General features: G+C 38.8%; 4 protein-coding genes, 1 long non-coding RNA gene and 1 pseudogene across 12 annotated transcripts; 3 read left to right on the top strand and 3 right to left on the bottom strand.

Annotated features, from left to right (window-relative positions):
- The first annotated feature begins 4,524 nt into the window (after positions 1-4,524).
- On the top strand, positions 4,525-40,121 carry LOC148372277 (voltage-dependent calcium channel gamma-7 subunit-like). The gene is made up of 6 exons (XM_088326929.1): positions 4,525-4,701; positions 17,318-17,513; positions 20,259-20,345; positions 20,674-20,814; positions 28,977-29,122; positions 31,494-40,121. The coding sequence occupies exons 2-6, from the start codon at positions 17,318-17,320 to the stop codon at positions 31,923-31,925; spliced, it is 1,002 nt and encodes a 333-aa protein (XP_088183055.1). The 5' UTR covers positions 4,525-4,701; the 3' UTR covers positions 31,926-40,121.
- On the top strand, positions 39,968-76,560 carry cacng8b (calcium channel, voltage-dependent, gamma subunit 8b). Its single transcript, XM_088326928.1, has 7 exons — positions 39,968-40,071; positions 45,258-45,423; positions 58,932-59,175; positions 64,094-64,318; positions 69,213-69,296; positions 70,908-71,048; positions 73,308-76,560. Exons 4-7 carry the CDS (start codon positions 64,096-64,098, stop codon positions 74,066-74,068), a joined length of 1,209 nt encoding a protein of 402 aa, XP_088183054.1. The 5' UTR covers positions 39,968-40,071; positions 45,258-45,423; positions 58,932-59,175; positions 64,094-64,095; the 3' UTR covers positions 74,069-76,560.
- Positions 65,774-69,313, bottom strand: LOC148372276 (uncharacterized). Its single transcript, XR_015849533.1, has 3 exons — positions 69,119-69,313; positions 68,971-68,991; positions 65,774-65,836 (listed from the first exon to the last, which is right to left on the bottom strand). It is a non-coding gene; the product is annotated as an uncharacterized LOC148372276 (long non-coding RNA).
- A 1,798-nt stretch (positions 76,561-78,358) lies between the features above and the next one.
- cacng6b (calcium voltage-gated channel auxiliary subunit gamma 6b) lies at positions 78,359-100,066 on the bottom strand. 3 transcript variants are annotated; one of them, XM_088328011.1, is made up of 6 exons: positions 99,978-100,064; positions 94,121-94,208; positions 91,777-92,180; positions 83,586-83,660; positions 80,234-80,371; positions 78,359-80,167 (listed from the first exon to the last, which is right to left on the bottom strand). In XM_088328011.1, the coding sequence occupies exons 3-6, from the start codon at positions 92,123-92,125 to the stop codon at positions 79,947-79,949; spliced, it is 783 nt and encodes a 260-aa protein (XP_088184137.1). In that variant the 5' UTR covers positions 92,126-92,180; positions 94,121-94,208; positions 99,978-100,064; the 3' UTR covers positions 78,359-79,946. The 3 variants fall into 3 exon arrangements, with proteins under 3 accessions (XP_088184137.1, XP_088184138.1, XP_088184136.1); XM_088328012.1 differs by having other exon boundaries at positions 94,121-94,212; positions 99,978-100,046; XM_088328010.1 differs by lacking the exon at positions 94,121-94,208 and having other exon boundaries at positions 99,978-100,066.
- Positions 85,036-85,198, top strand: LOC148372274 (U2 spliceosomal RNA; annotated as a pseudogene).
- Positions 100,067-108,673: 8,607 nt separating the features above from the next.
- u2af2a (U2 small nuclear RNA auxiliary factor 2a) lies at positions 108,674-119,461 on the bottom strand. Of its 6 annotated transcripts, none has more exons than XM_088326922.1 (12): positions 118,885-119,461; positions 115,020-115,161; positions 113,843-113,878; positions 113,504-113,610; positions 112,963-113,114; positions 112,764-112,880; positions 112,524-112,680; positions 112,337-112,434; positions 112,067-112,189; positions 110,586-110,672; positions 110,252-110,500; positions 108,674-109,757 (listed from the first exon to the last, which is right to left on the bottom strand). In XM_088326922.1, exons 1-12 carry the CDS (start codon positions 118,931-118,933, stop codon positions 109,623-109,625), a joined length of 1,452 nt encoding a protein of 483 aa, XP_088183048.1. In that variant the 5' UTR covers positions 118,934-119,461; the 3' UTR covers positions 108,674-109,622. The 6 variants fall into 6 exon arrangements, with proteins under 6 accessions (XP_088183048.1, XP_088183049.1, XP_088183050.1 ...); XM_088326923.1 differs by having other exon boundaries at positions 112,337-112,416; XM_088326924.1 differs by having other exon boundaries at positions 112,542-112,680.
- Between the last annotated feature and the right edge of the window lie 1,855 nt (positions 119,462-121,316).

Genomic DNA, 121,316 nt, shown 5'->3' with positions numbered 1-121,316 from the left:
GTCATGTTTATTTATGACATCCTTAATCACAAGGTGTCTCAAAGGGCTGCACACACCACTCACCACTGATTTTTGCAACTACAGACTATTATGACACCATCCCCTGATCTAAAACCTACATGAGGGCAAGGAAAAACTCAAAAACCTCAGCAAGAAGGAAATAAGGAACATTTGAGAAGGGACCGCACATGGTAATCCCCCTTTAGGATGAACAGGATGTCATGATTTCCGATGTGAATCACTTGTGCCCGCTCATTTGGCGCCAACCGCTGCGGGCTCTGATTGACTCCCTGTCCCTATGTAAACCCAGTCCTGTCACTCTCCTGTTGTCAGTCCGTCTGCGAACCTCTGTTGATACAGGGCAAACCTTTTTTGACCGTGACTCCCGCCTGTCCCGTTTTTGATCCCGTTTGTTTCCGGCTACGACCCGTTTTGATCCTGACCACGTCTCCTTCCCTGTACCGGCTTATGACCCATTTTTGATCCCGACTACGTCTACTCTCCCGTCCTGGCTTAGGACTCGTTTTTACTCTCCCTGACCCGGCTACCAACCTGTTTTTCCGTCCCTGACATCGCCATTGCTCGCTACGGAAGATCCTCTTCCGTATTCGGATAACCATCTGAGTGCGAGGGCGACTTGCCTCCCGCATCCAGGGAACACCGGATCGTGGGCGCAACCCTTCCTCTTTCTTTCAATAAAACTGGTGTTAAACATTACGCTATTGGGTCCTGATTCCGTTCTGGTCGTGACACAGGATGCAATGGATGTTGCATTAAAAAACAATGAAATTAAAAATGAAATACAAAAACAATTAATATGAAATGAAATGAATGAGGCAGCACGGCGGCGCAGTGGTTAGGGCATGTGCGGCACAGTTCAAGTCATGGGAACCTCCTGCGTGGGTTCAAATCCAGCTCCAGACTTCCTGTGCGGAGTTTGTATGTTCTCCCCGTGCTTGCGTGGGTTTCCTCCGGGCACTCCGGTTTCCTCCCACGTTCCAAAAACATGCATTTCAGGTGAATTGGCCGGTCTAAATTGTCCCTAGGTGTGAATGAGCGAGTGAGTTGTCTGTCCCCGTGTGCCCTGCGATTGGCTGGCAACCAGTTCAGGGTGTCCCTTGCCCACTGCCCGATGATTGCTGGGATGGGCTCCAGCACCCCCGCGACCCTACTGAGGATAAGCGGTGCAGCTAATGAGATAAAATGAATGAAATGATCTGCACTTATTAACGCTTTTCAAGTCAAGACTTCCCAAAGCGCTTTACATTGTGCTTCACATTTCCCGATAGCGGCCGTGCAGCCATGTGAGGCGCTAACCTGGTTATTGGGGGTATTAGGGGTTCAGTGTCTTACCCAAGGACACTTCGACATGTAACACGGAGGAGCCGGGATTCGAACTGCGATCTCTTGCCGCCCCTAATATATCATATAAAATTAAAAAATAAAATAAAAAAGATGATCAGGTTTCAATGGATGTATCGTTAAGATACAATACACAGATATAAAAATGCCCACCCCCCCCCAAAAAAAATAAAAAAACAAACATTATCACAAAATAAAACACAATACGAAACAAGATACAAGTATTTTTTTAAAAGCACTTTTTTCTAATAGTTCATGCATTCTTGTTTATTTTTTAATCAATATTTTATGTTTTATAAATGAGTTTTTTTTACCACTAAGGCACGCTTGAAAAAATTCCTTTAAACCCATGGCTTGAGGGCCAAATGTGGCCCTGCACTTGAAGACCTGCAAGAGTTTAAGAATTGTCTAAAAAAATGGTCAAGAGAGCTTTGACCACAATCGATACTCGTCTTGATAAAAAAAAAGTGATAGGACGAAGACTTGAAAAGAAAATCAATGTACCGTAATAAATTTTTGAATAAAACTACTCATGCCGACACAACATTATGCAAAGAGTGAATGATTCTGCAGAATGAATGACACACGCTGGAGGCTTGAAACCGGCAGCATTGACGTGTACTGCAGCTGCAGCACCCTCCCAAGCATCCCCCCTTTCCACTACATGCATACAGCTCATTGCTCACTGTCCTCCGTGACGCAACGCTCATTTCTTTTCTATTTCTGTCCCTCGTCCTCGTCCCCCGTGACACTCGAGGTCGGAGGGCGCCGAGGACTTTTGATACGGTTTCTAAAAATGAGATGATTCTCTTATCTGAGTTCTAAAAATAGAGCGAGGGACCTCTTGGGAACTCTGGTGGGGGGAAGGGTGAGAAAGGAGGACTAAAAGAGGGATAAGGAGACTCGGGAAAGATCGATGAAAGACGGGGGTGAGAAGGAGGACAGAGGACGAGACGATTGGATGACAGAGAGTTGAGAAACGATGTGAAGAGAAGTTGTCAGAATCCAAGATCTTTGCTCCATGTCTAACAGAAAAACATTGCTTTGGCGCCCTCTTGTGGTTATGTTATCAAGTCAATATCAAATAACAACGGAAAATGTCTTGATCACGGGACGCCGGAGACTTGATTTAAATCCAGCCTGGAAAAACTCGAAAATGAATTTATCGAAATATTCACAGACTAAAGGAAAAGATTCTAAAAGTTGGAGCACAAGACAGAAAAGTAATTCCTGAGAAAAAGAGACTGAATCCAAGAAGGAGTTATTAAAACAATTAAACGAGGGGGCGGGGAGGGGGTGAAATAGAAAAGTAACTTACAACCCCCCCCTCCCAAAACGTAAACACTATCAGAAAAATATTAAACATAATCATATTTTTTATACAAACTCAATAATTCACTTTAATATTTTAAAGAAATAAAGCAAGCGAAAACAACAAACTACATCCTTCTTCTTTTCTTTGTCGTCCATCCATAACTTGCTTGTCATCATACTGCCTCCCACAGGTCAGTTCTGGGACTACAATTGTTTAAAACCAACTACGTGACGCAAAACATAAAAAACAAAATTTTCACCTAGTTATTTCAAATGAAAAAATAGGCATGATTGAGAATTGTTTTTAAACGAAGTGGAAAAAATAGGAATACAATGCAAAGACTAGCAGTCTAGCCATGTCAGGCTCGTTACCACACTGCCTCCCACAGGTTGGTCAGAATACTGCTTTTTTTTTAAATAAACCTAATAGATCAACTTAATGATTTAAACTAAAACTTAAAGATAAGTAAAAAGTAACTTACAATTGCAACAAACAAATGCAATCGCGACTATTTATTCTAGATTACATGGACTACACTTCTTTCTTCTTCTTTTCCCTTAATTCTGCGTGGCATGTGTTACCACACTGCCTCTCACAGGCCAGTCCAACTACTACAGTTTATTTAATAAAAACAAATATGTATCTTAAATAATTTTAATAAAATAGACATGGTTTGAAAATATTTAGAAAATACATCAAATTGAACAAAACAAATACAATTGACTGTTTATTTCTTTTTTCCCTGCAGTCTGTGCGGCACGTGGACCACACTGCCTCCCACAGGTCAATCACGGTTCAACAACTAAATAGTTCACCTAATTATTTCAAAGAAAAAAATAATATAAAAATCCAAACAAAATAAATTAAAATTAAAAGAAATCATTCATTGCAGACTGGGCATTCTTCTTCCTTTTACTGCATGTTACCACACTGCCCCCTACAGGTCAGTCCCAGTACTACAAATTTCATAATGTATAGCCAACAACATACTACAAACCAAATAGTAGTTCCCCTTAATAATTCAAATGAAAAGTGACATTATTTAGTAACCTTAAACAAATACATAGAATGTAAACGACATTTTTTTTGTTCCCCTGCATGTTACCACACTGCCCCCACAGGTCAATCCTGATACTACTAAATCGTTCAACTAAGTAATTGTTGAAGAAACAAAACGTGATTTAAAATTCTTTACAAAACAAAACAAATACACTGTACACTGTTCATTCTTCTTCTTTACTCTTTATGTTAGCACGCTGCTCCTTACAGGTCAGTTCAGGTACTACAAATTACATAGTTATAGCCAACTACATACTACAAACCAAGTAGTAGTTCCCCTTAACATTTCAAATGAAAAGTAACATTATTTAGTAACCTTGAACAAATTTAATGTACACAACATTAGACTTTTCCCTGCATGTTACCACACTGCTTCCCACAGGTCAGTTCTGGTATTACAATTGACATTGGAAATAACCACACTCATCTATTTTTTGTCTAATTGAAAATATATATGATAAACGTTATCATCTTTGCAGATGAAATAATCAAAGATTGCAAGCAGCTGATTGGCTCTCTCCTTTCGATTGACGTCACAAGCTTTAGTTCACTTTACGTCACGTGAAGTTGCGCACTCTCATTTTCACACGCGCAAACACGTCACACTCTTTACCATTATAGTGAAAACACAACTACACACACAAAAGAATCTTTGCACTAGTGCACTATTATTCCGTAAACGCAACGTGAGAGGACTCGTGCGCGCTCACATCTTTCCCTCCCTCTCTTTCTCTCTCTCACACATAAGCGCGCACGCGCGCACCGACGCACACACTTTTGAAGCCGAAGTGGCGGGCAGAAGAAGCTCATCCACACCGCAGTGCACGGATGGATCCACGCAGGGGAGACATGAACGCATCGTGGGAGTAAAAAGAAAAAACAAAGAGGGAGAGGACCAGTAAACCACCCTCCGTGCGCGCTCACGTGCGCGTTCGCTGACGTGTGCGCACGACTCAGGTGACAGGGTGAGTAATTCATGTTTTTGTCATCTTTATTGATCATATCGAGGTGCATGTTTTGGGGCAGTCATAATGGAGCCATTCTCATCCTTGTGTGCGCAAGCGCGTGCGTATGTGCTGCGGCGTGCGCACCCAGAAAGAGGAGCGCGTGCGCGTTTTGCGCGTGTGGGGCGATTCACTCACGTGAGGCGCTCCAAACTCCGCTTGAGAGTGAGGGGGGGCGGGGTTATCCTTCGGGAGATGCGCACATATGAGCGCAAAATGCGCACTTTTACAGGACGAGCAATTATAGGGAATTTGCTTATTAGTGATGACGTCATGACACGGACAAGCTGGTTTGATACCATAAAATCTGACTTGATTTTACTTGTTTTTTGTATAAAATCATACTGCACTTCTTGGCAGAGGATAAAGAATCTAGTGGTTTGTATCATTGGCTCTCTCTGCAAAGTTTGATAGCCTGACGAGAGTGGTTACCGTGACGTGATAGCATTAAGCTATCATAATATCTCCAATATGGAAATTGATGAACATTTGGAGTTTTTTGTAACCTGAGGAGTAGTTGTTTCCAAACTATGGCTTCGGGGCCACTAACAGTGGCCTGCATCAGTTACTAAAAATGATCATTTAAAACAACAAGTTTCATAATCTGTACATCTTACATTTGTTAGGAATCTAAGGAGAAAGGTTGCACAAGCTAGGGCTTTATTAACAGCCTGCAGCATGTACTAAGATAATAACTGAAATACAACTTTTTGAAATATCCAAATTTGTACGTTCCCGATTTACAATTTAGACCAGGGGATCCAAACTATGGACAACGGGCCACTAGTGGCCCGCAAGATATAATAAAGATGACAATTTTTCTTGATATTTTTCTTTAAAATAGACAAATATGTCCATTTAATATTTACAATTTAGAATTATTAAAGACCTGAGGATTGGGGGTGTCCAAAAAATGGCCCGTGGGAGACTAGTGGCCCCTCACAATTGTTTATCAGTGGCTTGCATCTTTTACTAAAAATAACAATAAAACTTATTTTATACTCCTCGTTACTAAAAAGAATATATCTAAATGTATACTATTCAAAATTTAACATTTCTAGTAACCTGGGGCCACTAATGATAATGTAACAAAAACATGTTTCGTACTCAGCATAGCTGTTTTAATATATCTAAGTATCTTCATTAACCATTTACAATGTATTTCTTTTTATAATATTCATCATTTTTGGGAGAAAAAAATCTGAAGTTACCTTTGGGGAAACTATTTTGCGTTGTTTACAAACAAAAACAAAATAGAAGTTGGATTTTTGTGTGCTTGGTAAAATAAATCCAGTTTGAAAAAAATGGTTCTACATTGTATCACTCACATTTCTCTTCCTTTGTGGAAAAAGTTTGGAAAGCTTGTCTCCTTCTTGAATGAAAAATACCAGAAAATTGTCCAGAATGTGGGATTATGATGTTATTTGTGCATAGGCTGCCAAACAAGATGGCTGCTGATTGAATGCTGAGCCGGCGCTACGACGGCCCATTATTTCCAAACCAACAATGCTATTAATAAGGAAGAGAGAGAGAGCCAGAAAATCCCAAGTGCCTATAAAACAAACATGCTAACCGAATTACCCTTCGCTACCTTCGCTTAGACCCAATTAAAAGGTCCGATTGTGATGTATCTACAGATTATTCATAAAAGGATTGTCTTTTCCTTGCAGAAATCAACATCACCCTCTGGGGAAAAAAAAATGCTAAAGTTGTGAGGAAGTCGAAAACATAAGCTAGAGGTGTCGATTGATCAATCACGTTGTATGCTAACTTCTTGCTCCTGTTTTTTTTCCTTCTTTCATCCATCTTGGCCTCTTTCTTTCTTCCCCCGGAGAGACTCGGGTGATGTCAGCTTGCAGATTGTGACACAAGGCAGAGATTGAAACCTCTAATCTGTCCGATTCAAGCGTCTCATTCTTTTTCTGGGCCGGGGCCTCGTCTCTAAAGGCAGGAGGGTCCCGTTGGTAACGCGAGGAGTGTCTCACTTTCAATTTAACTTCAATTGCGAATGTTAATCTCTTTAAATGCTGGCTAGTTGGCTTGAAGATTTGAGTGCAAAAATGGTAGACAAGGTTTGCAGGTCTTTATCCTCCTTGCCTAAAACCTACCTACCTACCTACCTATCTATATTGCTCACAAGCTATCTACCTGTCTATTTTGCTAATAAGTTCTATCTATCTATCTATCTATCTATCTATCTATCTATCTATCTATCTATCTATCTATCTATCTATCTATCTATCGATCGATCGATCGATCGATCGATCGATCGATCGATCTATCTATCTATCTATCTATCTATCTATCTATCTATCTATCTATCTATCTATCTATCTATCTATCTATCTATCTATCTATCTATCTATCTATCTATCTATCTATCTCTCCATCCATCTATCTATCTATCTATCTATCTATCTATCTATCTATCTATCTATCTATCTATCTATCTATCTATCTATCTATCTATCTATCTATCTATCTATCTATCTATCTATCTATCTATCTATCTATCTAGCTAGCTAGGTGTGTAAAACATTGACAGATTGTTAGCTATCCGTCTGCCTAACTCTCTACTTAGCGATCTAAAACTGACAGATTACGAGCTATCCCTCCTAATAATTAGCTGTCTATTGAGTTATTTATACGGATTTCAAGCTATCTTAAATATTGAATCATTGCTAGCTATCCTTCTCACCAACTAGTTTCCTAAATATCGATCTAGTAATGTATCCAGCTATATCCAAAATTTTGACACTTGACTAGCAATCCTCGTCTCTAACCATCTTTCCAGTCATTTATCCAGCTTGCAAGATATCTAAATTATTGACCGATTGCTACCATTCTTACTTAACTGGCAATGTAAATATGTTCTTAGTTATGTATTCAGTTATCTAAAACATTGACACTTTCCGTGCAATCCTCCTTACTAACTTGCTAAGTTATGTAAAAAAAAAAAGAAAAAGAAAATGGGTATTTATCCAGTTAACCAGCTATCTAATTTATCAATACATTGCCAGCTATCTTTCTTACTAACTAGCTACCTAACTAACCAGTTATGTATCCAGCTAACTAAAACATTGACAGATCAATAGTGTTGAACATGTTTTTTTGAAAAAGTAACGAGTTATACTTATCCACTATCTTCTTCCAACTTAGTTAGTAACTAAATTACTCTATAATAAAAGTAAGTAGCTACTAGGGAAATTAACTATTTCCGTTACCTTAAAATAAGAATTTGAAATTTTCTGAGTAAATGCGAAACACTGCGGTGACCACTTTGACCTGAGTATACCTGTAAAGATGGGGATTCCTACTTTTCTAGAGAACAGTCTTTTTCAGCTCGGCTCACTAAAAAGAGCCAGCTCCTTCCAAATGACTCTTCATCTTGTTTTTGTTTCTTTAATTCGTAGAGTATATTAGCAATTACTTTGCAACATTATGCACGGAATGACTTACAAAAGGAAAAAAATAGAAACTTTACACAAAAAATGCATATTCACCAATCTCAAGCGAAAAAAGTCGTCTCGAAGGAAACTAGCTGTATATTGGTGGGTTGCCAAATCCCTCTGTTCACTTCCACTTCATAGAGATTTTTCGTTTGTGAACAACACAAGTCAGATGCTGTCAAATATAGGGCTCACATTTAGGCGAATCAGCCATAATGCCTCTTTTCTTTCTGCGCCAATGTAAATCATATATTCGTAATCGCTATCTAACTATACAGTAGTCGCTATTTTGAATGGTGACATGGTCCAAAAAGACGTGCTGTGGACAACTTGGAGGAGAGCTCAACACTGTGCCGCTGAAAATGGTGTCAGGTGTGCCAAGGGGGGCACGCCGCCATTGGGATTCTACAACCAAAGTAACGCACCGCTTTTGGTAACGGCGTCGTAACGAATGAAAAAAATAATGCCACTATGAAACAGCGTTATTTATAACAGCGTAATTCTCAACACTAGCTACCTATCTAATTGTTTTATCCTGCTAATCTGAATCCAAAAAAGGGACATATAGCTAGATACCCGTTAGTTTTATTTAAGTTTCTTTAAAGTCCAGTCAAGTCAAGTCATGTTTATTTGTGAAGCCCTTAATCACAAGGAGTCTCTCAGGGCTGCACAGACCACAGATTATTGCAAACCACAGACAATTATTACACCATCCCTTGATCTAAAATCTACATGAGGGCATGGAAAAACTCAAAAACCTCAACATGAGGACAATGAAGAAACCTTGAGAAGGGACCGCACATGGAGCGCAGGATGACCAGGCCAAAATGGATGTTGTGAACAAACAATATACAGATATTGTCAACAGGAAATATAGGTTATTCATATGCTATAGAAAAGAAGTGTGTTTTAAGACGAGATTTAAACAGTTCCACTGAGGTTGCACAGGACACAAAAAAAACCCAGCACAAACCACTAATTAACAAAAGGGCACAACAAAACCTTTGCAAAAAAACAAACAGAAAAACAAAAAAAGTTGAACAATACAACAATGCTATACAAAAACATGTGGTGTTTAAGTGTCCACCCCTACATTGTTTTCCCTTGCAGGGAAGACATGTTCAAAACCAAAACAAGAAACCAGAACATTACCCCGTAAAGGAATTACAAAACAAGAAAATTACATTTCAAACTTATAATAGTGTCGCTTGTAACTCCTATAGCACGTGAAAACAAAAATAAAAAAACTTTGTAAAACATTTCAGCTACACTTCTTTTTAACTACCTAACAATCTAGTTATCCTGTGTATTCAGCTTACTCAAACATCCAAACCTGGCAAGCTGCAGCTACAGTATTTATTTATTTATTTATCTCGCAGGATGAAACTAGATAAAACATTGACACATCTGTTTGTTTTATGTTTTGTTTATTCTGTTTAAATGTTTTTTTAAGGCTTTTTTTCATTATCATGGCCAGGGGACTGAGCATTAAAATAAACCTACCGGCTAATTTGGGCTTTTTTACGGTTTTTGTGTGTTTTGTTAATTGCAATGTCTACTTTTAAATAAATCAAACATTGTCAGATAGTTATTTAGCTATATTTATAGCTTGTCATCGACGGCGAAAATCATTTTCCGATGTCTCGCCGAGGGTTCTATTCCTGGATCAGACCGAGTATTCAGACTTTGAGAAAATAGAGCTGGAGAGAAGCAACAGAGTTGAGGACATTTATTAAAAAAATCAGACTGCACTCTGTTGGAAGGAGCCCAAGAGGAAGGCCGCGATTGACGTGGATGGATTGTTTTATGAGTGCTCTGCAGGAAACAGGTCTAAATAGAGTAGAAGCTAGAGCTCTTGTTGGTGATAGGAATGAGTGGAGAGGTGTTGTGAAAGGATACTGGGATGTTTGGACACATTCTAAGGGATGGGCAGGGCACCTGTATGATGCGGGAGGGGTAAACCAGTGTAAGCTGTCGGGCCCTGTTGTTGAACAGAAGAGTGTGTTGTGTCACCCTGACCCGAGTGACATGGCCGCTTCCTTGTGTTCCGTTTCATCTGGCGGGACGAAAGCATGACCAACTTTGGGTGCCAAGGTGCTTGACTTGTTTGGGTGTTTGGGCATTTGGGTTGGTCATGGTCCAAAAATGTTTGTGGGTGTTTTTTGCAATTTTTTTCCCTTCTTTTATTTTCTTTGTTTTTGTATGTGTTTGTCTTACTGTCTGTCACCCCTCTCGAGGTATATGACTAGGGTAGATCGATAGAACTCTGTTCCAATCGATGGGAAGCGCGTCTCCCACCAAGAAAGGCCTCGACAAATGTTTCGGCCCCTCTCTTATAGAAGAAAGGCATGGATTATGCAAGACCTACAAATGAAACTCTCACAAGCTCTCCTGGGAACTCACAAGACAAAAGAGGATCTTAATGAACAAGAGACTTTTGTTAAAACTGGATTTTGATAAGACAAGGCTGACGCATCGGAAGACCTTCGCTGGGAAAGTACTGATATGAAAGGATTCAGCGAGTAAATACTTCATTCAAATATGTGAACGAACATAAGTGCATTTATAACAACTAAATGAGTATTTTATTATTGAAGTAATGCTGTAATGATTAAATGATAAACTTAATATAGCTGGAAAACTCATATTATGGTGACAACATACTCAGTGACCTATTTTCATAATCTAACATTATCTTGCTAGCTATGTGTCTAGCTGAATATTATTTTATTCACCCCCTTAGCTTGCTAGCTAAAACGTGAAAACATTGCAAACTACCTGGTTCGTCAAGTCTTAATATTTTTCGTGCAAATATTGCAAAAATCTCAAATTCGAGACCCCTTTTCTCAAGAGCAACCGCGAAGGGCGCGCCATTCACGCAAATTGGAACTTTAGACGTTTGATCGCTTTGATTTCTGCCCCTTTCGTCGGCTGCCTCTCTTTGTGCCATCAAAGAGATTTTCTTTGTTTCTTTCTTTCTACTTTTGACATTGGCGTTGGGATCTATGTACGCGCTTGCCATTTTTCGAACGACTTTTCTCATGTGGTGCCTTTGCTGCAGCTGCTTTGTAGTTACGCACAAAAAGCCTTCTCGCTGTCGCTTTATGGAACTGTAAACGTGACGACGTCTGTAAAAAGTATCTTTTTATGACGCCATTGCAGGGAACATCATTAGGTACAACAGAAGTGTCTACTAAATTCCTTTTGGTACGTTCATTACAAAATATATTCATCAAAATCCATCCGTTATTTTGTATCTCATCTCATCTCATTAGCTGCACCGCTTATCCTCAGTAGGGTCGCGGGGGTGCTGGAGCCCATCCCAGCAATCATCGGGCAGTGAAATTAGCCCAAGAATCATGTCATCTTTATTTGTGACACCCTTAATTGCAAGGAGTCTCAAAGGGCTGCACAGACCACAGATTATTGCAAACTACAGACTATTATGACACCATCCCCTGATCTAAAACCTACATGAGGGCAAGGAAAAACTCCAAAATCTCAGCGTGAGGTTAATGAAGAAACCTTGACAAGATAATCCCCCTTACAGGATGACCAGGCTGCAATAATACACAGATATTTTTAACATGAAATATAGGTCATTCATAAGATTTAGAATATAAATGTGTTTTAAGCCTAAATTTAAACAGTTCCACTGAGGTTGCAGATTTAAAAAAAAGAATGGTTTTAAATACTTGTCAAGTTATTTGTATTTATATTAGATAACACGAGGCTCAGCAGCACGGCGGGGCAGTGGTTAGTGCATGTGCGGCACGGTTCTGAGGTGATGAAATCGACCTTCCTGTGTGGAGTTTGCGTGTTCTCCCCATGCTTGTGCGGGTTTCCTCAGGGCACTCCGGTTTCCTCCCACATTCCAAAAACATGCATGTCAGGTTAATTGGCCGGTTCAAATTATCCCTAGGTGTGAATGAGCGAGTGAGTTGTCTGTCTCTGTGTGCCCTGCGATTGGCTGGCAACCAGTTCAGGGTGTCCCCTGCCCATTGCCTGAAGATAGCTGGGATGGGCTCCAGCACCCCCGCGACCCTACTGAGGATAAAGCAGTGCAGAAAATTGATGAATGGAAGGATGGAACACGAGGGTCACCTAGAGTAAGCTGCATAATTGTCTGCCATTTTGTTGCTAAGGGTACCTTGGAAAAAAAAAACATTTTTTTTTCTTGAGTACCAGCAGTATACTTAGGTACAAAACATAAGGAACAAAATTTCTTGCCTTGTCAAACCACCATTATTTTTTTTATTTTTACTGTAATTGTCTTGAAAATGTTTTTTTTCTACTTTTTGCAGTATAAATAGCATACCTGTCAACCTGTACGTTTTTGCCATACAAAGTACGTTTATTATGCATTTTAAGACGTGTACGACATACGAGAAAATCTGTACGGAAAAACGCAAATTTGTCAATGATGGGTACCATCTGGTATACACCAACCATCATGAAATGGCAAATCAATCAAGTCAAACGAGTTCGCCGCGGTTTGATGCTACTGTGCGCATGCGTCTGCCGCCTCCGGTTTTATGTGGTAGTTGTGTAATGAAAGGAAGTCCGTCTCTTTTTTGAGAACCGGCTTTTTTGGCTCAACTCATTAAAGAGAGCCGGCTCTCAAACGGCTCACTTGCTTTGATGCATTATATTAAGAATCATTATGTCGTATAAAGAAGTCAAGAAAAAAAGGAAATATAAAATGAGACAATGAAAAAAGACAGGTTTGTGGTTATCCCGTTAATCAGTATATTACCAACAATAATTTAATGCAGAAAATGAATTCATAATTTGAATAAGAAAATGTATTATTCTACTTAATTATATTTGAATGTATTTTTTGCTTTTACATTGAACGTCCAAGCTACTTCATTTTTGAACCTTTTTTTTAATAAACCTCATTCATGTCGAGCAACTCAGTATCTCACAACAAAATGTTAATTAACAATATATATGATATAACGAAACACATGTACAATATAACATGTTAAACTACATGGTTGAAAAAAAATAAGGTGTAAGATTATTTTGTATTCTGTAAGGGAAAATACAACTTTTTGTAAGGGCATGGAGCCCTGGAGGTTGACAGGTATGAAATAGTATATTCTCCAGCCTTTTACACGAGACTACATTGTTCTTCTTATTCCTGCAGTCCATTCCCTGCTTGTTACCACACTGCCCCTACTGGTGAGTCCCAGTACTAAAATTGACAATGTACTTATGCTGAATTCCAGGAAAGTTGGATTTCTCCCGCTCGAACGGTACCGGATCCGACCTCAAAGCCTTCCAAGTCAACGTAAACAGTAAAGATGGCTGATTGCAAAAAGTTCTTTATTTTGGTCTTTAAAAGACATTGGGACTTCCAGCAGACAAGCCTTCTCGCAAGCGCTCAAATTGTGGAGGAAAAACGACAACTGAGGTCAATAGCGTACACTGTAATAGTGTAGATCATGTTTTACCATGTTTGTCCATGGGCAACGTCATTTTGTCGAGGGAAATCAGATTGAAGTACTCAATGAAATCGAGGAAAATATTTCTTCTTTGACTTTACATATAAGACTTCCCGCCTGGAGTCTCATTTTAATGATATTTTCCTAGTCGGAGGTTGGAGAACTCCTACCTCCCACTTTCCTGGAATGCAACATCAGCTTTCTACACAAATTAAAACATAGAATCACATAAATATTTCAAATGAAAACATGGACATGATCTGAACATTTATCAACCATCAAGTCATGTTTATTAGTATAGCAGCTATTCTATAGACCTTAATCACCCAAAATAATACAATGGAGACCGTACATTCTTCTTTTTATCACATTTTATTACATTGCCTCCCACTGGATAATCCCAATACTACAAATGGCATTGTTCATCGTCAAATACACCATGTGAAACAAGAATTTACCCAAAATATTGACTGCTATCAGGTTTGGGGGCATTTTCCAAAGCACACAGGGGCCATTTGAAAAGTTCAAGTTATTACATATTAAAAAAACATTATTAATCAAAATATGTGATCAAGTAATGCTTCAAATTTCTATCAGGCGCTTTATGTGAAAAGACGACCCTGTGTGTCGTGGTGCGGATTTAATAGATGAGTTTACAGCAAGATGAGCCTGCGTGCGCTCCATGTGCATGCACATAACCTGCAGCGACACACTGCAAAAATAGCTGCAACACGCTGCACACAGATGAGGGGAGGGAAGGTACCACAACAATAAAAAAAAATTAAAAATACTGGTTTGGTTTTAATTGCGGATAATTAAATCGGAAAGGAACGAATAATAATCCAGGGGCCGGAAACAAATCGTAATTATGCATGGTTTTTTTTTTGCATGAAAAGTTTAGCATTCATTTTATCTTTAAATACAATTACATTGAGTTAAAAAAGTGGATCTGCAGCATTTTTTTTAAATATATTTTGTGGTATTTATACAAGCTTTTGGGTGCATATGATTTTTTTTTTTTTGTGGATGATGGAGGTGTAATACATTTTTTCTGTGTGGAGACGTTTTCGGTGTGTATCCAATAATGTAAGTGAGCAGAATCTGTCTGTGAATTTACCCATTCTCACACACACAATCTGACAGCGTCGATGGTTTTGCACAATAGAAATACATATATATATATATATATGTATATATATATATATATATATATATATATATATATATATATATATATATATATATATATATGTATATTATATATGTCATAGGTATATTCCAACTATTTCCGAGATAATGTATTTTGAAGACAGTCTGTCTCCTCTTTGACGAACAGAGCTTTGATGTCATGTGGAGCACACCAGCACCTTAGTAAGCCAGTCACCTTATTAGTTTACATCTTTACTAGTCAAAAAGGTTTTGAGTGTTTTAAGCCAAGTTTTGGTGGAGAATACCTAAGTGTTGTGTCAGACCAAAAATAATCGACTTTGGCCTGGACGGATCTATTGACACTAACAAAGATGTTATATAACGAAATTGTGAATATGCTTGATTGCTATTAAGATTTTCGAGAAGGGTTGTTCAAACCTCACATTGTGCTTGCTGTTAAAAAAGTCATATTGAAATATAATATTGTGAATGTGCTTAATTGCTGTTGAGATTGTCATGATTGTTTTCTGTTATTAGTGTCAATAAATTTGTTCAAACCAAAAAAAAAAAAGTGTTGTGTCCAGATGTGTGCAGGAATGGCACAACATATGGCGAGCAGCCAAAACGAGGCGACCTGGCAAAAATGACATATAAATGAGCGAGGCTGGCTGACCAAAAACATGAAGTAAGCAGCCAGGATAACCGTGAGCAACAAACACAAACCCAGCCAGGAGAAAAAAATCAATGAGCACTTCTAACATACCGGTACACATAGTTTTTTTGTTGTTGTTCTTTTTTTGTTTTGTTTTTATCATGTTCAAAGTAAAGTTCTATCATTTATTCATTAAAGTATTTTAATCTGTGCCTTTTTTATGGGTTTATTAGTGAGTTTCAGATTTTATATTGTTGGGTGGTTGTATAAGTGTTAGAACAGCTTAGGTAGATAACTTGTCTTGGGATCAAGGAGTCACAAGTTCGATTCCCAGCTCCTCTGTATTAAATGTCGAAGTGTCCTTGGGCAAGACACTGAATCCCTAATGCCCCCGATAAGCAGGTAGTTCTCTTGCATGGCTGACCCTGCTATCGTTGTGTGAGTGTGTGTGTGTGTGGGTGTGTGTGTGTGTGTGTGTGTGTGTGTGTGTGTGTGTGTGTGTGCATGAATGGGTAAGTGTAAAGCACATTGTAAAGCCCTTTTGGACATCTTTAGTGACTTGAAAAGCGCTATATAAACACAGATCGTTTCCATTTCCATTTTCCATTTAGTTCGTGAACTCTCGCATGTGTGATTTTCTTTTTCAGATTTTTTTATGGGTGTAACAATTCAAACTTTAAGGTGTTTTTTGCAATGTTTTCTCTGTGAGATGATTTTTTTGTGATTGTATTTATGTGTGAGATATCCTGCATGTGTGAGAGTTTGTGCATGTAAGAGTTCTAAAGTTGTTTTCTTGCTGGTAGAAGTTGTTTTTTTTTGCAGAACGAGAACATTTATTTCATGCCTGTGTAGAAATGCGCGAAAGCTGTTTTCTGTCCCTGCAAGAGTTTTTTTTTCTGACCATGCTATTAAAAGGATTTGTGTGATTTTAAGGTTTCATGTAAAATTCCTTTTAATGTTTTTGTGTGAGAGATGTGCGGCATTGGCGAGAAAAATGTTGTGGGAGTTAGTGTTTTAGGTTGCGTGAGATTCTTTTTGATAATTGTGTGAAAGGGATTTTAGAGGGGGTAACATATGTTTGGTGCCTCTGAAAGTTTTATTTCATATTCAATTTATACAGATTTCATCTCTTGGACCCCCGTTTTCAGCAGTAGTTGATCGGGGATAATGGTTCACGGCCATAATGGTGCATTTATTTTAGGCGGGCCAGAACAGCACGCCGCCCAACAAAAGTGCCTTTTGCTGGTCCCCGCTCACAGCAATATGAGATTGTGGATAATGGATCACGGCCGCACAACTGCAGTTCACTTTTTGGTGGACAGAATGGCAAAAGACTGTTTCCAGGCCCGACAATGATATTTTTCAACCCACAATGCACTGAGGCCAAGCGGGAAGTATCGCCGGATTGGAATAAAAACACGAGATAATCTTGTTGAAAAGTTACTCTGGACGCCACATTAAATCAAAGTGGCTCCCCCATGTGTTCTGGTGCCGTACTATGCTCCAACACGGCCACAATCTATAGTAAATGAGTAACAACTTTTGCTTGGAGGTGTCTGCCATCCTTTTGCTGACCCAGTGACGTAATTGACCCAATCGAAGCGAAGGAGCGGACATGAAGCAGATGTTGCCCGACAGCCTGTTGTGTGTGTTTGTGCTTTTTTTGTGTCTTTCGTGTCTTTGAGTTCCAGCAAGGGGTCGTGTGCCGGCTTGTCGCTAACCTTTAACGGGATTGGTTGAGGACGACATGCGATTAGTTGGTCCTCAGCCGACGGCTGCCGGCCGTGCTACGGCATCCTAGCGATTTCCCTTAAGTGACCCGGTCTGATAAATTCCAGGCCCCCACCAATCTCTTTTCTTGCCTCCCTCCCCCACAGATGAGTTCGTGCAGCAGCCGAGCGCTCACCATCCTGTCCACAGTGTTCGGGGCCTGCGGGCTGCTGCTGGTGGGCGTGGCCGTGTCTACCGACTACTGGCTTATCATGGTAGAGGGCGTCATCCTGCAGCACAACCAGAGCATGGAGGTCAAGATGGCATTGCATTCGGGACTCTGGAGGGTTTGCTTTGTGGCCGGTAGGCAACACTTTTGCACGTCAGAGCCATCACATAAGCACGTGAAGCCTTGTCGTGGACGGGGTCTAGCAAAAGTCTACCAGTGGTACCTCTTCATACGAATAAAATTTGTTCCAGGATCGCGCTCGTAGCTTTGATTACTTGTTTAACGAGCTATATTACCCAATATGAAATAATTAAAAAATAACTGTTCTGTTCCCATCCTCCCGAAAGCTTCCAAGTGGACCCTGAAAAGCTCTAAAACACATCTTTCTGATCACTAAAAACACATTCAATTAGTAATAAAACATGAAGAATACACTGTTGAGATAAATAATATACAGTATAAAACAAAATAAAAGTTTATTATGAGTACTTACCACAGAAGAGGTCGGTATAATGAAGGTTTATGCGTGGTTTAGAGGAATGGGTTGGGGGTTGCAGGTGAGTTTTTGAGATAAGAAATACCTGCCGACTTATACGTTTTCCCCATGATTTTATGTTTTTTAATTTAATTTCATTTCAATTTCATTTTTTATGAAATGAAATGAAAATGATCTGCATTTATATAGCGCTTTTCAAGTCAATGACTTCCCAAAGCGCTTTACATTGTGCTTCACATTTCCCAATAGCGGCCGTGATCTGTGCAGCCATGTAAGGCGCTAACCTGCTTATTGGGGGTAATTGGGGGTTCAATGTCTTACCCAAGGACACTTCGACATGTAACACGGACAAGCCGGGATTCGAACTGGGATCCCTTAATCCTAAGACGATCGCTCTACCTCCTGAGCTACTGCCGCATAAGAATTTAAAATTAAAAAGGACCGTCCTTGTTTTGCCCATTTTGGCTCTAAGCTGGATGGTCTCGGTCACTGGTAGCATATAAACAAAGTCATTGTAGATTGCTAATATTGTTGCGGTATCTATTTAGACTATTATGTAAATCCCGATTTCCATGCGTGTCTGTTTGTTTGTATGTAGCTTTAAGGCTCCAAAACCACCAAACCTATTTTCGTGAAAATGTACACAGTTGTTCACTAGGCCCCCGAGAGTTTCTTGAGCTAGGGTTTGTGTCAAGGCGACCCCATTAATACGAACAAAATCGATAAACATCTGCTTTTATGTTAAAGCGGATTTTGAGCATGAGGTCATACTGCTCTTTGGCACTCTGTAGTGGCTCCCGCTGTCTTTTCAGCAAACTACCACTCCAACATCTTCGCTCAACTAGAATGCCCGGCAACGCCAAGCCCTGCAACACCAAGCCCAACAACTTGTTCTAAATAGTCTGTCTTGCTGTGAGTAAAATAGTTGCTGCAATGTGTTTGTAGGGTTTATTATTGCTTAATAAAGGGAAATGCAATCATTAATAAGGGGAGCAATTGGCAGATGTTGACAGGTATAAGATTGAGAGACTGTTGATGATACGTAAGCACTTACTGTACAAATAAAATTAAAGTTACTGTAAATTCAAAGGAACCTACACACGCGAAAAATTAAAGCACTATTTTTCTTTTTTGCTGTTGCCTGTAGTAGTTTGCATCCGTAAACTGGAACTAGCTGGTGCTGGCGTTGGGATGTCACAGGCGGTGAGCAATCACGAGTGGTGAGCAGTTTTGAGCTCTCTCTAGTGGTAGCCTCTGGGACTGCTCGTGACCAAATTTTTCCTTTGCATAGCGGGCAAAACTTTTGTTGCAAATAAAACTTGTATATCAATATTTTCGTGTTTAGAGGTGCTTGTATAAAGAGGTACCACTGTGCACCCCTTGTAGTAACACCCTGATTCAAGCATTTTATTTGTGCGTGTTCGAAACAATGTCTTGAAACGTCGAAGTCACACGGTGAAAACTAAAAGACTAAAATATAATAAAATCATTGTTATTTGATATATTTGCTTGTTCTATTTACAAGTACACAAACCATTTCTGATAAAACTGTATCTATTCGTGTGTAACGCGCACCTTTTATTTTTAATCAAAAGTTGGCATATCATTTTGCTCCACTTCATAGTTGCAAAAATGGGCATACCCTGTCATACTAAACATGTAGCACATGCATGTTTGGTCAGATCAAACTGCAGTTTCACTCATTATTTATGTCAATGTCATTTTTTTAACGAGTTAAGTTATTTTTCATCACTAAATGGTGCTTTTTAATACACACTGTCTCTTCAAAGAAAAATGTAACATTAAAAATTCCCACGGTAATGTTTTTAAAATGGCCAAAGTTTATTCCTCAGAAAATACTGTCGTGTAATTAAAAGTAGTGTCATGACATTTGACAGCAACATTTTGTAAAAATAAGCAGGGTTGGGTAGGGTTACTTTAACTGGATTACTTTAAATTACTTTTGGATCACTCCAATACCAAATATGCTAATAAAAGACAAAATAAATATATGAATATAATATGAATAAAATTATTAAATTTTGTGCGGGTTTGGGGAATAACGGAATACATGGAACGGCCAAAATGATGTTGGCACGCTGTTTGGATTTATTTTCATTTTGTTTCTGTCGCATTTTATGTTAGTTTTGCCGGAGATCAAAGAGATCAAAGCCAGGAGAGAAAGCTTACCACGTGTTGTGAGTCATAATTTTATTCATATTTAGTTTCTTTTGTCTTTTATTAGCATATTTGGTATTGGACTAATCCAAAAGTCATTGAAAGTAATCCAGTTAAAGTAACCCTTCCCAACCCTGAAAATAAGAATAAAGAATGAAACTTCTTGATAATAATAATTGCTGTCATCATTCTTGTTATCTTTTAGGTTCTGAAAACGGGAGGTGTGTTGCATCCGAGTACTTTACGGAACCTGAGATCGAAATCACCACTGAAAACACTGCAAACATACTGAGTGAGTACAAACTGTGCAATTTGAAGTTGTAGTGCTCCCTGTTGGAACGTTACTGATACTGCAACCAGAACATGGAGCACAGTACTATACCAAACATGTCAATGGGTTTAACTCCTTGTTTGCACACAATTGAAATAGAATTAATATTAAGTCAAGGTAAGTCACATTTAATTGTATAGACCTTAATCACAAAAAATCTCAAAGGGCCCCATTGGTCACAGTTACAACAAACCTGCATAGTAGTAGTATTATTAATACTAAAAAATGTCTAAATCATACGCTAGATCTGCATCCAGCAGAACTGAAGATTTATTTTCCGCGTCCACAGAAATGGTACGAACGGCGACGCCATTCCCAATGGTATCCCTGCTCTTCGTCTTCACCGCTTTCGTCATCAGCAACGTGGGACACATCCAACCACAACGCACCATCCTCGCCTTCGTCTCGGGGATCTTCTTTATCCTCTCAGGTGCCCGCTTGCCTTTTTGTTGAGTCCTTTAGAGTAGTGGTTCTCAACCGGTATAACTTCAGGATCCACCATTCCACCTGAAGGCGAAGGGCATTCCGACGTCTCGCCACATGTTCATTTCTGGGACCGTACCGAATATTCAGACTTTGATAAAAATAGAGCTGGAGAGAAGCAATGCAGTTGAGGACATTTATAGCAAAGTTTTAAAATAAAGATAAAACACGATAAAAAGTCAAACGGAATGCACTCCGGTCCCATCGATCAGGGAAGCTCCCTCCCAACAAGAGGCCAAGAGTGCGCTCCCTTTAAAAGGCAAGCAAAAATGTTTCTGCCCCTTTCTTATAGTGAGGAATATTTTCAAAATGGAACATGCAGCACAAATGGACACACAGAACTCCCATTACAAGGCAAACAGAAGACGTCCCTGTACAAGAGATTAGCACACAGCTGAGCCTTCAGAGTTGTATGGTAAGACCATTGCTGTGAAAGAACACTGATAAGAAAGAAAGAAAGAAAGAAAACAAGTAAGCAAGTAAAGTATTTATTAAAATGAATAATGTGATTATCAAAGTAATGATGTGATGATTACATAATAAATTTAATACAGCTGGAAAACTGTTACCCAAATCAAGAAAAACAATTCCACTTCTCCAATTTGTCGGATGAAAGGATTGCACACTTTAAAGCGGAGATAGAAGAATAAATTGCCCTTTTTTTTCATAAAAGAAAAAGACCAGCAAAACAAATATGACTTCAAGTACCTTATATACTGGCACTTAAGCCTACATCATATACTGGACTGTCTCAGAAAATTAGAATATTGTGATAAAGTTCTTTATTTTCTGTAATGCAATTAAAAAAACAAAAATGTCATACATTCTGGATTCATTACACATCAACTGAACTATTTCAAGCCTTTTATGATTTGAATATTGCTGATTTTGGCTTACAGCTGAAAAAAACTCAAAAATCCTATCTCAAAATATTAGAATACTTCCTCAGACCAAGTAAAAAAATAATTTTATAACAGCAAAACTAAATCAAACATTTGAAAATGTCCATTGATGCACTCAGTACTTGGTTGGGAATCCTTTTGCACGGATTACTGCATCAATCCGGCGTGGCATGGAGGCAATCAGCCTGTGGCATTGCTGAGGTGTTATTGATGCCCAGGATGCTTCGATAGCGGCCTTCAGCTCATTTGCTTTTGTAGGTCTGGTGTCTTTCATCTTCTTAACTATACCCCACAAATTCTCGATGGGGTTCAGGTCAGGGGAATTAGCAGGCCAATCAAGGACAGTGATGCCATGGTCAGTGCACCAGTTACTGGTGGTTTTGGCACTGTGGGCAGGTGCCAGATCATGCTGGAAAATGAAATCCTCATCTCCATAGAGCTTTTCAGCAGATGGAAGCATGTAGTGCTCTAAAATCTCTTGGTACACAGTTGCATTTACTCTGGACTTGATGAAACACAGTGGACCAACACCAGCAGCTGACATGGCTCCCCAAACCATTGCTGACTGTGGGAACTTCACACTGGATTTCAAGCAACTTGGATTTTGCTCCTCTCCAGCCTTTCTCCAGACTCTGGCGCCTTGACTTCCAAATGAAATGCAAAACTTGCTTTCGTCTGAAAAGAGGACTTTGGACCACTCTGCAACTGTCCAGTGCTTCTTCTCCATAGCCCAAGTCAGACGCTTATTCCGTTGTCTTGAGTTCAGAAGTGGCTTGACCATGGGAATACGGCTATTGTAGCCCATTTCCGGACACGTCTGTGAACTGTGGCTTTTGATACCTGGACTACAGCTTCAGCCCACTGTCTTTGAAGCTCCCCCAAATTCTGGAAGCGGCTCTGCTTCACAATTTTGTTAAGGCTGCGGTCATCTCTCTTGGTTGTGCAGAGTTTCCGGCCACATTTTTCCCTTCCAACAGACTTTTTGTGGATATGCTTTGAAACTGCACTCTGTGAACAGCCTGCTCTTTGAGAAATTTCTTTTTGTGTCTTACCCTCCTGATGGAGGGTATCAATGATGGTCCTCTGGACAGCAGACAGATCAGCAGTCTTCCTCATACTTGTGATTTAGTTTACTGAACCAAGCTGAGTGTTTTTAAGGCTCAGGAAACCCTCGCAAGGTGTTTCGAGTTAATTAGATGATTCAGGTGATTAGTTGAATAGCCTACTTGTATACTTTTTCATGATATTCTAATATTTTGAGATAGGATTTTTGAGTTTTCTTAAGCTGTAAGCCAAATTCAGCAATATTCAAATAATAAAAGGCTTGAAATAGTTCAGTTGATGTGTAATGAATCCAGAATGTATGACATTTTTGTTTTTTTAATTGCATTACAGAAAATAAAAAACTTTATCACAATATTCTAATTTTCTGAGACAGTAAGTAAGTAAGTGATGCCCCAAAACTGCTTTAAAGTAGCCACATACTACAAGAAAATTCAAAAATATTATGAAAACTTGTACCTAAACAACGAGAATTATAAAATTGTGTAGAGAGTAAAGATACTGGTAAGAAACTAAAGATGTAATATTTTTAAACCATTTATGGACCTTGTAGCAACGGTCAATGGCAAACACTCGTACATCATTTTCGCATTTTGCAGTTGTTTCCTTGCTCAACTTGATTGCTGTCATATTATCATGGGCAGAATAAGGAAAAACAAACAAACAATAAAATCACAATAAAATGAGGTGTGGTCCCTCTTAACACAATTGGGACAGTGCCAATTGACTGAACAGGAAGAGGAGAGTTGCCATCTACTGTGAAGGGGTGTATGACCCTGAGTTTTTTTCCTCCTTAGCATTATTTTGCCATGGCGAAAGCCTGCGACCAAGTGAAAACAACTGGTAGGCCAAGAAACACTGAATCGGAGGAGTGTTTTTTAAAAAGTATTCCACAGGAAAATAGTGTAGTGTGAAACCTTGTCCAGTGTGCCACAGAAAATTGTCCGATTTTATCTTTGCAAAAAGCTATACTCACAAACACCTTTACGTGATAGACTACCGCTTCTCTTTCTTTGAGAACACCTAACGATTCTTTTTTTTAAATCAACCGCTTTTTCAAATTTGAACCGCCCCAAAATATTTTGACTTGGGACTAGATAGATAGATAGATAGATAGATAGATACTTTGTTCATCCCTACGGCTGCTTTATTTTGAAGCGAGACTGACTGTGAATAAACAGCTCCAATCATCACATTCAATTTTTGTTTTTGTTTGCCTCTTTCGGTTTTTAGACAAGAACACGATTACTTTTTTTTTTTTAATTCTAGAGAAGGATTGTGTATTCGCATGAAACTGAAAACTACTTTTTCATGCCAAAAGGTTGGCATGCTACTCTTCAGTATCTCTCCTTTCTTCCAGTGGTCACCCAAGTCACTGTAACATTCTTCCATAACAGTAGGTGGCAGCCGATTATTATTTTTATTTCTTTTTATACTATACTATACTGATTATCTGCTCTTGAGATAGCACAGGGAAATACAATGGAGAACAAAATTAAAGAGCAACTGGTAAAATAATGTAATAATTTTGAAATAATACCATCTTCACTTTTCCACAATTGAATTACTTTTTATTGTGTCTATATCATGGTACTAACAACACTTTTTTCACAAGGCATTTCACAAAAAGAAATATTATACTGAGAACGCACTGATCAAATTTACCGTGTTTTCCGCACTATAAGGTACACCGGGTTATAGGGCGCACCCCCGAAAAATATTTTGGTCCTATATTTTCCATACATAAGGCGCACCGGATAATAAGGCGCTAGAATGGGAACTTCGACAAAACAGTCAGATAGTTCAGTCAAACTTATTACCCCCTTAACATTCCGAAAGCTTGCAAAGAAGCAAATACATGTCTCAGACATGTACGGAAACAGTGTCTGTACGATGTCACCAATCACTCAAATGCATCGTTCCAAATATCATTCGGAAGGTTAAAGTCCTGGGATTCAAGAAATGCCAAACATTTCTTAGTTTCCATTTTATTTTTTGCTGGCAACTGTGTGGACAGCAAAGTAAGAATTTTACTGTGCATATGACAATAAACACTTTGAATTGAATTTAGTTTAAAAATAGACTCATTAGAGAAACAACAAGATCGTTCTAAAACAAGATACCGCGAAAATATAAAGCCGCATAGCTCACCTAAGTTCTCTTGCAGCCATCACGTTCAATAATGATACGTAACCATGGTCTTCTTACAACCGTGAGTGTAGTAAATCCAGGAGAGTAAAATATTTACAAATACAGAATAGCAAAAAATGTTTTCTCTATGCCGTAGTGCAACCCAACGTGTGATTCACATTCATCTATTTCGGCCAATTGCAGGCTTTGTTTCGCCCCTTTAGCCTATGCGAGCCTGTAAATTATAAAAAGGATCCGCTCCCTTTACCTCCGAATAACTTTAGCCAATAGTAGAATTGAAACGCCGGTATATAAATTCCAGCATACACCGCGGACTACTGCGCCTTCGGGGGAAAGTTTAGTCGGCGGCTGCTTACCTTAGTTGCAAGACTTTGCGACTTAATATTGATCCATATATAAGGCGCACTGTATTATAAGGCGCATGGTCAGCTTTTGAAAAAAATAAAGGCTTTTAGGTGCGCCTTATAGTGCGGAAAATACACTTGATAGCAACAGCGACTTTGTCATGGAAAAAAAAATCTGGAGGTTACAAGTCACCAATTGGTAAGAAGTGTACAGGCCCCTGCTGCAAATGACTTCAGGACTACTGCAGCCACCAGATAACACTAGTCTATCACCCGGCTCTGGTGTGGTTTTGGTCCATTCTTCTTCCAGCCTCTTCAACAGTTTAGTGATTGTAGTGGATTTCTTGACCATAACTTTGTCACCAAGGATTTTCTTTTGGGTTGAGATCAGGACTCCGGTTGCCCTAAACCATGACCCTACCCAAACTATGACACTTCCTCCTCCACAATTTTTTTTAAACACTTTAGGTTTAGTCTTTTTTCAATGAGTCACTAAACATAATGCTTCCCATCAGACCCATCCATCCATTATCTGCACCACTTATCCTCACTGGGGTCGCGGGGGTACTGGTGCCTATCCCAGCTATCTTCAGGCAGCGGGCAGGGGACACCCTGAACTGGATGCCAGCCAGTCGCAGGGCACATAAAGACAAACAACTCACTCATTCACACCTAGGGACAATTTGGACCAGTTAATTAACCTAACATGCATGTTTTGGGGATTGTGGGAGGAAACCAGAGTGTCCACGCACGCACTGAGAGAACATGCAAACCCCACATGGGGAGGTTGCGGTAGCTGGACTTGAACCTTGAATTTCTGCACCGTGGGGCAGACCTAAACAAATTCAATTTGCTCTAATCAATAAAGCGAACGCCTGACCAACTCTCTGTACACATAAGAAAAACAAGGAAAATAAAATATAGTATAACCTGGAAAAGCTGTTGTAAAATCCCAAATTACAGCCAACATAATGAACCAAAATTATTAACCTGTACAGTATTAACTTCTGGGGCAGCACGGCGACGCAGTGGTTAGCGCTTGTGCGGCACAGTTCATGTCATGGGAACCTGTCGTGGGTTCAAATCCAGCTCCAGACTTTCTGTGCGGAGTTTGTATGTTCTCCCCGTGCTTGCGTGGGTTTCCTCCGGGCACTCCGGTTTCCTCCCACGTTCCAAAGACATGCATTCCAGGTGAATTGGCCGGTCCAAATTGTCCCTAGGTGTGAATGAGCGAATGAGTTGTCTGTCCCTGTGTGCCCTGCGATTGGCTGGCAACCAGTTCAGGGTGTCCCCTGCCCACTGCCCGATGATTGCTGGGATGGGCTCCAGCCCCCCGCGACCCTACTGAGGATAAGCGGTACGGCTAATGAGATGAGAGTATTAACTTCTAAGTCACGTTGACCACAAACGATTAAAAAAGTTTTATACTGTCAATTTAGCGGTGCAGCTAATGGATGGATGGATGGATGGATGATTTAAGATTGAAACTGGTGCCGGGGAGAAATTGTTAAACGTCTTTGATGATGTGTTTCGATCATTTTTATTGAATAAAAGTGCACTTTGGCTCAAAAGGGATTGGGAAATACTAATATAGTTGAAATAGTTAGTTATCAACAATTATGAAAAAATATATCAGTCAAATCCACAGTCCTGGTTGTGCCACGTGATTTTTCTGCATTATTGTAGTTCAGGCTTTTGACCAGCGGATGGCGGATGCGACCTCAACTGCTCGACCGACCGATTGCTGCTTGACGTGGAGCAGCACTGCGGCGCTTGAGAGTACATCAAATTGCAAATAGAATAAAATGAAAAAAGAAGGGGGACATGGGTGATACGTTATGTGATAGTTACAGCGGTCATAGCATTTCTGCAGTATTTTAAACCCAATGACCAACAGTTTAAAAACACTAAACAGTGCAGTCTATTTAAGAACTGAATTGTAGTGCCCCTCTCGAATACTATTGATAGAATATTGAAAGTTCATTTGCTTTATAAAGTACTACTTGCAGAAATACCACAACAGAAATACCCCAAAAATACTTCAGAAATATTACTACAGAAATACTACAAAAAAACAAATTACAACTACAGTAATGCAACACTAATACTACAGCTAATTTTTCCTTTGCACTTCTCTAAGTGTTATCTGGTGGGCCAGATCAAAATCCTTGGTAGGCGTCATTCATCCCTCGGGCCGACTGTCTGACACCTGCATGTTAGCCGATCATATTTATGGATTGTTTTTTTACTTAACTATTCAATAACTTCTTTATTTGTAAAATACGCAAATTATCATTAATAAGTTCTGTGTCTGTTATGGTTACTATGTAGTCAAATCGTAATTAAACTTAACACAAAAACATCATTTTTTTATGCTAAAATTAAACCATTAAACCAACCATCTTGCTCCGGTCAGTGTACGAGACTCTTCCAACACCAACCAACCTGTACAGGTGGGGGTTGAGGGAGGACCCAACGTGCAGGCTATGGGGTGAGAGAGGGACACTGGCGCATATTCTGGCAGGATGCCAGATTGCTCTTAGCCAGGGCAGATACCGCTGGCACCATGACAAGGTCCTCGGTGCACTGGCTTACATCTTGGAGCAGGAAAGGTGGAAGAAGCACCAACCTCAACCCAGTCCAATACATTCCATCCAGTTCGTCAGGGAAGGGGAGAAACCAGCATCCTCCAAGAAGACCAAAAATAGCCTCCTGCAAACAGAAGGTAGACCTGGGAGGGAAATTACACTTTCCCCAGGTAGTCCAAACTTCCTTGAGGCCAGACATCGTGATTCGGTCAGAAGAGGTTAAAAAAATCATCCTGGTTGAGCTAACTGTACGATGGGAAGAAGGATGCAGCAAAGCCCATGAAAGGAAAGACGCCAAATTTTAAGAGCTGGTCCAACAGTGCAGGGACAAGGGATGGCAGATCTGGCTATTACCAGTGGAGGTCGGGTGCAGGGGCTTCCCAGCACAGTCTGTATGGGACACATTAGCAGCTCTGGGAATAAGTGGAAGGGAGAGGAAGGCAGCTGCCAAAAGGGTGGGGGAAGCCGCGGAGAGAGCCTCTTGCTGGCTCTGGAGTAGGAGAGAGGAGTTTAGCTGGGGACCAGGAGAAGATGGGCAGTGACTGGCCATCACTGCCGGCCCGCCAACTCGAGGGCGTTGTGGTTAAGGGTCGAAACGCCCAGTGACGGTTGGACACCACCTGACGACATCTTCTCCTGGTTGAAGGCTACAGTCACTGTTTGAGTGACTGCAGGAGTCACACTGATTAGAAGTGTATGTAATAGTAGTTAATGTTTGTTATTGATTTCCTCATGTTTAGGTTTGGAAACAATTGAATGCAATGGAAAAGTTGCTCTTTAAAAAGATTTCCTCTAAATAAACATTGCATGTAGAAACCATATTGTATCTGCAAAATTGTTAAATATCGAAACGCGAACTGAAATTATTCAAGATAAATTCCTTTGAAAATTGAACAGTCGACGTTGGCCATTTGTCGCCTTTCATGTTCCTGGAAGGCTTTGAATGTCACGTGAGACATTTTGTGAGCTGGGGTGACTTTTAAAATAGGAGTTGGTTAAAAAAATAAATACAATTGTTTTGGTCTTTCAATTTCCATTCTCTTTGTGTTGTGGTGTTGGCAGGTCTGAGTCTGGTGGTAGGTTTGGTGCTCTACATCTCCAGCATCAATGACGAGGTGATGAACCGGCCCAGGGAACCCGAGCAGTTCTTCAACTATCACTATGGGTGGTCCTTCGCTTTTGCCGCTTCCTCATTCCTTCTCAAAGAGGTTGGTTTGCGTTGACATATTAGTCAGGTCTTTGAGTCGGTGCCAATTAATTTAATATAAATATACTATAATATTGTCGAACTAAGATTTTAGTTAATTATTTTTACTTACAGAAAACGAAGCGTTTATATATTGTGTAAAGTAACAGAACAACGAAATGTACTAGGGTCTTCAGAATTCATAGACATCAAAGCTACTTCAACACCGGCTCAACTATGCATTCCAGCTATGTAATGTTGAAACACTAACAAGATCTAAGTGAACAAAACATGAAAGGGAAGAGGCAGGATATGATAGAATACCAACTGGTTCTAACTGGACAAGACATAAAATGAAGAACATGCAGGGAACTTTCGTGGGTAGGACAACTACATGTAACGACACCAACTACCTGTAACAGAACAAAACATGAAATATAGAGGGCACAGGGAGCATACCACACATGGATAGAACAACTACATAATGTTCCAAAACCAACTAGCTCTAAGAGAACAAAACATCAAAGTAGGGGAAGCCTAAAAAATACTCACTCATAGATTGAACAACTACATAATGTTTCAACAAGAACTAGATCGAACAGAAAAAAACATGAAAAAACATTCCCACATGGTCAGAACAACAAAAGTGTTGTGACCATGATACCATTTAATATAATAAAGTCACACTTATTTACTTTAGCTGAACAAATCATGAGAGTAAGTACGCTTGGTTGGACAAGATAGGATATGTAGAAACACTAACTCTTACTGAACAAAAACAAGAAAGAACATAGGATACAATGGGACAGTTTACTACCTGTAAGCGAACAAAGAATATAACTCAGGATATGTCGGAATACTAAATGACTTTCACTGAGCAAAATCAAGAAATAAATTAACATTGACTCTGACTCAGGCATGTCCGGCCTGTTACGGCCCGTGATCAAATTTTTACTGGCCCACTGCCTCTGTCATAAAATTAATATTTAAATCAATATATAAACGTTGACTGCAGGATAAAATCAATTTGTACAAAAAAATAATTGACAGTTTCACCAAATGATGGCAGTAGCCCTTTGACCACCTTGCCCTGGGCTTTCTGTGAGAATTTTAGGCCATCCAATTTTCAACATGACGACTGTAAATAAAAAAGAAAAGTTGACTGTGAGGGCCGCTTCCAGGACAAGTGGAAATCGGCGTATTCTGTCTAATTTGCCAAGAGACTGTGGCTGTTTTCAGAGAATACAATGTCAAAGGCGCTGTCAGACACAACATGCTGACTACTAAAGGCTAACTGGAAACAAACGCTGTGAAAAGAAGAAACTAAAAGGTGTTTGAACGGCACAACACCGCTTATTCACAAATGAAAATGCCACAAAGGTGAGCTGCGAGGTCGTGATGCTGATCACCAAGCACTGGAAATCTTTTTGGGAGGGTGATTCTTTTAAAGACTACTCCAAGAATGCCGGACTGAATAGTCAGCCCTCATACATTTTCAGCTTCCCAAATTTGGCCCGCTTTCTAAAAGGTTTGGACAACACAAGAGGGTATGTTGGGACTGTAACTCCAATTCAACAAAAAGTGAAAGAAACGAAAGAAGGCAGGAAGAAAGGAAGAAAAGAAAGAAAGTCATGACGGCCATTTGGGACAATCAGGACAGACAGAACATAACATCAATATAGATATAAATACTCATGACTACAGCATAGCAAATAAGGTCCATGCAAACATTAATACTGGCTGCAGTTTCTCTTCCCCCTTCACTTCCCCTCACCTCCTGTTATCCGCATTGGTGCAGTCTTCAGTTCAGCAGTTTCATTTAGTCCCTTTGTCAATGCTAACTTTTAGTGTGGAGGGAACAGCTATTTTTTCAGTGAAGATCGATAAGACGACAGACAGTTTATTCATACATTTTCTTTTTCGTGTATAAGTCACTCTGGCGTATAAATCAATCTTGAAAGTGCAGAGAAAAGGGGAAAATATTGGTACATCTATCAAGCCAAAATGTGTATTTTATCTGGCTAGCTAATAAGCTCTAAAACTAACAAATGCTAAGATGGAGCGCTAGAGAGATAGAGAGATAGAGAAAGAGAACGAGAGACAGAAAAAGACAGACAGACAGACAGACAGACAGACAGACAGACAGACAGATAGACAGATAGATAGATAGATAGATAGATAGATAGATAGATAGACAGACAGACAGACAGACAGACAGACAGACAGACAGACAGACAGACAGACAGACAGACAGATAGATAGTCGGGTCAGGATTCCTTTAGTCCCGAACTTACCTCTATAGATGTACCTAGATAACTAATTAGATAATCTAATTAATTAAGGCTAATAGATAGATAATGCGCTAATGTGAATATATGACCTTTTCTCTGTAGTTTGCAGGCGTGCTGTCCGTCTACCTGTTCATGAAGCGCTACGCAGAAGAAGAAATGTACCGCCCCCACCCAGCGCTCTACCACCCCCGCCTGTCCGACAGTAGCGACTACAGTGGCCAGTTCCTGCACCCCGATTCGACGTGGCCCCCGCCTAAACGGGGCCGCAGTACGTCCGAAGCCTCCAGCGACATCTCCATCCAGCTCAACCAGCCTCTGCCCCCTCCACCGCCCAAAAGCATGGGCCCAGGACACCCGCCTTCCGGGTCTTCCTCAGTGGGGAGTTACCCCAACCCGCCCCCTGCCGGATACCCCACGCACAGCCTGCCCAGGTCACATTCCCCCCACCCTCATGGCCCAATGGGGGGGCCCCCACCAGCTGTGCCCCCCCCTCACTATCACACGCACGTGCACATGAGCGCTTCCCCCTGTTAGGGTAATGTACCGTATTTTCCGCACTATAAGGCGCACCAGATTATAAGGAACACGGAATTAAAAGTACACAAAAAATAAATAGGTAGCGTATTTGTACATTGATTGCTCAGTTGAAATATATCGCTAAACATCTGATGCAACAGGATTCAAACCCGATTTGAGGCGTGGAGAGCGCCGTATCCTTTCCACTAGACTAGTGTTTCTCAACTGATGGCTCTGGATGAAAAAGCGGGTCACGGACCCGTTTTAAGTGGGTCGCGGTCCTTTGCCTTGGCAAAATAACACTAAGAAGAAAAAACTTAGGGTCAATTACAGTCCTTAACAGTAGATGGCGATAATTCCCTGCTCAAGCTCCTCTTTCTGATTAGTCAATCGGATCCGTTCTAATTGTGTTTGAGAGGAACCACATCTCATTTTATTGTGACGAAGGAAACAATTACGAAATATAAAAATGGTGTAGAGTGTCTGCCATTGAAAACCAAATTTTTAGACACCGAAATGCAACTCTAAGACCTGTACAAAAGAATGTTAAATAAGACAATACAAGTACAAGTTCCTCCTCCTCAGCAAAAAAAATATGTACTTATTTTTAAAGAGACAGTGTGTAATATTTAGTCACTAAATGTGGCTGAATTGTGTAAGGAGATAAAAAACTGAGTGTCAAAAAAACATAAGGAAAAATACAAACCACTAGGACTCAAAGTGACTAAAATGCACCATATTTCCTTCTTATTTTTTTGCCCAGTCTTTCGTTAAAGAAAGAGAAAAAAAACAAAAGAAAGAAATTGTAAATGGTAAATGGTCTGCATTTATATAGCGCTTCTCAAATCAATGAAGATCTCCAAAAGCATGATAATTAAGGAAAAATGAAAAAATATAAAATGATGAAAACAGGAAAGACATAAAAGAAAAAAGGGAAAAAGAGAAAGGAGAAAGAAGCACAAGAGAAAAAACTAAGAAGAGGGGAGAAAAGCAGAAAACAGAACGAAAAATAAGAAGAACATAATTGAAAATGAAAGAATAAGAAGAAACAAAAGATTAAAAATGGAGAAAAAAAGAAAGAAAAAATAGAAAATCATAAAATGAAAAACTGAAAAGAAAAAAGAAAGAGGAAAAATGAAACAAAACAGAAGAAAATGATTATAAGAAGGGCCAAAAAAGAGAAAAAGACGAAAAATATTTTTTAGAGGGGTAACCTAAACAGCAAGATGCCTGACAAATATGTTAGCTTCCTATTGGTGATCCTCATCTTATGTCAAATATAAACAAATTTCTCCACCTATGAGTATTTAAAAATGAACATTATAAGCGACTTTATGTATTTTTGCTTATGATTTAAATAAATATTGTTTTCTTTTAAATGAATGATGGGTTTTATACCACCATGAGATGCTAAATAATACACACTGTCCTTTTAATTCTAGATGGATAACGATAACCACTAGTACATCAAATTCCCTTATCCAACCCTTTTAAGAGAAAATACAAAAATCAATGTATTTTAAATCAATACATGAGAATCCCAAACTATTTGCCTTTAAATTGCACATGATATACACCTATTTGTTTAATGTTCACCTAAATTTTTGTAAAGAGTGCAATGACGCATCATTATATTTTTCGTGTTTTGGTTTTGTTGTCACTAAAGATTATGAGTTTGTTTGTTGCCTTGTGGATTTTAATTTAGGCATACCGCAAAAAGAGCAACATCAATCTTTAATTAATAAAAAGGAAAGCGTATACTATTTGCACAAAACAGCACTGCTGGAAGGTACAGTTAAAACTTTTACATTTTTAGGATTTTTTAACAGTTTATTTATTTATATTATCTACATTAAAAAGGATTATCGTTAATAATGTACACATTTTGATAATAGATCAAATATATTTAAGTGTGCGCCTATTTTAAAGCAGTTTTAGGGGGTCGCTTATATTCGATAATTTGACTGATCAATAGCTGCACAAATATTGGTAATTTACTAGTATGCATTTCCAAATGTATCTGTATACAAAGCGCACGCTCAAATATCAAGTCAATTTGCGGTTTATAGGTCTGTCTTATAGTCCGGAAAATACGGTACCTTTGGAGAACATCTGGGATTTTCTTTTCTTTTTTGTAAAGAGCATTTTTTTTGCAAGAAAACCCCAAAATATCAACAGAGAGGAAACTGTGAGCATGTTGTGAATATTTCCTGGACGTGATCATGTGACTGATGACGCACAAACTTTTCTACGTAGCAAATTTTAAAAGCGCGGACGACGTGTATCTTTCTACAAACTGGAATGTGATTTCATCTGTTGGATATGTGTTACTTTATCAGTCAGCGTCTCGTATTATTTTTTGTTGGTAGCTGGTGGGCAGTGAACGCTAATAGACCCCTTTCCGTGTTCGTACACAAGTGTGACATAGCCAAGCTGCGTGCACATTGTTGAGGCAGTATAAGCACTCATTGTTCTTTTTAAAGTTAAAGCAGTCTACGATCAAGATCTAGGGAATAATCCGATTCCTACCGCAACCTTGATGCGGAGCTCTATGATGAATCAGATCATTGTTGGATTTCGGGTCTGGGGTAGCTCGCAACTCTGGGCACCGAAATTTCCATAGCTCCAAGGGATGTAGGAATTTTCCCAAGAGGGAAAAAAATGTATTTTTTAAAGAATAAACTTTGACCACGTTGAGCTGTCTTCAACTATGTGTCAAGGAACATAAAAGGGGTGACTACTCGTAGCCCGAACTAGTGACAATAACTTGCAAATGTAGATAGAAAATAGGCGAGTCAAGTAACAACAAACAAGGGTATCAAAAATTAATAGAAGATCTCAAATTCCATATAAATGTTCTAATCTGTTACCTTGAGCAATGTTTTCTTAGTGCATCAAAGCAACCATTTAAAACTTCAAAGAGAAACGGAAACAAACTACTTTTGTTCCGGGTTTTTTTCCATTGTGAATCACACCGCCAAAATGGAGTCAAAATGAAGAAGAGGATAGATTTGATTGTCTTGCCAACAATCACGATGATAATTGCAGGTTCTGTCTGTCGTCTACACTGATGTTCATGTTCTGCCCTCAGTGAACAGTGACAAAAGATTTGCTATCGGTCTCTTGCTACGTCTATGATGTCTTTTTTTTTTTACAAAACTTTATTGAAACAGGGAATCACAAAATATTGTTCGCTAATCAAAATGATTTATTTAATTTTATAATTAAGGTTTATGATCAAATATTTACTACAATGGGTTTCTTATCAAAATAATATTTGATGTAGATGTTAAATTATATTTTCATTTATTTCTTACTTACTTTTTAATGGAGGTTACAAACTTGAAAAATACCTTTTTATGATCGCGAGTTTAATGGATGGCGAGTTTGATGACTGGTTCATATTTACAGCAGCTTAGTACACACATGAGTTAAACTTTAGAAAAATTGACTTTACTTGGCTTGCACCCAAATTAAATACATCACAAGTGTTGGTGAGATTGATAATAATAATGATAATAGCAATTAATCAATGCTAATTATTATTAATGATAATTTGATAATGTGTTTTTTTGAATGTATAGTATATAAAATATACATTAATACTCATTTTAAAAATGATATTATTTCCGTCCTAATTTTTATTATAAATGACCTACTAGCTTGCACCAGGAGTAGCGAACACACAATTTATGGCAGGCATTGGTAGTAAACACAATTCCCCGGCACTTATCCAACTTATACTTACTAAGTCATGTCAAGTCATGTTTATTCGTATAAGTCTCAAAGGACTGTACGGACTACAAACTACCACTAAGGCATTCAGCATTCAAGCAAATCCAGATCGCCACGATAACAAATATGAAACGGATATCTCAAAAGCAGACATTCATAATCATATCCTCGGTCCGGGCGGTTGTTTTAATGGCTAGCAGCCTATGGTGCTTTTAAAAAGGCCTGTTTACACTGGGAATTTAAAAACATTTGTGCACCTTAAATTAAATATGGAAATTAAGATTCTAAAAATGCATCGCAACATACAAATATTCTCTCGCTCCATTCAAACTCGTACTGCTACTCCCGCTATCTTGGGTCGACAATGCGCATTCATCCCGTATGACATAACTGGAAAGGGGTCTATGCATCACCGGTTTAGAGACATAGAACTGTAAGTGGGTCCTAAATATCATCAAGTTTATGTTTTATATAATTGTTGGAAGTTATTCTTGTACATAATGTTGCACAAAATGGGAATTTGTACAAAAAAATGGCAGAGGGAACTACAGCTTTCGCCATTTGTAAACGTCTGGCTATGACGTCATCAAGATGATCTCAATGCAGTACTCCTTAACAAACTATGCACCCTCTCCCTAAATGCTGTTAGCAACTTCAACGCCCTCTACTGGCAGAATAGTGTACTGGCTGACGCGCTTTTACAAACCAAATTCATTATTGCCTCTTTTAAAAAAATATAGCTACTCAGTTATTGTAAACCAATTGCATTTATTATCCTATTTAAGTCGTAATGCGTTAGTGCATGTTGTTAATTAGGTAAGTGGAGATGTATGCTCTTGCCTTTTTAATCATCATTGACCCACTGCACTTCATGGTCATGTGACAAAATGCTCCAATCACAGCCACCTATATGTTGGTGTGCGGAAGCGGACTCCGGTAAAGTAAAGAGAAGCTAACGGGCAGAATTGAAAAATGTCAAAACATGATTTTTCGATATACAAATTCTACACTTTTAAAGTAAGTTAGTTAAATCATTTGAGTGATAAGTTTGGTTTAATAAGAATTAAACATGTCATGCTATGTGAGTCGTAACGCGAGTCCTCAGTATGACTGTATAAACTGCAAACACATTAATTATTGTAATTATATAGAAAATTAACGGAAAACCTAATAGTTAATTGTATTTTTTTTTTGCGTACTTATCAATCATTTTGCTTCTCTTTTAATTGTTTAGCACTTATTAACTACAGTAATTAATTATTTGCTGTTCATGCAGTTCTAAACCAAGGACATACTTTATGACAAATATTAAAAAAAATAAACATTTACTCCTTTTTATGACAACTAAAATAAAAAGAGCTCTTGAAGTTCTAATTGTGACCTGTTGGAATAATTTAAACGTCTCAGATTCATTAAATATGTCAGAACTGCATTCATTTGCTTTGGAAGATGAAAAACAACCTGAAATCATTCCAATTAATATATTTTTAACGCAGTAGTTTTGAAAAAAAAAAAAAAAAAACAACAACAAAAAACGCAGATGAAACATATAAGTAGAAATGTCTTACTTGTCATTGATAACAAGTAGTGAACATTGCTTACAATTACATCAAACATTGCACGTGTGGATAGAAATGTAACGAAATAGTTAAAAGAAAAAATAAGATTAAAACAAATAGTTCATGTCAAATGGGCAAATATTTAAAAGCCAGGTCGAATGTGTGCTGATTCACTTACTGCAGAGCAAAAAGGAATAAAAAAAGTAGGACCTAAAAACAAAATAACCCTAGATCAAGACAATTCACTGCAATTTCACAAAGATTAAACATTTGAAGAAAAGTTACAAAGCCAATAAAATGCTTAGAAAAATCCCTTAACTCATCCATTTGGGGCTTTACAGAATTTTAAACAACACACATCTTAAACTATTTTACTATTCTATTGGGGCAGCACAGCGGCGCAGTGGTTAGCGCGTGTGCGGCACAGTTCTGAGGTCGTGGGAACCTCCTGAGTGGGTTCAAATCCAGCTCCCGGCCTTACTGTGCGGAGTTTGTATGTTCTCCCCGTGCTTGCGTGGGATTCCTCCGGGCACTCCGGTTTCCTCCCACATTCCAAAAACATGCATTTCAGGTGAATTGGCCGGTCCAAATTGTCCCTAGGTGTGACTAAACGAGTGAGTTGTCTGTCCCCGTGTGCCCTGCGATTGGCTGGCAACCAGTCCAGGGTGTCCCCTGCCCATTGCCCGGCTCCAGCACCCCCGCGACCCTACTGAGGATAAGCGGTGCAGCTGATGAGATGAGATGAGACTATTCTATTGGACGTAATACAACTGAAAAAGCCAGCCTCGATACCCAGTGAGAGCCCGTGGCCCCCCTCCCCATCATTAAAAATTCTCTTGCGGTTTTTGACCTATATTTTGTATATGTTTCCCTAAATACTTACCTATACACTAAATAATGCAGTGATCAACTTAATTCAGATTTGTATAACATCACAAGCCTAGTGGAAAACGAGGACTTCCACTAAGAAATTGTGAAGTCCGTTACGATATACTTCAATGCTTTCAACTGAAACAGAAAATAACAATTCCATTGTATTGTTTCTCCTTTGTAGCAACTTAAATGGGAGCACAGGGTAGACGCGTTCTTATGCTGATGAGATCAAGTGTGAAGAAGAAAAAAACACTCCTGTTTTGTGATTGCATCTGTTTATAAAATACATATGTTTTTGACAAACCTGGGGTGGGGGTGTATTTTTCAAACTGGAAGTTGGTACTCTATGTAATGTAGCAGTGAAAAAAAATTATTATTAGGGATGTACGATAATAGTTTTTTTCCTACCGATACTGATAACTTTTTAAAAACTGTACACTATATTTCTTATGTTTTTATCTGTGTCTTTATTTTTGTTTACAATTACAATAACATAATACATTTCCAGTAAGCATGTCTTCTAAATGTAGTGTTTGAGAGAATAGTGCTCGACTTTATCAATACTGATTTTGTTTTTCATTAAGAAGTTGATAAGTTTTAGTTTAGTGAACACTCAAAATAAGAAGAGAAGACATCAATGGATTATTTAATTGAAAAGAAAACAGGAAATGTTCCAAACCTTAGATAAGAAATTCCAACCTGAGCCCCTTTCTTTTTATGAAATCTCCTAGGTTACAACATCAGATCCGCCCTGTTGAAATCAAAGAAGCAACATGATTGGCTGATAGTAAAATTAGGTAAACATTTTATAACAGCCAAAGCAATGAACGACAGTGAGGTGTAATTGTCAAAATAAGAAACTAGTTTCTTATGCAATATCTTTAGCAGGCGACTAATATTAAAAATGGGCTAAATTTATCAGAACTGTACTAACAAGATAGGGTGTCCCGATTTATAGATATTGCAAAAGGTGTTTAGGATTATGCGTGTGTTCATTATGTGAAAATGTGTCACTTCTAAACATTATACTTCAATACAATGTCACACATGGCTTGGCCAAGAAAGATAGAGTATCACTCATTCATATCAAGTGGCATTAGCTTAGCTGTCTGTACACATTAGTAACTATAATAAGTAGAAATAAATATACAAATTCTGATACGGAGAAGGGAGGTTACATTCAATGTAGTCTTTAAAGTAGACCAAAATTGCACTACTACCAAAAAAAGGATAACTTCTAACAGGTACTGGAGGCCGATCAAATATTATAGTGTGGCGTATAGCAGCTAAATATCGGGCCTTTTTTTTCTATCGGGTCAATAAATTTGATTTCATTTTTGGCCGTTAATAGTTAGATAACTCTCTGCCTGATAATTATCATGCATCCATAATATTATTATTGTAATTGTATTAATCATTTTGTCAGCTTTTTAACACTACTGTGCGTGTGGAAATTTACATTTAGTTCTGTTTCTTGTTTTGTTTTTCTGCAAATCTTGTTTGTAGTCTATTTTTTGCCTCACATCGTGCTTATGCAATATTAACTCATCCATGAAGTGAGTCCAATTATTATTATTTTTTATCACTGTGATGATATTGAACGATACAACAGAAAATGGTACAAAAAAAAGACGTGCACATTTTCATGAACATCAACCATTTAGCCTTCATCTCAGAGCATTCCAAAACTTTTCATGCATGCGTGTTTTGTCTCCTCCCCCGTCCACGAGCGCTCAATCGTCATTTTGCATGCAGATTCGAGCTGACGTCTTATGTCTTCCACGATTCCATCTTCGGTTTAAAACATTTCAAAATATTTAACAACCATTCAGTGCCTCTTAAAAATCCATTTTCTCCCACTTGTTTCCCTGCAGACATTGTTCTATGAAATACTGTAGCCGTGCTTGCTTCTGCATTGTCTTCATGACCAAAACAAAAAAGAACTGCTGTTATGGCTGAAGTGATACTGTATTATGGGATGTTACATGTCTGTAAAGGTGAGTGACAACACCTTCTGCAGCTTAACATCAATAAATCTTTAACATTTTTTGTGACTTTTACTCTTTTGTAAGGAGATGAAATGGTCATTAAATGTCTGCACACCCCCTTAGTCTTTGTGAACTGAAAACGATATTGACTAAAGAAAAATATGACTTATAAACGGCACATTTAAATAAGTCAAAAATGTACAGTAGATCCAGGGATACAGCGACCCCACTTTACAACATTTTTACTTTTTCAGTGTGGAATAAGATGCATTTTGGGGCCTCTTGACAGCATTTTTCCAACGATTAAACTTTGCAGGGTTGGTGCGTATCTTATGTTTCTAGGATACCTGCCTGCTATTGGTCAACGTCATATAAACTCACTCCACTCAACTTGTTCCTCATAAGCTTGAAAGTGTTATGCTAATTTTAAAGTTTTTTTTTTTTTTTCATTTTTTAGGGATTTACCAAAATGAAAATTCGGGGCTGAAACCCTAAACGGAAAACGTGTAACCCTTGGCCTAAAGACCAAAACAGCAATACCAAAATATATCACGAAAAAAAATCCATATTTGTTTTGCGCTAACTTGCTTTAAAGGCATGATATAAAATGCTAAATAACTGACTGAATAAATAATGAAAATAATAGACATAAATACTATTTTTGACCCCAAAATGTTTTAGCTTAAAATGACCAAAAGTGGCGAAAAACATTAATGGTTTATCTTAAACATAGATTATTTTTTTATCTTAAAGACATCCGTGACAGGACACAACAGCCCTGGGATGAAATTGATTATTTGACGTATGTGTGCCTTTCTTTTCAAGCATGTGTGCAGGCATGTGAGGCTGGTTGTCTTTTTAAAAAAGGAAAGCGTAGAATTTTTTAAGGAAGACTTTAAGAAGAATTTCAAAGGTGTTCAAACTAAGGTCTCAGGGGCCATTTGCAGCCTATGTACCATGTTTTAGTCCAGTATTTTACACTAAAACAAGCAAAGAAACTAGTAATAATGTTTATGACGATAGAGTCAAGTCATGTTTATTTGTATAGCCCTTAATCACAAAGAGTCTCAAAGGGCTGCACAGATCAAAGACTATTGCAAACTACAGACCATTATGACACCATCCCCTCATCTAAAACCTACACATATTATCAACATATAATATAGGTTATTTGTGTGCTCTAGAGTAGAAGTGTGTTTTAAGCTTAGGTTTAAACATTTCCACTGAGGTTGCAAATCGAATCTCAGGAGGAAGAGCATTCCACAGCACCGGGGCCCGGATGGAGAACGCTCTCGAACCTGCGGATCTCCTCTTGGCTCTTGGGATCACTAGTAGACCAGCGTTTTCAGAGTGAAGGCTATAGGGGGAAATTAAATCTGAAAGATAAGGGAGCAAGTCCATGCATGATTTTGTATAATACCAACAGAACCTTAAAATCACATCTTAAGCTAACCGGGAGCCAATGCAGGTTAGCTAAAATCGGTGTAATGTGATCAAATTTTCTTGTCTTAGTTAAAAGCCTCGCTGCAGCATTTTGTACCAGCTGAAGGCTCTTGATTTTGGACTTCGGGAGACCGGAGATAGAGGACAATATTACCTCAAGTCTTAAACACTTTTATATACAGTTTTGGCAGACCGTGGCCTGGATCGAGTCCGTTCTGTGTTTTGCTAATATGACCGAGCCCGATGATTAAGGCATTCCTTTTTTCCCACTGTTTCGTTCTCTAGCCATTCATGTTAGCCAATTTGCTACGGGCCATCACTCGCTGCTAGCGGCAATTATTGTTTGCTGCTTCATGTAAACAAAGTTTGATTTGTACTTCAAGTTTTTTTCCTTTGTTCCCCTCCCCAGCCACTATTCGGTCACAGAGCTTGCTTCATCCTTCCACGGGTTCTGTGATTTAGGTTCCCAAAGCTTCACCTATAATGCTTTGTTCTTGCAATGTTTAACTGGCTTTTTAGTAGTTTTTCACTCCGGCGTCTAATGTTAGCCTTGTGCACCAGATTCGACTCCATTTATGAGCTTTTTTCAGGCGCTTTGAGTGTACCCACCTTGGTTAGTCCTTTGTTGTCTCTGGTGGGGACACCAGCTTTCCTCAAGCAAGAAAAAAATTTGAAATAGGCCTCCAAACTTTGCCCAGTGTTCTGTAGTGTGTCTTCTTCAAGTGCAGACTCTAGTTGTATAATATTACACACTGTCCCCTTAAAACACAAATAACATGTAATTTAAAACACTACATAAAAAGGTTAGGACAATATCTACAAATACTAGCAGCATTACCTTAAAATCAATCCTTTTATCCTCTTGTTTTGTATGGACAATTGACACATTTCTTTAGAACGTCCAAAATCTTACTTTGTATGTTTGTGACTTCTGTCCGTTTTGTGTCAACGTGCACGCATGCTTGTGTGCTGAGTGTGCAGCGTGGAGTTGAGTGGATCTCTCTTTTCACCATCGCCATTACTGCATGAAAGAGCTGTCACTCTGAATTAGCTCTATGTGTCTCTCTCTGTTGCACGCCCCTTGCACACACACACACACTCACACACACGCACAAGTGTGTGTGCTTGTGAATGTGCGTGCACGGTGGGCAGTAAAGCCATTTTAAAGCTATTGAAGGTCATTGTCTGCTGTGTTGTGTGCTATCTTAACTGTTGTGTGTGTTTGTCCTGCAGCCGCTCAGCAAGTGGCTGCATTATCTTTTTTTTTTAGCAAGCAGGGTGACATAATCCGGCCTCCATCGCTAACATCAACCAGGTCATTAGACTAGGGGTCAAAAAAGTGGTCCCTGCGGGGACCAGGTAACCCCCAAAGATAACCCGAGTAGCCCGCGGACCAGTTCTGAAAATAGCGCACCAGTGATGCGTCATTGTGACTTTCCAGGAAATTCTTTTTCTATCTGATATGAAAAATCATTGACATTATTAGTGCCTTGAAAGGAATTGTACAGAATTTTGAACTTTTTGACTCGCTTCCGCCATCTCCTGGCTTGTGTCATCATTGCAGCCTCAATCCTTTTGTTCATTATGCGCGTGCATTTCTTTTTTCTTCTTTCTTAGGGTTTGGTCTTGAGTTTGGAGTGTACTTAAAACTGGCGTTAAACACTAACAAAAAAAAATCTGTTGAGACATGCAGGACGTCTCTCTCCAGTTCTCCCTCTAGCTCCCATTCCTCTTACGTCATGTGTTCTGCCCTGAACAGCATTGCTAAAAGTAAGATAAAAGCAGATAGGCGCATTGGAAAATAAAGCTTAAAGGCTCTTTGAACTGAGGTGAGCATTGTTAACACATACTTAATAGAGAAAATATTGATCTTTCAACTTTTAAGGACACCTCAAATGACGCACTTCACCTTTAAATACAAAATGAATTCTTCCATATTATTTTAAAAACAAGCCTATAATTTATATTATGTAAAGCATGTTTTAGTAGCTGACTCAGCCTATTATAACACTCATTTTAAAAATTACAATACAGTAATAAAATAGTAATGACATGTTTTTTTCAAAATGCATATAAACTGGTAGCCCTTTGTGCAAATCAATATTAAAAAAAGTAGCTCACAGCTTAAAAAAGGTTGGTGACCCCTGCACTCAACGGTCGCCAGCCTGTATTGATAAGTCACTATTGACTGCTAATTTGCACGCACAGACAGAAAGAAAGCTGTTAATGTATGTCATAAAGTGGACGATGATGCTTTTTCTGGTTATTATTATCTTGATTTTGGTAGAAAAAAATAATAAACTGTTTAAATTGACATTTATTGAGTTAAATATAGTCGGCTTCCCATAGTATGGTGTGATGGTTAATGCTAGGCTGTTACTATATACTGCTACTATATATTTTTAAACACGGTTCCCCCAAGGTCTTAAAAAGTTGAAAAATCTTTAATTTGATGACTGCAAACGAAGACACTGAAAATATTTAAAATGTTGTCTACAAGTCTTCATTTTAACAATCAAATGTCTTAATTTTTCCCTGTGTCTTTTGCTTGACAGGGCTAAAAAGTGTGGAACTGTCTAACAAAAATATTGAACGTTGCGCCGTAAAATTATTTGTTATCGATCTCTGACCAATGAATGCAAGAATGCAGATTTCTGTGTTTTCAAAAATGCACCATGTTGGAGCTTTATGTACAGTCAGTTTTGAACCTGCTGTCGTTGAAGTAACTTTGTGATGGGAAAGTGTAGTTTTAACCCATTGTGGTTGGGTGATATAAATTATAACTTGGTTCAGGCTGTAGCATTGAACGAGTGGGACGGGTCGACGAGCTGATGCCGTTGTCGCGGCCTGGTAGCGCCGGGATCCGTTACGACGCCTCTCGTGTCCGTATGCCAGAATAGGTGCAAGATTGGTCTTAAATTTAATTGGTCTTGAAAATGTCTTAAAAAGGCTTGAATTTGATTGGAATAATCCTGGGGGAACCCTGTTTAAAAAGAAACATAAAAAAGAGGCAATGTTGTAGCCGCCATTTCAATTAATTTTTGTTAACTTTATCTATTTAAGGGGGACATTGACAACAATTCTAATTCAGAATAGCAGCGCTCAGTTCATATATATATTTTTCTCATGTTTACTATTTTCCTTACCTTTGTTAATTTCTGTACTGTTTTAAAAAGCATTTACATTGGCAGTTATTGAGTCAAATCACAACAAACACAAATAAAGCCGGCTTGCCACGGTACGTTATTATAGCTAACAATAGCCTATTTGCTAACAAAATGTGTTCATTTCTTGGGAATTACTTAAATCAGATAAAAATAATCTCCCAAATGTAACCCCCTTTCCCTCGATTCTTTATATTTTTAGTGACTAATATATAAGTAAATAATGCAAACAATATATTTTCTTAATATATACTTTAATTTAAAAAAACAAAACATCCATCTAAACTTTAATAAAAAAAATTGGGGGCGTGTTTTTAGTGAATAATATGAGAAAAGTTTGAACTATATATTTGAACTATGTATATATATACATACCGGTATATGTTTTATGTAAGGAATGCAATACTTGAATAAGAAAATAAAAGTTTGCCATTCTGTATTTAATTTGCCATCTGTTTTATGAAATGCGGAATCATTTTCCATTCCCTGATGTACAACATTGACCCCCTCCTCCCCTTACTGCTTTAAAATGACATTTCAATCGAATTGCTAACGATCTGACCTCAAACCTCTTGTTTTATTACACAGTGCCATCAGATCAGTATCCCCCAACCCTACCTCCTCCTACTTCCGCCCCCTCCCCATGCACTTCTCCTCGCCTCCACCATCATCATCATCCTCATCATCTCCTCCCATCTCTCGTGGAGTGCATCGCGCCGAAAAGGAGCTCCTGCAATCCTGCAGAAGCCTGCAGGTGAGGTCGCCTTGGATTTTTTTTTTTTCGTTTGATTTTTTTCTTTTTATCCGCGGTTGGCAAGAGCACAGCGTCAATCAGGCTCATGCATTGATGCACGAACTTGGTGGGGTGACAAACCAGGTTACATCATTTTAGGATTATTTACTATAGCGCGGGGACTATAATTAGCAGTGTCTAATATGCAGACGGAATCCTTTTAATAGCTCATTTGCATGCACGCCCCAACACCACACTCCTTCCTCCATCGTCTACCTTCCTCTCTCCTTTATCATTTATCATCATTGCCTTAATCGCCAATTTGTAGGAAACTCAATGTGATTTGTGTGCTGCCAGGCGTCTATTTTGTCGCCCTCCCATGAGGAGCCAGTGCAGTCAGAGTGATGATGCGCGAGTGTGTGTGCGTGTGTGTGTGTGTTGCTGATCTTTTAATGAATGCACTGCAGTCTGCATCGCTATACACCCGCTTGGCATGCTTGCATACATTTCTGTGTGTTCTTATATTTGCACATAGCCGAACACACACTCACCGCCCCCCTCCCCACAGGACGTCATGTCAATGATGACCCACATGATGTTCATCTGAGGCATGTTTGTTTCAGGCTTTTTATTTAGGCAGAGTAAAAAAAACGGCATCAATCATTAATTAACAACAGGAAACAATAAACTATTTGCACACAAACAGCTGTACAATACTCAAAACATGTGCCCACAGGGAAAAAAACGTCTCCGTTTCCACCAATGTAGTGATCATTTAAACTCATACGGAGAGGGAGAAAGATGGGAGGGGGTGTGCACTGCAGCATTCACCCCCTCCTCTTAAAAAACGTGCATATGTTCTATTCTATACATATAATTCCCATGTGTGTGCTTGAACACAAAACAAAGCACGCTGGCATCCATCAATTGCTGTGACTCAACTTGCATGACCCCGCCTCCCAAATGCAGCAACTTTCCCGTAATTTTCCGCAAAAGGCAACCGGGGGTGCGGATTTGCTCGATTGCAGGGGGGGTCTTTTGAAGGAAACGGATGTACGTTATATGTGGAGTAGAGATTGCGCAACGTGGACACACACACACACAACATGCTGGTGTCATGATAGAACACAGGAGAAGGGGGCGGAGTAAGCGGTTGCTCATTTGCATGGGCAATACATTGAAGAGCGGAAGAGCGCTTGTTTTTTACTACTTGGTGTGGATGATACAATAAAAAATAAGAAGGTAGTCTACAAGGCACTTCTTTTATGTAGTGGCTCAGTAGTGGGAATTATGCTAAAGGAATGACAATTCTTGTTAAGTGGTTTTAAAATGGGGGAATTAGTATTCCTTATAGAATTTTACAGTATTTAAGACTTGAAACTCATTCAGGACCGTAACTTATAAATATGTTTTCAGATGAATTGTCCCTGCGTGCCACAACGTAAAAAACAAAATATATAACTCACCATTAGGGTGGACCGGGTGGAAACAATTTAGGTTTATCTTGCCTTATGTGAAAATGTAGTTGTCCCCTTTGTTAAATCACAAAGTAACTGTGACTAACCACAGCTTTGGTAAAGCTGAGTTAGATTCCGCAGGCCACACCTAAAATTGATTGCCACCACTTGTGTGAAATGAAGGGATCACTTAAATTGAATCTGTTAGACCAAACAACGTAGATGGTGACATGCCACAATCCGAAGAAATTCAAGAAGAAATTAGTAAAAAAGGGATTTCATTCTATCAATTTGGAAAACAGTGGTAATCCTTCCGAGGAGTGGTCGACCAACTAAGATTAATACAGGAGTGTGACGACGACTTGTCCAGGAATTTACAAAAGAACCTCAAAAAACATCCAATGAACTGCAGGCCTCTGTGGCCTCAGTTTAGGTTAGTGTTCATGACTCCACTATAAGAAAGAACTGGCCAAAAATGGCATCTATGGGAGAGTTCCTGGGCGAAAACCACTGCTGTCACAAAAAAACAAAGAGTGGTCTCACATTTGCCAAAATGTATCTTGATTATCCTCAAGACTTATGGAGAAACATTCTGTGGACTGATAAGTCAAAAATTCAACTTTTTGGAAGGTGTTTGGCTTGATGCATCTTGCGTAAAAATGGCACAGCATTTGACAAAAAAAACATGACACCAACAGCAAAGCTTGGTGGTGGCAGTGTGATGATCTGGGGCTGCTTTGGTGCCCCAGGACCAGGACAACTTGCTGTGTGTGACTAAAATTTGAATTCTTACCAGAAGATCCTGAAGGAAAACATCTGGCCATCAGTTCTAGCTCATGGATCATGCAGCAGAACAACAATGGAGTGGCCAAGTCAAAAGTCCGGATTTCAATCTAAATGGGATGCTGAAGTGTGACCTTAAGCGGACACTTCCTGCTAGAAAACCACCCAATATGGCAGATTTTAAACAATTTTGCAAAGAAGAGTGGGCCGAAATTCCTTCTCAGACTCATTATCAATTATCGTAAATGTGTGATTTCTGCAGGGTTGGGTAGGGTTACTTTAACTGGATTACTTTCAATTACTTTTGGATTACTCCAATACCAAATATGCTAATAAAAGACAAAAGAAACTAAATATGAATAAAATTACAACATTTTGTGCAGGCTTGGGGAGTAACGGAATACATGGAACGGCAAAAATGATGTTGGCAAGCTGATTTATTTTCATTTTGTTTCTGTCGCATTTTATGTTAGTTTTGCCGTAGATCAAAGAGATCAAAGCCAGGAGAGAAAGCTTACCACGTGTTATGAGTCATAATTTTATTCATATTTAGTTTTTTTTTGTCTTTCATTAGCATATTTGGTATTGGAGTAATCCAAAAGTAATTGAAAGTAATCCAGTTAAAGTAACCCTACCCAACCCTGGATTTCTGTTATGACTGCCAAAAGTGGACCAACTCGCTATTAGATTAGGGGGGCAATTACGACTTAAATTAAGATCAGATAGCTTTTGATTTTTTTGTGCCTTACTAAATGGAATCGACAGTCAAAAACTGCATTTTGTATTTTCTTGGGTTGACTCTGTGTGATATTAAAAGTGGTTTGAGGATCTCAAACCTTTGAGTGATGAATCTGCAAAAAAAAAAACACAGAAATCAGGAAGGGGGTGAATATTTATTTACATTACTGTATGTACTTTTCAGTGCAACAGCACCTAAACTATGAAATACAAGTGTAAAAATCCATCAATGTTCTGCACTGCTTATCCCCAGTTGGGTCGAGGGGGTGCTGGAGCCCATCCCAGCCATCTTCGGGCAGTGGGCAAGGGACACCTTGAACTGGTTGCCAGCCAGTTGCAGGGCACACACAGACGTAGATCTCACTCATTCACACCAAGGGATAAGTTGGACCGGCCAATTAACCTGACATGCATGTTCTTTGTAATGAGGGAGGAAACCGGAGGGCCCGGAAGAAAACTCCAATCTCCACATGAAGATGCTGCGATAGCTCTAATTGAACCTTGGACCGCCGCACCATGTGGCTGCACGCTAACCACTCAGCCGCCTTAAAAAAAAGCTAATTACGAAACACATGAACCCTGAAAAACACAGGAAACACAAGTTAAAAAAATATATTAAAATGCAACATAATTTTGAACCTTTTTTAATCTCAATAAAATAAAGACAACAACACAGAATATAAAAAAATGCATTTTGACAAATCATAAGTGGAAAAAAAGCATCTCGAAAGGAATCTGCTCTTGATTAGTGGGGAGCCGACTCCTGCTGGTCGCTCCGTTTGGTTCGCTAACGACACATCACTACTACATGTGAGTGCAATTTTATTATCTTAAACGACTTGTTCACGGCTTCTATTTTGATGAAAACATCAGAATGGGTATTTTCTCAAATGTTTTCTGGTTAAAAATGGTCGTTACCAACTACAGTGGATTTTCTTTGGGAATGCCGCCAGGCTGCGGCGAGATCCAGTGGGCATATTGAAAACTGCTAGTCCTCCTTTGACGTGATGCAACTTATTTTTCTCTTGCGCATCTCTCAGCATTGTCTCACGGGCCGGATTAATTCCACAAAGTGAAAAATCATAAGGCGTATCCCGGGAGTCAACTGTAGTGGATTTTTAACGTCTATAGCCATCAAGAGCGCAGACGAGGATTTCATCTTTGAGAGCGCTTTTTAGCATAAGCATGCCCCGGCACATTTATTCATATATTCATCCAAAAAGCACTATATTTGCAGCCTCTTAGAGCAAAGGTGTTAGCGTCAGTGCCTCTTCGGGCGACAAGGCGAGGACGAGGCCACATGCAGGCGGAGGTGGACACTCCAGCGCCTTTTAAACATGACCTATTTTAACATCCTATTGTCATCCGCTTTGACAGTGCTGCTTTTGTGCACGTGTGTGTGTGTGTTTTTTTGTCTACCTGAGTGTGTTTTTTTCCCAGATTTTGTGTCCGTGAAGCTGTGACGGTCCCCCCATCTTTAGCAACATTATCTTGGGCCTATGAATAATTTACATTTTTTTCAAAAGCAGCTTTCTGCATTTTGTATAGTTATTTTTGCTCACGAGGAGCTGCAGATAATCGCCTTTAGGACTGTTGTGAGACTGTTATGCCACTTGAGTTTGGAGGCTTTGGTGTTATTGCATCATATTTACAACAAAATTTAGGCATTGCGTTTTAGTCATAAATCTTTTACCATTGGTCACCATAGTTTATTACTTCCGTTTATTGTTTTCATTTTTTTAAATCTTTTTTTTTTTTTTAATTTGAACTTAAATTAAGACCAAAAAATGTATCTCTATTATTTGAGATGTTAGGGTTAGGGTTAAAAAATACATATTTAATACATTCGGGCTTTATTTAAATTTCTAAGAAAAATATGCATATCGTTTTTTTAATTTCATTTTATATATTGTTTGCAATTTAATTTAAATTAAATATATACCCTCGTTTTTGGTCATTTTTAAGATTACATTTGAATTACAATAACAAATATATCTCCATAATTTAAGATTTTTAAAAATATATATTTAATACAAATTTAAAATACGACTAAAAACATCTAATAAAAAAAAGATAAAAATAATAAAACTAAAAAAATGCATTTCTATTTTTCGTAATTTTTCAAAATTTCATTTAAATGGAAAAGACAAAAAAGATCGTATTTAATTTTTTTAAATTCGTTTGAATTCAAAATTGACTAAAAAGAATCAGAATTAGTTCTAAATTAAAATACGTATATATATTAAAATTAAATTTAAAAAAATCACCCTTTTCACTTTATTTAAATGTAAAACATTTCAAAAACATGTTTTGGTCTTTTTTAGATAATTAATAAAAAAGGCAAAAATATTTCAATTGTGTAATATATATTTTTTAATAAATTTAAATAAATGTGTGTAAAAAAAAAAAAAATATATATATATATATATATATATATTATTATTATTATTATTATTATTATTATATATATAAATTGTTTGTCACTATTCAAATTTTATTTATATAAAAAAAAGACAAAAGACATCTCCATTTAGTTTTTTTTTTTTTTATTTAAACTCTATTCAAATTTACAAAAATGACAAAACATCAATCTACATTTTTTAGTTCATTTTAAAAATGTATTTAAATAAAAACAAAAACAAAAAAAAACTATTTTAATTTCTGGGTAGTTTTTAAAAAATAATTGAAAAAATAAAGAAAAACATTTCATATTTTCGGTAATTAAAAAAAAATCTATATAAATGATGCCATATATTATATATATTGTGATATTTTTAGAACCATGGGCTTCTCGTGTCATCATTGAGGCTTATCAGTAACCGCTGCTACTATTTTGAGCACAATTCCATTTCAATCTTTTTTTTCGAAGATATTGTACATGAATAAACCAAACAACTTCCTCACCTTAACCCTCAAAAACTAGGGGGGAAATGTTTTCTCTTATTTTATGAATGCCTCAATACGTATTAACGCTTCCACAGGACTAACATGTTACACGTCATCACTAATTCAACACACCGCTCGCTTTTTTTGTTATACGCTGCGAATGGCTAATGGCGCGGATGCTATCACGTTCAAACGGCCTGGTGGGAAAAATCAGGTTTTTTTTTTCTTGGTGCACTTAGCGTTCTGGCGACGAGTGGCACAGGTGATTACGGCTCCAGCTTCTCCTGAGCTGTGCAGTTCTTGTTAATGGCCCCTGTTGGGTTTTCAATCTTGGATCTTGGAGGGTTTTTTTTCAGAACTGAAAGTAATTGGATGCATTTGGTTTCAATATTTGGGATTGTAGCAGTGTCTACCATAAGATTTTGTGAGACTCTGGTGGGTGTACAATCTAAGGGGGTCAGTGGGCATGGTTGATTCAAAGAAAATTTTGTACATTTTAAATCCAAACCCATTGATCTGGTGCATTTTAGAGCAAAATCAAGTAGCTAGAGCTATGATAAGTGTGTGACCTTCTATTTTATTCTATTCTAAGCATTGACACATTTGTTGTCATTGTAACATGTAAAACACTCAACAAAATTTGTCTCTGGTACCTTGACTAAAATAGTTTGCTAATGAGATAAAAGCAACTGCCTTTTCGTATGTCACCTATACCACAGGTTGTTGATTGGTTAGAAATAGGTGCTTTAACCTTTGTGACCTAGGTTCAATTCCGGTGTCACGCAACTACAAAGTTTGAGCTGAGAAAAAGTAAAACAACATTTTATACCAATTTTAAACAAAAAAATTAGGGGTGCGTGTTATACACAGGTGCGTGTTATACACCATTAAATGCGGTGTTATACACCATTAAATGCAGTATATCTGAAATCTTGTCTTATTTTCTAATAATACAAGTTTATGAGACTCTGACGGGGCCAATTAAACCCTGTTTGCCTTACGGTATTGGAAACACTGGTTGTAGCAGCTAGCTAGTGCACAGCTAACCTGGGGGAGTTGTTTTTTCAATCCAGCATCCACGTTTTAGTGTGAAGGACAAAGTCACATGCAGGTGGAGCTGAACACTCTAGCACTTATTAAAGAACCTATTTTTAAAGATGTATTGAAATTAGATTTTTTTATATAAAACGTATCTCAATGTTTTGTTCCTTTTTTTAAATATATTTTTTAGAATTAGAATTGAAAAGAGTTTTACTTTTATTGTCATTCTTGTGCCCATGCACACAGAACGAAATGTCGATACATCTGACCCGCACAGTTAAACTGTAGCGAGCCGATGTATCCGCAGCCGAAGAGGGCGCCGCCATTTTAGACCCAATTGCTGTATTGGGAGGCAATGAGTACCAATGTTGTAAGTCTTAGGTATGACTCGGCCGAGGCTTGAACCAGTGACATCCCGGTCTTGGAACGGCCGCCCTACCCACAAGGCCAGTTATGTGAATTTTAAAATGGCGCAAACCGCTGCACCATTTTGTTTTCATTTCTAAAATTGTATTTAAATTATAAAAAAGAATGAGAAAACCTGTCTTCATTTTCTGTTTTTTTAAATTGGAAAACAATTATTTTCATCTTAAAAATGACAAAAGTATTTGAACTGTTGGACGGCAAAAAATGAAGATAACGAAAAGGTTCGTATCATTTGGGTACGAGATGCTGCCCCAACTGCATTCCGCCAATGACATTGAACCAGAGGGACAATGTCAATGGCAGAAGCGAAGGAAGCGTTCGCCTTCTGGGAAAACCTTCTGGGAAAACCTTCTAGGAAAACTTTCTGAGAAAAAGACATCCCGATAAAGCCAAAAGCGGACAGTCAATGTTTGATGAAAACCATCCCAAACATTTTAAAAACATTCTGAGATCTAGACAGAAACAACAATCGCTGGATCGCTATTTTATGCATCCAACGACCAAACCGACACAGTGTGTGGAAAAGCATGCCAAGGGAATGACATTTAATTGACTTTTTACCTTTTATCATTCGTTTGTTTTTGTTGTTTTGTGGACTGTTTCCTTAGTAATAAATGGTTAATGGCAGAAGCAGTTCATATGGCACTTTTCAAGTCACTTCTTCTTTTGCATTTCTTTAGCCTTATTGTTTAATTTTTTTCCATGTGGTGTATTCATAAACAATTGTGTACAGACACTGCCCTACTTACGAACGATATTCTATATTTTGTATGTTTAAGGCTTGTATAAGTAACCTGTATAGTCTTTTACTAAAAAAATAACATTTTATAAAATAATATGCTCTATAAAGATAAATAAAGTTCAGTTAAACTACCTTTTGAAGATGGGCTTCAAGAGGTCCTCCTCCGTGCTAGAGAGTGGACGAAAAAAAAGATCCAACCATTTTCTCAACCGCATCAAGCTTTCTTTTTCCACTTTGGTTTCAAAAGAAACGGCTCGCCTCTTCTATATACTTTACAACCATATTGAATGGATGCACGAGATATTAAACAATAAAAATGTCAAAGTTCTTAGCACGCTGGAGATAGTATAGACATACAGTATAGAATGCTTACACACAAACTAGGAAGTAGAGGCCGGATTTCTTCTTCGGGGTGGATGCTGGGTGGCCTCTCACAGCGCCACCACATGCCGGTAGCGGCGGAAAGTACTACAGTAATGTGCTGTACTCAGAAAAGGATGCACACAATACAAAATCCAACTTACAGCAATGTCTTTTCGACATCCCGAAAAAAATTTTGGTATCTTCCGTTTTTCGTAAGTTGAATGGACGTAAGTAGTGTCTGTACCTACCGGGCAGTTACAGTTGATCTAATGGGGTTTGGTGGCATTTGATGACCTTGGAAATGAAATATCTCGTTTCAATTCATTTCATTGGGAAAACATGATTAGATTTACAAAGGTTTCATTATACAACGTCACTGCTCGAACCAAGTTAAGTCGTTGAGTAAGATACCACTGTATAAGCAATATTTTTTACCTATTGGGTAACACTGTTGATTTTTTTAGCCTTGTGTACCAGTTTGTATTTAAAGAAATCTGAAAGAAAAACCTATTTATAGTGCACCTCTAGTTTTTTGTTTGCATCCCAAATCATTCTTAAACAAAAATAATTCCGAAATTCCAATTCACGCATTGGGATATTTCAATCATAAAAAAAAAAAATCACGCCCTGTCGTCCTTTTCATGCTCTCCTGCTCACACTCGTGGCTGTTAATTATTGGAAGGAAATGAGAAACGTTGATAATTAAACGGCAATTCCGTTCCAGCGCCAGGCGTGAATTTTTCCCGAGGGGGATAAGGAAGGTCAGCCGAAAGGTTGCTTGCACGTACGTGACTTTTTGATGGGGCCTCCGAGGCGCTCTGAGCTTTTGGGATGCTTCAGGGGGGCCATTTTGTGTGAATGGAGAGGGGACACACACACACACAATGTACCATATTTTCCATAATAAAAAGTGCCCCAATACGCCAAATTGGCCAGAAATTTGGACGTGTATGCATTAGTACAGTGCTGTACTATGGACTGATTTAATGCCTGACATTTAAATAATTACACAAACAATTTGTGAGTAGCAGTAATGAAATAAAAATGAAATATCTGTATAACATTGTTAACAAGATGATGAGAATAACTCCCGTTGAACAATCGTTTGCAAAATAAAGTCATTCATGCAAATAAAGTGTAAATACAATTGGATCAAAGTTGAACGTTACAATGTATGCATATCATAGCAATCGTGACAGAAACAGAGAATTGATCAATACGACAATAGTATCCATCCGATTCAAGTATTAGCTCAGTATCGATAATATCGATACTTGGGTCCTTCCGTCCACCCTAGATTAGAGGTTTGATTCCCGTTGCATCCAATGTAAGGCAATTGTGATAAGTGATACATTCTGACTGATCAATTGATGCACAAGTACGGTACTTTTAATTTTTTTCTGAGACTTTACCCCTTGTTGTAGTTTTCATTCCATGGCCATTATAGCCCGTTGCGCTTTGTATATGAAAAATACAGGATTTTTACGAGTAGTTGAAATCCTTGAAAATGCTTGGATTTTATTGTTGTGTTTTCATGGATTGATGAGTGCTTGAATTTTGGGTGAAGTGCTTCTAAATGGTTGAAATTGTTTCTACGTTTCTTAACAAGTCTGCTTAATAATGACGCTGACATTGCTGTCTAGTGGCTTTCTTCGCCCTTGCATTTCTTCTTCCCTCTGCAACTGGCATTAGTTTGTATGGCTTTGTCCTATTAAGTGTACAGGTCGAGCCCAAGAGGACGGGTGCATGCTACACCTAAACAGGGCACTATCACATGTGTATCAGTGCAAGGATTATGTATTAATTATGGACATTACTATGGGCCATGCAAAGAAATTGAAAGTAGTGTTTCCCACTGGTAAATTGTAATGGGAAGAACTTCCTGTAACTTAAAATGTAAGCTACATATTGCTGTCATGTGGGGGAGAGATTTGTCTCAAAAATATTTACCCATGTCCTGTTCAGATAAACAAATATATTCACTCAAGATCCATAAGTTGTATGTCTTGATAAATGCACACCTAAGATTAAATATTGTATATGTAAATCTCAGATTTATTTGTGGCTCTGCAAAATATATGATTCACACAGGATTCCTTCTTTTGATGGTATTGGAGAAATCGGAAAGTTGTTTGAACCCTTGAATATATATCACAAAAGACTATTTTTTGGGGCGTGCGCCTTATAGTGTGGATATACGGTCCATAAGCAAGGCACGCTGCAGCAGTTTACGTAACAAGGATGAGGGGACGTGCAACAGTTTTTCCAGCGACGCATCTCATACGGGGAGGAGGGGGACAAATGGGGGGCCGACTCACAATCTCGCAACGCAAACGGGACGTAACCTATTTTGCTCACGATGCCATAATGCGTCATCAAATATTAACCGGGATTCATGTCTGCTCGTTGTGTGTGCCTTACGTTTGCATTTCATAAAGGGGGGTGGGGATGGGGGGAATGGGGGGAATGGGGTCTGCAGGATGCAGGGAGCATCTGTGTCGCAGTTGTCTCACACACGCAATATTAATTCACTGCCATGCCTTCAAATGTAACCCCTCCATCTTTTTTACCGTCCTACCCCCCTTTCCCGTCTCCCCCCCCACCCCTATCTCCTCCCTTCCCCCCAGTTCCTTGGCTCTATGCTGATCTCGACTTTGGAATTCAATGTTGCCATGGTAACATTGCCGGGTCTGTCTCCTCCTCCCCACCTCCCCTTTGCTCCCCTTTGCAGGCGAGGAGATGCGGCACGAGCCGCGTTAGTCATCACGTTCATTCATTCATTCATTCAACAACACTAATATTAAGACTTATGTTTCTAAGGATGGGCGTCTACCAATACCTGATATCATATCAGTACCGTGTTGGAAAGTGTCGATACAGGTGGCGGAAAACTGTATCTTCTGCCCTTTAAGAGCTGCAACTATAAATTTAAAGACTATTTTATAATTGTTAATTTCATGCACATTGATCAGAATTTTTTGGGGGTACTGTAATCCCTTAGTTTTCATGGGGTTACATAACCAAACTGGAAGTACAAACCTTTATTTATTTATTTTAAATACTCTCTTAAACATTTAAACCAAAGAATAAACAATTTACAGGCTAACGTATTTGTGTAACAAATAAAAGTACATTACTTTACAAAAAATATTTTTACAAATAACGTAATACAAAAATGTGGCATCAAAAAATAAGTACTGTGCTTTATAAACGTTTTTTTTTTCAAATGGCTATATTGCACTATTGCTTGGTTTTCTGAAATATGTTTGGTTAACCGACTTGGGCACTTGAGCAGATAAAGCAGCTTTCTATGGGAACCTGATTCAAGCAAAATTTTCACTTTGGCTCGAAAATGTGAGTTATGTACTCATGTTTTCAGTGTGACGTTATATTATCATTATCTTTTTGCCATTTCTTGTTTGGCAGGCCGTATTACAAATCATTAAAGATTATTTCTTAATGTTACAAAACTATCCACTTAACTTCAGAGAACATTTTGTTGCCATCATGTGGACGTTACAGGGAAACAAAGACGATTTTACCTTCCTTTGCTATGAGAAGAAGCCCAAGATTTTGTGCCATAGAAAACCATCTTTCTTGGCGTTTTGGTGTTTTTGTCGGCCCAGAGAGTTTACTTGACATGATAGCTGGTACGTAATGTTTTACGTACTTGTAAAACTTCAGCCGCAACGTTGTTGACTCCCAGGCGGACACCAGCAGAAAGGGGGCGTGGTAACTGTTTAGCCAATCGGAACGCAGAACGCAATGCACGATGAAATCTGAAAAGTAGCAAAACCGCGAAAAGTAGACGGTGATTACTGAAGGATTACTCTATTTCTCTAAAACCGTGTGTATTTGTTTCATCCATTGGTTTTAGTATCCTACGTATGTATCGATGACTACTCACGAGTTGGTATCGGTCAGAAAAAATAGAAGGGGCAAAACAACTACTGTAATTGAATGTTCGACAAGTAATGGTTTTTAAATCAATATTTAAGTAGTTTTGTAATTAATTAATCATTTTATGTAAATAGTCAAAAACCAAAGAGTTCAATTTTGCTTGAATTCAAACAAAACTGTGATGAGTGTATTTTTTTATATTTTTTTATTTTCCGTTTCAATAAAACAAATCAATAATGCCTTTTAAATGGGACCGAAATGAAAGCAAAGTTTAACCGATTAATCTGGGAAATAATATATAGATTAATTTAATGTTACATGTTTACATAAGTAGAACAGGTTTTTTTCTTTTCAATTAAACAAAGTACTGGACATTGCATTAAATCTGTAATATTACTGTTTAATATCTTAATTTATACATATTCGCCTAGAAAACATTGATAAATATTTACTGCGATTTTGTTTTTTAACAACATTGGAATGATAATATTTGATCTGTTATATTTTCTGGGGAAGTGTAAGGAGCAACGGTCACAATTCATATTATTTTTCCTATTTATTTGTGATAGTAAATGTATATAAATGTACCTCCAATATGCATTATTCAAGACTAGGGCAGCATGGCGGTGCAGTGGTTAGTGCGTGTGCGGCACAGTTCTGAGGTCGTGAGATCGGATCTCCTGTGTGGAGTTTGCATGTTCTCCCCGTGGTTGCGTGGGTTTCCTCCGGGCACTCGGGTTTCCTCCCACATTCCAAAAGACATGCATGTCAGGTTAATTGGCCAGTCCAAATTGTCCCTAGGTGTGACTGAGCAAGCGAATTGTCTGTCCCTGTGTACCCTGTGAGTGGCTGGCAACCAGTTCAGGGTGTCCCCCTGCCCACTGCCCGAAGATAGCTGGGATCGGCTCCAGCATCCCCGCGACCCTACTGAGGATAAGCGGTGCAGATAAATGGATGGATGGATGGATATTCAAGATTAGTTATTCAAGTGACCCCATCAGCAGCCAGCAAGCACTAAAACATTTAGTTTTTTGAGACTTGTGATTAAGAGCTATATAGATAAACAAGACTTGACACGACGATGAATTAAAAAAAATCTCAGAAATGGTGTCTCGTTTTTTTTTATTGGAAACGAGTCCCTGTCTGATGGTATCTGCATATTCGAGCACCTCCTTGTTTATTTGTGTACGCAGCAGCTGAGCAGCGACGATGTTGGTGGCTTCCTGCTAGCCAAGGAGAGCAAAGGCCTCCGCTAGCACCGGCGACCGCGGCGAGAGAGCGGCAAAGCGAGAGAGCGAAAAAGCGAGAGAGGAGAGAGCGGAGAGCGGCTGAGAACAGTCGATGGATGCTGTCCGGATTGTAGGGGCAGCACGTTCTTCACTGAAAAGGAAAGGGAAGATTTCAAAATTGAGTCCAAGGATAGAAACTCGCCGTCAGGTAAGTCCCATTTAACCTTTGAGATTGACTTTTTAGAGTGCCTTGTTGTCTGACTCAAGTACTTGCATGACTTGGCATGAGTGCAGGGGAATGGGAATAATTGTTTTAAATCAGATCAAAGTGTGTTGACATAGGCAAACCAAAATTATATTGGCCATGGGTGTGAGAGAAAAATGGGAGAACAACAATTAAGAATAGTGACATGTTAACTAGCAAAGCTCTAACTCTGAAAATAATGTCCCTACACAACAGTCGCTTTGGATGACCTCAATGTCTGCCACAAATGCATTTCTAGCATGAGAGCACAGAAAGGAGATGATTATTTTAAGTCAGTGTGTGGAAAGAGGCAAGTCTAAGTCGAACGCCTCATTGTTTGCCATGGGTGTGCATGTGTTGCCGAAAGAAAGATGGAGGAGCAACGATTAAGGACTAGCAACATGCCAACTGGCAATGCTGAAACTCAGGAAATCATCTCCCCCTAGAATAGTTAAGAGCATCTAATTTTACGCCCCGAGTGCATACTTGACTTAGACAGGAGGTTGTTTTATGTCGGATCACAGTGTGTGGACAGAAGCAACTCAAAACTAGAACACCTCATTGTTGGCCTTAGGTGTACCCATGTCACAGAGAAAGATGGAAGAGCAACAATTACAGACTTACCAAATGCGAACTATCAATGTTATTAGTCTGAAAATCATCTCCCTGTTCAATAGTCACCTGAGAGCCCCTTGACAACAAGTGCGGAATTGAATTGTCATGACTGACTGTCAACTTTGTACTGGGATGACCATTCTACAGTAGAGCGCCTTGTCGTTGGCCATGAGTGTAAACACATCACAGAATAAGTAAAGCAGTTTTTATAACTAGCATTAAATGCACCTTTAATTTGGTTATTGCCGTGGAGTACCTTATTGCACATTTGACACACACCTAATAGCATTGAACAGATATTTTAAATAAAAGACTGCCAGCATCCAAACCAAAGCTTGAGCATCTCCTTTTTTCCAATAGAGCACCTTGTTTTGGGCCATGAGTGTGTACACATCGCAGCGAGAAAGATAAAAGAGCAAGGACGGGAGAATGAGTAAAGCAGTTCGCTAGCTAGTAACGCTAATACCACAAAATGGATCTCTAATTTGGTTATTGCTGTGGAGTGCCTCATTGTCTGCCACAAGTGCATGGAACCAAAGCTTGACCGTAGCATGCCCTTTTTACAGTAGAGAGCCTCCTTGTTGGCCGTGAATGTGCACACAATGCAGTGAGAAAGAAGAGTAAGGAGGGTAGAATAATTTAAGCAGTTTGTTACCTAGTAATGCTGATACCCAAAATGCATGTTTAATTTGGTTACTCGCTGTGGAGTGCCTCATTGTCCGCCACAAGTGAATGCATACTTGAAACGCACAGTAAAAGCATTGGACCATGGATTTCTTTTTTTTTTCAAGCAAGAAGATCATCAGAATCTAAACCAAAGCTCAGGGCTCGCATTTCCTTTTGACTGTAGAGCGCCTTGTTGTTAGCTATAAATGTGGGCACATAACATAGAATGAGCAAGAATAGAAAAATAAGTAAATGTCTTACTTGACAACTAGCAGTTTGCTTTTAGCATTGCTGATGTCGTAAAATCTTTGTTTCATTTGGTTTCTTGCTGTGGAGTATCTCATTGTCTGCCTTGAGTGTATGTTGTACTTGACACTCACAGAAAGGCATGAGAGCATGGAATCGGGATTGTTTTTTATTTTATCAAATTTAAAATTAAATTAACATTGCCGATATTGTAAAACGCATTTGGTTTCTCGTCGTAGAGTGCCTTATAGTTTGCCCTGAGTGTGCTCAAATCAAAATGTATGTTTAAAAAGTCATAAATCATTCAATCTGCACCTCGTTGTTGCCTAAAGATCACTGTCTTAAGACTACACCACGAAAGAAAAATATTTGTCTTTCAACAAACCTTCTCTGTCCTGGGATCGGTGTTATATAAATTTGTGGAGTGGTGTCTTTCTTTCCGGCTTCAAGGTTTTTCTCGATTGATCTTTTGCATTTTTCATTCCTCTCCCGTCTCGACTTCTAAATGATGAATATGGAGTAGCTGATCTTGAGCATTTTTGCATCACTTCTGGATCGTTAGGCCGAGTCAGCAAAGTTGCCTGACTCTCCTCTCAAGGACACATGATTTTTTTTGGTAACACGACTCCTCCTTCTTCAACCTTCCGACTTTATATTCTCCCATTAGTGTTTTTTAATGATGCGTCACTTCATTGATTGCGCTCATGCCCTTCTTTTATCACAGATTGGTCATCGTTGTTACATTAGCACGATCAAAAAAAAATGTTGGGTCATCAATAACCCAAACAGAGTGCACTGATTCACTACTTGGGTTAATTTGACACACCAAGTCAAACATTAAGGTTTTATCCAAAACAAACGTCCCGCAAAATTGGGTTGTTTAAATTAAAACAACCACTAACTATGATTGTTAGTTGTCTGTTTTTCTTTTTTTTATTTATTCATTATATATTTATTTAGTTTTGTTTTTTTTAGTATATTTCTATTTATTGAGTCCATGTATTAAATTTGATATATTCGCCACCCCAGACAGTTACAGGTCGCCTCTGGGCCTGTGACCAGGAGCCTAAGAGGACCGGTAGCACGTCGGGCTTAAGGGGTCAAAGTGAGAGGTTGTGCTGGTGTGGCCAGGTTGGCGCCGACAGGGTTCTGTTTCACTGCGTGGTCACCGCGTCTCAATCTGCCTGCGGGGGGCCTGGGCCACGTACACAGTCACGTCCTCTCTACTCTACTGCGATGGCTCACGAGTCACCTCGGTACCTGGGTCGCTCCGTAGCTGTTCACAACCCTGACCCCTGTGAAGCTGCCTCAGTCCCACCCTTAGTCCAGGGTTGGCCACAGCGGGGTCAGGGGACAGTCCCCCCTTGGTGCCAGCGCAGTCCGAGCTCCCTTGTAATGCAAACCTAACCTCATGCTCCAGGTATGCAATACTTTCCCCGCTCCTTGGGTAGGGTGGGGGATTTTGCTGGGGGTGGCGTCTGGCGCCAGGATCCATCACGACTCGGTGCGCCAGTATGCCAGAATAGGTGCGAGATTGATGTGGATCGGATGTGGTCTTGAAAATGTCTTGAAAAGTCTTGAATTTGAGTAAAAAAATCCTGGTGGAACCCTGTTTTAAAATGTATTTATTATTGATTTTTTTTTTAATTTTCTTTGCATTTGTTTTCGTTTTTTATATATCATGTATTTCTTCTACGTGTTTTTTTATTATTACTTACTTCTATTTATTTTTATTTATTTATACACTTATATTTATTAATTTATTTATTTTACTTTTGTTTTTAAAAATATTTTTGTAAAGATATTTTTTAAGTAGTTTTATTTGTATTTTTTCTTTTTTCATTAATATTTATTCATTTATGTATTTTTGATTATCTAATCTATGTATTCGTGTTTATTTTTCTAGTTATTCATTCATATATTTTATTCATATTTTTTAATAATTTTATTTTTCCAAAAATGGTATATATTTTTGTTTCTTTGTGTATTTTTGTTTATTTGATTTATTCGTTTCATTTGTTTATTTATACATCAATTTATTTTTATTGTTGTTTTTTAAAATGTATTTAATATGGAATTTGATTACGTATTTAGTTTAGTTTTGTATGTATTTTGGTTTATTTATTGCATGTATTCATTTTTATATTGCTTCGTTTTGTGGTTTATGTAGCTTCCTCATTTTTCCTTTTTTTCCATTTTTCCATATGTTCATTTACCAAAATGTTTTGGCAATGATCAGGAAACCTTGTACTGCTTGTGATTCAGAATAAATAAACAACAACAATATTTGTATTTATTATTTTACTTTTTATTTCATATTCAGATCAATGTACTATTTTTTACGGGTTTAATTTTGATTGTGTATTCATGTTTATTTAAATTATGTATTAACTATTTTTTTATTTTTATTTATTGATTCTTGTTTTGTTAAAATGTATTCATTTATTTATTTTATTATTTTCATGTATTTATTTTGTTTAATTTATCTTGTTTACTTAAGCATTTTTATTTATTGTTTTATGTATTTTATTTTATTTGTCTATTTTTATTTTGTTTTATTATTTAGTTAAGATTATATTATTCTTATTTTTAAAATGTATTTTTTTTTGTTTGATTTATGTATTTGTATTCATTTATGTTTGTTTACTTATGCATTTTTATTTATTTTATTTATGTATTTTATTTTATTCATTTAGTTGTATTTAGTTTTATTATTTAGTTAAAACTATATTATTATTATTATTCTAGAAAAATTATTTTTGTTTTTTATATATTTGTATTTATTCTTGCATTCATATTTATTAATCGATTCAAATTTTCATTTTGTAAAATATTACGTTAGTCGTCTTTTTGTAGTATTTTTGGAGTAAATAATTCAGTAGTACAGCTGTATTTTGTAATATAGTATTACTGTAGTAGTATTTTTGTAGCAATTCCATTCTATTTTTTTGTTTTCAAAATGAAGGCAAAATTATATATCAGGTCCCTTGGCACGATATTTGATATTTAGTTTTGTAGTTAATGTGTAGTATTTGTTGTATTTCTGTAGAAGTGTATTTGAGTGGACACATAAAGTGAAAATGGGGACAAAGTTGGCCCCCCAAAAAAGTGAACCACTCTTGGGGACCCCCTAGTGATTGCAGGGCCCCGAGCAGCCGCTTAGCTCACTTAAGCCTTGGCTCTGATCTTATGCAAATATCCTTTGCAGGTGTCCAATAATAAAAACAGAATAAACCTTCTGTATCAGTTCGATAATTAGTGGTCTCTGATAACTCTGCTTTCCCGCTTGAGGTTTTATTTCCTTACATTCTTCTTTGAACCCAAGTGTTTACCTTTCAATGTTGCCTTTCTCCAGGCATGGTGTGTGAGAAGGGGATCCAGATCCTCCTCACCACCGTGGGGGCGTTCGCCGCCTTCGGCCTGATGACGGTGGCCATCGGAACGGACTACTGGCTTTACTCCCGGGCCCTCATCTGCAACAGCACGGCCAACGTCTCCCAGGACGACCCCCACAACAAGGACAAAAAGGACCCCGGGGCCCTCACTCACTCGGGACTCTGGAGGATATGCTGCCTGGAAGGTGCCCCGTCGTCCGCAACGAGTGCTTACTGTGTTTTTAGCGTGGAAGGCAATGCATGTTTAGATTTTTGCACAGAGGGTGGAAAATGTTGGTTAACTAGAAAAATAATTAGGACAAAGAAAACAATGTTATTAGTTTTTATATATTTTTGAAACATTAAGAAAAATAGAAGGAAAAAACGGAAAAAGAAAGAAAAGGGAAGGACAAGAATAAATGGAAATAAAAAAGGAAAAAGCGGGAAGAATATAAAAGAGAAAAAAGAACAAAGAAAGAACAAGACAAAGAGAAAGGCAAAGGGGGAAAAGACAAAAAAAAGAAACAAGGAAATCATAAAAAAAAGAAAAAACGAAATAAAAGGAAAAAGAATTAAGACAAAAATAAATAGAAAGAAGGGAAAAACAGGAAGAAAATAAAAAGTATAAAAAATAAAAAGAACAGTAAAAAAGAAATAATGAGACAACAAAAAGTAAGAAAAATGAAAGAATGATAAGATAAGAATGAAAGATAAGAACAAAAAAGAGAGAAAGAAACAAAGGGAAAAGGAAAGAGAAAGGGGAAGAAAGGAAGAAAGGCAGAAAAAAGCTCAAAGAATGAAATATTAACAAAAAAGAAAGAAAAAAAGAAAAAGGAAAAACGACTGAAAAATCACAAATTAAGGAAAAAAGACTAACAAAAAGAAAGAAGAAAAGAACGAAAAGAAAAAGGAATTGTTTTATTGTATATATGTAATTTTTATGTCATATTACTGTAATTTTATTTTTGTAGTACTTTTGTAGCATTTCTGTGGTAGTATTTTTTTATAGTATTTCCGTTTTTTGTAGTATGTCTGTTTTTTGCATATGTACAGTATTTTTGTATTATTACTGAAGTTTTATTTTTTTAGTATTTCCATAGTACTGTAGTACTTTTCTAGTATTAATGTAGTTGCATTTTTTTGCAGTATTTCTGTGGTAATACTTCTGTTTTGGTATTTTTATAATATTTCTGGGATCATATTTCTGTATTTTAGTATGACTGTAGTGTTTTTAATAGTGTTTCTAGAGATTTGTTTTCTTTTCAGAATGAAAACAAAGTAATAAATAAGCTCACTGTTTTTAAGCAATTAATTTGATCTTTAGTTTTGTAGTCACTTTGTAGTATTTTTGTTGTATTTCTGTAGTATTATTTTGTTGTAGACACACAAAAAGACTTGGGGACAAAGTTGGCACGATAACCATTATGTTTATGAATAGCGCTTTATTTACAATCGTCATTTTTGGTCTGGCGGGCCCACGGGCCGTAGCTTGTCCACCTCTACCTTACTTACGGCTTTCCGTCTCTTTACCACTGACGTGCTGCTCCGTCTTCTTCTTCGCAGAGCAACGTGTCCCGACGGGCGTCTATCCATCTGTCCCTTCGTCCGACCATCCTCTGTGTCCGTCTCCATTTTCATCTTATCTCGCAAATCCATCAACTGCCGTGTTCGTTTGTGCTTGTATGTACTAACACCACACGCGTGTCGCAGTGTTGGGCACGTTACTGAAAAAACATTATAGGTAACAGTTACTAGCTACTTCATTTAAAAATGAATTGCGTTACCCACAGATTACTGAATTTTGAGAGCTTGCAACCGAACACTTTACCGAGACACTCCGTATCCATTTTGCTTTCTTGTCTTAAAACATCTCAAAGATGTATTTTTCCGTTTCTGGGTAATGTCCAATGCTTTCTCTTTTTCTGTCCAGACATGGTATATTGCAAAAATAATTTTACATATAAAAAGACCAAAATTCAGCACTCTTGCTCACGTTTGCCCCATTGATTCTGCTGTTTCGGTATAAGCCCCACCCCCTTCCCCATGCGCTGCGTACCATTCGCTACTGGTGAAACACAATCAAATATGCTCGTATACATTGACAATCCCACCCAACTCTCCCCCCCCCGACTTCAATTTTTAGTTTTATAGTGGTAAATGCGGAGATATGAGTATATGAGTATATACATGAGGTCAGCAATCTGCGGCTCTTTCGCGCTGCCCTTGTGGGTCCCTGTAGCTTTTTCAGAATGGGTCGAAAATGGTAAAAGATGGGATTTTATATATTTTCTTGTAATTTTGTGGACAAACATGAGAAAAACTTTAACATTTTCCAATGCTTATGAACTCCCCTTTTGGATATGATCTAAAAATAGGTTTATAGAAGGCTTTAACTTTTTGTTGCCCCAGACATATTTGCTTCAATTTTCTTTAGTCCACCATGACTATTTCAACATTTAGGATTGCTGACCCTAACACCCAGGAAAAAGTGAAAATCCGCAAAATACAGTCTCATCCTTTATAATAGTCCCCAAGGGGCAAATTCACCTTAATATTACATCCTTGCCTACTGAGAGTATACTACTGTAACAAAAGAGCAACTATATATAAACAAAAAACATGGAACACAGAATCGCAGTTGAATAAATGGCCTTTGTTGTCATTATACAAAAGTACAACGAAATTAGAGGGCCTCTCTTTTCAGAGTAAGAAAGTGATTTGGAGAGCGGCTGGCTAGGTGCACGTGAGCATCGGGTATTTGGATTGAGCTAGGTCTTCGCAATGATTAAAATACGCTGCCACTTGTTATAGCTCCAGGTCATCCGTTTCATGGGTAATTGATCTGGTGTTAGTGAAATACAGCCTCGGCAGGGGTGGCTTAAGAGAGTTGTTAGCTTAACCGTGGCAGTAGGCCGGTCTTCTCTTCCGATGCCGCCTCAGTCGCTTCCCAAACCTGATAACAATCAAGGGAGCACCATTTCTTGCTACTCTTCTGCCTTTCCTCATAGTATGAATTAGATGATGAATTTATTTTCAATTTGATCTGACACTAAAGCTACTAGCTGTTGCCATGCTCTGCTGTTTGTTTTGGTGGCCACTTGTGCGCCGGCTCTGCTGTTTGAATGATAGCATACGCCAGCCTATCACATTCACTCCCAGACACTTATGCCCACCCAACACACACACATGCACAATCTGCCCCGTGATGGCACTTGCTTTGTGCTCTCTAGGGCTGTCGCGAATATGACGTACTCGTCATATTGCAAATATCTATCTATCTATCTATCTATCTATCTATCTATCTACCTATCTACCTTGGTCATATCTCTTAAGAGGGGTGACCGACAGCAAGACAAACATGTATACAAAAACAAGGAAAAGGAAAAAGTAGCAAAAAAACATAAAAAAATTGACCATGGCCAACCCAAATGCCAAATGCCCTTGGGTCGTGTGGGGAGGGGCCCTGTCCCCCTGGGACGTGTGAGAATTCTCCCACCGTGGTCCGCTGCGTGTCGTAAGAGGCGACTAAAGTGGAGGGAGCGAGGGGACTGGGGGATCCTCTCCTCTCTATCTCTACTCCCTAAGAGACAGCAAGGCAAAGAATGGGGGGCGGGAGACCGAAAGGTCTCGCGAACCATAGTTATAGGGTCACTAAATGTGAGAGGATGTGGAAGTAAAGTGACTGAGTGAATAAAGAGGAGATTGGAAGGATGATGACTAAAAGGAAGGTTGATGGCTTTTCCATTCATAGCTCATTTTAATGTGTACCAGTCTTTGTTTTAAAGCCAAAGAACTTGAAGAAGAGAAAAGAGACTTTCGTCCGCCACTGCTGTTAGCTTCATTCTCTTTAAATGTGCTAAAATCTCAAAACTTGAAGCGGAGCAGAAACATTTATCTGCTCTGTTGCGCTACTCACTCAAAGTCTGTGTGTGTTGAAATTTGAGGGGTTTTTTTTCTCATCTTAGCAGCACATTTTTACACTTCATTACTGAAAATTTGAGTTGACATTACGGGGGGAATGACAATCCGTCAATTAATCGTCTCCAGAAATGTATAGTCTTAAGAGACATAGTGCTCTGTGCTGACCACAATGCACGATACGTTAATATCAATGACAATTCCATTTAACATCCACGAATTAGTGAACCAGCGACACTTACCGTTACCTGTAAACATAGAGGACGACGTACGCAAACACGCATGAAATTGTATGTACACATGCACAAAACTCACGTAATGTACAAAACATGCATAAACACATAAAGCATACATAAACACATGCATGAAAACTCATATAAAAACACAAAAACTTATGTAAATACTCCCAAAAAAGTACGCAAACAAATACAAAGTATGTAAACTCACGCATGAAAACGTATGTGAAAACACACAAAAACCCACCTAAATACGCACATAAACGTACGTAAACCTGCATAAAAATGCATGTTAACATGCACAAAGCGTACGCAAACACACAAAATGAACGTAAACACATAAAGCGTACGTAAACATGTGCATGAAAACGTACGTAAAAACGCAAAAAAATCTATGTAAACACGCACAAAAATCTACGTAAACATAGACAAACAACATGTAAGCATACAAAACGTATGTAAACTTACGCATGAAAACGTACATTAAAAACACAAAAACGTACGTAATCATGCATGAAAATGCATGGAAACATGCAGGAAAAAGTATGGAAACCTACATGAAAACGTACGTTAACATGCAAAAAACGTATGCAAACACACAAAAAGTATGTAAACACATAAAAGAACGTAAACGTGTCGATGAAAACGTACGTAAAAATGCAAAAAATTATATGTAAACACGCACAATAACGTACGGAACTCACCTCTTTTGACCATCAGTAACGCTAACAGCATTGTAACAAGGGAAATAATAGTTAGATGACCCCGTTACTGACAATATAGCGTTTTTGTTTTTTTAATAAGAAGGCTAATCCCAACACTGGTCACTAACATCACTACCCGCCCGCCTACCATTGGAGGAGACGCCCGGAGGACGCTCGCAGTTCTACACATCCCGTCCTCTGGTTTTTGCGTACTCATCACTTTCTGTTTCCCGGCATCTCAGGAGTCAAGCGAGGAGTTTGTTCTCAGATCAACCACTTCCCGGAGGACGCGGACTTTGACCACGACGGGGCCGAGTATGTCCTGCGTAAGTCAAACGCCGGCTGCTTTTTTCTTTCTTTTTTTGCCGCAGTGGAGGAACGGACACGTGACAAAAGCGAGAGGAATTCACCGGCGCGGCCTAGTTGAAGCTAAAAATCCCCGCAGGGATGCGTTTGGAGCCTTGTGATACGTACGCTAGCTTGTTTACAATCTAGCGCCAGCATCTTGTTGGCATTTTGCTGGCATTTCCTCTCTTGTGGCCTACTTGTCTCGTGCGTGTGCGCCGTGTGAAAAGACAAACGGGCATTTGCATAAGACCCAACATGAATTCTCATGTGTGTTTGGAAGGAATGTACTTTGACTGTGATATTAATGATTTAAAGCTTTAACTCAGGAGTTAGGGTTGCTCGTGAGCTTTAACTCGGCATGAAAACGGCCATCAGGACTTTACATTGGGAGTAAAGTAGCTATAGAGCTTTCGCTCTCATTAAAGCCTGAAAGCTTTAAAATTCAAGCAGCTTTAACTCAGCAGTTGACTCGGGAGTTAAAGCAGCGTTAAAACTTTTACTTGTGAGTTAAAGAAGCTTTAAAGCTTTTATTGGGAGTTAAAGCAGCTTTTAAGCTTTAAACTATGAAACCCCTAAGTTCAATCTGGTTTACCTCAACTGTTAAAGATATTGTTAAGCTAATTTCAGTCCCTGTAGTGGCTTTAAAGCATTAACTCACGACTTAAAACAGATTCAAAGAATGAACTCTGAACCTAAAGCTCTGACTCAGGAGTTAAAACAGCTTTAAACCACTGAACCCTTACCATGAAAGCACAAAGGCTTCAAAATTCAAGCGGCTTTAACTCGGCAGTTGACTTGGGAGTTAAAGGAGCATTAAAGCTTTTACTTGGGAGCTAAAGCAGATTTTAAACTTTAAACCATGAAACCCCTAAGTTAAATCTGAGGTAATACTTTAAATCTGGTATAACTCAACTGTTAAAGATATTTTTAAGCTAATTTAAGATCCCGGAGTCGATTCAAAGCATTAACTCAGGACCTAAAGCAGATCCAAAGTATTAACTCTGAACCTAAAGCTTTGACTAAGGAGTTAAAGCAGCTTTCGACCACCGAACCCCATACCATGAAAGCATAAAGGCTTTGAAAGGTCGAGCAGCAGTTAGTGAAGATTAAAAGTTTTAACTCTGAATTAAAATAGTTAAAGCAGCTTAAAAGCTTTAACTCCAAGGTAAAGCTGCTTTAACTTGTGTTGTTATTTTTAATGTTAAGTGTCTGTAAAGCTAAATCAAGAACCAAAAACAAGCTTAAAGCTAGAATTTATGAGTTAAATCGGCTTATAAGCTTTAACTCTGATCTTTAATCTTTAAAAGTTGAAGTTGCTTTAACTCAGAAATTGGTTGTTTTTCTTTAAAACTCTTCATTTAAAGCAAATTTAATGTTTTAACTCAAGCTTTTATCTCGAAAGTTAGTTTCTGTAAAGCTTTTCCATTACAATGTATATCCATGATTTTATAGAGACGTCGTAGCTTCTAGCATTTCATCAGTACAGCACTAGAATAGGCCATTCTACGCAGAGGATAAATATAAAATGAACGAGGATTGTTTTTTGTTTCATGCAGTTGTGGTTGAATTTGGTGTTACGTGCCCCACAGGCGTGGTGAGGGCTTCCAACATCTTCCCCATCCTTAGTGCCATCTTGCTACTCCTGGGGGGGGTCTGCATCGCCGCCAGCCGGTTCTACAGGAGCAAGCGCAACATCATCCTGGGGGCCGGGATTCTCTTCGTGGCTGCAGGTAGCCTTCCTAGCATCGTATGTGTGGATGGATGCAGGAGGGGGACCAACATCCTGCAAAAAAAGCTACTGAAGCTAACAGTTAACCACTAAAGCTAAATATGCGCTCAGTTGAGGCTCACGGAAAACAATCATTTAAATAAGAAAAAGTGGGATTTATTTTCAATGTTTTAAAAGACTAGACTGATGCTAGAAGCTGTCTCAGTGATGCTAATGCTAGCTGCTAATGTTAATATGCTAGTTTCAGCGTCTGGGATGCCTGCTCAATCAGTTTGTTGCAAATTTTATGCTAGTAGCAGCTAGCGACCCCTCAAGAAATGACAATACAGATACTCAAGGTAACAGCTAACGGCAACCAAAAACAAGTGCTACAAAGCACAAGGAAAAATCTAAACTACGGTGACTCAAAGTGACCAATTTTCTCATTAGCTTACCCAGTCTCTCACAGGGTCTTCCATTCTGTACAGTAACATTTGGTTCTTGTTTTACTTAACAATTTATTTTTCAAAACCATTGAATTTTTGCATCATGAATCTTATGAAAACAATTTGTATGGAACGAAATTTCTTAGCCCCAAGGCACAGGGTGATAGTGAGACCAAGGATTTTGGTTTGGTGTACATCTCAGCCCCACACAATAGAATTATTAAGAATATTATCGAGCTAACAGCCATTCAGGTTAGCTTTCATGTTGCATCAACTCTTTTCTATCATAACGGAGGATTACCTATCTAATGATGCTTTTGTCGAAAAGGAGCAGCACATGGACTTGATACGTATATTATGTGCTCCAAAACTTGCCCACCAGGGGGATATAACACAAAAGTGGAATAAAGAGATCCAGTCTAAATAAGCGCAGCTAGATCTAGTCCGGCTGTTGCATTTTGGCTTAATCAGTTGCACCTAAGAGCTAGTGCATTATGTACACCCAAAAAAAACTACACACAGGAAATGAATCCGATTGGTTCAGACAGGAATCACATATCTATATGCAGTGTCTAATGTTGGTTGCTAGATGGCGTGCGAGTATGATAAATGAGCAATAGGGATAGTGAAACTTTGTAAACACACTGCTTCTCTGTGAGAAGAAATGCAAGCTCTGGGCTTGGAATATGAGGGTGTCAAGGTCATCCTGATTCGCCAGCTAGCAGGCCTCATAGTGGATTTCAAGCTGTAGCTTTTTAATCAGAGACACATCCCTTGGTGCCTGAGAACTGATTCTCCTGACCTTGAAGGTGTTTGCCAAATCGTAAAACCACACACTTATTGAGCACGATAGAAATATAAACGTATAAAGATATAAGAAGAGTTGTTGGTGATAGGAATGAGTGGAGAGGTGTTGCAAAAGGATAGTGGGATGTGTGGACGCGTTCTAAGGGATGGGCAGGGCACCTGTATGATGCGGCAGGGGTAAACCAGTGAAAACTTTCAGGCCCTGTGTGTTGTGTCACCCTGACCCGAGTAACATGGCCGCTTTCTTGTGTCCCGTTTCATCTGGAGGGACGAAAGCATGACCAACTTAGGTGCCGTGGTGCATTTGGGTTGGCCATGGTCCAAAAATGTTTCTGTATTTTTGCTATTTTTTCCCTTTTTATTTTCTTTGTTATTGTATGTGTTTGTCTTGCTGTCGGTCACCCCTTTTGAGGGATATGACCTAGGTTGATAGATAGATAGATGAATAGATGGAAGTATATATTGTATATAAGAGTATGGAATATGGGCAGCAGTGGTTAGCGCGTGTGCTGCACAGTTCTAAGGTCTTGGGAACATCCTGTGTGGGTTCAAATCCAGCTACTGGACTTCCTGTGTAGAGTTTGTATGTTCTCCTTGTGCTTGCGTGGGTTTCCTCCGGGCACTCTGGTTTCCTCCCTCATTCCAAAGACATGCGTGTCAGGTTAATTGGCCGGTCCAGATTGTCCCTAGGTGTGACTGAGCGAGTGAGTTGTCTGTCCCTGTGTGCCCTGCGACTGGCTGGCAACCAGTTCAGGGTGTCCCCTGCCCGATGATTGCTGGGATGGGCTCCAGCATCTCCGCGACCCTACTGAGGATAAGCGGTGCAGCTAATGAGATGAGATGAGTATGGAATATAGTATGAAAGGCACATTCAGACCATAATTTCCCTTACAGACACCTTGCCATGGTGATCGTGGTAACAGAGTTGAGCTAAATTTAACCTGCTTTCATACAACATACTTGAGGCTAAATTGAGCCACACATCCTAACTTAATCCCTCATCTTGGTTCTGTGCTATACCCCCGCAGGTCTGAGCAACATCATCGGCGTGATCGTGTACATCTCGGCGGCGCTGGGCGACATCTCGCCCAAAAAGGACGAGGACAAGAAGTGGCAATACTCGTACGGCTGGTCCTTCTACTTCGGCGGTCTGTCCTTCATCATGGCGGAGATGGTCGGCGTCCTGGCCGTCAACATTTACATCGAGAAGAACAAAGAGCTCCGTTGCCGCTCGCGCACCGACATCTTCAAGAGCACCACGCACGCCATGCTACGCCTGCCCAGCTACCGCTTCCGCCGCCGCTCGCGTTCCTCTTCGCGCTCTACCGACCCCTCCCGATCCCGGGACCCTTCCCCCGTAGGGGCCAAGAACTTCGGCCTGCCTCCCTCGGCGTTACTGGCGCAGGGGCCCGTCTCCGTCTCCACGCTCCCCAACCCGCACTCGCGCTCCCACGACATCTCGCTCTACACGCTCTCCCGGGACGCCAAACTAGGAGGGTTACCCCCCATGTACGGCACGGTGGACCGCGCCACCCTCTACCAGCTGCACAACTGCTTCCCGAAGGACGGAGGCGGTGGCGGAGTGGGCGGGGCCGGCCTGATGGGCGGCACGCTGCCCTCGCTCAAGTCCCACAACCCGACCAACTCGTCAAATTCCAACGTGCCCAACTCGGTGGGCTCCGGACCGCCCCCCTTTACCTCGGACCGGGGGATGGGCACCCTGGACCGCCTCAAGGGGGAGCGAGAGAGCAACTCCAACACCCTCAACCGCAAGACCACGCCCGTCTAGAGGGAGGGGGCGGAGTCTCCGCCACACACTGGTAACTGAGCGCTAATAACGACTATTTTGATATCTCGGCGTGCTAGAAATGATTTATTTTGTTAACGATCGACATGCAAACTAACCTCGGGCTACTAAGATAAAACATTGTGCAATATTAGCGCTAATTTAGCACACTTCCGTTAGCGTGGATTGTTATTATTCTTTGCGTCGGCCGGTGCTTTGGGTGGACATCTCAATGCTTTTTTGGGTTTCTTTCTGCTAGCGCAATTTTTATTCCGTGTAGGAAGGTCACGTAGAAAATCGTTGCTAGTATCACATTTCGAAAAATTCTAGTTTAAATCTAGGGCCCTATTTCGAGGAGGCAAGATGAAAAAAGATTCCGGATCAGGTTAAAAAAATGACTGACTTACTGTTTGGTTTTGGGATTTTGTCTCTGTTTAGTTCATTGACGTTTTGTTTTTGGGTTTGTTTTGTTGTTTGAGGGGTTCGTCTTTTATTCATTAATATTCAATTCTTTTCCATTCGATTTAGTTTGGTTGTGTTTGCTTTAAGGGTTTGATTTATTTCGGTTTAATTCTTTTTTTGTTTTAAGGTTCTGGTTTGGTTTCTGTTACTTCAAATATGGTTTGGGTTCGTTTGTTTTTGGCAGGTTTCCGTTCTGTTCCATTCTGTTCAGTTAGTTTCAGTTTTATTTGTTTTTCTTTTGTTTTGGTTTCAGTTGGGTTACGTGCGGTTTTGTTTGGCTTTGTTTTGTCTCGTTAGGTTTATTTAGTTTTTTTTTTAGTTTTGTTTGTTTTTTCTTCTCTTTTGGGTGTTTAGTGTCGCAGTACAGTTCTGTCTAATTACGTTTCGGATGGTCTCGTTCAGTTTTTTTTCGTTTTATGTCGGTGTTTCCATTTGGTTCTCTCCAATTATGTTTGGTTGTTTGGTAACATTCAGCGTTATTTGGTTTGCTTTGGTTTTGTTTTGGGGGTTCGGTTCTGTTTGGTTGTGATTGTTTTTGTGTGTTTGTTTTATACAAACAGGATGATTTTGGGGGGTTAAAAACAAATAGGTCATTTTTGCTTATATATTTTTGGCAGACACAACTTGCTTAAAGATTTTATGAAGAAAACTGGAAACTAAAAACAAAGTGACATCATTTTGTTTCGTTTCATTCCTTTTTTTTCTTTTGGGAATGCCATTTGATTGGAATTTTATAAAGACAAAAAACTTTGAGGTTTCAAAACAAAATGCAATTTTTTGGGGGGGAGAGTTAAGCTTTGTTATTTTGAGTTTTAAAAAAACAGCAGTTGATCCATTCTCTCTAGAACCTTCTCATTTGAATGACTTTGCAATGTTTTTAGCACAGGAATATTTGAATTGGCAATACACACACAGAGATTAAATCTGACAGATCCATTATCTCTTGTCCCTAATGAGTAGAAATTGTCTTTTTTAGCGACACGAAAAGATGAAATCCGATTGGTTGAAATATCTGACAGGGCCATGAAGTAAAATAGATTTTTGCACATGTAGAATGGGCTGACATGGCAACATGTATGAAATTCGATTGGTTGAAAAATCCCCCCAAAAAAATCAATCAATAGCTCCATGAAATGAAGCTTTATATTTGATTTTTTTCATCTTCACGATAACGATGTCCATCCTGAGCGCCTTCACACTCGCCGCTAACGTTTCCATGTTGTTGATTGACTGTGATTTTTATTTAGAATTTTGGGGAAAAGAGGGGGAGGGGCGAGCAACCTGTTCCACAAAAGTACCTCTTCAAATTTTTTTTTTCCAGATGTGAATACTGTAAAATGTCTTCCAATTATTGCGAAAAGGAAAAAAAAAGATGTAAAAAAAAAAAAAAGATGCAAGAACCATGCCGTTTTTGGCCTCCGTTAGTCTCCTCTCCGTCGGAATCCGTCTTCATGTAGCGCTAGTCGTCCTGACTATGTTTGTTCTTTGGGCATTAGCAAAAAAACTCGCGAGTGAAAAAAAGAAAACGTATTAAAAAAATGTGTACAGATGCGAGCGCGGAAAGGAAGAATCTCTTTTCTATGTTCTCTCGAGTCACACATAAAAAATATTGTAACATATCAAGTCAAGTCATTTTTATTTGTATAGCCCTTAATCACAATTAGTCTCTAAGGGCATATGCATACATATATTTGTAAATTCTCTCGACAAAATATAAAAGTTTTAGTTGTGACCGGGATTCTCACGAGCGCCCCCCGGTGGCGGGAACCTCCCTTGCCCCCCAAAGATTGTTTTCACTGTGCTTTCCCGCTCGTCTTCTCTCGAAGGGACGCTTTTGTTTTCTGGGGAATTTGACTCCTCCCACACGATGCAACCGACAAACGAACCAAAAAAAAAACTAAATTTTTGCGGATTCCGGAGCGCATTCTCGTGGCCAATGTGAATCCGAAATGTAGTGGAGCGCTTTTGGGAAATGTGTGAGAAATTCAAACACTGTATTGCACGAAGTTTATAAAAAAATGTTGAACAATCAATTCTGGCTTTGTGTAGTCGTGTATCCTCTCATTTTTGCATTTCTTTTGGGAGTAATTACTTCTAAATGGAACGTAATTCTTGCTCTTTTTTCTGTGTGTTTTTTTAATTGTCTCATTTTTAAATTGAGCTGTGGAGGGTGTAAGATTTTGAAAATTAACATTTTAAAGGATAGGTTTTGCTGAAATATTTTGGAGCATTTTTTGTGTTTTATTTTCACTTATTTGCTTTTATATACAAGTTTTACTTCCTTTTTTTCAACCATCTTATATTTATTTCTCAAAACTTTTGAATTATGGCCAACAAGGGTGTAAAATGTTTTTATTGCCTCGTATTTAAAATGAGCTGTGGAGGGTGTAAGATTTTTGAAATAAACATTTTAAAGCATAGGTTTTACTGAAATATTTCAGCATTTTTTGCGCTTTTTTAAATTAAAGTATTACTTCACTTTTTGGGGGTATTTTTGTTGGTTTTTTCTTTTTTAAGCATCTTATATTTCACAAGACTGAATGATGGCCAATGAGGGTGTAAGTTTAAGAAAATAAACATTTTAAAGTAAAAGTTTTACCGAATTTCCTTTTCCTTTTAATAGTTTTGTATTGATTTTAAGAAACTTTTGGTAAGTTTTTTTTCTTCACTTTTGTTTGTTTACCTGGATTGACTATTACAATAGACGTTTAAATGGAGACCAAGGAGGGTGTAAGATTCTTTAATTGAACTTTTATTTGATTTTTTCTTTCTCTTGTATTAATTTCCAGAGGATTTAAAATAGAGGCCAATGAGGGTGTATGATTGAAAAAAAAAAAAAAAACGCTCAACTTTTTGGCTGACCTTTTTATGTTTTTTTTTTTTTGTTGTTTAACTGGCTTGTATTTATTTTAGATTTTTAAACGGGACAAACAAGGGTGTAAGACTCAAAAAAATTAAAGCTAGTCTTGTGCTTTTTTTTTTTGCAAGTTACTAGTGTTTTTTTTTCCTTTATTCTGAGAAACCTTTAAACAAAGGCCAAGGAGGGTGTAAGATTAGAAAAATGAACCCTTTAAAGCACATCTTTAGATAAACGTTTATTTTACATTTTTTCTTATTTGTTACAGACTTGGATTTATTTCAAGAGACCTAATTGAGGCCAAGGAGGGCCGCAGATTAAAAGTATATCAATAACATTTTACTGAACTTTTTAAGGGCATTTTTTTACGTTTTTCTTTTTTAATTGGCTTGTAATGGAGGCCATCAAGGGTGTAAGATTTAAAAGAATTACTCAAGCAAAAGTTCAACATGCATTTGTTTTAACTTTTATTTGTTATTTTATGTTTTATTTCCTATCTTTCACTATATTGGAGTTAACTTTGTTTTTTCCTTCAGTTCTCATATTTAGTTGAAGATACATTCAAATTGAATACCACACAAAGTGGACAATTTAAGAAAAGCTTTTTTGTTTGTTTTATTTTTAACTGTTTAATATTTAGTTCAACAGGTTTAAATGGTTACCACCAGCTTGTTATATTCCTATTTAAAACGAAAGTAGTATTTGTTTGCCTTTTTGTGTAATTATTTATTTTTGCCTTTTCTTTTTACCTTTTTGCATAGTTTTAATTTGCACTGTAATGAATTTGTGGAGCCTTTTAACATATACCACTGAAGTAGCCATTTTTAAAAGAAAATAAAACAAATTTGTGATGGTCTTTTTTGCATTAGAAAAAATAAAATAATACGATTATTACATTTGATTTCAGAGCACCTTTGGAGTCACAGAAATAAAACCAGACAATAAATACAAAAAAATGAAAACAGTACAGTAAAACAAGGAGAGAGGGGGCTTTTTAGGTATGTAGTTTTTTTCCCCTTTTTTATTTTCTGTATCTAAACAAAAGACCTTGAAGAAAACAATAGTATCCATTTTTGGCAGTTATCTATGTACATTTATGAAGCTTATAAAGAGATTATACATTTTTCAGATGTACAAAATCTTTCCCAGTTTTATAACACCCAAAATAAACTTTTTAAAAATGCATAAAAAATACATTGGCGCACCAGGTAGAAATGGTAGAAATACAATGAGGTAATGATTCTTGTGAATGCTAAGCTACAGTGCCTGGCAAATGTATTGATTTCAAGCCTAAAGCTAAAAAACTGAAAATATTTTCCAAGAATAAACAACTTATAGGACAGAATTGTAAAGTAGAACTAAATAATTCAATTATTTTACATTATATTGACAACAAAAACGATAGAAAAGTAGGTGTTGCAAAAACATTGGCCCCCTGTTCTCTCAGCCCAGCCAATTGACTCCAGAAGCGGGAATGGGATACAAGAAGATGTTGCATCATTTACACATTTCCCGTAGCACTTGTGCGAGAAAGAAAAACGAAATGGAGGGAGCATAAAACGACCTGGCCGTCCCTCTATACAAGGAGAAAACTAATCAGAGATGGAATCAAGAGGGGCTGATGATCACATTGAATGAATACTCGTACTCTGTATAAACCTGCCCTTTATGGAAAAGTGGCAAGAATAAGCCAATTTGGCATTTGCTAGAAGCCACGCGGCTGACGCGAAACACGTTGAACAAAGTTCTCTGGTCAGATGAGACCAACATTATTTTTTTGAGCTGAATGCAAAACGTTACGCTTGGCGCAAAAGTAACACTGCACATCACCCTGGAAACACAATCGCTACTGTCAAACATGGTGATGGCAGCATAGAGTTCTGAGTTTGATTTTCTTCAGCAGGAACTGGAAAGATCATTTGGGTATATAGGAAGATGGATTGAACCAAATGCAGGGCGATTCTTTCATAAAATCTTTTGAAATCTGCAAAAGACCTGAGAACGGGGCACATGTTTGCCTTCCAACAGGACAACTCGAAACGTAAAACAAAATTAAAACCATAGACGGATGTTAGAATAGCGAAGCCAAAGCCCAGACTTCAATATTATTTGAATTTGTGGAAAGAGCTGGAAAATGCAGTGCAAAAAAACAATCACCATCAAACCTTAAGGAACTTGAGCCGTTTTGTAAGGTAGAATGGGCAAATATTTGTCTCAAGAAGTGCAAAACCAGTAGAGACATACCTGAAAACACTGTGATTGCAGCAAAAAGAGGTTGTATAAACATTAACTTAAAATGGGGCCATCATGTTTGCAGAGCCTACTTTTCTTTTTTTTTTTGTAAGCGCAAGATAAAACATTGAATACATTTGAATCATTTTCCCAATTCTGTCTCAGGTGTTGTTGATTACTAGAAAATATTAAAATAGTTTTTATTTACAGGTTAGAAGCTTCAAATATGGCAATATGTCAAAAAGTTATTGAGAAGCCAATATGATCACAAGGCACTGTATGCTAGTTATGCTAAAATAGAGAAGATATTTTCATGTGGACAACATCCCACTAGGTGGCGCTGTTCTGGTGAGGCAAACATTTCCTCCAGGATCCGACAGGAAGCGAAAGGGCGAGAAACAGGAAGCCCCCGAAAATGAGGACGGCTCCCGCCGAGCCCACGCAGGCCGCCGACCACGACATCCCATGATGCAACGGGACCGAGTGGTCGCTAGCGAGCAGGGCCAGCACCGATCGGTGGAAAGTCAGCACCGATACCAAGACCAGGACACCTGCAGGGGGCGGGGTTTCGAATCAAAACTCTTACCGATCGGCTAAAGGTAGGAGTGAGGTTGCACCTGATAGGACGAAGCAGAAAGAGGCGGGCTTCAAGAAGAAGGACACGCCTTTGCTGAGCGTCATGACGATGCAGATGGAGCCCGTCACCATCAAAGTTAGGCTGAGGAGAGCTAAAATGGACGTCGCTAGGCTCAAATCTAGGACATGGGAAAAGGGAAGACCATACAACAGAATCAGACTAAGGGGGATATAAATATTACAAAAGCTGGCTTGGTGTTCTTGGGGTATTTTTCATGCTTCGTATGCGAGAGGTCCCGGGTTCAACTCTCGAATGAGCCCCGCTTTAGTAGTTATGCACACTTTTTCCGATAAAGTTTTTAAGAGCCTCCTGTCACAAGGGCTGTCATAGTACAAATAAGGAGCCGTAGTTCTTGCAAACTGTGGCTCCTTGGTCCAGGGTGTGATTCTCACGTAAGGTGTGAGAGATCTTGGGTCTTGAGCTCCTCATTAAGTTTAAGACATGCACGGATCAGGTTTTGTGTCTTGGTGTCATAAGGTCCACCATTGAATGTAAAAGGGGGTCATCAATGATATCTCAAACGTCTTGTTGGTCTAGGGCTATGATTCTTGCTTTGCATGTGAGATGTACTATGCTTAACTCCTTAATGAGCCCATCTTTCAGTCATGGGCATATAGAGCTTTTTGACCTCCTGTGATAGGGTCCACCATTGGATGAAAAAGGGGATATATATATAATATGATATGTGTCTTGTTGGCCGAGGGGTATGACTCTTGCTTAGGGTGCGAAACTTAAATTTTACGTCTAGCAACCGTCATTGGACAGAGGGATAGTTTTTGTTATTGCAGCACTTGCTGTACTGCTTCATTTGAGAATCACTGGCCAAAGGGTATAATTTTAACTTGGGGAGCGAGAGGTCTCAGGTTCAACTCCCGGATGAATCCCTTTATGTGATCTGGATATGCACTGATCAAGATTTGAACTCCTGTCATTGGGTGCACGATTAGATGAAAATAACCCGCATAATGTGCCCCTTATCTGGACAACCAAAAGAGTGCCAATAAAATTAGCGTGCATTTAGAAAAATAATACAGTCTCTTTTTGATTATTTCAAGTCAATAAAATCACATTAATGCAAAGTTTGATGTCTGTGCAAATGTCAAACAAGTCAGTGCATAGGTAAAACACAGCAGCATCCTCCTCTCTCTTTTGATACCAAAAGCAGCCATTCTCGGGCCTAAGCAATAGAACAGGACAGGGGGATTCAGAACTTAATCGGTGCACGTCCAAAACATAAGGTAGGGCTCATTCGGGAGTTGAACCAAGGCCCTTTCAAACCCGAAGCAAGAATCACACTCCTAGACCAACACAGTCCAAAATATATAAAAGTCCAACTTAATTGGGGTGTAATGTCTTTAAGTGACAGCTTAATCGATTTGGCTTTGTGCTGTCCGCTGCCAACATTTTTAACATAGCAATCAGTCCGCTCTTTGCTCGTCTTCCCTCAATGTTCACAGTCAAGCCTCAACTTCCTCGTCTTAGCATTCGGGATCGGGAGAAAACGTTTGTTTTTCTCTTCACTGTCTCCGTCCGCCTGTCTGTGTTAAGTATTCTTTCATGCTGTCAATTGAGGGTCCACTCCACATCGTGTGAAGACCTCATACTCAATGCTCTTACTCTGTGCTATACTGAGGCAAAATGTAAACAAAACACACAGCCAAGAGAGCGCCACTGCTCCAATTGTGTAGTGGAGGTGTAATTGCACTTGATTCTGAGAAAAAAAAGAAGAAAGTTCCGCGATGTCAAAAGCTCCCCCACGCCCATGGGAGGAGCCGGCAGACCATTGTGCGGGGAGAAGATGGCCAATAGGAGAGAGCTAAAGGACTTGAGAAGAGGGCTTCCCAGAGACTCCAACGACACCAATTCGGCCGTTTTCGATGGAGTACACTTAGTTAAATTGTTAATGAAATTAAATCTGCCCCCGTGTGGAAATGTTGGCTTTCCAGTTCATCTTTTCCGCCAAGAAACGAGCGCGCATAAATTGTTGGGTGAATGTAGGTTGTGTTTGGTTAATGGAGTCGGATAACTCATTCGAACAATTTGGTAAATGGTACATTTTGAGATTTAATTCCCAACATCACTTAAAGTGGAAGTGGTCTGTTTGAACTCAGGGACCTCTAATACCCAATAGGAGAATCATACCTCCTGGACCAACAGGCCACACATTTTAAGCTTTATGGCCCTTAATTTTTGCAGTGGTGTTCTGTGACAGAAGGTTTCAAAATTCGATCAATGAGTATCCATGAGCTTCAGGGGAGCTCACCAGGGAGTTAAACCCAGAAAGTCTCACTACTGCCTTTTCCAGCAGCTGCCCTGTTGTTTTATTGTCTGCTCCTATCTTCGGTGTTTTTTCTTCCCGTTTTGACAACTACACTATGGATTACTTCTATCCTATGGACATGGGTTTTAACGCACAAGAAATGCGTGTATTCAAGGAATTTCAACTCCTTGCCCTGAAGATTTCTCGTGCCGGCGTGATGAAGGGGCCCATCGTGGAGGAAAAGCCGGAGCTAGCGAAGCGGCTAGCGGCGTTATAAGTCTTCGGTACCATCCGTAATCATGGTAAATGCGAACTCACGACCAAATAAGATCATCGAGTGCTGGTGGAAAACATCGAAGCGCACAGGGAGCGCAGTTGCTGTGTTTTGCGGAAACGTGGCTCACGTTTAGCATTCCGGACACTAACGTGTAGCCACCCGGAGCTACCCGGAGCAATCCGGCTTCAACGCCGCTAAACAGAGACACGAAAGCCGGGGAGAATCGGAGAGGAGGCGGACTTGCTAACACGAGGTGGTGTATCCCTGGATTTTCACAAAGAAAAGTTTTCCATCTGCCGCAGGGATGTCGAATTTTTGGACTGGCGTGACGTCATCCACTTCGCTACAAGCACCCCTAGGGCATCATGTTCATCTGTTAATAAACATCAGGGTAGACTGCTGGAAGTGTGAATTTCCCTACGGGGATGAATAAAGTATCTATCTATCTATCTATCTATCCAAGGCGAGAATAACACCCCTTTTACCCACGTGCCACATATCCCAAGATTTATGGCCCATTCAAATGTTGAAACGGTCGAACCTAGGACCTGTTAGTGTGCGGCTCATCAGCCGAGAGGCTCGATTCTCTGTTTTTGGCTTGATGCAAACCGCACCGTAGTGTGCCGCCCATTTGGCGCAACTTGAGAGGGATTTTCTTGGCAGGTGAAAGCGTACAGGTGCGCCTCCAGCATGAAACTGTGCCCGTGTCGCCTGCCCCACTTACTGCCACCTACCTCACGGAAAATGACCCCATTTTCAAAATCAAAACATAAATGTATTTGTGTTTGGACTTACTCTTGTTGGTGGTCTTCTTAAAGACAACGGCGTTTTCCCCCGAGGTGAAAATTTTGAAGTAGGTGCAGTTGGATTCTGGAGGCGGAACGGAAAGTTTGAATGCAACGTACAGTACATGCATGCGTGCACATGTGCTTTCCATGCATCCATGCGCACACTATTGTCCTTCCAGGCGTCGGTGCTATTTTTAGCTAGCCTAGTGTTGAGGCGCTTCAAGACTGCACATATGGTACTGCCAAGTGTAATAAGAGGTACTTATGTTGCATTACTGTACTTCAGACATTTTCACAGATAATTTACAGCAATATAGCTATATAGGTGGGCAACTATTTGGAGTGGCGGGCAGCATTGGGTTGAAAAATTGGTTAGATAGATCATTGCCATCTCTCCAATTTTTCCACTTATGAATAAATACACATGCAGACATTAACATGTAATATTTCTTCATATTTGTTTTAAAATAGATTAGTTGCCGTTTTAGTATTACAGTAGTTGTATTTTGTTTTAGTATAGTTGTCTGCAGTAAGATTTTGCTAGAATTTCTGTAATATTTTCTAGTATTACGGTACTTTTATTTTTATGGTATTTCCGAAGTACAGTGTACTTTTTTTGCAGTAATACCATAGTAGAATTTCTGTCATTTTTTTGTAGTACCGTAAATTCCGGACTATAAGCCGCTACTTTTTTCCTTAACTTTCAAACCTGCAACTTATTCAGTCATGCGGCCAATTTATGTAATTTTTCTAACGGCCGCCAGCGGCGCTCGAGTGTTGCTACCATTAACTGCCCTGTCAAAGCTATATTATTATTATTAAAGCTTTGAAAACTCTCTCGGTGTACCGTCTTTCTTTGTAAATATGTGTAACCCATGTATAATATGTATTTGCAACTGTATATTTTTGTAATGTATTTATTTGTATTAATTTTAGACACTTATTCTGATATGTTTTGCAAGTGTGAACGAAAAATGAGGGGCGAAACAAACGCAGGGTGCTGAGTTTAAGTGGGGACCGCTAAAGGTGAGGGACAGACAAGGAAAGAAGAAGGGGTAAAAAGTTGGTTAGAGAAAAAGTTGCGTCAGTAAATATGTTCATCTGATATATTTTTCCCACCCTTACTTTTGGAAGTATACACTTTTTTTCTTGGATTACCTTTAACGGGACCCGGACTCTGCAGGTCTGCATCAAACCTTAAGTACCGGTATCATTTTCCGTTCATTTTGCCGGCTGTGATTTTTGGACTGTGGACTTTAATGAAGGACATAATGAAATTGTGAATATGCGTGATTGCTATTAAGATTTTCGAGAAGGGTTGTTCAAACCTCACATTGTGTTTGCTGTTAAAAACGTCATATTGAATTATAATATTGTGAATGTACTTAATTGCTGTTGAGATTGTCATGATTGTTTTCTGTTATTAGTGTCAATAAATTTGTTCAAACCAAAAAAATATAGTTTCAATGAGTCGGCATGTGATGGTCAGGTCAGGACTGAATACATTATGCTCAGTTATTTCGATTGATTTTTGCAATCCGGAGATGGAATAAGAGCTTGCTCTGTCCACTCCACGCATCGGCCCGGTATTGCAGTACCTCCGGGAACGGTGCATTCGCAATGATCGCAGCAAGGCTTTAAGGCTAGGACCTTAGCTTGGCCATTTGGCTGAGAGTAAGAGTCCCGGCTCCTTGGCTTTGTAGCGTATTATGAACTGACCAATAACGGATAATAGAACAATAACCCTTAAAAAATCCCTCCCCCCCACATATACTTTCAATCGCGGGACTTGAAGTCGGGTTTGGGTTAATTTTGTGTTTGTGTTACATGTTTAAATGTGGGCGGATGCGGCTTATATACAGTGCGGCTTGTGTATGTACAAAATCGGTTTACCTCTTAAAATATGGTAAGTGCGGCTTATGATCAGGTGCGCTCTATAGTCCGGAATTTACGGTATGTCCAAAGGATTTGTGTTGTATATCAGTAGAATTTCTGTAGTTTTACTATAGTTGTATTTTTGTTGTAATTCTGTCGTAATATATCTGTAGTAGTATTTTTTATCATAATATTACTGAATACTGTAGTGGATTTCTGTAAAATATTTTTTAAGTATTCAATAGTAGTATTTTTGCAGTATTTCTTTAATATATTTGAAACGGTTGTAATATTTTTGTGGTATTTTGGTTGTAATATTTTTGTAGTAGTACATGTAACTTAGTATTATTGTAGTAGTATTTTTTTAAATTAAAGCAAAATTATATATTAGGTCCCTGTCTAAGGAATACATTTGATTATTAGTTTTGTAGTATTTCAGTAGTACTATTTTTATTGTAGACACACAAAGGGACAACCGGGACTAAGTTGGCACCAAAAACATTTTTTTTAATTGATTTATGATTGACTATAATCTAGAGCAATTTGCGATCCCCACCTCACAGATTATTTTCATATCCCAGGGGTTTACTGTATATGTATGGTTGGTTGGTTGGATCCATTATCCACTAGGGTCATAGATAGACCATTTCCTGTGGTGTGTCTTGGGCAAGTGCAGCCTGGTGGCACCCATCCCTCTCCAGGCCAACAAATGTTTCCGACTGGTTTCGATGTTTTTTAAGTAACCATATTATTTTGTTACCCATCACATAAGGAGTCAAAAATAATAATTACATTATATTGTTTTTCATTTAACTTCTCTCTCCGGAGTTTATTTCAATGAAATTATTCCCTCCGTAAAACTACTGACATTGTATATTCTTGACCACACGTATAACCTGAAAAAAAATCTTACGAAGTATCAAAAAACGGAAAGAGAAAGTTGGAGATGGCTCCAAAAAGGAGAAGCGCAGATGGGAGGAGGCGCTGCAGAAGTAAGAAGCAAGCCACAGATGGAAGAGGCGGAGGTTGACGGAAGCGAAGGACGGGGGCAACATGGGGAGTTGTTAATACTGCATCAGACCTGTTCTCCCTTGGTCCCTTGCTGTCCCACTACCTCATTGGCTTTCCACTATATTTAGACAAATACCTTGAAGTAGACAGATTCCGAGCGGCTTCCCAGGCACATAGTGACAACTTGCACCTACTGAGTGTGACACGCACATGCACAATGCCCCCCTCCTGCATCCTCAATACACACATGAAAGATACTCATTAGCTTATTTGCGCTCTTGCTCACTCAGACACATATTGCAATCAGCTCACAAAACTGTTGCTTTTCTGCCGCCAAACCAACAAGGCCAGCCATCTGCTAGTGACATGAGGGTAAAAATGAGTGTCAAGTTAAAAACATAACTAAGTAAGCCTTAAATAACAATGTTTTACGCTGCTGACACAAGAGTATGCAACATAAATCGTTGCAACTTAAAAACAACAAAATAACTCATAAGAAGCTATATCGTCTGTCAGGGGCTTAAGAGCGTTCGACTTAAATGATCTCAAGTTAAAAAGATGACAAAATAAGGCAAAAAAAAAAAATGTGCCGTTGAAACAAGGAACTGCAGATAAAATTGTCAAAATAAGCCCAAAAAAGCAATAGTTTCCCCCAATGGCACGAGGGCTTGCGACTAAACTTGCGTGTTAAAACATAAAAAAAAAATAAGCAACAAAGAGCTATATTTTGTGCTGGTGTTTCGAGGGCGCACGACTTCAATTGACACAAGTTATAAACAACAAAATAAACCATAAAATACAATCGTTTCTACTAGTGGCACAAGGGCATGTGACTAAAATTGTCTCAAGTTAGAAACTGGACAAAATAGGCCGTAAAAACCTACATTTTCCATTGATAGCTTGGGGGCATTCGAGTGAAATGATCTTGTCAAAAACATGACAAAATAAGGCATAAAAAAGCAATATCTGCAATTGGAACGAGGACATGCAAATGAAATTGTCGAAAGTTAACAACCTGAATAAAATAAGCCAATCAAAGCAATAAAAACTAGGGTTGGGAATCGATTGAAATAAATGAACTAATTAATCTCAGTTTTGAAATAAATTGATCACGATTTATCGCGATTAATGTATTAAATCCAGATTTTACTAAAATGTTAAATAAGTTAATAGCAAAATTCCTTTGGCAAAACAAGAAACCTAGAATAAAATACAAAACCCTGTTAGCTCCTAAAGAAAAGGGGGGCCTAGACCTACCCAATATTAAATATTACTATTGGGCAGCTCAAATTAAAGCACTCATCTTGTGGATTACAACAGACAAAGATGCGATATGGGTGGACATGGAGCAACGCTCTTGTCCAAATATGCTGGTGGAATCGTTACCATACATATCAGTCACGAGGTGGAAGAAATTAAAAATCCAGAATGAATGGATTAAGGGAACTATTAAAACTTGGTCAACTATACAAAAAAAATTAAAAATATCAAGATCTGTGAATAGGGCTACCAAAATAGCGAAAAATCCAGACTTTAAACCTGGGGGTATGGAGGTAGGGTTTCAAAAATGGGCCCAAAAAGGACTGATGTTGATTACCCAAGTATTGGAAGCACAGGCAATGAAATCATTCGAACAACTCCAACAAGAGTTTGACCTACCCAGAAATGATTTTTACAAATATTTGCAACTAAGGCATTACCTCCAGAAACACGAGGAATGGGGGAAAATATGTAAGGAGCCAACTAAGGTAGAGGAATTATTAATATCGTATACAAAAGGACAATCAATAAAGGGGGTTATATCAAAACTATATAAAGCCCTGAGAATGGATCTCAGTAATGAGGACATGGCAGTTAAGGAAAAATGGGAACAAGAAACTAATGTAGCGATAAAAGACAACGAATGGGAAAAAACATTGAAAGAGGGACACAAAATAACCAACAGCCCGACATGGAGGGAGTTTGAATGGAAAGTAAAAATGCGATTCTTCTATACACCCTCTATCACTTCAAAATATAAAAATACCTCAAATCTATGTTGGCGTAACTGTGGGGGGGGGTCGGAGACTTTACGCATATTTTCTGGAATTGCCCTGTAATATTAAATTTTTGGAGAAGTATCCAGAGAGAAATAAAATTAATCACGGGCTGGGAGTTGCGGTTGGACCCAAAGGCTTACGTAATAGGAATTTTGCCAGAAGAATTACTATCTGGTCAACAGAAATATATACTAAGGGTAATGCTTCTGGTAGCAAAGAAAATGATCACAGTGTCCTGGCTGAAACCACAACCTCCTGACATAAAACAATGGAGAGACAAATTAAAGCAAATGTACATTATGGAAAAAATCACTGCAAGACTTCAACTGAAACTTGACCAATTTGAGAAAAGATGGAAGCCTATCACACAAATTTTACTTGATGTCTAAACACCTCCCCCTATTTATTATGTCCGTTGTTGTTGTTTTTTTTTTTTTTTTTTTTTTTGGGTGTATATTTTGATTTATTATTTTATATATATGCATGTATATATATATATATATATATATATATATATATTTCTTTTTGTATGGATGTATTGTATGAACATTTATTCTTCCTTTCTATTAATAGTATTTTTTTTCTTCTTTGTTGTTTCTTCTGTTATTTATGAGTGTGTCAAGTGTATATATTTTGTGTTGATGTATGATGGAGGAATCAAACCTCTGTCAAAATTGGTGTGAGAAATAAAAAGTTAAAAAAAAAAATCCAGATTTTACAAATGGCAATAAATATGAGAAAAATATGAATAGAAAAATAAGATTACATTTATGATGCCAAATGGTATATACCAAGTGCAGTTAACGTGCATACAGACTGTAATGTTAATATATTCAAGTACTTTATGTCAACACTGTTGAACTGTAAATTTGCTGTAAAGCTGTCAGAAATATTCAAACAAAACATGCATGCCAAGTAAAGGAAAAGTGCGTAAAGTTTGTGGTGTTAAAGACAAATTATCCAGAAACAAAATATTGAAGTTCTTTATGTAAACATTGTAGTATGTCCTCCTCTTGAACCAAACTGATCCAAGGTTGTTTGTGGAGGTCCGCTGTCCGACTCTAACACCGCAGCAGGGTGCTTGGCTTTCGAGTGATACACCAGGAAAGAAGTGCTCCGAATGTGAGTAAATTTAGCTTTTAAAGCATATATATCACTTTCGCCTTGTCAATATTTCCATCGGGCAATGTTTTAAAGCAAAAACTCTCTGCCTAAAAGTGTGTCTTTTGCTACGCTACATTAGCCTCAGAAAAGGGAAGTGACTCTTCTTCGTTTGTTAGAGCAGCGCGGCTTGACATCCTAGAGTGTGCCCCGGGCAGAATTTTAATTGTTACATTAATATATTTAAAAAATCATAACGCAAATCGTTAACGCGACATTTTTCCCAGCCCTAATAAAAAGATAAAATAAGCATTGAATATTTTCTGCTGGTGGATTGAGGGTGTGCGACTAAAATTGTTGTCCGTTAAAAACACAACAAAATAAGCCAGAAAAAGCTTATTTTTCCGCCATAATAATTACATGCCATTGGAACGAGGACGAGGCTGCATGACTGGCTGGCAACCAGTTCAGGGTGTCCCCTGCTCACTGCCCGAAGATAACTGGGATGGGCTCCAGCACCCCCGCGACCCTACTGAGGATAGGCGGTGCAGATAACGGATGGATGGATGGAACGAGGATGTGCAAATAAAATTAAAAACCTGAGAAAAACATACGTAAAAAGGAAAACCTTATCTAAGTGTCAGGGGGCCTTGTGACTAAAAATTGTCTAAACATAAAAAGCAATATCTTCTGCTGTTAAAATGAAGGCTTGCAAGTAAAACTATTTGCAAGTTACATAACAGAATAAGCCATAAAAGCAATATTTTCTTAATAATTTTGCAGTGTCGTTCCTCTTTAGCAATTGAATGACGACGCACATATAGCTGCATTAAATTTGACCTAGTAACATGTACGAGTGTACGACCAGCGCTCACATTTTGTATCCGGTTTTGGACTTTCACTTTTAAGCTCAGAATATTCTCTAATAACTCCGATAACTTTCAAATATTTCATGTAGGTTTACAGACAGCTTTATAGGAGCATCGCTATGACAACCTTGCGTTTATTTTCCATGTCTATAAGCGGTGGATGCGGCTCATGTTATACAAGCACGGCGTCGGTGCTCATTTCAGCGTTCAGAGTTGTTTTCAAGGCGGGTACACGGACGATCTGTATCCCTTGTAAAACGTCGCGTTGCTATTAAAAGCTTAAGTCAAAGGGCAAACTGATTTATTTTTTTTTTTTTCGTGGAAATGTATCATGCAGTGCTAGGGTTGGTATCGGCGCCATTTCACAACGTACACGTTATTTTCTATGCTAGTGCAGATACGGATGCTCATTACAGATTACTTTTTTTCAGACTCATATCTATACGAGTGTAAAATACTTTGAGTTTTGGAGTTTCCGTTTAGTAGAAAATAATGCTAGTTGTGTATGAAAGGAAAGTGTTTTTTTCTAGCATACAAGATTAAGCTCGGTTTAGCCATAGAAATGAATGCAATTGCGGCCACGACTCATTATCCCCGGGGGACTATTAGTGAGAGCAGGGCATGGCAAAGTGCATTGTTTTTCTGGTTAGGGCCACTGAAACGTACCATTGTAGCCCCCCTAAAACAATTGCACTGTTTTGGCCACAATCTATTATCTCCAGTCGACTATTGCTGAAATCAGTGGCTGAGAGATCAAACTTGGGTCATGAGTGGTGGCTCTTTTTTCCATTCTTTGCGGTAAAAATTACTGCACTGTTTTGGCCACGATCCATACTCCCCTGTTGACTATCGATAAAGTATATTTGTATCATTCGTGGCGGCTTTCTTTCTATTCGTTCCTGCCTAAAAGGAACAATACCATTGTGACCATGATCATTAGCCCTGGTCAACTATTGCTGCAAGAAGGGGCTGGAATGATACATGTAAATCAGGCGCTACTTCATGGATTTTCACATATCGTAGGGGGGTTCTGGTCCCCATCAAATGCGATAAACGAATTAATATAGGATAAGGCAACCACTAAAACGTCATGCCAGTTAGAAAACACTTATCGCTGGTGAGTCATTTTCAGAACCTGTTTGCGGGCTACTCAGGTGACCTACCAGGCCCGACATTAGAGACCCCTGATTTACAGTAAGGCTCAATTGATATTGATAATAAAATTTGAAAACGTAAAGGAAGTAGTTTGTGGACGCCAGAACCACATTAAAGCTTTCAATCAACAGTGGCATCTTAGCCTCACCTCCCCGTAGTTGAGCGGGGCCACAACTGGCCCTTTCGGGGTCAACGTCAGCCACCCACAGGGTCCGCACACAGGCCTTCCACAGTCCGTAATGCGCCAACTGGCACGTATGGTTTCCGCCAAAGTCTTTGGGTTGCGCCAACTCCACCCAAAACTCGGTGCACACGCCTAGCACGGTTAGGGTGATGCCCACTGCGCACACCAGGAAGGCTAGCTTGATCTTGCCGTCCTGGCTGTCGCTCATCTTTTGGCTCCGCCTCTGGGTCCGCCCTCCCTTCAGGGCAGCCAATCCGCCGCCTGGCCCCAGGCGGGGCTCGTCGTCCTGTGATACCAGGAAGTTGCTCCACATCTCGGTCGGACGGGTTCGAGAGGGAGCGCTTGCTAGCAGGGACGCAATCTTGGAGCTTTATTAAAAGGAGGAGTTGGAAAACAACAAAGACCAAAAGTGTTAATTTTGAGATACACAATTTTATTGTTAGAAAGCTCTAGAAGCTCAAAATTATATTATCTTGTTATCAAGACTAAGAAGACAAGGCTTTTTTGGGGCATTTAAAAAGATTATGCTAGTTTTTAGGCATGGATCTAGGTAGTTTTGGCATGACAACGCTAATTCTGGGAATGAAAGTTTTCAAAGTAGAAGTACTGCAATGTTTACCATGGAATTTTTTGATGCCCCTAACCAACGGTGACTGAAACAACACAGAACCTCTGAAAAACAACCAAAAATACATCTTAAAATGTGTACAGTATAACAAAAACAGTAATATAATAAGTCTCTGAATATTGGCATTTAGGAACACAAAGTGATAAGCTTTGAGGGACTGATTCAGATTCTTCTGTCGGTGACAGACTATTCACAAGCCATTAATGGAACCATTAATATAAATAAGTCCAAATAAGGATTAATTTCCTGCTTTGACTCATTTTTAATATGCCCTTTTTGTCTTCCGTAATGCAATCTCTCTTAAGCTGTTCCTGTGCGCTGAGGCAGTCCCCCCAACGCCTCCCTCCTTGCTCAGAATATAAAAACACTCATATTAACCTATCAACCAATTAACCAAAAGTTGGGGGGGGGGGTTGTTTTACAAGTTTGAGACCCTGGCATTCAGTCATAATTTTTATATGGTATAGGCTCCACTGTACTGTGTATGCTAGAAATCAAAGCTAGTTCTCAGCGTAGATGAAGATGCCACTATATTTCATGACCAAGTTACTGCTAGTTTCCCACGTAAAAAAAGATAAGACTAGTTTCTGATTAGAAAACAGCTCTAGTTTTAGACATAGGAAAGAAGGTTTTTGACATAGTAGTCAATGCTTGTTTTCTACTTTGCCCTAATGTAGGTTTTAGTTTGGGGTATGGTGTAATAATAGTCTGTAGTTTGCAATCATCTGTGGTCTGTGCAGCCCTTTGAGACTCCTTGTGATTAAGGGTGTCACAAATAAACATGCCTTGACTACATAGAAAAAGGCACAAGTTTATCTCATCTCATCTCATCAGCCGTACCGCTTATCCTCATTAGGGTCGCGGGGGGGCTGGAGCCCATCCCAGCCATCTCCGGGCAGTGGGCAGGGGACACCCTGAATTGGTTGCCAGCCAATCGCAGGGCACACAGGGACAGACAACTCATTCACTCATTCACACCTAGGGACAATTTGGACCGGCCAATTCACCTGAAATGCATGTTTTTGGAACGTGGGAGGAAACCGGAGTGCCCGGAGGAAACCCACGCAAGCACGGGGAGAACATACAAACTCCGCACAGGAAGTCTGGAGCTGGATTTGAACCCACGACAGGTTCCCATGACATGAACTGTGCCGCACAAGCGCTAACCACTGCGCCGCCGTGCTCCACAAGTTTATTTGGATTTAATATGACAATGCTAATCATGGGCATAGAAAAATCTAATTTAAGTCTAATTTAAGACATTGAAGTTGATGCTTGTTTTCAAAGAAATGCAAAATGATGCTTGTTTTGGGCATAGAAGAAGCTAGTTTTTGACATAGTAGTTAATGCTGTTTTTTACATAGAGGGTTAGTTTGTATTTTTACATGGAATTTTTACATAGAAGATTACATTAGATTGGCGTAGGATTTCAGTGAAATTGAAGATGTCGCTAATTATAAGTGTAGAGGAAGAAGCCAGTTTTCAACGTAGTAGTCGATGGTGGTTTATTGGCATGGATTAAGCTTGTTTTGGAATAGAAGATGACGACACTAATGATGGGCATAGAACAAGAAGATGGTTTTCCACTTACTTGTCAATCCTATTTCTTAACGAAGATTACGTTACTTTATTAGCATAGAAGATGAAGACGCTAATTGTGGGCAGAGAAATATGAGTTACCTTTCAAAGTAGAAGTTGATGATTATTTTTCACATAGAAGAAGACTCAGCAAAGTTGAAGAGGAAGCTTGCTCTGGACATAGAAGCAGCTAGCTTTCGACGAAGGAGTTGATGTGAGTTTTTTTACAAAGGAGAAGATGAAGGAAGTTTATTGGCATATAAGATGATGATGCTAATCTTTCAAGTAAAAGAAGAAACAAGTTTTCAATGTAGTAGATAATACTACTTTTCTACATTGAAGAAGATAATGCTAGTTAATTGGCAAAGACTTAGCTTGATTTGGCATAGAAGACGCTAACACTAATTGTGGGCATAAAAGAAAAAGCGAGTTTTCCTTGGAGTAGTCAATGCTAGTTTTCTACTTAGAAGAAGATGACACCGCTAATCAAGGATATAGAAACGTAAACTAGTTTTTGGAGGAATATTCGATGCTACTTTTCTACAGAAAAGAGGATGACCCTTGTTTATTGGGATAAGACAAACTAGTTTTTAACGAAGCAGTCAACGCTAGTTTTCTACATAGAATAATTTTCTAGTTTATTGGCATATGTTTAGTTTGTTGTGGCATAGAAGATGACAGTGCTTATCATGAGCATAAAAGAAGCCAGTTTTGTCATAGAACATTTATAGGCATAGAAGAAAAAACTACTTTTTGACGCAGAAGTCGATGCTAGTTTTCTACATAGAATAAGCTGAAGCAACTGTATTGGCATGGAAGTTGATGACGCTAATTATTATTACTATTATTGAAGACACTAGTTTATAGTTTTCGACATGGAAGATGACGCTAGTTTACTGGCATAGATTTTGGCTTAATTTGACATAGAAGATGAAGATAGTTCTGAAAAGGAGAAGTCAGAGATAATTTTTCACCTTGAAGAAGACTCAGGTAGCTTACAGGGATGTTGAAGATGGTGATTGTTTTGGGCATGAAAGAAGAAGCTAGTTTTCAAAGTAGAAGTTGAGGCTAGTTTTTCACACGGAATAAAACAAACATGGAAGTGTAGAAAATGATGTTGTCTTACCCTCCACATGCTAACCAACACACTGTAAAAAAACACAATAAAACTTGGCGTCTACGTAAAAACAAACCCCCCCTTTTTTTATTGTTTGGCCACAGAACCCCGAGTCGTCCCGGGCCAACGAGAATGCGGATCCTGTCTGATCTGAGGGGATAACGCCATGCCGCAAATACTCCCACATATGAGATCCGGGGCTTATCGAGAATTTTCCCTATGTATATCGCAAATTTACACTCACTGACCACTTTAATAGGTACCGTGCTAGTAACAGGTTGGACCACCTTTTACCTTCAGAACTACTTTAATTCTTTGTGGCATAAATTAAAAAAGGTTCTGTAAGTATTCCTCAAAGTCTTTGGTCCATAATGACATGATGGCATCACACAGTTTGCTCAGTTTTGTCAGCTGCCGCTCATGAAACGAACTGGTGACTGGTGGCCATTTGAGTACAGTGAACTCATTGTCATGTTCAAGAAACCAGTCTGAGATGATTCCAGCTTTATGACATGGCGCATAATCCTGCTGAAAGTAGGCCTTAGAAGTTGGTACATTGTGGTCATAAACGGATGGACATGGTCAGCAAAAATACTCATAAACTGTGGCGTTGCAACAATGCTTAATTGGTACCGTGGGGCCAAAGAGTGCCAAGAAAATATTCCCCACACCATTACACCACCACCACCAGCCTGGACAGTTGATAAAAGGCAGGCTGGATCCATGTGTTTATGTTGTCGACGCCAAATTCTGACCTTACAATCCGAATGTTGCAGAAAAAATTGAGACTCATCAGACCAAAAAACGTTTTTCCAATCTTCTATCGTCCAAATTCATTGAGCTTGTGCAAATTGTAGCCTCTGTTTTTGGTTCTTAGCTGAAAGGAGTGGCACCCGGCGTGGTCTTCTGCGGCTGTAGCCCATCTCCTTTAAAGTTCGAAATACTGTTCGTTCAGAGATGCTCTTCTGCCTAATTTGGTTATAACGGGTGGTTATTTGATTTACTGTTGCCTTTCTATCAGCTACAGCCAGTTCTCCTCGGACCTCTAGCATCAACAAGGCGTTTTCTGCATACAGAACTGCCGCTCAATGGATATTTTTTGTGTTCCAGACCATTCTTAGTATACCCTAAAGATGGTTGTGTGTGAAAACTCCAGTCGATCAGCAGTTACTAAAATACTCAGACTAGCCCTTCTGGCACCAACAACCACGCCACGTTCAAAGTCACTCAAATCACCTTTCTTCCCCATACTAATGCAGGAGCTTGTTTTAACCATGTCTACATGCCTAAATGCACTGAGTCGTTGCCATGTGATTGGCTGTTTAGAAATTAAGTGTTGGAGAGATGTACCCAATAAAGTGTCCAGTGAGTATATATATATATATTATATATACACGTGTGTGTCAATGTGTGTGAGAGGGAGGCATTGGGGTCCCTGTGTGAGATTTTCAACAAGGTGACAGCTGACCCTTGCTGGCAGGTGATAATTCAAGCCTTAACTGGAATGTGGTCAGCGCTAATTGACCCCGAGTTGTCTGACGACTTGATCGGGAGCTTTTAATACAGCCAAAGGGCCTCATGGGCAAGATTAGCCTATTCATTAGGAAGAACGGTGACCACATTACGTTTACGTCATTGCGTGGCGGTTCTTGTAATGAGATACGGCAGAGTAAGAATTTTGGCTTTACAGATCGCATATACAGATATAGCCACTTGGCTGCTAGTTTGCTATTGTTATTGTTAGCTGCTCCGTGTAAATAAAGCCTGCTTTGTCCTTCGGTATAAGCCTTTTTTCTACTGTTTCCAACTGCAGCCACCCATGTTAGCCACTGGTTCGCAGAATACAGCCGGCCGCTATTTTTAATGTTAGCTGCTCCGTGTAAATAAAGCTTTCTTTGTCCATCAATTTTGGACTATGTTTCCTACTGTTTCCTTTTAGCCAATCATGTTAACCGAGAATATTAAATGACCATTAAAGCTTTTTTGCCTGCCTACATAAAATACAGTTAGCTAACTAAACACATAGCAAGGTGTCATCTTTTCTCGTTTGTGCTTTCAAAGTAGGAAACCTACCATTTCATTGAAAATAAACCCTGAAAACATTCAGAATTGAAAAAAAAAATTAAATAGATAAATCATATTGGATAACTCCAGCTAGCTTGTAATCTAGTAAGTTGATTAGTTAGATGTTGGTGTTTGTGTTTTTAAAGTTGTAAATATTCTGGTGGAAGGAAAATAAACCACAAATCGTCAAAATAATGGAAGTTGTTTTTCAAACAGATAACTGAATGTTGCAAAACTTAAACAAGCTTTTTATAAAGTTAGCTAGCTAAACACATAGAAAGACGGTTAGTCAGATAAGTCACTTGCTAGAGATTTGCGATATTCAAATTATTTGGGGAAATTTACTTCCGCCAAATTTAAAAAGCTTTTTTTTTTTAACACTTTTTCGATGACTCTTGATTTAGGCAGCATGCCGGATGAGTGGTTAGCACGATCTTGGCACAGTTCTGAGGTCATGGGTTCAAATCCAGCTACCAGTCTTCCTGTGCGGAGTTTGCATGTTCTCCCTGTGCTTGCACTCTGGTTTCCTCCCACATTCCACAAACGTGCATGTCATGTAAATTGGCCGGTCCAAATTGTCCCTAGGTACGAATGAGAGAGTGAGTTGTCCGTCTCTGTTTGCCCTGCGACAGCCTGGCAAGCAGCTCAGAGTGTCCCCTGCCCACTGCCCGATGATTCCTGAGATGGGTTCCAGCACCCCCGCGACACTACTTAGGATAAGCGGTGCAGATAATGGATTGATGGATGGACTTCTGATTGATTTTTGTTGCGTTCATGTTTCAATTTTAAAATGTTTGTATTGGTAACTTTGTAGCTCTTAAGCTCGCTCCAGTTATGTTAATTTGTCTATTTGAAAAGAAACCAATGAACTGTTTTCAATAATTTTATATTTATATTCATTAAATAGCAATGTCCCCTACTTAGAAAACACAAACAAAATTTGACTAATCATCTTTCTTTGTGTTTAGCTAGATGATTTGAAAGCTACTAAACTTGCCCGAATTATGCTAGAATACTGTAGAATAACCTCTGTAACAAACAGTTATTAATTACAATTTTGACAACAGGGTTCCTACAGCTAAAGGCATGTTAAATTTAAGACTTTTATGACTATTTTCATGCCTTTTGAAATGAAATTTAAGACAAAGTCCCCGAAAAAAACAACAACTGAAACAAACAACTCTAAAAACAAATTTCTCTCACACAATATATCATGCCTCATACACATTACCTGGCACACCTTTTAACCAAGGTGAAAAATGATGGTCTGACAGGCATTTCTCATGAAATGTACACTTTCCGGGTATGGACCAAAGTAAAAGCCTCTTTCCAAAGCTGTACATTTTGTCAGTAGACTTAAGACATGATTCTGCACTGAAAGGCCCGAATGAAACCACATCGCCATTTTGACAGTTCCGATATTGTGGTCATGCAATGTTGACACTAAAGTAAATGGGTGAATTATTAAAAAAGACGATTGATAAATGTCACGAAATCTTAATAGTTCAAACAAATATAATTCCTATTACCGTGTTCACATATTTATGACTTTTGAAAATGTGATTAAACATATTATATTTTTGGGAATAATGAATTCAAATCATGTTTATTTATATAGCCCTTTATCACAAGGAGTCTCAAAGGGCTGCACATACCACAAATTATTGCAAACTACAGACTATTATTACACTATCCCTTGATCTAAAACCCACATGAGGGCAAGGAAAAACTCAACATGAGGTAAATGAAGAAACCTTGATAGTGATTTTTTCCTGTCAAGATGTTTTTCTTGTTTCTCAAATAGAATAAGAAAAAAAATGTAAAATAGCAAAATTGTCTTAACTAGCAGGTAGCAGACCATCTCGCTAATTAAGAATATCCAAAGTTGGTCTTCTACCTTCTGAATTGTAGCACTCCTCTTAGGTTGTATACACAATAAAGCGACATCTGGTGGTCATTTGCAAAAAGGCTATCAAAACCCAGCTTTTCAAGGATCCACTGGAACCCTGGATGGTTATGATTTCTATTTCTTTAAATGTAATATTTCCAACTTTGAAATGACAAGCGAACAAAATCGGAGTAATTATTTCATATGTGTTGACCTAGCTAACTTGCTACCAAGCAGGGTTGGGTAGGGTTACTTTAACTGGATTACTTTCAATTACTTTTGGATTACTCCAATACCGAATATGCTAATAAAAGACAAGAGAAATGATGACTCACAACACGTGGTAAGCTTTCTCTCCTGGTTTTGATCTCTTTGATTATCGGCAAAACTAACATAAAATGCGACAGAAACAAAATGAAAATAAATCCAAACAGCTTGCCAACATCATTTTTGCCGTTCCATGTATTCCGTTACTCCCCAAGCCTGCACAAAATGTAGTCATTTTATTCATATTTAGTTTCTTTTGTCTTTTATTAGCATATTTGGTATTGGAGTAATCCAAAAGTCTTGCTCGAGTTATACTATAAATTTCGTTAGTAAACTCTGTCAAAACCCAAATTAAGTTTTTTTTTTTTTTTATCTATGTCTGATTTCTGATTTATTAGTCTTCGATTGGAAGATTTTCAACTTTGAAAATGAACAAAATCTTGATTGTTTCCAACTATGTGTTTGGTGAGCTAACTTGTTAGCTAGCAAGCGAACTCGCGTTATGCTAAAATGTCGTTTTTCACCCAATTTCACCATATTAAGTTTTTCATTTTGGGGGTTCATATTTTTTGAAAACCTGACTCTATATGTGCTATTGTGTAAGTAAATAACGGAATTCTGACCTGTTGTTCGGTGCCGAGTTGAGAAGAAGACGCTTGAAAATCTCAAGCGAGAATGAGCGCACATGGGGGTGTCAGTAAATTGATGGGGGCGGGGGGTGAATAGTAGGAGGGGATACATGGCAGCAATGTTTCCTCTAAACTGCGCGCGTGCGCAATCGCGCACTGCCTGCACATTCTCAGCGCACACGAAAATCTAGACAGCTCACAAAAATCAGGGCTCAAAATTGCTAATTAAGAAGCGAATTAAGTCAAAGTTACAGCGCATGAAGGTAAAAGTACACGAATTTCCCTGACGCTCTTTTCTAAAGCGGTATTTTGAAGCCAATGTCAAAGGAGAACGAAGTTGAGTAAAGTCCGTTTTTTTTCGAGAACCGGCTTCTTCGGCTCGGCTCACTAAAGAGAACCGGCTCTTTCGGGTCCCAAACGGCTCTTCAGGTTGTTTTTGCTTCTTTAATCCCTACACGACCAAATATTGTGTAAAATTGTGCACAAAATGACTCAAAGAAAGGGGGGAAAATAGAACAAAAAGAAAAAAATACATAAAATAAAAAGTAGTGAAAAGCTGAGAAAAAGGAAACAAAATGAAGGGAAAAAAGAAGGAATTTTTTTTAGAAAAAAGCCAGAAACAACGAAAAGAAAGAAACAAAGGGAAAAAAGTAAATAGAGAACAAAAAGAAAAAAGTAACAGTTAGGACAAAATAAACACAATGAGATTTTTTAAAGGAATAAAAAAATAAGTTAAAAAAAAACAGGGAAAAGTATTGTATTGCATTCAAATAATTTCCAATAATAACAAGTCAAAGTTGTTGCCAACATTGTACTTCCACTAAAAAATGTGATTAAATACAGTTGTGTATCGGGTAACTGACTAAATAAGCCCCCAAAAATGTTAGTATTATGCGACAAAAGATACCAGGAAAAAAAAAAAAAGAAAATCTTGTGAAAAAATTGTTGTAAAAACAAATGACGTTTGTAGGCTGTACAACCTTTGCAATAATACATAAGTCAATTCATCCAAAAGTGAAAACAAATTTTGCATTGCCGGAAACTCGGCAAAATGTAACGTGATGTCAAGTTTTGGACATGTTTGATAATGATTTAGTTGCCACACTTGGGATTGCCGTTGCTCACTGTTGTTTCAAGCGTTGCTCACCGACTTTGTGTGAACGCTTAGACCCCTGGAAAATTACAGGGAACATTGCATGGCAGTATCGCAAACTGAGTGGAAAATGGGGAGGGGGGCTGCACACTTTTCTTTAAAAAAAATGTTGGACCACCGTCGAAGTTCCTAATCCGAATTCCGTATCATGCCCGCATGCTGCAATTGCACGTACAAAAGTCATACATGACGCAAGGCGTATGAGTGTGAGCATGCTCCAAAAATATGTCGCTCTGTTTTTGTCACACTTCTATTTTAGAGAGACACCTGTTAATGACATTAAGTGAGAGGCAAGCAGAAGCCCCTCAGCCCCCAGTGTGCTTCCGTGCACTAATCAAATTACTGCACAAGAAGTGCAAATCGTTAAAAGTTAGTCATTAAAACGTTGCCACGGAGTTTGATTCAAACAAGTACGCGCGGTTCTCATACCTGTCAAATGCAGCTAATTGTTACCCCGATTAATGATTGCGATTCCTCTTAATTAATCGAAAACATTAAAACCTAACAATTTGCTCATAGCAAGACAGATTATATAGAATTCAAAACAAAGATATTCATAAAGTCAACAACACAATTCTTTCATAGTTCTTTACTTCGGAAATCATACAAAAATACTGCCGCAGATATACAACGACATCCTACAAAATACAACTGTCAAACACTTCAGATTCAGATTCAGATTCAGATCTACTTTATTGTCATTCTAGTACACGTGTATACAGAACGAAATGTCGATGCATCTGACCCCCACAGTTTCCTTGAATGTACAGATATAAATAATGTTATATTGTATTTTGGCTACGTATAGTATTTTACCATAGTGTGAGGAGGGTAACGAGGACAGCAGAAAATAATCGGGACTACACTTCCCTCCATTCAGGACATTGGCCAGAAGCACTGCCTATCCCATGCTAAAAACATTACCGGGGACCCCTCTCACCCCCATCATGGACTGTTCACTCTGCTAGCCTCTGGGAAGAGGTACTGCAGTGTGCGGTGCAGGACCACCAGGCTCCGCAATAGTCTAGTCCCCCTGGCCATTACTTCAATAATACGACAGCAAAATACTACAAGAATGTAGACAATAATACTACCGAAATACTATAAACATCCTACTATGGAAATAGTACCAAAAAAAACACACACAAATCATACTACAGTACTACTTGACTTGAAAAGCGCTATATAAATGCAGATGATGAAATGAAATGAAATGAAATGATCTGCATTTATATAGCGCTTTTCAAGTCAATGACTTCCCAAAGCGCTTTACATTGTGCTTCACATTTCCCAATAGCGGCCATGATCTGTGCAGCCGTGTAAGGCGCTAACCTGCTTATTGGGGGTATTAGGGGTTCAGTGTCTTACCCAAGGACACTTCGGCATGTAACACGGACAAGCCGGGATTCGAACTGGGATCCCTTAATCCTGAAACGATTGCTCTACCTCCTGAGCTACTGCCGCCCCAAATCATTTCATTTCCATTTCATACAGAAATTCCCAAAAATACAACTAAATTTAGTCTGCAAATATGTTACGACAAACTACTGTTGCTGAAATACCACAAGAATACTACAAAACCCCTACAAAAATCCTAATAGGGAATTGTTGCAGAAATGCTACTTCAGGTTTGGGTAGGGTTACTTTAACTTGATTACTTTTGGATTATTCCAATACCAAATTTGCTAATAAAAGACAAAAGAAACTAAATATGAATAAAATTACTACATTTTTGTGTAGGCTTGGGGAGTAACGGAATACATGGAACGGGAAAAATGATGTGGGCAAGCTGTTTGGATTTATTTTCATTTTGTTTCTGTCGCATTTTATGTTAGTTTTGCCGGAGATCAAAGCCATGAGAGAAAACTTACCACGTGTTGTGAGTCATAATTTTATTCCTATTTAGTTTCTTTTGTCTTTTATTAGCATATTTGGTATTGGAGTAATCCAAAAGTAATTGAAAGTAATCAAGTTAAAGTAACCCTACCCAACCAGAAATAATACAGGAATGCTACAAGCATACCATAAATTTACAACTACAGTAATACATCAAATAATACAAAAACTTACTACACAAAACAATGGCAGAAATATTGCGAGAGTCCTACAAAAACACTACTGCAGAAATACAATACCACAGAAATACTACAAAAATCCTTAAACAAAAATGCTGCAAAATTACTACAGAAACGCTATTGCAGAAGTACTACAAAATACTACGGTTGAATTACTGCCGAAATACTACATGAACATTACAAAAACACTACAAGAAATGTAAAAAAAAAATAAAGTACTATCAGGCAATCTTACCATGGAAATAGCGGAAAAAAATTCTACGAGAGTAATACAGAGATTCTACTTCAGAGATACTACTACAAACTGCAGAAATACTAGAAAAATCCTGCAGAAATACCAACACAAAAATAAAAAACATTACATAACATTAAAGAAATACTACAAAAATATTACTGCTATTATGGAAATATTGGGAAAAAAACGACAGAAGTACTATTATATTGCAAGGATTGTCGTGATTATGATGTGATGCACCTGTGCCCGCTCCTTTGCCGCCAACTGCCTCGGACTCTGATTGGCTCCCTGTCACTATCTAAACCCACGTCTATCTGTCACCTGTTGTCAGTCCGTCTGCGAACCTCAGTTTAGTCTAGGCAAGCTTTTTTTTCGACCCTGCCCCCCCCCCCTATTTTTTGCTCCCGTCTGTTCCCAGGCTTCGACACGTTTTTTTTTTATCCTGACCACATCTATTCTCCTCTCCTGGCTTTCAACTCGTTTTCTGATCCCGACAACGTTTTTTGCTCTCCTGTCCCAGCTATTAACCCGTTTTTTTTCCGTTCCCGACACTGCCATCGCTCGCCACGGAAGTCCCACTTCCGCGTTCAGAGTGACCTGCTTCCCGCGACCAGCGATCACAGAATCGTGGGTTTCCTTTCTTCCAATAAAACTGAAACTTAACGCAAGTGGGTCCCGTCTCCGTTCTGGTCCTGACAAGGATACTACTACAAACTTACTACTACACAAATACAAAATATATTACAACAGATAGACTACAAAAATACTACTGCTAATATGGAACTTTTACAAAAATGACTACAGTATCAATATAATACCTGGGTTGGGAACCAGTTGAGGGTGTCCCTGGCCCACAGCCTGAAGATAGCTGGGATGGGCTCCAGCACCCCAGCGACCCTACTGAGGATAAGCAGTTCAGATAACGGACAGATGATTATAATACAGAGATACGACAACTACGGTAATATAGTACCAACAAACTGAATATTGAAGTTCAGTTCTTAAAACAGACACAGTACCAAACTGATAAAACTAATCTACAGTGGAACCTCAGTTTTCGAACGCCTCTCAATTCGAACAAATTGGAGTTCGACCAAAAATTCGAGAAATTCTTGCTTCGCTGTTCGGTCAAAAATTCAGAGTTCGAACGCCGGTAATGCTTGAGTGCGTACGCTAGGGTGCGATGCTGAGCGGCGTACGGGTGTAGATGGTGTAGATCGCCCCCACCCCTCGTGACCAACTGTCATCACGTGCGCAATTGCCTTGTTTTGCTTTCGCTTTTAATATCGGTGAGTGTTTTAGCCCATAACTATGCCTCCGAAGAAGGTCGGTGCAAGCAGGACAGGTGAAAAAAAAAAAGTTGTGCGTACAACTATTGCCTTTAAGAAAGACATAATAGCTAAATATGAAAGAGGTGTGCGAGTTTCTGATCTTGCTAGGGAATACAGCATGCGCCTTCTGCTGACCACCACAAAGGTAAGAAATTCTATTCATAATTCTTTTTTTTTTTTTTTACACGTTCGTGTTAGCGTAATCTTTCGTACAGAAGATTACGATAACGTTAATCGTACAATTAGCCTGGGTTAGCTTTATGATTACGTTGAACATTCAGGTAAACATTCAGGGTGTTGGAACTGAGCCCAAAATTCAGGGTATTGGAATGGAGCCCCCTTTCTAATGAAGCGCTAGCCACTTGTAGAGACCCTGGTGCGACCTGATTATTTTATTTTTACATGTTCATGTTAGCGTAATCTTTCGTACAGAAGATTACGATAACGCGAACGTACGATTAGCCTGGGTTAGCTTCATGTTTACGTTAAACATACATGGTAAACATTCAGGGTGTTGGAACGGATTAAAGCGATTAACATTATTTTTAATGGAAAAAAGGTTTCTGTGATTGAATAAATGGGTTCTCGAACAAGGTTCTGGAACGGATTATGGTCGAGGTTCCACTGTATTTTGAAACAAATATAAGGAATTAGAACATGTAAATGTCTGCATGTATATTTTTTCATAAATATAAAAAAGTGGATCAATCTCCAGGACCTTGACCAAATGTTTAGCCCAATGTGGCCCATGACTCAAAAAGTTCGCACACCCCTGGTGTAAAGAGTCAATCCAATGATTAAAATATGCAGTGTTTGTACACTTTCCCCACGGCCAAATTCAAGCACTTTTGAGGACTTTCAAAGACAATTATCCATTTTTTCCAGGACCATTAAAAGAAGAAATCTAATATGAACCAATCAATAGTCCAGTCAGCGTCATTTTTAAGCAGACACGTTTGATCTTTCTTCGTGTATTGTATGACAAGTCAGACTGGCCAGAAACATGGCAATAATTTCAAGCATTTAAAATCACTTCCCCCAAAACACAACATTAAAATTCAAGGATTTTTAAGCATTTTATGTATGAATAAACATATAATGACAAATTGGGATGATTTGGGGTTGACTGGCACAGAGGACAACACAAGCTCCGGGCTGTGTCACCTCCATTTAATTTCATGCTTTCCGCTGCGATGGGTTCCCGTTTCCCGGCTGGTGATCTAGCGGTCGCTCTCATCTCGCTGTCCATCATTTGTCGGAAAAGGTCCAGCCGGTTGCGGTCGCGGTCGATCAATAATTCAGAACCCTGTCCGTACCCGCAATCTCTTGAGAGTTATCGTCGGCATGCATGTATATGAGAATTACGTGTGGTTTGCAATTACAGTGGTGCTTAGGATACCTTTTGCTAGCATAAAGCTAACAGACAATGTACAATACAATGGATGTACTAAATTAAATCAACTGACGTTTCTCTTCCCAAAATTCCGCCATGCATATATTCTTTATCGTCTACATTGCATGTCTAATAGTGTTTCTCAATGGGGCGCAATGCTCTGTCAAAAGGTGCAGGTATAACCTCGGCGAATTTTTATTTTTTAGAACAAAGTGAATTTTCACTTTCACTATGCTAGGGGGCAGTGTTTCGCATTGTCTTCCTTTACGAGCTTCATAAAAGGTGTAGACACAAAGTGAAGCAGATTCTCAGATACCATGGGAAAAATATTTCAAAAGGTTGAAAAGACAGACAGAGGCGAAGGTAAACAGAAAGAGATGAAAAAAAAAAAACGGAAGTCTCCCTTCATTTCAGCAATTAATATGCAAATCGAATTGTTGTGTTATTTGGTAAAAATAATAAACTATCCTACAAAGTTGGTCATACTGTGAGCAAATAGGTGCCGCCTTGTGTTTGTAAGGTTTATTATCGCTTAATAAGGGGAAATGCGATCATTAGTGAGGGGAACAATTGGCTGAGGTTAAAAGGTATGTCAGTGCAAAAAAAAATACACCATCGTTTGGTTGGATCCATAGGCTCTTGAGGGCACCATTTCCTGTGGTGTGTCTTGGGCGAGAGCTAATACTTTGAGGCGTTAGCCTAGACATGGTCACCATGCTGGATGAGGAAAGTGCAACAAAAATAAAAATGATCACTCTGCAAAATGACAGTTGATAGACATATATGAAGTTTCATTTAATATGCTTCTGAGTAAATGTTGGTGAGTTCATGGTGAAGTTTAAGGATTTGATTTGTGAAATTCAGATAAAATAGTGTAATGCATTGGTGTACAATTTTATAGATAACGTAAAGTATTAAGAAGGGGGATCATGGGCAGGTTACAGAAAATAATTGAGAAGCACTGGTCTGCCTTGTTTGCCTGCGTTTAAAGCGCCCTCTGGTGGCGATATGGTATAGCAGCGAAGTACATTAACCACAAGTCATATAAACACTGTAAATATATTAGGTTTTACCTGTCATTGCCTATAAATCATAGTGATGAGAAAATAGTTTAAACAGTTCTTCTCGTTTTTTAGCCACCACAATGAGAAAAGCGTGAGTGTGACGTCATGACATCCGGGACCCATTAATTTGCATCGAAATTAAGGGTATGGTGTCAGAGGAAAAAAAAAGACCCAGGGACCCACACCAAAAATTGAAAGGGAAAAAAAAAAAGCAATATTTTCATGGATAATGAAGCCTAACATGGTAACCAAAAGATGATGGGGAAAATTGGACCATGTATAATTGTTTTTAGCATTTTTTTTGCAGCCGATTTAAGTTTTGGGACGCCAACGAACCTGCTAAGACAAGATGGTTAAGTGGTCCAAACCTGGGTCACTAATGTGGTACCCACGGTCACCTGGTACTGAAAATAGCTCACCAGTGATTGGTCATTGAGATTTTCTAAGAAATTTGATTTCAAACAGACATGATAAATGATCGGGATTAGTTTTTAAATACACAATACTTAATCACTGGGGCGGCAGTCGCTTAGGAGGTAGAGCGCTTGTCTTGGGATCAAGGGATCCCCGTTCGAATCCCGGCTCGTCCGTGTTACATGTCGAAGTGTCCTTGGGTAAGACACTGAACCCCTAATACCCCCAATAAGCAGGTTAGCGCCTTACATGGCTGCAAGGGCGCTACTGGGACAACGTGGAGCACATTGTAAAGCGCTTTGGGAAGTCATTGACTTGAAAAGCGCTATATAAATGCAAATCATTTCATTTCAATCATTTTAAAATTTAGCTTAGAATTTAAACATGTACATCACTCAATGCCCTTATAAAGGTTGGATAGGGGTCTAAAACTTGTAGCCCAGGGGGGAAAATGCAGCAGTCTAGTTTCAGGCCCCTGACTTTATATGAGTTAAAGGGATAGGATTGTTATTTGACCATGAATGCTAATAATCAAGAATACAAACTGCGGTGCCACTCTACCCAGCCTGTCACTAGGTATTTCAGGCTCCCGTAGAAGCAAGATAGCGGACCATTATGTCCTTTTAATAATAGTCTGTGCAATAACCTGTGCAGCCCTTTGAGACTCTTTGTGATTAAGGGCAAAAAAAATAAAAAAATAAAAAAAAATAAAAAAAGACAACTTTTTCTGGATAACTCGATTTGGCCCGACAGCACCCCAAGTAAATTGAGTTTGAGACCCCTGGGTTAGATGTTGTCATGGTTGACTGAGCATATTTTAACCCTATCAATAATTGCAACCCGTTAACAACATTCTAACAACAAGACACGTTTTTACAAATGCAAACCAAACAGCTAGCCCTTCAAGGTAATCACTAACAACAAAAAAATAGCTCCCTGTAGGTTTAATTTATGAAAACGATTTTGACTTTATATAGCAACGGTTGATGGATTTTTCTACCTTGTTTTCAGTACGACACAAGCTGTAGTCATAAGTCATGTGTTTATTTGGTCTTGTCAAAGATGCGAGATGGTGCACACAAATGAAAAAAAGTCATCACGGGATCCAAGCACAAGTTACAGTTTAGTTTGTTAACAAAGGGGACATGGATTACAAAGTACAGGTTAAGCGCTCATCTACTTAACGAAGGGCCAGCCGCTTAAGTTTCCTCTATTTGTCACGGAGTCCTCCCAGTTAAGGCTTTTGGCAAATCCCCAAAACCAGAACACAAGCTGTTAAAAGAGGAATAGAAAAAAACTGGTGGATGGAAAATGTCCTTTACTGTACTTGTATTTCTACAGGCTGAGCACAAAGCGATGATACAAGCTGGAGCCAGCGAAGCGAAACGCGGTTTTGGGAATTTGTGACACTTGACACTCACACGACACGTTCTCCAGCAGTCGTTGTGAGGAGGGGGAAGCGAGGGGCAGTAGTCTGACAAAAACAAACAAATCCAAACGAAAAAAAAACAAACAAAAAAAAACATCTGATTTCTTCTCTAGTCATTCTAAAGGCGGCGCAATTGAATTGGACGTTACAGCTAGTGAAGAATAATAAGTACGAGAAAAAAAAATGCCCCCATTTTCTTCCTCTCGATTCCCACTCGGTGCACCTTTGACAATTTCCTTTTAAATACAAACATTGATGTGTCCCCCCTAAAAATGACATCCGGCTCGCAAAGTATAAAAGACTTTTGACCCTCCCCTGGACCTAACACACATTTCACAAAATTTATGACCCCATGAGGAAAAAAAGCCCCATGACCAAAAAACAACCCCACTTAACTTCTTTCTGAGATTTAACAATGATCTTCAATGAGGGAACACAAAAAAAAATCACTCATTGGGCTGCTCTGGTCATTGGAAACTTTAACCTCCCCACCCGAGACAAATTCCCTCTACCCCATTTTAATTTTTTGCGCCGTCTCGCCTCCTCTACCAGAAGTCCCGGCGGTGGTACGCGTCGGGGTCGCAGTACTTGGTCACCACTACTCTGTTGGCAAATTTCCTTCCGGTCAGACCCTGCATGGCTTTCTGGGAGTCGAACACAGACATAAACTCCACGAAAATCTGCAAGAAAAAGAGGGGGGGGGGGACTCATAAGATGTTTAACCCCACAATGATCTGCAACAAAAATGGATTGCAACATCTCATTGGGTTTGGGAAGGGGGGTGTTTGGGGACATAACAGAGGACTAACCATACAACAATCTGCAACAAAAGCGGATTGCAAAGTCTCATTGAGTTTGAGAGAAAAGAAAAAACAAAACAATTGAAGACTGATCCCACAATAATTGGACTGATTATTTCACGAAGCCAGTGACACTTAAGGAAAAACAAAACAAAAAAACGGATTGCCAAGTCTCACTGTACTTTAGAAAAATCAGGGAAAACTGCACCAAAAACAAATTGCAAAGACTCGATGGATCAACAAAAAAAAAATGTCAGTCTTTTGCTTGAGAAATTAAAAAAAAGAAAAACGAAGACAAAACCCACATTTATCGGCAACAAAAATGCATTGCTTCGTCGCATAGGGCTTGAAAGAAAAAAAAAATCCGCCCTCACCTTGCCAGTGCCAGGCACTTCCAGTCCATCAACAGGGCGTGGGATCTCGATGCTCTTGACTTGTCCGTACTTTCCGCACTCGTCCCGGACGTCCTCCACGATCTCCTCGTACTCTTCGTCATCTACAAGGTCTTCGGGGGCCACCATGTTCATCAAGCACAGCACCTCGGTGGGCAGGCCGCCCATTTGGGTCACCGTGCTGTTCAGACCAGGCACCTGGAGCGTGACGGGGGTCTGGTTTATGCTGGTCTGTAAGCACAAATCCAGAAGTCTAAGGAGCAGTTTTAAAAACTGGTGATCGACTTTCTTTTGCTGGGAAATTGCAGGCAAGTACCAGAGTGGCATTCTTGGATCCCACACTAGCTCGTTGCACTAGGAGCTTCTTGTCTCCCAGCTGCATGCCGTTGAGCCCGGCGATAGCCTGAAAAGGAGGGATGCCACGATAAATTCGACTTTAAGCTATTTAAAACTCACCCTGAAGAACATTTGAGGCCCACAATCACTTTCTCAGCAGCCCTACAACCTTTTTCTCTTGCCATATGAACTAAACCTTTTATAAATCCATAAATCTAAATCCGTATGGGTTTTAACAGTTGATGGGCCTCAATTGGATAGAGCCTTTGCCGTTCACTAATAATAATAATAATAATAATAATTTCCTTGTATTGTCATTCTGTGTAACAATGTACACAGAACGAAATGTCGATTGCACCTGACCCGTTGTAGCGAGCCGATGCAGCCGCAGCCAACAGAGGGCGCCGCCGACCAGCGCAGATTGATGTTTGAGGAAGAGGATTTTTTTCATGCATACAGTTCTAAATTACATGTAATGCTCATCTTTGTATAAATAACTATTATGATTGGGGAGATATGGGTCTTACCATGATAAGTTATTAAAATGATTAGTTTCTAAAATTGTACACGTGACAGTATTAATAGTTTAAATAAAACTTAAAATGTTTAATTTAAATAGAAATGACTGTTTAATCGTAGTAAATAAAAGGAAAAAAAAAACCTTTGGAATTAATAATCAGCCAAATGAAAAATAAACTGTATAACCAATATGTAGATGAATGAATTTAAAGGTATTTGGCATTTTTAAAAGCTAAATCCCTTTTTGTAAATTTCAAAAGGAACATTTATTGAGTTTGGATGCATGGTAAATGACATTATAAAATGTTATCTGTTAGAAATATTTTTTTCAATCCTGGAAATTAAAATACAAGAATCCAAGAAAATATTTTCCACATCACAGCAATGCTAAACTAAAAATAATCGTGTGTAAATGTGTACACTATACAGCTTTAATTGACACAAAATGCAAATAACCTCATTAAATCGTTTCAATAACTGTAGGATGTAAATCAACCAATAAAAATTATTGGACATCAATTTCACAAACTTGACCATTTTAATTTTAGAACAAAACTATTTTTGGTGTGCATGGTAAAAATTACAGTAAAAAAAGAAGCAATTCTTTGGGCGGCAGTGGCTCAGGAGGTAGAGTGCTCGTCTTGGGATCAAGAGATCTCAGTTCGAATCCCGGCTCCTCCGTGTTACATGTCGAAGTGTCCTTGGGTAAGACACTGAACCCCTAATACCCCCAATATGCAGGTTAGCGCCTTACCTGGCTGCACGGCCGCTATTGGGAAATGTGAAGCACACTGTAAAGCGCTTTGGGAAGTCTTGACTTGAAAAGCGCTATATAAATGCAGATCATTTCATTTCATTTCATTATCTCCCTTTATTTTTCAGTTTGAGGACAGAGGAAACAAATTCGATACTTTAACGTTTATTTAGCGCCGACCAACACACCTGATCATTGAGGTTGACATCGACATATTCACAGAAGGCGTATCCTTTTGACAGGCCGGTGGCGCTATCTTTCACCAAGTTGAAGGCCTTCAGAGGCCCAAATGACGTCAACAGCTCCTTCACCTGGGGAACAAAAAGAGATTTCACAACTATATGATATAGTGAGCAGGTACAGCAACACTTATTGTCCCCAGTGAGGGGGGAAATAACCTGGACCTGGCGTTAGATAGCTAATACATGCTCCGACCGGTTATCGGTCAAACCACTGACCTGGTCGTCGTTCAGGTAATTGGGCAGCCCGCCAATGAAGAGCTTGTGGGCCGAGTCGGGCACCACAGTAGAAACCACTCCTGTGTTGATAACAAGACCTTTGAGGACAGCAAACAGTGCCAGCTCCCATACATATTTACACAAATGGTGGATGAATGATGCCAACAGTAGTAGTAATAGTAAAAACCATTAATTGTCTGTGTACCAGGCACATAGACACTGGGGTTCTCGCTCATGCCCGGCAGTGGCTGGTAATCGTGCGGACGGCGGATTTTAAGGCTTTGGCCTTGAAAGATGATTCCATCAAAAGCCATTGCCTGAGTTGTCTCGTCCACCGAGCGAAACTGGACAGAAGATTTCGTGTTATTTCATAAGACACGTCCGTGAAATACAAAGAGAAAAATTATATCACAAGATAGCAACTTACCTCAAGGAAGGCGAAATTCTTATCTTGGTTAATCTGCACAGCAAGCACTGGATTACCCGGAGCCTGCGTGAGACCACCCAAACGCATCTGAGCGTTAAAGAAGTCCATCATGGACTCCTGGGGAGACAAAGAGATTCCAACAAAAATCAGATACAACTTCTAATAAGAGTCAAAATCAAAAGTTTGCCTCGGGTGGTACCTCGGTGATACCAAAGGGGATGTTTCCAACATAAAGCCTGCGAGCCTGCCTCGTCATCTGGCTGCCCACGACTGGCACGGGGGTGGGAGTGACAGCCAGGCCGTCTGGAGTCATAGTGGGCAAGAGAGCTGTAGCTGGAATCTGGCCTGCAGCTGTGGACACAAACAGAATAACCTTTTAGATTTTCAAGCCTTGGCAAGGTTGAATATTGTTGTCAAACTAGTTGAGCTTTACCTTGCCCTGTGGGTTTTAGATCAGGGGATGGTGTAATAATAGTCTGTTGTCCGTAATAGTCTGGTCTGTGCAACCCTTTTAGACTTTAAGGGCCATACAAATAAACATGACTTATGTTTGCACTATGTTGCTGCTAATGTGATGATGCACTTAAAACCTCTGGTTTGGGTTACTTTAAATATTTTCTCACATATATTTTAGAGGGCCACGTTCTAATCTTGTTAACAATGTACACTATCTTGTTTAATCAATGACAATAAAGAGCATTCTGTGCGACACAAGCATCAACACAATACAAGGTTACTACCTTGCATGGCTTTGTACTGCATGGGGCTGATGGTTTCAAAACCAGGTGGTGGCACATCCCAATACTTTTTCACCTTTATCTTCTTCTTTTCACGATGTGGGGAACGGCTGTGAGGGGTACACAGAGAAAAGACTTGGAATTAGGGTGGAAATATAGAGCAATAAAAGGAACTCCAATGTGGTAATTCCCAAAACCAAAAGATGTCAACATCTGGAGATAATTACGCCATGGTATAATTTGACAGAAAACTGCGCACACATCAGTAATTTATAGTTTCGTAGGCAAGACATTCGATTGTGGCACAACAAATTAGCTATGTGTTCAATTTTGCTGTATTACCTTGCAGTTTTGTCCTGTGGGAAGCTCGGTGGCGAGCTGAAATGACATTGGAGGGATTTCACAAAAAGATACAACTAACATTTACATTTTTAAGCTTCCCACCAAACACAACAGTTTCTTAAAGTTTGGCTGAAGCTCCTTGAGCTACTTCGTTTTGTTCCTTCTACCACAAACCAGACTTGCCGTGTATTATGAACAGTTGGACTTCAGGTTTACATAATGCTTTATAAAAGACTTCTGACACTGCCAATAAATGTTTAACATTTTTGGAGAGAGGTAGAGAATTAATTTGAAACATATGCCTCGAACAAGTGGAACTAGGGCAAATGGCTTGAGAGAGAAAAAAATGAGATGATTCAGGATGCTAGATCAATGGTTCTTAATTTGTCTGTTTAGACGACCCACTATTTCACCCTAATGACAAGCTGCGACTCAAACAAAAAAAAAATCCACTTCTCAAAACTATTGAATGAAAGAATTGTGCATTAAAACCAGAGAAGGTAGAATATCTTCACGCTTTTTCTCCCCAAAACAAAATGACCAGCAAAACGACTTCAAATAATTTATGTACTCGCAAATAAGCCTAAATCACAAAGCAACCCCTTGAAACCGCTTCAAAATGTCCAGAGACACAAAAGTTCTAACCCAAAATACTTACAAATTGTGTACCTAAACAATGACAACTACTTGTGTGGATAATAACGATTAATATACTGATATAAGAGAAATAGTAAATTTAACATTTTTGAAACATTTACAGGTACCTTCAAACATTGCTTCAATGGCAGAAATGTGCAACTCATTTTTAATATAGCAATAATTTACATCTTTGACTCGATCCTTGTTTTCACCAGTCACGTTTCCGTATCCTCGTCACCAACTTTCTTGGGAGCATCATTATACAAAGAAAATGAAATTAAACAAACAAAATTACAATGAAATTAGATTTGACCCTTTTAAATCCAATTGGGACAGCTTCGATTGACTGAACAGAAAGAAGAGATCAAACGGGACACTATCACCATCTACTGCGTAATTGACCCTTTGTTTTTTCTTAACGTCATTTTGCCAGGGCCAAGGCACGAGACCCACCAGTTGAGAAACACTAGACTATAGATAGGACGTTTGCAGCGAAGCCTTGACAATCCAGTTGCATATGACGCCATGGGTTACTCACCTGCGTCTGTGTCTGCGATCCTTACTGTCGCCACGGCGATCCCGACTACGCCTGTCCCTGTCTCTGCTGCGCCTCTTCCTGTCCCGGCTGCGGCTACGAGAGCCGGAGCGCCGGTGATGCCTGTTCTCCTTGTCGCGCTCAGCTGGTGATTAAAAAAAAAAGACGGATGGGAAGCACAGGGGAATAGAGATGTGACATACAATTAATATAACAACATAAAACATTCCTCTGCAATGTTGACTACCTGAATACGAAACAAATGAAAACATTTTCTAACTACTGTATTTTAGGGCTGCAACTGGGATTATTTTAATAATGGATGAATCGGTTACCATTTTATCAATTATTTGATAAATCTGATTTATTTAAAAGCCATTAAGAAAAATCCCAATGTTTCCCATCACATAGGGAGATCCTGGTGGGCCATCAGGGTTTAAATGGTACAGTCAGGGTCCCATAAACTTGTATTATTTTCCCAAAGTCGAACATTTTTTAATTTTCAGCGACCAGGAAAGCACCAAGTGTTCAATGCAGAAAACCTGCCAGCATTTTCAACAGAGCGTAAAAACTTTATTCTTAATCAGCTGTCTCCTCCCCCTCTGCATCTACCTGCTACTTTATTGGACCAGCTCAAGTCACCGCCCACAAAAGCTAAATAACATTTATTTTATATTTATAATTATTTATGATCTTATTTAATCGTGTACATGCATACATGCGTTGCAAGAAAGGAAAACATTCACTCAAAGCAGGAAAACTTTGTGGACATGGGCCCATTCTGTAGTTGCACATTACAAAAACCTCCTGTAAGACTTAAAAAAGAACCGGCATCACGTCAAAGCACAATCATAAAAGCGGCAGTACAGATATTTAATACTGTAATTAAGCAAATCACTGATACGAGTAGCACACTTAATTCGATTCAAAACTTATATTAGGTAATTCAGTCTGTTTATTGTAAATACAGAATTGCCGTTGGAATAACAGTAGTTTTTTTTAAGCCAAATTAGATGAGCAGATTTTTTTTGCACCACACTCCTGTTCGATTTACCATGCATTGTGGGAGTGACTTGTTTGCTGTTTCATTGCTTTTCCTAACTAGTATATTCATGATTTAATAATTTACAACAGCACAACATTGTAATCATAGATCTAGCCTCTTGATGTTTAAAAATGCATTTAAATTTAAAACGTACAAAATTTGCATCCGGGGAGCATGCCACCAATCCCTCTAAATTATGTACCCATCAGAGTCACACAAAACTGTATGGGAACACTGAACAGTGCAAAAACAATACAATCTTATATAATATAGCAATAAAAAAATCCAAGTGTTTGTAAAGTAGCCTAACAAACGATAATATATAAAATGCATGCTATACACCTGCAAATGTGCAAAATATTTTTATTTAAGTGCAAAAAAGAAAAGAAAAATAGCAACACCGGAGAATGACTTTGTATGATGGCATCTTATTGTAGATTGAAGGTTTTTCACAGCACTTCATTAAGTTCCATTTCGGTGTCTAAAAAGTACTGTATAAACGTTGCTTTGGATCGAGATCAACTTGTGGGTTGGGACCCAAAAGAGGGTCGCGGACCTGTTTTCAGTAAGACACAAGCCTCTGCCGCGAAGAAAAAACAATAAATGAGGGTCATTTAAACCCATTAACAAACGATGGTGATAATTCCTTGCAAATGTGAGGTAACACCTATATTTCACGCTACAGAAAGAAAAATAAAGAGTGTGTTTATATATGTGAAGCATCAAAAAAGTGCAGATACAGTGTATAATATATTAGCTATGGATTTATTTATTTATTTATCTTGAAAACAAAGCCACAGAAGTAAAATGTTATGGATTTATTAAAAGGCATACAATATTACTTGAGATGGTTTTGCTGGTCGTTTTTATGTGAATACTGTAAAATATATCACTGCTTTAAAATGCACAATCATTTCATTCAATAAATTAGAGAAGTGGATTTTTTTTCTTGATTTGTATCGCAGCTTGTAGGGTAGGATGGTGGGTCCTAAAGTCAGGCCAGTTAAGAACCAATGATCTGATCAAAATATGGTTTCGGAGCTCCCCCTTCCGGACCAAAGTGTAAAGTGCACAGCAAAAAGGTTAATTCAATGTCTCATTCATTGGCTTTGAATTAACGTGCCTAGTGCTGTATAAATCACCAGACACGACAATTCGATGATCAATTTCGTTGCCAACGCTTTTAATAATCTATTCATGTTTGAAGTCCTATCGTATATTATATAATGTGACGACCAATTAAAGCAATAAATGAGAGATGTCCCTAATACAATCGATTCCATTGGATATTAATTATTTCAGTAGCTTTATTGTTTTGCATGCTTGCGTCACACAATTTTTGCGGCTTGCTGACTTGTATTTATATTTATTCGGAAACCGACCTCAATCCTTTGCAATATTTAGTGAAACACTCACAAATATTTGAGAAAGTTTGTGATACAATGTTGTACTTCTGCAATATTATAATATTGGATCAGTCTAGAGCCATTTTGGTAGATGGGAATGTCATCCATCTTCAGAAAGTTTTTACCACGTTAGTTTAAAAAGTTTTAAAGATGGTCATGTCTTCAAACGTAAAAAAATCATTTTTTTCCTAAATCAATATGTTGGGGAAAAGGGGGGAATACTACAGAAGCAGAAAAGCTCGTTTTTTATAGCAGCAAGAATATAGCAAAAGCGTAAACAAAAAACTGATCACCTTTTTCATATAGTTGGATTACTTTTATTCAGACTGATGTTAAAAATTTCATTTTCTTTTTGACTGAATTTGACAAAAAATGTAACCGTGAGGGTTGCCCATTCGCATTGATCGAGATATATGATTCAGTACGACTATTTGAACCCAAACTTTTGCGTTGTCTATTTTATAGGCACGAACCTGTCTTTTTATTGTTTTTTTTTTAATGAATAATTGAGGTCCAAGTGTGTTTTGTGTTGTCAATTACGTTCGTCAAAATAAATAGAATATAGTATGACTAAAATTTTGTGTTTTAAGGCGTTCTTTTTCTTTAATATAGTTCACTTTTCTGCAGATTGATAAATATGCATCGTTAGTTTTTTCAAATGGTAGAAAACAAGCACAACGAATGTCATTAAATTAGACTTTTGGGATATAATCGCGTAATTTCAATAATTGTAACTACTACTGTACTAGGAATTGATCAAAAAAAACCTTAGACAAGTTTATGTGCTTTTACTACAGTAAGCGTGAATCATCGACACAGATTTAATAAAGTGTATTACAGCTTAATTTATATGAAATGTAACAACTCAAAATACAGTGCAGCCTAAGAAAAGAGAATATTGTGATCAAGTGCTTAATTTCTGTAAGGCAATTAATAGACTACAATGACATACATTCCGGGATCCTTACAAAACAATTACATTATTGCAAGTCTTTTGTTCTTTAAAAATGACTGAAAATTGCTCACGTAGACGTATACATTTTCATGGTATATTAACAGCTTTTGCCTTAAATCATGATATTAAAACAATTATGCAAATTAAGAACTTTATCACATTATTCTCTTTGCACATTGTGTCAGTGCTTAATAGTAATATTACTTAGCAAACGTATCCCTACTTGAATTCTCGTAAGCATAACTCATCCACACATAAAATTTTGGGTGCATTCACTTCATCGAAATTTGATTGCATCCTAAATAGAAGCCAATCCGCTCTAATTTATTGCAACGGTGGCGAGCGATCCCAATTCGAGGCTTGAGGCTAAAGACGAAGCCATCCAGCAAATAGACGGAGCCCAAACACCCGATCGTCATGGCGCAAGAAACATCGTTGCACATTTCCACTTGCATCACTTACCTTGCTTATTTTCAGACAGTTGCCGTTCGAATTCGTCGAAGTCCGACATCTCTGCAGGATTTCCGCGGCCCGATTTGCGTTAGTCGCTCAAAAAGCGTGGACCTCGAACCCACCTCCCCTGGTATTAATAAAAAGCTGCGCGCAGAATCTAGCCGGAAAATTGTAACTCACTATTAAATATTTCAGGATTCCGAATTTGCACAAAAAGTGGGTTTGTTTACACGGTGCGTAAGAAAGTCATCCGAGGGGAAAAAAAACGTGGGTTAGCAAAGCAAGCTAGTAGCAAAGTCCAGCAGGAGGGAAAAAGGCCTGGCGCAGCAGATGCTAAGCTATTTTAGCTTAGCTAGCGCAGACAACAGAATGAATGGACTCTTCTTCACCCACACGGCAAACGCAAACCTCCGCGGTGAACTGGCCACCCCGAAAGCGCAGTTGCCCGGCTTTAATTTCTAAACATTCGCGCCAGGTATCGTTTACAAGCCGGCGAAAGGGAAGAAGAAAATAATATGCCCGCTTTTCTTTCTCCCTTCGTCTCCCTGGTCCTCCTCAACACCGGAAGCTGACCAACGAGTTTCCGGGAAAATGGCGGCTAACCGATTTGATTTGATTTTTTTCCACCGGATTTTTCATTTTAATTCATTATCGAACTTAATTATCAAGGTAGCCGTCCTGAGAGATAAGGTTTATTATTTATGTCCTGTATTCAATTCAATCCCCTTTTTTGAATTTAAACAAATGTCTAGTGTTGTAAAATATTAATCCTTGTCCCCTTATCTGTTTGGCATTTGAAATAACATACTACCTGTACAAATAAATTAGTAGACGAGAAATAAAATATGTTGAATATCATGTTTTATATTTTACAAATCAATTTTTAATTGCATTTGGTTTAAAACATGATTTGTTTAGAAATGTATGATGTTGATGAATTACTTTTGTCCCCAGTTAAATTCTGGGCAGTGAGAATGCTATTTACATAAAGGATGGAAAGATGAGAATTTCCTTCAAATATATTATTCTCAGAATATTCTGGACACAAATGAGTTACAAACAATGTGGCAGATAAGAACTGCAAAGTAAAAAAAAAACTGGCTGACAATCACTTTTATACTGAAAGGGTAGTCAAGCAGCTGAAACGAAATGTCTGGATAATTGTCCACTTCAAAACTAGCCTCTACCTAATCTGGTTCTATCAGGTATGATACAATAATGCTCAAGGCCACATCTGCCTACTAAACACAGCACACACTGAAATCATAAAAAGTTTTATGATCACATACGAATAAATTATACAATCATAAACAAAATATAGGCAGTGACACATTTCAATATTCTAATAGTATCAAACTGCTAGAACTTTGTGCTAATCTGACATAAAAAGTAGCTCTCAAATTAAAATCTTCGGTGACTCCTGCCTCAATCCTGACTTATTAAAAGATGGTAACACATTTTGGGGGGGTAATCACAAGAATGTAGTTTTTCTAACCTTTTTATGTGAAATGAGTAGTCTGCGCAGCCCTTTGAGACTTTTTGTGATTAAGGGCTATAAAAAATAAACACAACTTGACTTGTTTAGCAGTAAGTCTGTTTTTTTAATACTATTTATCGATCTATTAAGATTTATAATTATTTATAGGTTGTCCCCTGCCCACTGCCCGGAGATGGCTGGGATGGGCTCGAGCCCCCCCCGCGACCCTAATGAGGATAAGCGGTACGGCTAATGAGATGAGAGAATTATTTTTATTTATTTATGTTTGTCAGTAAGCAGCACGGCGGCGCAGTGGTTAGCACGTGTGCAGCACAGTTCTGAGGTCATGAGATCGAACCGCTTGTGTGGAGTTTGCATGTTCTCCCCGTGCTTGCGTGGGATTCCTCCGGGGACTCCGGTTTCCTCCCACTTTCCAAAAACATACATGTCAGGTTAATTGCAGGTCCAAATTGTCCATAGGTGTGAATGAGCGAGCGAATTCTCTGTCCCTGTGTCCCCTGCGACAGGCTGGCAACCAGTTCGGGGTGTCACTTGCCCACTGCCCGAAGATGGCTGGGATGGGCTCCAGCACCACCGCGACCCTACTGAGGATAAGCGGTGCGGATAATGGCTGGATGGATGTTTGTCAACAGAATAGTAATTTTAAAAAATGTAAAATACTTTTTACCTTAAGTGGGACTCAGAAGAAAGTACAAAGCAACATGTATGTAAGTAAAGGGGAGGTAACATATATGTAATCTGATGTTTTATATTTTAAATATATATTTTCCTCACTGCACCTCGTTTTTAAAAAAACGAGTTGTGTAGCAGTAAGTGTATTTATTTTAAATTTTTGTCTATATTTAGATTTATAATTTTGTATATTCGCTATTTGTATTTATTAAATGTGTTTGTATACAGGACATTGATTAAAACACAACTTAAAATACTTGATACTTGTAGT

The sequence above is a fragment of the Urocampus carinirostris genome, chromosome 2 (assembly GCF_059441175.1).
Source record: "Urocampus carinirostris isolate Australia breed hairy pipefish chromosome 2, RoL_Ucar_1.0, whole genome shotgun sequence".
Lineage (NCBI taxonomy): Eukaryota > Metazoa > Chordata > Actinopteri > Syngnathiformes > Syngnathidae > Urocampus > Urocampus carinirostris.
This window is presented reverse-complemented; position numbering and strand designations above follow the sequence as displayed.

Bases quoted from the DNA above. Each gene is read 5' to 3' on its own strand.
- u2af2a (XM_088326922.1), bottom strand. From the start codon at position 118,933: ATGTCGGACTTCGACGAATTCGAACGGCAACTGTCTGAAAATAAGCAA. The intron at 112,881-112,962 runs GTACCACCCGAG...TTGTCTCCCCAG, and splicing joins TCCCCTTTGGTATCACCGAG to GAGTCCATGATGGACTTCTT. The intron at 109,758-110,251 runs GTGAGGGCGGAT...TTTTTCTTGCAG, and splicing joins AAGTGCCTGGCACTGGCAAG to ATTTTCGTGGAGTTTATGTC.
- LOC148372277 (XM_088326929.1), top strand. From the start codon at position 17,318: ATGAGTTCGTGCAGCAGCCGAGCGCTCACCATCCTGTCCACAGTGTTC. The intron at 17,514-20,258 runs GTAGGCAACACT...GTTATCTTTTAG, and splicing joins GAGGGTTTGCTTTGTGGCCG to GTTCTGAAAACGGGAGGTGT. The intron at 20,346-20,673 runs GTGAGTACAAAC...CCGCGTCCACAG, and splicing joins AAACACTGCAAACATACTGA to AAATGGTACGAACGGCGACG.
- cacng6b (XM_088328010.1), bottom strand. From the start codon at position 92,125: ATGTGGAGCAACTTCCTGGTATCACAGGACGACGAGCCCCGCCTGGGG. The intron at 83,661-91,776 runs GTGAGGCTAAGA...TTCCGCCTCCAG, and splicing joins CCCCGCTCAACTACGGGGAG to AATCCAACTGCACCTACTTC. The intron at 80,372-83,585 runs GTAAGTCCAAAC...CCCATGTCCTAG, and splicing joins TAAGAAGACCACCAACAAGA to ATTTGAGCCTAGCGACGTCC.
- cacng8b (XM_088326928.1), top strand. From the start codon at position 64,096: ATGGTGTGTGAGAAGGGGATCCAGATCCTCCTCACCACCGTGGGGGCG. The intron at 64,319-69,212 runs GTGCCCCGTCGT...CCGGCATCTCAG, and splicing joins GAGGATATGCTGCCTGGAAG to GAGTCAAGCGAGGAGTTTGT. The intron at 69,297-70,907 runs GTAAGTCAAACG...CGTGCCCCACAG, and splicing joins CGGGGCCGAGTATGTCCTGC to GCGTGGTGAGGGCTTCCAAC.